Source organism: Hemitrygon akajei, chromosome 10 (genome assembly GCF_048418815.1).
Source record: "Hemitrygon akajei chromosome 10, sHemAka1.3, whole genome shotgun sequence".
In the NCBI taxonomy this organism is placed as follows: Eukaryota; Metazoa; Chordata; class Chondrichthyes; order Myliobatiformes; family Dasyatidae; genus Hemitrygon; species Hemitrygon akajei.
Genome location: NC_133133.1, coordinates 13,334,987 through 13,479,165, shown reverse-complemented (window position 1 = coordinate 13,479,165; position 144,179 = coordinate 13,334,987). Strand labels below are relative to the sequence as shown.

The following is a 144,179-nucleotide window of genomic DNA, read 5'->3' as shown; positions in this document are numbered from 1 at the left end:
TATTATTGTATTATGATATAAGCTTTGGATATGACATATGAATGCATATAAAGGCAAGTTGTACATTGTGGCTTATTTGTGACATTATCACTGCTTTTAACACTGTTGATCACAAAATGCACTGCTGTATATAAATTCAGGATTTTCACTGAATCATAGAAATGTATTTCCATCCAGCACATCTGATTAATAGAGACTATCGCTATTCAATGCGTTGACCCTCAGTTCAAACCAATATTATTAGTTTTTGCTGTTGCCAGCAGCAACTTATCTGGTGAACATAATTGCAGCAATTTGTAGAACACCATGGTGACCTGAATTACAGCTAGATAAATACTTACTCCTTTTACCGTATCATCAATTTTTAGAAGAAACAGAAGTCAAAGGCTGCTGGACCAATGAACAAACAATCTTTATTTGCTTTGTCTGAACAAAATGTAAAATTGATACTAACAATCAGAAAGACAACTTATTCTGTAATGTTTAAATTAATTTATTACAATTAGGAGAATCTGCAACAAATCCTCATATTTCATCTTGGAGATCAAACATCCGTACTTCAGGGCTTAGTCACCAGACGTTAACCCATTGTATATTGCGAGAGATTCACAGCAGCTGCAGGCTATACTTCGTCAACAGCAGGCCATTCAGCCCCGAACATAAAGCCTCTACAACGGGTTTCAGAACTACCCTATGCATCACCAGCACCAACCTACCCACCATCAAGGACATGAATACAGATGGGTGTGAGAAATGGGCCAGTTATATTATGAAGGATCCCAACCACCCTGCTCATGGACTGTTTGCCCCACTCCCATTAGGGAGGAGGCCATGGAACACCCATGCCAGAACCACCAGAGTCAAAAGCAGTTACTTTCCCCAAGCAGTAAAGCTGATCAACACCTCCAACCACTAACCCACTCCTCTGCACCCTCAACCACCACTACTTTATCATTTCTTGTCAGAGTCACCTTTTGTACAGACACTCCTCTGTCTAGAGTCACTTTCTGGACATAGAATCAATCTACAGTCCAGTGTGTATATAAGCTATCTTGTGTATTGATATTTATTGTGTTTTTTTAATAAATGTGCTCTTTATCTTATTGTGGGGTTTTTTTGTGCTACATCAGATCTGGCGTAACAGTTGTTTTGTTCTCCTTTACACTTGTGTACTGGAAATGACATTAAACAATCCTGAATCTTAGAGCACTATATTAATTTCTGGTCCCCTCATTATAGGAAGCATATGGAAGTTTTAGAGAGGGTGCAGAGGAGATTTACCAGGATGCTGCCTGTCTGCTGAGGATTGGTTGAGTGAGCTAGGCCTTTTCTCTTTGGAGCAGAAGTGACTTGGTAGAAGAGTATACACAATGAAAATAGGCATAGATTGAGTGGACAGCCAGAGACTTTTTCCCAGTGTGGAAATGGCTAATATAAAGGTGCATAAATTTAAGATGTTAGGAGAAAAGTATTGGCCGGGAGATGTCAGAAATAGTTTTTTTTTAACACAGAGTGGTGGTGCGTGGTACACCCTGCCAGGGATGATGGTAGAGACAGATTCATTAGGGACATTTAAGAGACTCCTAGATAGGCACATATATAGACTACATGGGAAGGAAGGTTTAGATTGATCTCAGAATAGGCGAAAAGTTGGCACAACATTGTGGACCTCAGCCTGTAGTGTGCTGTGTAGTTCTATGTTCTATATTCTATGTTCTTGTGCTTGCATGCTTCTTCGAAGAGTGATCCAGTTTGATCTACTTTTCTCTAAGCTTTTCCCACAGCTATGCTGTCTCCAGTGCCCACCTATTTCCTCTATGGAAAGCTACTGTTGATTTGATGACCTTCCTTCAGGCAGGCAGTACAAAATACAGCTTGGAGTCAGTTCAGAATTAAGATCAGGTCCAGAATTAGGTTTAATATCACCAGTATATGTTGTGAAATGTGTTGTTCTGCGGCAGCAGTATACTGCAACACATAATGAAAAAAATATAAATTACAATGAGATATGTGTGTGTGTGTGTGTGTGTATGTGTGTATGTGTGTTGTGCAAAAAGAGAGAAATAAATAAAATTGTGAGGCAGTGTACACGATGGCTCAGGGGAAGAAGCTGCTCCTCAAGTGTTCGGGTTCTTAGAGAACATAGAACATTACAGCACACACAGAGTTGTGCTGACCTTTTAACCTCCTCTAAGAACAATCTAACCCTTCCCTCCTACATAGCCCTCCAATTTTCCATTATCCATATGCCTCTCTAAGAGCCTCTTAAACGTCCCAAATGTATCTGCCTCTACCACCACCCCTGGCAGCGTGTCCTTGCACCCATCGTTCTCTGTGCATAAAAACTATCTCTGACATTCTGTGACATCTTCTTCTAAGCCTCTTAAAATTATATCCTCTCATATAAGCCATTTCCACCTTGGAAAAAAGCCTCTGTCTACACGATCTATGCCTTTTTATCATCTTGTACACCTCTATCAAGTCATCTCGCATCCTCCGTCACTCCAAAGAGAAAAGTCTTAGCTCATTCAACCTTCCCTCATAAGAAGCATCTGTTCATTATGATATTTTCATCTCTGGACCCACTGATTTTTTTCCAACTAGAAAGGGTGCATTTAGATTTGAATAAGATTGCCTATCTTTACTAAGTGAAATTGGACCAGCACAGTGACCCCAGTGACCCTGGTTCAATCCTAATCTATAGTGCTGACTGTGTGAAGTTTGCATGATCTATTGTGACTGTGTGGGTTTCCCTCAAGAGTTCCAGTTTCCTCCCACATCCGAAAGGCATGTGGTTATGGGAGGTAAATCGCTCCCAGTGTGTAAGGGCTAGAATCAGGGGGTAGACGAATGGTGATGTGATGAGAATAGTTTACAGGGGATGTTTATGTGAATATTTCATGGGAATCTTCATGGGTCTAGTTCACAGATAATATTCATGGGAACTTGATGTTTCCGTGAACCAGCATAGACTTTAATCAACTAAAATTATCTCCTTCTATGCCACATGCAAAATTACATTGTTTTATTTGTTTTAATTCATAATCATGTTTTAATTATTTTCACTGAATTTATTATCAATGACTAACACGATTGTACCTTTGACTCTGTATTCCTGCCTATCTTGGTTACACTTTCATCCCTTTAATTATCAATGATCTAATTACCTCTCCATTAAAAATACTCCAAGTGGGCCTGAGAGACAAGTTTTTCACAGAGTGTGGTGGGGGGTGGGATTCGTGACCAGAGGATGTGGTAGGGGAGAGTATAATTACAATGCTTAAAAGGCAAACAGCCTTAGAGCCTTCGTTAACTTACAGTTACGTTCATTATGTTTGTAATTGACTGTGCTGCTGCTGCTGCAAGAAAGCTCATTTTTATACACACAAGAGACTCAACAGATGTTGGAAGTTTTAAGAAACATGCACAAAGTGCTGGTGGAGCTCAACAAGTCAGGCAACATATACAGAGAGAAATAAACAGTCAACATTTCCAGCCAAGACCCTTCATCAGGACTGGAAAGGAAGGGAGGGCAGAAGTGAGAATAAGGAGGTGTGTAAACGGCCAGGTGATAGGTGAGACCAGGCGACAGGGAAGTTGGGTTGAGGAAGGTGGATGAAGTAAGAAGCTGGGAGATGATAGGTAGAAGAGGCAAATGGCTGAAGAAGAAGGATTCTGATAGGAGAGTACAGTGGATCATGGGAGAGAGGGAAGGAGGTGGAGTGCCAGAGGGAGGTGATTCGCAGGAAAGGAGAAGAGAAGGAGTAAGAGGGGAGCCAGAACAGGGAATGGAAAATGAGAGAAGGGGAAAGGGGAAGAAATTACTGGAAATTTGCAAAACTGATGCTCATACCGTGGACTCAATGGGAATGGGAAGTCAAATTAACAATGGTGGCCACCAGGAAATCCCGCCTTTTGTGACGGACAGAACAAAGGAGCTGGTCCCTCAATCTATGTCATGTCTCATCAGTGTAGAGGAGGCCGCACAGGAATGCTAATTGTCATGGCATTTCTACCCTGTGTATGTATGTCCATGACAATAAACTTTAGCAAAAGCTTGAGAGAAATGGGCCAAATGCAGGCAATTGGGACGAGCTTATGAATGCACTCTTGGCCGAGCTTGGACAAATTCATCTTAAGTTATCTCGCTATGCCTTGCTTCCTGAAGTACCTGCCCAGGTGTCTCTTATGTATTCTTACTATTCCTTGCTTCCAGATACAGTTTCCCTACTTATCAAATCTCCCTAGGGATTCTTCTTTTTCTTTATGGCCTTGTTACACTTTTACAAGTTTCAACCAATGAACTATTTGTAACTATCAGCTGTTAGTCAAAATCTAAAAAGGTTGCTGAATGTTGTTATATTCGGGGGAGGTAGTGGGGATAAGCTCTCACTACTTATTAAATGGCGTGCATCTCATGTAGTCTCCGACAACTTTATCCAGCTCCTGGCCTTCACGGGTGGCTTACTACTAAGCCCAATGGAACTGTTTTGACTGACAGGTGAAGGGGCAAAATTGGGTTTTTGGCGCCTTAAAACCAGTCGCTTCAGGCAGATGGGGCTCATCAGCTATGGTTGGTAATTCACTAGAAGGAAAACTCTGATCACAAACCACCAGGAAAATCCAGAGTTGGAGTCCCTGAGGAAGTCATATGTTCAACGATGACTAGTCTGTGCCGTTCCTTGGATTCATTGACTGTGTGGAGACGGGGAGCCCGCTGCATGGGGAACAGCTGCTGGCTATATCGTACTGCCCCGTCTTGCGTATCGATTTTGACAGCTAGGACGCAACATCCATGGTTGACCCCAACCAGTGGAGGACTTGATCAAAAAAAGTGGCACACTTTATCTTATATCTCTATACCTCTACTTGTTGTAAGGATTTAAAGAAATTAATATCTAACACCAAAAAATTTAATGTAGATCCCGTAATGGCCTCTACACCCACCTGATGACCTACCAATTAACAACCCCTTAGGAGAACATCATTCTATTAATGTTGGTTGTCATGCGTCTGTCTCAAAGGACAATGGGTGATGATCATCATCATCACAGGCCTGGGTGGAAGGTATGGAGATTCTGAGATGCCCCGTTGACAAGATCCCCCTCTCGGCCTCACCAGTGTAGTCTAAAGGAAAGCATATGAAGCAATACATTTGGCATCAGCTTGGCTGCAGGAGCTGCCAGAAGGATATTGAATGACAACCATTAGGGGCTTCACTCTGGATCTACTGTCTGGGTTTACTCCCATACTCCCACAGGGCAGTGGAGCTATTTACCCATAGCTGGGGCTCTGGTTCATGAGCACCAGGGCGTGTCCACACACCAGTGGGTCTGTGTAGTACGTGTGCAGGGGCCAGACCTCCTCCCTGTCCTCTGTAGTCCAGCCTGAATCACAAAGGAGTTCAATCTCTGTATTGCCAGCAAGGAGGCTTCCTGTAGGAGAGGTTATGTACTGGCAGGGAAAGACGTAAACATTCAGCTCTCCTTTTCTCAAGACTGCTAGCCAGCAGTGGAAGCTGGAAGGAAGAGCAACAAGCACTAGCCACTACACTACCACACTAGACACATCACAACAACCATTTTGACACCAGTGGTTTATGTATGTACTGGTTAATGGATATAGCATAATGGGCCCCTTATGTAATAAAGGATTTGCTGGCATTGGAGAGAGTCCAGAGGAGGTTCATGAAAATGCTCCCAAGAATGAAAGAGTTAACATATAAGATCTTAGTCTTACTTTTACTTTTTCAGGTTTGATAGTTCATATACTTGAACAAGTAATTCTGAAAGGGTAAGACCATAAGACATAAGAACAGAATTAGGCCATTTGGCCCATCGAGTCTACTCCACCATTCGATCAAGACTGATTTACTTTCCCTCTCAGCCCCATTATCCTGCCTTCTCTCTGTAGCTTTTGATGCTCTTACTCAAGACAATCTCTTTGACCCCAGTACCGTCTGTGACATCTCTGTTCTTAAGGGACATTCTTGTTTTCTGAGGATTTGCCCCCCAGTCCCAGACTCCTCCAATATTCCTCTCCATGTCATTCTGCAAATTCCTTCACTTGGATCCAGATCCATCCTAAATTTCCCAATCTACCTGCATATTGAAATTCCCCAAGACCATTGTAACTTTGCCCTCTTGCCATGCTTTTTCTGTCTTCTGTTGTAATTTGTACCCTTCATCCTGGTTACTCTTTGGAGGCCTGTGCATATATAACTTCCATCAGCGTCCTTTCACCCTTTACAGTTTCTTAACTCTGCCCACAAGGATTCTACACCTTCTAAGGATTTGATTTCACTTTTTGCCAACACAGCCACCCCGCTCCCTCTGCCCAGCTGCCTGTCCTTTTGATATGATGTGTATCCTTCATGTTAAGCTCCCAACTGTGATCTTCTTTCATCCCGGACTCTGCCAATTTCTAACTGCGCTACAGGATCATCTACCTTATTCTGTATACTGTGTATATTCAAAGATAACATTCAAAATATAACAATCAAATCAGATAATGTAATCTGCTAGACTTGACCACTCTAAACTGTTTATGGAGACACAGAGCGTAGAAACAGGCCCTTTGCCCCACTTGTCCCGTGCTGATGATCATCCACCCATTTACACTATTCCTATACTAATCTCATCTTCATCTTCCCATGTTAACATCAACTCTTCCAATTTCCTCATATATTTTCCCCACAACATTCTCTCTGATTTTTTTGCAGCTGCATGGACCAACTGTAGCTCTGAGCAGGAAATCTTTACATGTTCTGAAAACTGCATGGCACTTTAAAAGTTCGTTTTCTGTTAAGTGCGTACTATGAATATTTAGAATGAAAATCAAAAACTCACATACAGTTGATTTCAGTTATTAATTAAAGGATACAATGAATAAAAGTGCAACAAAGAAAGTCTGTCATGCTTTGTATACTTTCTCTTGTCTGTCCTTACTCTAGCTGTGTCAAATCAAATCAGCAAGGGCTGTGCTGACAAGTGTCTATGCTGACATTGCATGTCCACAACTACCAACTCTAACCCTTATGTCTTTGGAATATGCGAGGAAACTGGAGCACCCGGAGGAAGCCCATACAACACAGGGAGAACATGCAACCTCTTTACAGATAGCAGAGGGAATTAAACCCCACTGTAAAGCGATTGCTAACTGCTACACTGCACAGTTCTCAGGGCAACTATAGTGAATAGAAAGAGTTGATTATTGCTAACAACACCCATGTCCAATGACATTTTTAAAAAAATATTCATTTGATCAGCTGAGGATGTTAAAATAATTTTGCCTTCATAAGTGAACACTCAATGTATATTAATTGTCAGTACAATCTGGTTCCTTGCAAATGGTGAATTTGACTGTTTAGAGTGAAATGTCATTAACCTGCCATAAGAAACGTTCAACACTGTGTGTGAGATATTTGTGTGAGCAAAACAAATAGGGTTAATTAATCAAACCAGTGTTTTGACAAGTAGAAGGCATAATGCAATATTAAAGGCAATTGTAACAGGCCTGTCTTTCAGAAGCTGCAGCTAAGACTCAATAACAGTACACCTGAACTGTAAATGTAATTGTTGTTTATGAGAATGACAAATAATGAATGTAAACCTGACTGGGGAGTTGTGAATGTAAGATGCCGTGGATAATTCTGCACGTTACACTGCTCAGAAGTTACTGATTACGCAGCCACATCGGGTCGAGGGGGATAATCTCAGACTATACAGAGTTAAACATAGAACATCGAATGGTACAGCACAGTATGATTTCTTTGATCCACGTTGCTGTACTAATTTTGATTAGTAACCCATATAAAGCAAGTTAATCTTTGCTGCCTACACAGCCCATAGCTCTCCATTTTTCACTCATCCATGTACCTATCAAAGAGACACTTAAATGTCCCTAATGTATCTTCCTCTGCCATCACCCTTGGGTGGGTGTTCCACACTCACCACTCTCTGTGTAAAAATTCTCTCTCCAAAATCTCCCCTAAACTTCCCTCCGATGTCCTCTGATACTGGCGATTGCTGTCCAGGAGAAAAGGCACTAGCTGTCCACTCTCTCATTGCCTCTCATAATCTTATACACTTCTACATAGAACATAGAACAGTACTGCACAGGAAAAGGCCCTTCGGCCCTCAATGTTGTGCTGAACCAGCCACAAAGTAAATCAGCAAACACCCGACAACCAATCCCTCCTACTTACACACATCCATATCCCTCCACCTTCCTCATATTCATGTGTCTATCTAAACATCTCTTAAAAGTCTCTGATGTATTTGTCTTCACCACCATACCAGGCAGTGCATTCCAGGCATCCACAATTCTCCAAGTAAAAAACTTACCCCTCACATCCCTTTTGAACCTACTCCCTCTCACATTCAATGCATGCCATCTGGTATGAGACATTTCTACTCCGAGAAACTGATACTCTCTGTCTACTCTATCTATGCCTCTTTAACCTTATAAACCTCTACCAGATCTCCCCTCATCTTCTGCCGCTCCTAAAAAAAAACAACCCAAGTTTGTCCAGCCTCTCATGATACCACATGCCCTCTAAACCAGGCACCGTTCTGGTAAACGTCTTCTGCACCCTCTCCAAAACCTCAACATCCTTCCTATAGCGGGGCGACCAGACCTGTATGCAATACTCCAGATGTGCCCTAACCAGAGTTCTGCACCAAATACATGAAAATCTGCGGATGCTGAGCACCTATGCTCCATCCGCCAGAAAAAGGGGGATCACCCAGTAGCCACCCATTTCAATTCGACTTTCCATTCCTATTCCGGCATGTCAGTCCATGTCCTCCTCTACTGTTGCAATGAAGCCACACTCAGGCTGGAGGAGCAACACCTTATATTCCGTCTGGGTAGCTTCCTAACTAATGGCATGAACATCAAATTTCTCGTACCTGGTAACTGCCTCCCTCCCACCTTCCTACACCATTCTCCATTCCAGTTACCCCCTCACATTATCTGCCCCTCACCTCCCTCTGGTGCTCCTCCTCCTTCATTTCCTTCCATGGTCTTTTCTCCTCTCCTATCAGATTCCTCCTTCTCCAACCGGCCTTCATCTCTTTCACCAAACATCTTCCCAGTTCCTTACTTCACCCAGTTTCACCTATCACATACCACCTAGTATTTCTTCCTCTCCTCCTGCCACATTCTTACCCTGACTTCTCCTCTTCCTTTCCAGTCCCGATGAAGGGTCTTGGCCCAAAATATTGACTAGACGCTGCCTGGTCTGCTGCGTTCCTCCAGCATTTTATGTGTGTTGCTTCAGAGTTCTATAAAGTTGCAACATATCCTCTTGACTTTTGAACTTAATGCTAATAAAAGCAAGCATTGCATTAGCCTTCCTAACCACCTTATCGGCTTGTGTAGCCGTTTTCAATCGGCTATGAACTTGGACACCTGCTCAGCAACACTATTAAGGATCTTGCCCTTAACAGTGTACAGTCTCCTTGCATTTGCCCTCCCAAGTTGCAACACCTCACATTTATCTGGCTTAAACTCCAGGTGCCATTTCTCTGACCATTTCTGCTACTGTTGTATATTGTGCTGTATTCTTTGCCAGTCTTCTACACTATCCACAAATCCACCAATCTTGGTATCATCCAAAAACTTACTAATCCACCGATCTACATTTTCATCCTGGTCATTCATATACATTACAAACAGTAGAGGTTCTAGCACAGATCCCTGTGGAACACCACTTATTACAGACCTCCAGCTTGAATAAGTTCTTTCAACCACTTGTCTCTCTTCTATGCACAAGCCAGTTCCGAATCCAATTCACAAGCAGCCAATTCAGTGGGCTCCCCATGCATCCTAATCTTCTGGATTAGCCTCCCATGTCAGACTATATAAACACCTTACTAAAGTCCATGTCGACAACATCCACTGCTCTACCTTCATCAATCTCTCTCATCACCTTATCAAACGACTCAATTAATTTGGTAAGGCACGACCAGCCCTACACAAACCCATGCTGGCTCTCCCTAATTAAGCCATGGGTTTCCAAATGCTCATTTATCCTATCTCTAAGAATTTTCTCCAGCAATTTCACTACAACCGACATGAGACTCACCGGTCTATAGTTCCTTTCTTAAATAGAGGTACAACATTAGCCACTCGCCAGTCCTCCAGGACCTCACCTGTGCCAAGAGAGGACATGAAAATACTCGTCAAGGGCCTAGCAATCTCACCTCTTGCCTCCCTTAATAACCTGGGACAAATCTCATCAGGCCCTAGGGCCTTATTTACCTTAATACTCATTAGGAAACCCAACACTTCCTCCTCCTTGACCTCTAAATGCCCTAATATATTTATGCACTGGCACTTATCTCCTGTTCCTCCATGTCCTTTTCCTTGGCAATTGTACTGAAGTAAAATACTCATTAAGGACCCCATCCACATTCTCCACATTCAAGGAATGTTCCTCTCTTTATCCTTGAGTGGTCCTATCCTCTTGCTCCTGATGTATGTCTCAAATGCCTTGGGATTCACATTAATCTTATTTGCCAAGGGCTTTTCTTGGCCCCTTCTGGTTTTCCTAATTCCATTCTTGAGTTCTTTTCCGGCTTCTTTATAATCCTGACTTCCGAAGCTTTACATACTTTTTTTTCTTGACTAAATTCATCACATCTCTGGACATCCCTGTCCTCCCTTCTAACAGGAACATACCTTTCCTGTACTCTGTGCAATTAAATACCCTCCACATGCCTGACATGCACTTGCCAGATAAAAAGGCACTTCCAATTAATTCTCCCAACTGTCTTCTATTAAGTCATTTCCCATCCTGCTTTACTCAAAGAGAAAAGTCCTAGCTCGTTAACCTCTCTTCATTAAACATGCTTTCTTCGCTAGGCTGTAAAATCAAACACTTCGGGCAGATGGAGCTCATCAGCTGTGGTTGGCAGCTCATCTAGAAGGAAAACTCTGATCTCAAACATTCACTGCCTTGCGGCTGTACCCACTCATGGGGAAGGCTTCGGCAGTAAACCCTGAGGAAATATCCGAAGCTGGAGTCCTTATGACGGTTCTACATTGAGCAAAATGCTGACTGGCAACTTCCCGCGATGCTGCTGGTGACAAGCTGTGTCGGTCTCTACCGTTCCTTTCGATTCATCAGCTGTGTGGAGAGGAGGAGCCTGTTTCACAAGTAACAGCTTGCTCTCCATGTTGTACTGCCACCCTCCACTCACCAAGCAAGCAATAGCAAAACCCTGAAAGAAAAACCACGATCGGCAGTGTAACAAAAAAAATTATTCACTGGACAACTCCACATACCACAGGCTCGCTCTCTCTCTCCCCCCATGAGGAACAGGGAGGTGACACCCTTTCACAGTGAGAGGGGAGACCAACAAAGACAAACTACCTGCTGTGGGTGTACTGTGGTCCAGAGGAACATAGTTTGGTTTGGTTGAATATAGCAAGAGGACAATAAACTTGAACTTGAAGCACATGGCTGCAGAAGGACTGGGAAAACTAATACTGAACATTTATACAATTCTTTTCACAAACTGAAAGCTCTTTAATTATCAATAAAGTTTAATTTCCATTGAAATGTTAGAAATGCAGAAAGGCCATCCAAATAATGTTAAAACAAACCGTGCCTTTTAACCATAGTGCACACACAATGCTGGAGGAACTCAGTGGTTCAGGCAGCATCTTTAGAAATGAATAAACAGTCAACATCAGAATGAAGGGTCAACTTCAACTCTTTGTTCATTTCCATAGATGCTGACTGACCCGCTGAGTTCCTCCAGCATTTTGTGTGAGTTGTGCTGGATTGCCAGTATCTGCAGAATCTCATGTGTTCATGCACATTTTAAGCGGATGTTTTGACGATATTATTTAGGACTGCAAGTGGCTACAAAGTGGGTATGCTTTTGAATTCAAGCTCCAGCCATTTCTGACATTCTTATTTCTGTTTTCTCTGGAGGCCACATTTACCAATCTCAGTCTGTCAGGAACAGAGTGAAAATGCCCAAAATCAAACTATTTTTATTCAGCTCACACATGCCCCCTAGTGGTCAGAGCGAGGATCTGGATTAACACCAACAATAAAGGTATCCAGTCACAGGCTTCCTAAACAAACAGAGAGACATGGCAGATGAAGTGCAGAAAGAACTAATCCAGAGGCACTCGGTTAAAGCCAGCCCTGCTTACCTATAATTAGGGGATTTCTTCACACACATACAAGAAATTAATGTTTTATTACTGGCAATAAAAGGTAGCATAGTTTTCTTCTCGCACAAGTATATCAAGGAGTGTCACAAGAGATTGTCATCAGTTAAAATTTGATGACAAGATTGAGTACAAATAACAAAAAGCTTTATTTTTTTTATTTAGCGATACAGCACGGAGTAGGATCTTCCCGCTCTTCAAACCACACCACCCCAGCAACCCCCGCCCCCCCGACACCCCTAATTAACCCTAATCTAATCACAGGACCATTTCCAATAACCAATTAATCTCTGGACTGTGGGAGGAAACCGGAGCACCTGGAGAAAACACACACATTCCACAGGGAGAATGCAGAATCTCCTTACAGAACAGAGGTGGAGTTGAACTCTGAACTCTGAAATACCCTGAGCTGTAATAGTTAACCGCTACACCACCATGACACCAGCAACCCATGTCAGAGTTCAGTTTGAAGTTAGAGAGAGAAACTGTCATCTGCTTTTGGAAAGATATTAGTCAACTTTAAGGAGTACGGGAAAGATTTACAAGGATGTTGCTAGGATTTGAGGGACTGTTATTTTACTTAGAGATACAGAACAGAAACAGGCTTGTGTCCCAAAAAGCCAATGCCTGAAAATTGCACCCGTGACCAATTAACCTACTAACCCGCATTTCTTTGAAACGTGTGAGGAAGCCAGATCACCCAGAGGAAACACACAGAATCATGGGGAGAACATGCACACTCCTTACAGATAGTGGCGGGAATTGAACCCAGATCACTGGCGCTGTAATGACATTACGTTAACCGTTACTCTACCAATGCCACCCTGGTAGGGAGAGACTGAACAGGCTAGGACTTAAATCCTTGGAGAATAGGAAGCTGAGAAATGATCTGATAGAGGTGTATAAAACCATGACAGACTCGTGTAGGTCCACCCTGCTTTTGCAAAAATGTTTTTCAATTTTCAAAGAATACAGAAAAGGACTGAGTTATTTTATTTTGAGATAGAACATGATAACAGGCCTCTATCTCACTGAGCCTGCACTGCCCCATTGCACCCATGTGACCAAGTTATCTACCAACCCTAGTTCTAATAAACAAGAACTAGAAGAATAGGTTTAAGGTGAGAGAAACTGGAGGGGCATTCTTTTCACACGGATGGTGATCTGTATATGGAACGAGTTACCAGAGGGAGCATTTGAGGCAAGTACAATGACAACAGTTTGACATTAGGAAGGAAACGGTGATGAGTAGACTGATGGGACTGATGGCTGACAAATCCCCAGGTCCAGATGGTCTGCACCCTAGGGTACTAAAGGAGGTGGCCCTGGAAATTGCGGATGCATTGGTAATCATTTTCCAATGTTCCTTAGATACAGGATCAGTTCCTGAGGATTGGAGAATGGCTAATGTTATCCCACTTTTTAAGAGAGGGAGGGAGAAAACAGAGAACTATCGTCCTGTCAGCCTAACATCAGTAGTGGGGAAGATGCTAGAGTACATTATTAAAGATGAAATAGTGGCATATCTAGATACCAGAGATAGGATTGGGCCGAGCCAGCATGGATTTACCAAGGGCAAATCATGCTTGACTAATCTATTGGAGTTTTTTGAGGATGTAACCAGGAAGTTAGACAAGGGAGATCCAGTGGATGTAGTGTACCTCAATTTTCAGGAGGCATTTGATAAGGTCCTACATAGGAGATTGGTGGGTAAAATCAGAGCTCATGGCATTGGGGGGAAGACATTGACATGGATAGAAAACTGGTTGGCAGATAGAAAGCAAAGGGTAACAGTGAATGGGTATTTCTCAGAATGGCAGGTGGTGACTAGTGGGGTGCCACAGGGCTCGGTATTGGGACCACAGCTGTTTACAATTTACATCAACGATTTAGATGAAGGCATTGAGAATAACATCAGCAAATTTGCTGATGATACTAAGCTGGGTGGCAGTGTGACGTGATGAGGGTGTTAGGAGAATTCAGGGTGACTTGGATAGACTGGGTGAGTGGGCAGATACTTGGCAGATGGCGTTTAATGTGAATAAGTGTGAGGTTATCCACTTTAGGAGTAAGAACAGGAAGGCAGATTATTATCTGAACGGTGTAGAGTTAGGTAAGGGAGTAATACAAAGAGATCTAGGAGTACTTGTTCATCAGTCACTGAAGGTGAATGAGCAAGTGCAGCAGGCAGTGAAGAAGGCTAATGGAATGTTGGCCTTTATTACAAAGGGAATTGAGTACAAGAGCAAGGAAATCCTTTTGCATTTGTACAGGGCCCTGGTGAGACCACACCTGGAGTATTGTGTGCAGTTTTGGTCTCCAGGGTTAAGGAAGGACATCCTGGCTATAGAGGAAGTGCAGCGTAGATTCACAAGGTTAATTCCTGGGATGTCCGGACTGTCTTACGCAGAGAGGTTAGAGAGACTGGGCTTGTACACGCTGGAATTAAGGAGATTGAGAGGGGATCTGATTGCAACATATAAGATTATTAAGGGATTGGACAAGATAGAGGCAGGAAATATGTTCCAGATGCTGGGACAGTCCAGTACCAGAGGGCATGGTTTGAGAATAAGGGGTAGGTCATTTAGGACAGAGTTAAGGAAAAACTTCTTCTCCCAGAGAGTTGTGGGGGTCTGGAATGCACTGCCTCGGAAGGCAGTGGAGGCCAATTCTCTGGATGCTTTCAAGAAGGAGCTAGATAGGTATCTTATGGATAGGGGAATCAAGGGATATGGGCACAAGGCAGAAACCGGGTATTGATAGTAGATGATCAGCCATGATCTCAGAATGGCGGTGCAGGCTCGAAGGGCCGACTGGTCTACTTCTGCACCTATTGTCTATTGACAATCTTTAAAATACATCTGGACATAGATAAGAAAGAAATTAGAAGGAAATGGGTCAAACACAAGCAAATGGGACTAACTCGGATGAAGACAGCAACACACACAGAACACAGGAGCAAGTCAGCAGGTCAGGCAGCATCTGTGGAAAAAAAGTAAACAGTCAACGTTTCAGGCCGAGACCCTTCCTCAGGACTGGAAAAGAAGGAGGAAGATGCCAGAACGAAAAGGAGGGTGTAGGGAAAAGAAGTTAGCTGGAAGGTGATAGGTGAAGCCAGATGGGCGGGAAAGGCCAAGGGCTGGTGAAGAAAGTATCCAAAAGGAGAGGAGAGCGGACAATAGGAGAAAGGGAAGGAGGAGGGAACCAAGGGGGAAGTAAGTCAGTTGAGAGGAAGCAAAATGTCAGAGTGGGGAACAGAGGAAAGGGGAGCGGAGAAGGAATTTGTTTCCAGTATTGAGAAATCAATACACATGCTTTCAGGTTAGAGGGTATGTAGACCGAACATAAGGTGTTGCTCCTCCACCCTGAGGGTGGCCTCATCTTGGCAAAAGAGGAGGCCGTGTGTCAACACGCTGGAATGGGAATGGGAACTGGAATCAAAATCCTTGGTCACTGGGAAGTTCCGCCTGTGGCAGATGAACTTGGATGAACAGCCTGGTCCACATGGATGGGTTGAGCGGAAGGACCTGCTTCTGTGTTATATGACTGCATGATCCAAGCAGTACATGGAGGAGTGTAGGGACCAGGCAGTCAAAGGACGAATCTTCTCCCTCTGAAATATCGGTGCTCCTCCAGTTGGCAAGAAGATCATGAGAGGAAGGCTTGAGCTGTTTCTTTTCCCTGCAGCAAAGGAGGCTGTGGTCATTATAATGACTGTGTTTAGGTTCATTAAAATCAGAATGGGCATAGATTGGGTAAATGGTCACATTCTCTTCTCAAGGGGCATCTAAAACTAGTATGGGGGGATGGCTGAGGTAGTTTTTTTTATACAGAGAATGTTGGGTGTGTGGAACACATAGCAGGGGTGGAGGTAGAGGCAGATACATCAGGGGTATTTAAGAGACTCTAAGATAGACCCATAGATGAAATAGAAATGGCAGGCCATGCGGGAAGAAAGGATCAGATTTGATCTTGGTGTAGGTTAAAAGTTCGGCACAACATTGTGGACTGAAGGGCCTCCATTGTTCTGTACTGTTCGATGTTCTGGAGAAAAAAGATTTAAACAGGGCCTGAAAGGCAACATTTTCATTCAGAGGGCAGTGAGTATATTGAATGAGCTGCCAGCGGAAGTGGTAGAAGTGGGTACATTTACAATACTTACAGGGCAGTTGGACAGGTCAATGGATGGGTAAGGTTCAGAGGAATGTGGGCCAAGCCCAAGTAGATTAATTTGCTTAACATGGACAAGTTAGACTGATGAGCCTGTATCCATATGGTATAGTTTTATGTCTCTATGACATTAAAACTGTACAGATCATGATTTTCCCTTTTTTCCCCCTTTGAATTCCATATTACAAGTGGAGACCCGTTCCTATAAGATATTTTTCTCTTATGCTAAGCCATTTTATTAAAGATGGCAAAAGACCAACTGTTATGACTTACACATGAGGCCAACATCAGATTCAGTGATGGACATGGCTCATAGACTTGGAGCAGGTTTGGAAGCAGGGGTATCAGCATTTAGTGAGTGTGGACTGTCACACGTACTGAGGCGCAGTGAAAAACTTTAAACACAAGAGATGCTGCAGATTCTGGAAATCCAGAGCAACACACACAAAATGCTGGAGGAACTTGGCAGGTCAGGCAGAATCTATGGAAAGGAATAAACAGTCGATGTTTCAGGCTGAGAAGCTTCAACAAGACCGCATTGCCTGCATACATCAGTTAATTAAGGTACTATAATAGGAAAGCAATAGAACAAAGGAGAATCAGAAAGTACGGAATATAGTTACATAGGAAGTACAGGAAGGTGCAAGGACCATGACAAGATAGACTGGTAGATCAAGAGCACATCCTGTCTTATAAGAGGTCAAGAACTTAGCGGCATGTTGGCATTCAACCATGCATATTGTGATCTAGCTATCTATGTTATACACAAGCATGATACAAGCCAGGTTAATATGATATGGAGAACAACCTATTGCCCAAACATCAGGCTTCCCCTTGCGACGCAGCTGATGAATCCAAGGAAGCAGAAAAGAGTGATACAGTTTGGCACCAGCAGCATTGCAGGAGTTGTCAGTCAGTGTGGGACTCAACGTAGGACTGCCTTAGGGACTCCAGCTCCAGAATTTTCCCTCAGAGTTTACTCCCGAAGCCTTCCCCATGAGTGGGTATGGATGCAAGGCAATGAAGCTTTCAGGTCAGAGCTTTCCTTCTTCTAAGAGAGCTGATGAGCCACATTTGCCTAAAGCAACTGGTTTTAAGGCATCAGTAACTGTCCCTTCTATCAGTAGAAACGCTTCCATTGGGCTTAGTAGCTAAGCCATACATGAAGGGCAGGAGCTGGACTTGGTTGTCAGAGGCTATTTGAAACACATGCCTTTGGGAGCATTTAATAGGTAGTGAGAGCTTATTCCCCACTACCTAGCCCGGCAATGACAATCTTACGGAATTGGTGATTTGTGCTTTTAGGCATTTGTATCTTCTGCCGATTACGAGGGTTGAGAGCAGAGAACGTCTGAGGTGGCAGGGGCCTATATTTATGGTGGCTGCCAGAAATGTCATTGGATGGGAGGCTATTTTAAGGGATGGGAGTTGAGGATTTGGGTTCGTTGGAGAAAGGGGGTGAGGAAAAGTTCAGGAGCTAATATGTTAAAATGCAATGACTCAGTGAAAGAGGAGTACAGGCCAAGAGATTGATTATAGAGCTGGCCATGGCAACCATGGCTTCCCTTGATACAGCACATCAGAGAAATTGCCTCATAGAAGCCAAGACAGCACTATGAGGAGAGGTCTGGAGCCGGAGTCCCTAACACTGCCATACGTTGTGTTTGACACTGACTGGCAACTCCTGCAATGCCACTGGTGCCAAGCTGTATCAGTCTCTGCCGTTCCTTTGAATTCATCAGCTGCGTGGAGTGGGGGAGCTTGCTGCATGGGCAACAGTTTTCTCTCCTTATTGTACTGCCCTGGCTTGCATACAGCTAGGATGCAACATCCAAGGTCAACCTTAACCAACTGACAGCCTCTTTAACATACTGAAAACAGTGGCATCATACCAAAGTCTTATCATTTATAAAAGTACGTTTATAAGCATCACAGTAATAATAGGAATAATGCCAGGGAGATTTCTGGTCTTTTAAATAATACATGCCAATTTGATATCGACTATACTGTGTCAATTCAATTAAACAAATGTGGAAAAAAATGGCATTGGATAATGGTACTATTAGCAGGTGAGTCAGAGGTTCCAGTTTCATAAAAACTGGTCAAAAATTAATGTTACCAAGTTACATACAAAAGCCATGCTTCCATTACAAAACAATCAGATTATCAGGACTCGAAGGAATAATGGATTTATTCAAGCTAATGCCATTTCTATTCTGCAAATCTAAACATAAATCATCAAAGTACACAGGAAATTCATGTGCAACAAAGCAAAACTAAATTACGATCCATATCCGAGCACTTTCGCTGCACTGTGCAAATACACATATGTTCTTATGACAGATTACGGCAATTCGAAGGGCACGTTTCTGCATATTGAATCTATCAACAGATGTGGTGAAAATAACACATCAACCAATATATTTGCAAGGGTGATGAAAGCCCAATTTGGCGATCCTTGGAAATGATTCCCGCTTTATCAGCCAATATTTCAGATTAATATCACACACGAGTAGGCTTAATGTGTTGTTACAACAGAGATAAAACCAAGAGGTAATTAACAAATCAGATCGAATGCTGAGCTTCTTCAGCAATGAGTAAGAGTGTCAACAGAAGTGACATATTCCTACAAATAATCGTAATCGTCCAGACGCCTACAGCTTAAAAATATATATCAGTGTGATTGGAAAGTCTGAGGCTGTGATCAATTACTTCCGATTTAGATTCTGTTTAAACTCACTGGGTGTGAAACAGTTTTATTTGTTATTTCATAAAATGAACAAGAGTGGCTGTTGTAACTTTTGCAAATTTTCTGTATTTACAGGAAATTAGAAATCATTGGCTATCAGAGTTAACCATTTCTCCCATTCCCCACTCTGGTCCCCCTCTTACCTGACTACCACTTCCCCCGATGAAGGGTCTCTGCCCAAAATGTTGACTCTTTATTCCTCTCCAATGATGCTTCCCGACCTGCTGAGTTCCTCTAGCATTCTGTGTCTGTTGATCTAGATTTCCAGCACTTACAGAATCTCCCATGTTTAGAGTTAACCATTTGTATTCATCTTAAGCAAGGAGAACATTGGCGTCTCATTTCACAGATTCTGGGTGTCCAAGAATAAATCTGAGGGCAAAATTTTTACAAAATGATCCCAGAAATGAAAGGCTTAACCTTTGAGAGCATTTCATATCTATAAATTTGTACACAATGGAGTTCAGAAAGAAGGGAGGGGAAGCTTATTGAAATCTTTTGGAATACTGAAAGGCCTGAATAGATTGGAGATGGAGAGGCTCTTTCCATTAATAGAAGTTGAGGATCAGAAAGCACAGCTTCAGAATAAAAAGGACATCCCTTTAAAATGGAGATGAGCAGGAACATCTTCACCCAGAGAGTAGTGAATCTGTCAAATCTGTTGCTACAGAAGGGTGTGGAGGCCATGTCAAGGGATAGATTTAAGGCAAAGATTGATTGGTAAGGGGGCTAATTGTAAGGGGGAGAAGGTGGAAGAATGGGGTTGAAAATGAGCAATGTTTGAATGGTGGAACAGAGTCAGTAAGCCAAAATGCCTAATTCGGCTCCTATATCTCAAGGTCTGCTGGCCTTTTCTTAAAATCTTATTTTATATTCTTAAACTGACATAAAACAGATTAACATCCTAGAACATCACCACCATGGTGCTGCTATCTTTGTTATTATTTGGCTCGATGTTCTACAGTGATTAAATGTTATAATTCACAAAACATCGCGATAGTTATGATTTATTTGGAGAATAAAATCAGAGCTTGCTGGTAATACCTGTGAGGTCAGCCAGCTTCCATGGACTGAGAACGAGAGTTAATATTTCAGATCAATAGTGCTTCTTCAAAACAATACCAGCAGAAAACCAGTCAGCTCATCCCTCTAAACCTAATGGTGCAAAAGAGCTGGAGGAACTCAGCAGGTCAGATAATGTCAGTGGAGGGAAATGAAGAGTCAGTGTATCTGGTCATGACCCTTCATCAGAGCTGGAAACAAAGAAGGGAGAAAGCAGGTATAAAAAGATGGGAAGGGATGGGGAATGGGTGGAACAGCAGCTAGTTATCTTCCCTCTTTGTCTCCAGCCCTGATGATGGGTCTAAGTCTGAAACACTAACTGTTCATTTCCCTCCATAGATGCTGCCTGACCTGCTGGGTTCCTCCAGTTTTTTTTGTGTCTTTCTCCAGGTTTCCTGCGAGCTGCCTACAAAACAAAACTCCATTGCCAGTTTTGCCCTGCTTTCAGTTAACTGTCAGGAACAGTTATTACCAGCAACCATCAAGCTCCTGAACCAGCACAGGTAACTTCAATAACCACTGCTCTCAATTGATTCTACAACCAATAAACACACTTCCAAGGACTTTAAAACTCATGATCTCAGTACTTTTATTTGCAGTTGTCTTCTTTTGCACATTGGCTGTTTGTAGGTCTGTTTATTAAATTCTATTATATTTTTTCCTGTAAATGCCTGCAAAAATTGAATTTGAAGGTAATCTATTGGTTTTTGATAATAAATTTACTCTGAGCTTTGAGATTTCCAGCATCTGCAGTCTCTCATGTATCTAGACCTAAATGTTGACTGTAGTCTTTGACTTTATGACATTAATATATTCTTGGAAGGCACAAACCTGTGGCCTGTTCGAAGATTCAAAGTACACTTATTATCAAAATATGAATGCAATATACAACCCTGAGATTCATCTTTCCACAGGCAGCCATGAAACAAAGAAACACCTCTGATCCTGTGATGAGGATTGACTCATGGACCTCTAGTTTTCTCCTTCTAAAACCAATAATCAGTTACTTGGTCTTGCTGACATCAAGTAAGAAGTTGTTGTGGCACCACTCAGATTTTCAGTCTCCCTCCCATATGCTGATGTGTCACCACCTTTGGTTCAGCCAATGACAGTGGTGTCATCAGCAAACTTAAATATGGCATTGGAGCTGAGCTGAGCTTAGCCTCACAGTCAGACTGTAAGTATAAAGCCAGAGCAGGGGCTAAGCACACAGCCTTGTGCTGATGGATATTGTGAGGAGATGTTGCTAATCCAAACTAACTGAGGTCTGTTCAAGTGAGGAGATTGAGGATCCAATTTCACAAAGAGTTATTGAGACCTAGGTCTTGAAGCTTATTGATTAAATTTGAGGGGATAATAGAATATACAGAAGCTAGAAGTCCTGCACCACCAGGTTGAAGAACAGCTACTTCCTTTCAACCATTCAATTTGTGAACCAGACTGTCAGCCCAAATCCCTATAGTTTAGCAAATGTGTGACCATTTGATCAATTTGCATTAAAAAAAAATGGACCTTTTTCCAAAGGTTCATTTTATTGTCAAAATATGCATGTACAACTCTGATATTCGTCTTCCCCAGATGAAATACAGCAAAAACCATAGGTGATATTGAAAGAAGGCATCAAGGCCCCCCCCCACCAGCATGAAAAAGAAAAAGAAACAAAACTCACGAACCGCAAAATTTCCCACCGCCTCCCTCACAGAGAAAAACAGCAACTATAACATCAAATCCCTGACCGCCCCCACAAAAAAACAGCAAAAATAACATCAAATCCCAGACACCCTTACTCACGGAAAAGAACAGCATCGGAACCCTCAACACCCCCTCACACGCGGGAAAAAAAAGCTAACAGATCATCCACCCACAAATCTGCTAGAAGAAAACACCAAAAAACTGAAGAACAATATACAGTCCAATAATCACAAAAATCTCACAATAGCAAAAACATCTTCCCATCAGCATCCGAGGAGAGAGCAGCCGCACAAACTCAGTCCTTTCATGAAGAGTAACCGTCACACCAGGTCTGAACGCAAATGCTGCTGACCCGGCTGCAGACAGTCCTCGCCCCAGTGGCCTCCACTGATCCCTCCGCATTCACCTCAATTCTTCAGTCTACCTTGAAGCTTCGAATTAGAGTTGCTCATGACCCTACAACCCATCTCTGGTCATCTCCATGGGTCTGCTCATGTTCTCAGCCCTTTTCGGATCCCGCTCTCTGGTCTTTTCCACAAGGATGCTCTCTGGGCACTGCAGAGTGCTAAATCATTGGATTGAATGATCCGGTGTTTCTGCCCCTTGTACTAAAATAATACTTGTTCTTATTGTGTTTTCCTGTAAAAATTGGGTATAATTTATGTTTATCTTCTGAAACTGCTGAGTTTTTCATCTCACCTGTGCATAAATGTACTTGTGCATATTACAATAATCTCAACTTTGACTTTCTACACTATAGCTCAAACCTGACAAAATCCCCTTCATAAATCACTTTGTGATTCTTCGTCCTCAAAATCGGAATCTTTGGGCATCTGCCTTCCGAGTTCAGTGTTACAATTATGAAAGCTTCTCCAAGCATCTCAAAATATCTTACAGTGTGGAAGATGGAGAGTGGGTAAGTTATCACCATTGTTACTGTGGTGTGGGTGAATATTAGACTATTACACTCATACTTTGTTTACCAAGATGATTATCTTCAAGAAATTAGGATTTATAAGTTGTTCAGGGTTTATTAAAAATTCTAGCCTGACTTCAGAAGAAATTCTTTGATGGGATTGGAACGGCAGTGCACCAGTGCAATTCTGGATTTAAAATAATAGAATTATTCAGGTGTGGAGGGAGGCCAGAGCCTAGGACAGCCCTTTATAGAATGATCCATTCAGCCTCATCCACCCACTGCTTCTTTCAATGCACCTTCTCATAAGTAGAAACCTAATTACTTTTCATAAGCAGCAATGTTCCAAAATAAAATTAATGTGCAAAACATACAAAAATGGGCCAAGATAAGTTCAAGATGCAGGGGCCTGTCCATTCATGGACCCTTGGACGTACTCATTCAATTCAGATGCCCTCTGGTTGGTGTTGCTGTCTGTAATCTCACTCAGCACCTTATCAATTGCGGCCTGGTTATTTTCTTTGGTCAAATGGACCGAGTTCTTTATAATTCTGGCCTCTGAGTGCTCAAGTGGCTGGCTTTTCCTGATGACTGCTATTGGAATCTTGGCCTCCTATTTTGCTAAACATAGTCCTCCAACTCTGTTGCGGGCATACAGAAGCCCATCGGTAGTGTCTTGGGGCAGATGGAGTATTTCTTTGTTAGTTTTCCGATCATCCAGACTCAGAGAACATTTTGCTATCTCACCAGCTGGTCTAGAGGGCAATTGGAATGCTGGAATTTGGAGCCTGATGGCTGAAGCTTGGAGGCCTGTCCTGGGATTGTAGTTGGAGGTCTGTCCATGTGTGGGTGGGAGGGAAGGAAGGGGATTGTTTTGTTGCTTGTTGTGCTCTTGTTCTATAACATCCCTGTAAATTTTCTCTGCACCCTTTTGATCTTATTGATACATTTCTTGTAGGTAGGTGATCAGAACTGTTCTCCTTCAGGCAGAAGAGGTTTAACTGGGACTTGACTAAGATATGTAAATTATAAAGGGTATGAATGACAATAGGAAACTTTTCCCCCATATCAGAGGGAGATAAAAATAAAGGGCATTGACTTAGCAGGCAAGGGAGAAAATAGAGGGGAAGCTTCTTCACCCAGAGTGGCAAGTACCTGGAATCCACTGCGTGAGTGGTTGAAGCTGGGGTACCAACAGCATTCAAGTGTTTTGACAAAAACATCAACCAACGTAACATAGATTGGTAAGGATTAAGTGCCAGGAATGAACATAGATGTCTGACTTCCACTAATTTCTCCCCCCCCTCTCCATTTTACATTCCCTATTCCGATCCCCCTCTCACCTGCTCATCACCTCACTCCAGTGCCTCTCCTCCTCCCCTTTCTTCCATGGTCCATAGTCCTCTCCTATCAAATCCCTTCTTCAGCCCCTTACCACTTTTACCTATCACCTCCCAGTTTCTTTGTTCATCCCTCCTTCCCTACCCCCCACCATGTTTCACCTATCATCTGTCAGCTTGTACTCCTTCCTCTCCCCCACCCCCCACCTTCTTATTCTAGTCTTCTTAGTCCTGATAAAATCTCTCTGCCCAAAACATTACTTGTTTATTCTCCAAAGATGCTGCCTGACCTGCTGAGATCCCCCTGCATTTTGTGTTGCTCAACATTTGCAGCATCTGCAGAATCACTTGTGTTTATACATAACACACACTTAGCTCTTAGCCCAGCCTTCAAACTCAAGAATTATCCAGAAACCTGAGACAATGAACCCAAAGACAAAGTAACAGAAGTTTGAATTTTACATAATTCAACTACTCAATAAGTCACAGTACAAATTCACATCCAAAATCATACTACTCTTTTAATGTAAATTTTGCATCTGACTATCCAGTCATCTTGTTTAGATTCAACAAGTATCAGTAATTTGCAACAAAAGCTATGAGGCAATATTTTAACTGTGCAGTGGAGGGTAAACCAAAAGGCAGAAAAGACCACAAATCTTTGCTCATGGAAGCTCAGTTAAATTAAAATCCAACGTGGGTCACAAATGCTTCTGCGTTTTTTTTCTTCACACATGAAAGCAAGCAATTTTCAATTACTTTATGCACAAGTACATCCACTCAGTGTGGTCCTTGCATGTAGAGTACTGCAGAGAATATATACTGACCTGTGATATCATAAGTACTGTACACAAAAGGACATTAAGCTATTTCCCCTCTCCATTTTATACTGCTGCTCATACCCTAATGTAGTGAAGATAGGGGGAAAGCTGCATCCCACTGGAGGTGGAGAGGAATGAAGTAATCTTCGCAGAAAACCTATGCGATCCCTCGTATTTTGCTGCTAGGTTCACAAATAGAGTCTCCATTTTCAGCCGCTCTGGTGGCATCATCCCAAATGCAATCAGGAGACATTGAAGTTGAGACTTATGAGCACTGTTCCCTCTAAGCTGTGCAGGTGCACAGCCGCGCGGTAACTAAAACGCTCCCTGTGCATCGCCTTTGTTGCCGCACAGCTGGAATTGGATGCAGCTAGAAAAAGTTTACGAAATGTGAAAGATGTTCTTTGTTATTTCAATTAATAAGCAAAATGCTATTTTTCAATTTTCACTTTAAATATTCATAGTATGAATATTATAAAAGAAACTATTTAAAGAATCACACAGTTTTCAGGCCATGTAAATTTTCCTGCTTAGAGCAATGGTTAGTCTGTGCAGCTGTTAAAAAAATTAGAGAGAACATTGCTTATGAGTGTCACTCCAGTGTCTGAACAATAGCCCAGAGTGCTGGTGGTTTCCAAAATATTAAGCACAACAAACAGTTCTGCAATAAATACCAGCATTTTGTTTTTACAAGAAGCAACTCTGAATTCTATTCACTGCTTACAATAAAGATCAATAGTCATGACAGAACCAAAATCTTGCTTCTGGAGAAAGCAGCCTCATTTTTAAAACACAATTCTATTATCCAAGTCAGTTCTATTAATATAAAAAAGGTGTGTTTTATCCCTATAAATAATTAGTTTCCTAATTCTTGCAAACTGATCCAATTTAGATAAAATGTGTAACCAGAATGCAACGGATATTTCAATAAAATATGGCAAAATTTGACAGGGTTAATCATGCATTTTGGCAATTCAGGTAATAAAGCACTAGTGAGTCATTGACAAATGTCGTCAAATTTCCAAATTTCATTGGATTTGAACAATATTTGTAAGAAAACATGAAATATCCTGATATATAATATCTATATATACAGTCCACAGGCAATATTTCAAATACCACAGTAAAGCACAAAAAATGAAATATATTTCTACTAAAATAGTGCACACGTTAGTGTTATAGGAATATATAAGATTTCAAAAGCATACTGCTTGTTGCCAGGTCATTTGGATATCTTACAGACTGAACTACACTTAACATTTTCTATACAAATTAGTGTTTCAGCAGCTGTAATAATTACCAAGTTGTTTTGAAAACACAAAATAAAGTACACAATGTTAAATTGTAAACAGAAATCAGCCCCTTTTAGCTTCTGTCTCTACTTTCAGCTCCAGATTTTCCACCGGTTACATAATCTACTATATTTAAAATTCTATATTGCTATTTTACATTTGGTCACATTAATATGTCCACGTCTCCTTCGTGGTCTTCCTCAGCCACCTTCACGGAGAGCACTTCCTCGTTCAGGAAAAGGCCGCTCAATCTTTCTTTCCTTGCCTGGCGCTGCTCTTTCAGCTGGCGCTTACGCATTGCTTTCTGTTGCAGTTTACGCTGTTTGGATCGCTTCTGCCAAACCATTCAGGGTGGGGTGGGAGGGGGAAGAGAGAATGGGGATGACGGCGAGAGAGACAGAGCATGAGAGAGAGTGAGAGGGAAAACAGTAGAAGGAAAGTTACTAATTGTCACATCTATACACTTTAAAGACTTGCAAATTTCCCAAAATATCCAGAAAACTGAGCTTATTGGTAGTAACAGATCTAAAAACTGCACACAAATCTTCATTTAGTCTTATTCAGACTTTTTGTGCAACTCTGGCTGCCCCATGAATGGAAGTTTTGAGAGAGGGTGCAGAAGAGCATAATTCAGATGCTGCCTGGATTACAGGGCAAAAGCTACAAGCAGAGGTTCAGCAAACTTATGTTGTGTTCTCTGAGGCTGAGTGGACCTGATGGAAGATTATAAAATTCTGAGAAACACTGATGGGGTAAGCAGAATCTAATCCCCAGGGTACAAATGTCAAGTACTAGAGGACACTCACTTAAGGTGAGGGAGGGGATGGGAGATGTGGGGAGGATGTTTAAAGGAGATGTGAGCAATTTTTTTTTACACTGAGTGGTAGGTGTCTGAGACAGGTTGCCGGGGGAGTAGTGGAAGCTGCTATTAGACATGAATATAGAGAGAATGGATGAAGCAGGATCATGTATGACCATAAAACATTGGAGCAGGATAAGGCCATTCAGCCTATCAATTCTGCTCTACTATTTGATCATGGCTGATTTATTTTCCTTTAAAATCTAATTGTCCTGCCTTGTCTTAGTAACCAGAAGAAATTTACATTTACTTGGATTTGTGCTTGGCACAGACACCATTGGCCAAAGGGTCTGCTCCTGATCTGTACTGCTCTGAGTGATAATATAGCAGCTAATATTTAGGAACATCTGATGGCTCTGTGCCTGTACTCACTAGAGTTTAGAAGACTGAGGAGGATCTTATTAAAACCAATCAAATATTGATAGAGTATATATGGAGAGGATGTTTCCTGCAGTGGGAGAGATTAAGATCAGTGGTACAGCCTCAGAATACAAGGACAAACCTTTAGAACAGGGATGAGTAGGAGTGGAGGCCTAGTCATTGAGGAGATTTATAGTTGAAAACTTCTTGATTAGTAAGGGTGTCAAAGGTTACGAGGAGAAGGAAGGAGAATGAAGTTGCGAAGGATCAATTGGCACAGCAGATCAGATGGGCCAAATGGCCTAATTCTGCTCTTTTGTCTTATGGTTGAAAAGCTGGAGTACATTGCTAGGAAATTTAGCACAGCAAGAAAAACATACTGAAATATGACGTTTAACTCATAGTTCAGAGAATGCACCCCTAAATATTAGGGGAGTCTGGGTGTTGGGCACGAGAATAATATAACTAACTGAACCTTACAACGACAGTAAATACAACTGTTTTTAAAGAATGGTCTCTTACCTTCGAGTCTCTTATCCTGTCAGCAGCACTGGTGGACAGGTTACTGTCACTGTGAGCTCGGCTCATGTTGGCGCTTGATGCTGACGCGGAGTTGCTGCCGCTGGATCCGCTGCTGCTTGCTGAACTTACCAGGCTCCCACTGCTGCTGCTGGCTCCACTCAGACCGCCGACCCCACAGCCGGCGTAACTACCCCTTCTCCAGCTTTCACGCACGGATCGCTGGCGGGCACCATGCTCTTTAATGTAATTCCTTACCTAAATAGGACACAACGCATTAAATGGGCTGATCACTCACACTGCGCTCAACATATATGGTATCAACACGAACACAGCACAGTAGCAAGGCAGGTACTTTGAGGACATTTAAGAGACTCTGAGATAGGCACATGGATGACAGAGAAATGAGAGCTATGTGGGAAGCAAGGGTTAGATTGATCTTGAGAGTACTTTTTAAGGGTCAGCACAACATGGTGGGTCAAAGGGCCTTTACTGTGCTGTACAGTTCTATTTATAGAATTGTACGACACATAATGCACAAATTGTGATCTCTCTCCTAGAGTAAGGATTTTGAAGGAATTGCTTGAGCTATTATCACAACAGCTAATATGAGGGGAAATCATTTTAAGGTGACTGGAGGACAGTATAGGGTAGTGTCAGAGGGAAGATTTTTAAAAAGAGAGTGGACAATGTGTGGAATGTGCTTCCAGAGGTGGTGGTAGATATATTAGGGAGATTGAAGAAACTCAGATAGGCACGTCGATCAGGTGGTCAAAAAAAATGGAGGGCTATGTGGAGGGAAGGATTATATTGATCTTAGAGCAGATAAAATGGTCAGCACAACATCGTGGGCCAAAGGACTGGCACTGTGTGGTACTGTTCTATGTTTTATATTTTATGCTAGCAAAGCAGTTAGAATAATACTTTACAGTGCCAGCAAGCAGAAGATCAGGGTTCAATTCCCGCCACCGTCTGTAAGAGTTTGCACAGTATGTTCTCCCTGTGTTAGTGTTGGTTTCCTCTGGGTGCTCTGGTTTCTTCCCACATTCCAAAGACATACGAGTTAGGATTAGTGAGTTATGGGCACACTATTTTAGAACTGGACGTATGGCGACATCTGGGAACAGCCCTGAGCACACCCTCGGGCAATGGTGGCTGTTGACGCCAACTACGCATTATATTGTACATTTTGTGTACGTGATAAATAAAGCTAATCTCAATCTCTAAATGTGCATGGAATTTAAAAAAACAAACAGAAATAAATGCAGATTACGTTTCTGTCGTCATTATACAGTGAAAAGTAACCACGTCAGTCACATCTTCAGGGAAATACACAGCTTCCATTACATATTGAGATTTACCTGTTTTAACTTTTCATCCGTCAGACAGTTGAGTTCAATTATAAATTCACTATCTGTGGGTGAAATCTGAGCATTTGGGTCAATGATTTTAATAATGTCAAGTTGCTCCCGGAGTCCCATTTCTGTACTAACTTTACGACTCAAGTACTCAATGTATTCAACCTGAAACAAGAAGAAATAGCAAGCAAGTTGACACTAACAAGTAAATGAACATATTATACCCCTTAATATTATTAATGCAACCAAATAGAGTATAAGATTTTCGTTTTACAGTTTAATTTTCCTTACAATTGTGGATCAGGAAGAGGAAGTTAGGAGAACACACACTAGCAGCTCTACTTCACTATGAGTTTCAGGAGATTGATATATCATCAAAAATTCTTGCAAACTTCAACAAATGTACAGTGGCAAGCATTCTGACTGGGTGTATCACAGCCTAGAGTGGAGCTTCCAATGCACCAAATCGTAAGGGAGCTGCAGTGAGTTGGAAATTAAGTCAGCTTCATTATGGGAACAACCCTCCCCACTATGGGGGACAGCTTCAAGAGTCTGTGCCTCAAGAAGGCAACATCTATTATTAGGGACCCTCACTATCTGTTACACACCCGCTTCTCATTACCACTGTCAAGGAGGAGGTACAGGAGGCCGAAGGCTGGCACACAATGTTTAGGAACAGTTCCTTCTCTGCCATCTGATTTCCGAATGTCCGTAAACCCTTGTTATTCCTTTTTATTTGCACTGTCTATTTATTATATAGTAATTTTACAATGTTGCACTGTATTGCTGCCACAAAACAGCAAATTTCATGTCCATAAGAGCATCAGACAAAAGAGCATAATTAGACCATTCAGCCCATTCCAATCATGGCTGATTTATTATCCCTCTCAACCCCATTTTCCTGCCTTCTCCCTGTGACGTCCTTACTAAACATGAAACTATCAACCTCTACTTCAAATGTACTCAGTGACTTAGTCTCCACAGCTGCCTGTGGCAATGAATTCCACAGACCCTCTGACTAAAGAAATTCCTCCTCATCTCTGTTCCAAAGGGGCATACTTGTATTCTGAGGTTGTACCCTCTGGTCCTAGATTCCCCCACTATTGGGAAAATCTTTCCAGTCCACTCTGTCTAGGTCTTTCAATATTTTATAGGTTTTAATGAGAACAGAATCAGCATATGATGTGAAATTTTGCTGTTATGGAGCAACAGTACTTTGCAATACAGAAAATAAAAACTGTAAATTACAGTAAGTATATATATTTACTGTAATTTACAGTTTACATATAAAGTTAAATTAAATAATTAGTGCAAAAAGAGAAAAAAAATGTGAGGTAATGTTCATGGGTTCAATGTACTTTCAGAAATTGATGGCAGAGGATATCCCCTTCATTCTTCTAATCTTCAGTGAGTACAGGGCCATCAAATGTTCCTCATATGCTATCTGCTATATTACCTAATGTTAGTTCCACCAGCACTTTCTGTGTACTGACACTGCAAATAGTTGTGAAGACAATCATATTGTTGTTTTCATAAAACTGTGATATGGATTGAAGGATTAAATGTTCAGCTGTACAGTGGGCAGATTGCTCTGACCTCAGTCCCACAACTTACAGTATTAATTGTTATGCTTTTTCCAAGGAATATTATGGTTTTTAATATTGAAAAGTACAACTCTGAGATCATACAAACAGCATAAAAATCCATCAGGTTTCCTTTAAGGAAGGAAGAATTCTACAAGTATGCAAAGTGATTGCCATTTTTACCATAATTGTGTGGGATTGCGTGGGTATCAATTTAAAGCTCTATCAGAATCTTATAAAAACTTTAGTGTTATAAATTATTTAACTTTAATTCTTGTTTGCCTGGGGCAGTATTATTTGCATGAGTAAAAAATTGACCTTACAAACACAATTCAAATTGAAACTTGTGGGAAACATTATTCCTCAAATACAAATTTAAACAGATTAAACTGCAATCTTCAAGACACTGAGAGGTAATCGATTTTACTATAAAATTTGATAGACTTCTTTATATATTGCACAGTCAACACTGCCCTTGTACATATGAATATTGTTATTGGCATGGCTTTATTCAAATGATCAAATAATGGAATATTTTAGCACTATGCTCTTCCCCATCCCACTAAACAGGATATCTTTTATTTTGTTACTACCCAAGCACCACATCACAGCTGTTCACATGTCCCTACTGCTCCAGAGTCTGCAGAATTGGTCTCTACAGTCACCAACAATTGTGCTGTCGCTCCTGAGGACCCTTCTTCCCTCCTGATCTTCTCAAGTGAAGGAACAGCCATCATCATCATCTTTTAAATTTTAACTTATCGGATCCAAGTCATTTCAAAGGTGAACATATTACAGGACTAGTACAGACCTTGGCCACATGGACAAGTTAAGCTGCAAGACCACGACCACACCCACACAACCACATGCACGCGCACAGACATGACCTCACAAAAAAAAGCTGGAGGAACTCAGGAGGTCAGGAGGGAAATGAGCAGTCAAAATTTCAAGTAAGATATACAGGCATCCATTAGTCTCGAGAGACCATGGATTTGCCCCTTGGAAAGTTTCCAGGGTACAGGCCTGGGCAGTGTTGTATGGGAGACCGGCAGTTGCCCATGCTGCAAGTCTCCCCTCTCCACGCCACCGATGTTGTCCAAGGGAAGGGCAAGGGCCGATACAGCTTGGCACCAGTGTCGTCACAGAGCAATGTGTAGTTAAGTGCTTTGCTCAAGGACACAGCACGCTGCCTTAGCTGAGGCTCGAACTAGCAACCTTCAGATCACTAGATCAACTCCTTAATCAGTTGGCCACGCGTCAAGTAAAATATCTTCAACACTATCAGAATCAGGTTTAATATCACCAACATATATCGTGAAATTGGTTAACCTAGCGACAGCAGAACTAGGCAATAAATGGTAAATACAGAAAGCAAACAAATAGATGAGTTACAGCAAGTATATATATGTATATTAAATAGTTAAAATAAAAATAGTGCAAAAACAGATGTAATAAAAAAGTGAGGCAGTGTTCAGTTTCAATGTCCATTTAGAATTTGGATGGCAGAGGGGAAGAAGCTATTCCTGAATCACTGAATGTGTGTGTGTCTTCAGGCTTCTGTACCTCCTTCCTGATAGATAGATAGATAGAGATAGATAGATACTTTATTCATCCCCATGGGGAAATTCAACTTTTTTTCCAATGTCCCATACACTTGTTGTAGCAAAACTAATTACATACAATACTTAACTCAGTAAAAAAATATGATATGCATCTAAATCACTATCTCAAAAAGCATTAATAATAGCTTTTAAAAAGTTCTTAAGTCCTGGCGGTCGAATTGTAAAGCCTAATGGCATTGGGGAGTATTGATCTCTTCATCCTGTCTGAGGAGCATTGCATCGATAGTAACCTGTCGCTGAAACTGCTTCTCTGTCTCTGGATGGTGCTATGTAGAGGATGTTCAGAGTTTTCCATAATTGACCGTAGCCTACTCAGCGCCCTTCGCTCAGCTACCGATGTTAAACTCTCCAGTACTTTGCCCACGACAGAGCCCGCCTTCCTTACCAGCTTATTAAGACGTGAGGCGTCCCTCTTCTTAATGCTTCCTCCCCAACACGCCACCACAAAGAAGAGGGCGCTCTCCACAACTGACCTATAGAACAACTTCAGCATCTCACTACAGACATTGAATGACGCCAACCTTCTAAGGAAGTACAGTCGACTCTGTGCCTTCCTGCACAAGGCATCTGTGTTGGCAGTCCAGTCTAGCTTCTCGTCTAACTGTACTCCCAGATACTTGTAGGTCTTAACCTGCTCCACACATTCTCCATTAATGATCACTGGCTCCATATGAGGCCTAGATCTCCTAAAGTCCACCACCATCTCCTTGGTCTTGGTGATATTGAAACGCAGGTAGTTTGAGTTGCACCATATCACAAAGTCCTGTATCAGTTTCCTATACTCCTCCTCCTGTCCATTCCTGACACACCCCACTATGGCCGTGTCATCAGCGAACTTCTGCACGTGGCAGGACTCCGAGTTATATTGGAAGTCTGATGTGTACAGGGTGAACAGGACCGGAGAGAGTACGGTTCCCTGCGGCGCTCCTGTGCTGCTGACCACCCTGACCATCCTGTGCTGTGCTGATAACAGTGAGAAGAGAGCATGTCACAAACAAGAGAAAATCTGCAGATGCAGGAAATCCAATCAACACACACAAAATGCTGAAGGAACTCAGCAGGCCGGGCAGCATCTATGGAAAAAAAACAGTCGACGTTTCGGGCTGAAACCCTTCTTGCCGAAGAGGGCATGCCCTGGGTGATGAGGGTCCTTAATAATTGACATCACCATTCTGAGGCACCACTCCTTGAAGATGTCTTGGTTACTACTTTGGCTAGTATCCATGATGGAGCTGACTAATCTAACAACTTTCTGTAGCTTCTTTCGATTCTGTACAGTATCCACTCCTCCCCCCACCCATACCAGATCATGACACAGTCAGAATGGATTCCACAGTACACCTGTAACAGTTTTTGAGTGTTTTAGGTGACAAACCAAATCTCCTCAAACTCCTGATGAAGTATAGCTACTGCTTTGCCTTCTTTATAGCTGCATCAATGTGTTGGGACCAGGATCAGGGGTATTCACACTCAGGAACTTGAAATTGCTCACTCTCTCCAATTCTGATCCCTGCATTAGGATTGGAACATGTTCCCTCATCTTACCCTTTCTGAAGTCCACTACCAGCTCTTTGGTCTTACTGATGTTAAATGCAAGGTTGTTGCTGCAACACCACTCCACTAGCTGGTCTATCTCGCTCCTGTGCACCCCCGCATCTCCATCTGAAATTCTGGCAACAATAGTTGTAACATCAGCAAATTTATACATGGCATTAGAGCTGTGTCTAGCCACATAATCATGGGTGTTGAGAGATCAGAGCAGTGGGCTAAGCGAACATCCCCGAAGTAAACCAGTATTGATCATCAGTGAGGAGATGTTAGTAGCAATCACCACACATTAGGGCCTTCCAGTTAGGAAGTCGGGGATCCAATTGCAGAGGGAGATACAGGGGCTTAGGTTTTGTAGCTTTTTGATCAGGATTGTAGGAATGATGGTGTTAAATGCTGAGCTATCATCAACAACAGCATCCTGAATGTACGCTCTAGTATCAATTGTTTGCTGACAATACAGTATTTGTATTGTATTGGTTGCATTGTCCAGGTGACCTAAGGTCGCGTTAAAAGCAATTGAGATTATGTTTATCATGGACTTATTGTGGTCGCAGGTGAATTGCAATGGGTCCAGGTCCTTGCGGAGGCAGGAGATGATTCTAGCCATGACCAACATCTCAAAGCATTTCATCGCCGTAGATATGAGTGCTACTGGACGATAGTCATTAAGGCAGCTCACACAACTCTTCTTGGGCACTGGTATAATTGAAGCAGGTGGGAACTTCCGATCGTAGCAGTGTGAGATCGAAGGTCCCATTTCCATGCTCTAAACTCTATAACACTGTCATACAATATATATCTTTAGGGGGGGGAACCTATGAATGACAATAGGTTACTAACACTGCTTTTGTTACAGTTTACACTGTTAATACTAACTATCTACCAGATTGAAGCACAACTGGCTCAAACCAGTACATAAAAGCAGCCAATCTAGACTTCAGAAGTTTGGAGAAGAGGGGACTTCAATCAGAACCAATCAGGAGTGGTTTGCAGCAGTGCAACAGAGCTTTGACCAGTGGCCAATCAGTGTTTGGGATTGATTAGAAAGCACAAATTAAAGGAAGGCGGGACAGTGTATCGGCCTTCGACTGAGTGGACAAAGTGGTGGTCATACAGCTTTAGCACTTCGAGGCTTCATTGAAGAGAGGCTTGAAGCAAAAGAAAGAAAAGCTCCAAGTTTTGTCCTTTTCTTTTTTACATCTGCTCAGCTAAGACAGCAGAGACCACAGGCAGAATAGTGCAATGCTCCTCTTGCAGGATTTGGGAAAGCAAGGAGACCTCCAGTGGCTCTCACCACTACAACTGCGAGAACTACATCCAGCTGCAGCTTCTAACAAACCGGGTTAAGAAGCTGGAGCTGGAACTTGATGAACTCTGGATGAGTCAGAAGACTGAAGGGGTGATGGAGAGGACATGTAGAGAGGTAGTTACACCCAAGGTGCAGGACACAGAAAACTGGGTGACAGTCAGGAAGGGAAAAGGGGTTAAGGAGCCAGTGCAGAGTGCCCCTGTGTGGTCATCCTCAACAACAGGTATATCACTTTGGATATCACTTCCTCATAAGGGAAGGGGAAGAAGAGGCACGCTGTGGTGATAGGGGATTCATTAGTTAGGGGAATGGACAGGAGGTTCTGTGGGCGAGAACAAGATTCCCGGATGGTATGCTGCCTACTGGGTGCCAGGATCTGGGATATCTCAGATCAAGACTTCAACATTCTTAAGTGGGTGGGTGATGTTATGATCGCAGCCCCCTGCTTCTTGAGAATCGCAAGATCGCTATTAATTCGGGTCTTGGTCCCAGGAAATGAGTGAGAATCCTCAAGGTTTTGGAATGTGTCCTGGCCCCTCAGCAAGACAAAGCCATTGATAACGGCCATTGTCTCTTGGAGACACCTTTGTGGATTGGGGACTGGGCTACGTGCAAGCCCTCAGGGCAATGTGGGCTGGGTGACGGGGAGAGATTGCATCATCCCAACCTGATTGACATCTGAGACCCCGTGAGTCCAGATAAAAGAGGGGCTGTAGAGACGGCCCCTCAGACACTAGCGATCCCGTAATAGCGGGCAGCCATTTGAAGGAAGCCACGTGCGTTCGGTTCCCGTTGCCTGGAAGCCGGTGGCGGGTATCACAGAAACGATTTTCTTGAACTAACAACGGGGAACCAACTCCCCCAACTCAACGGATCGACCTCACCAAAAGACCCGGGCAAGTTTCTTTTCTCACAAATCTCTCTCTTTCCAACAAGTGAAAACCCAGCGGTCGCCACAACCCAGAAGCTTGCAGGAACTGAGTGACTTTCGTATTTCCAAAGGACAATATATTACCCCTAGACAAACAATAGAGCTACTTCTTATTGATGATTATTACTATACCCGCGCTTTAGATTGAGTATTGACGACGTATATTATCTGAATGTTTGTATTAACCTTATTTTTGTGCCCCTTTATAAATAAAAACTTTTAAAAATAGTACCATCAGACTTCAACGGACCTCTCTATCTTTGCTGGTAAGTGACCCAGTTACGGGGTACGTAACAGTGAACAGCCAAAAATCGTGGTCCACATAGGCACCAATGACATGGATAGGACAAGTGATAAGGTTCTGCACAGGGAGTTCAGGAAGTTAGGTGCTAAGTTCAAGGGCAGGTCCTTCAGGGTTGTGAAGTCAGGATTGCTACCAGTGTCACAGGATAGTGAGGCCAGAACTAGGAAGATTATACAGTTTAATGTGTGGCTAAGGAGTTAGTGTAGGAGGGAAGGCATAAGATCTTTGGATCATTGGGCTTTCTTCCAGGGAAGGTGGGACTTGTACAGGAGGGACGGTTTGCATGTGAACTGGACGGGGTCGAATATCTTAGCAGGAAGGTTTATTAATGTTGCACGGTGGGGTTTAAACTTGAGTTGCAGGGGGATGGGTACCAGAGAGCCAGACTGGTTAGTAGAGAGGTTAAGGAGACAGATGTTGGCAAAACCTCAGATAAAGTTAGGAATGAAAAGGTTGAGCATGGTGCAATAAAATTGAAAAGGGTGAATACAGGACTGAAGGTGTTGTACCTGAATGTGCGCAGTATACAGAATAAGGTAGATAAACTTGCAACACAGTTGCAGGTTGGCAGGCATGATGTTGTGAGCATCGCTGAATCATGGCTGAAATATTATAGCTGGGAACTTAATGTCCAAGGACACACATTGTAATGAAAGGATGGGCAGGAAGGCAGAGGGCTCAGCATTGCTCCGTTAGTTAAAAAAAGTGAAATCAAATCATTTGAGAGGTGACAGAGGGTCGGAAGGTATTGAATCATTGTGGATAGAACTAAGGAACTGCAAGGGTAAAAAACCCTGATAGGAATTGTATACATACCCCCAAACAGTAGTAAGAACATGGTCTACAAATTACAACAGGAGATAGAAAATGCACGCTAAAAGGGCAATGTGACAATGGTCATGGGGGCCTTCAATATGCAAGCAGATTGGGAAAATCAGATTGATACTGGATTACAGAAGGGGGAATTTCTAGTGCCTACAAGATGGCTTTTTAGAGCAGCTCATGGTTGAGCCCAATAAGGGATCAGCTATTCTGAACTGGGTGTTGTGCAATGAACCAGAATTTTTTAGAGACCTGAAGGTAAAAGAATCCTTAGGGGGCAGTGGTCATATGACTGAATTCACCCTGAAATTTGAGGAGGAGCTAAATTCATATGTACCAGTATTACTGTGGAGTAAAGGGAATTACAGAGACATGGTAAAGGAGTTGGCCAGAATTGATTGGAAAAGAACACTGGCAGAGATGACAGCAGAGCAGAGGCTGGAATTTCTGGAAGCAATTCGGAAGGCACAGGATATATACATCCCAAAAAGGAAGAAGCATTTTAAAGGAAAGATGACACAAAGGAAGTCAAAGCCAACGTAAAAGCTTTGGACAGGGCATAAAATAGAGCAAAGATTAATGGGAAGTTAGAAGATTGGAAAGTTTTTAAAAATCAACTAAAGGCAACTAAAAAAAGTTGTTAGAAAGTAAAGATGGAATACAAAAGTAAGTTAGCCAATAATATTAAAGAGAATACCAAAACTTTCTTCAGATACAAAAGGACTTAAGACAGATTAGGAGAATGGGCAAATAAATGGCGGATGAAATACAGTGTTGGGATGTGTATCATTATGCACTTTGGTAGAAGAAATGAAAGGGTTGACTATTTTCTAAATGGAGATAAAATACAAAAAACAGGTGCAAAGGAACTTGTAAGTCCCTGTGCAGGATTTCCTAAGGTTAATTTGTAGGTTGAGTGGTGAGGAAGGCAAATGCAATGTTAGCATCCATTTCAAGAGGATTAAAATATAAAAGCAAGCTTGTAATGTTGAAACTTTATAAAGCATTGATGAGGGCTCACTTGGAATACCGTGAGCAGTTTTAGGCCTCTTAGAAGAGGGTTCAGAGAAGGTTCATAAAAATGATTCCAGGATTGAATGTCTTGTCATGACATGCTGTGTCTGAATGCTCTGGGCCTATACTCACTAGAATTCAGAACAATGAGGGGTGACCTCATTGAAACCTATCAAATGGTGAAAGGCAGCAATACAGTGGATGTGGAGAGAATGTTTCCTATGGTGGGAGTGTCTAAGACCAACGTTCACAGCCTCAGAATTGAGTGGTGCCTTTTAAAAAAGAGATGAGGACTAACTTCTTTAGCCAGAGTGGTATATCTGTGGAATTTTTTTTACCACAAGCAGTGGTGGAGGCCAAGTCTTTATGTATATTTAAGGTTGATAGATTTTTGATTGGTCAGAACATGAAGGGATACAAGGAGAAGTCAGGAGATTGAAGGTGAGAAGAAAATCGGATCAGCCATGATGAAATAGCAGAGCAGACTAAATGGCCTAATTCTGCTCCTATATCTTATGGTCTTATAATTAGTAAATGGTGCATTATATAGTGAATCAATCATAAACAAAACATTTGTGGTATGTGACCAGCTTGTATGTGACCAACAAGACTGAATGTCTTGTTCAGGTATTTCAGAGAATACTTAACAAGTCAAACATAGGCCAGAGATGGCAAGCCTCTTCCCTTGGGTACATGGCTATGTTTATCCTTAAAAAGACAACAGTGGCAAGACTTGAACTTGTGTTGCTGATCATTACCTCCAAAACATCTGAATTGCAAACCAGGTAATGTTGGGCAGCATGATAGTGTAGCAGTTAACGCGACGCTATTACAGTGTTCAGTGACAGACTTCCATTCCCTCCAGGGTCAGTAAGGGGTTTACACATTTTCTTTGTGACAGTCTGGGTTCCTCCAGGTCTCCGATTTCCTGCCACATTCCAGAGTACAGGTTAGAGCTAGCAAGGTGTGGGCATGCAATGATGGCACCAGAAGCATGGTGACAGTTGCAGACTGTCCCCAGCACATCCTCCAGCTATGTTGGTCATTGACATAAATGACATATTTCATTGTAGGTTTCAGTGTTTCAATGTACATTTGACAAAGCTAATCTCTCTAATGTAACCACTATGCTAACTCGGTTATGTTAATGATTGCTCAATCATCCCACAGAAGATGTGAAACCAAAGGCCAAGTACCTGCTCGTCATTGGTCATTGCACTCCACGGAAGCTCATCCAAACTTCTGTGCTGCTTACTTCTTCTCTTTAGAACGGGGCACGGAGAACTAGTGACGCTGGGAACCACATCAGACAAGACATCACTTCCACTGGCAAAATCACTGCTAGCCAGCTGCAAAAGAATCAGTAAATGTTAAGAACGAACCAATAAAAGGTAGATTCAAAACACTGACCTGAACAACGTGACAACAACATGTTTAAGATCAGTAAATGTGTTAACTGTAATGCATTTTAAGCCCAACTACACAATTGTAATTAATACCTAACCCCAGATAGGTAAGACACAGTCAATATATGTCTTCTCTCCAGAAACATGTTAACTTTCACAGCAATAAATGTTATTGAACATAGGACATTACTGCACAGTAGGCCCACAATATTACCCCGGCCTTTTAACCTAATGCTTCAATCTAATGCCGAACTCCCAGAGTCTTCCATTTTACATTCATCCATGTGCCTATCTAAGAGTCTCCTAAATCTCCCTGACTTATCTGCCTAGACTACCACCCCTGATAGTGCATTGCAATCTCTGTGTAAACAAAAACAACCTTTGACATTTTCCTTCAAACATCTTAAAATGATGAGCTCACATATTAGACAAGTCTGCTGTGGAAAACAGTCACTGGCTGTCCTCTCTATCTCTACCTGAAAAACTTTGAGCACTTTACAGAAATTTACTCAATGGTTAGTGTTGAAAACTGACAATTTGCTACACACAGAACATTTATTTGCCAAGAAAGAACAAAGTCAATATTATTTTTCACCCATTATTTGAAGATGCAGATTTCTCACTGAGTTACGATAGTCATGTGGCCAAGAAATGGCTATATTTCCTACCTTCCTGCAATTTAGCATAATTAATCACAACATTAGAGGCAGGTTCAATTACAATTAAAAGACATTTGTACAGGTGCAAAGTTTAGAGCAGGTTGCAATGACCAAAGAAGAATTCCTTTTCCATGTAACTCTAAATGCCTGTTTTTGCCCTCTCCTTCAGTCACAGCAAGCACCAAACCCAGTTCTCACTGGATTCTGGAGGATCCGGGAATTGCTCGGACACCATCTCGGGAAGATTAAATGAAGGTCACTTGCTTTTTATGCTGTGGACGCCTACTATTAACCAAGGGGTCTGTGGACCCCAGGTTTAGAGGGACAAAAGCCAAATGTGAGCAAATGAGAATAGCTGAGGTGAACATCTTGTCCAGCATGGATAAATTAGGCCAAAGGGCCTGTTTCTGTGCTGTATAATTCTCTGACTAGAGTCATACTTAAATTTAATAGAATAAGCAAAAAGAAACTGCATCCTTTGATCAAAAGATTGGGCATTAATGAACAGAAGCAAAAGAACGAAAAGAGATATTTTATGTAATAAGCAAAGATTTGGAGTAAATTGTGTCACTTGCTCCATCACTGAAATGTTCTCACAACCAACAGACTCACTTTAAAGAACTCTTCATCTCACGTTCTCGATATTTATCGCAAATTTATTTATTATTATTATTTCTTCTTTTTGTGTTTGCCAGTTTGTTGTCTTCTGCACTCTGGCTAAACGCCCTAGTTGGGTTGTCTTTCAGTGATTGTTATGGTTATTATACTATAGATTTATAGAGTATGCCCACCAGAAAATGAATCCGAGGCTTGTATATGGTGACATATGTACTTTGACAATAAAATTTATTTTGAACTTTGGAAACAGAAATATAACTTTCAAAAAGGGATTAAATATGGAACTGAGAAGAATGATCTCTTTAAGTGGTGAGAGCAAAAACAATTAGTGTTCTTTGAAGGAAAACGACGCATGACAAAAAGCATGCTGTGTTGTGTCTGTACTCACTGATGTTTAAAAGATTGAAATGGGGGGGGATCTTATTGAAACCTATCAAATACTGAAAGGCTTAGATAACGTGGACATGGAGATGATGTTTCTGACAGTGGACCAGAAGGCATAGCCACAGAATAAAAGGGCATCCCTTCAGAACAGAGATGAGGAGGAATTTATTCAGTCAGAGTGTGGAGAATCTGTGGAATTTATTGTCACAGACAGATGTGCAGGCCAAGTTATCGATATTTAAAGCAGAAGTTGATAGATTCTTGGTTAGTCAGGGTGTCAAAGATTATGACGAGAAGGTAGGAGAATGGGGTTGAGAGAGTTAATAATCAAACATGATGGAACGGTGGAGCAGATTGGATGGGCTAAATTGCCTAATTCTGCTCCTGTGTCATATGGAAAACACGGTTAATGCTAAAACTGCAGACATAAAATTGTTTAGGCTCACCTGCCACTCAAATTCACTGTCCGACCAATCCCAATAGGTACTGATCGAGGAAGACACATCACTGCAGACACTACCCTCTGGAAAGAGGTCAAAGGATGCATTCTGAGTGAATTCCTGATCATCCAGCAGAGAGTAGCAGTCCTCCTGATCTCCACAGGAAACTGAGGAAAAGAGCTCCTCACTGCATTCGGAGCTGGCAACGCTCGTTCCACAGGAAGTCAAATTCCATCTGCAAACAAACAAAATACTTCTAAAATTTTCTGTGAAGTATTAGTACATATTAATACTTCCGATATAATTCAGAATCAAGTTTAATGACACTGGCATACGTCATGAAAGTTGCTGTTTCATAAATTTCAGCAGTAATATATAAAAACAGACTATAAATGAATATATATGTATTAAATAGTGCACATAGTGAGCAAAAATAGTGAGATAATGTTCATGGGTTGGTTAGCTGTGCGTTCAGAGATCTGATGGTGCTTATAAAAGTCCCTCAAATACATGAACCTGCATGAGAGCAAAGTGATTAGTGCACTGCTGTTACAGCTTGGGATGTTCTGGAGTTCAGTGTTCAATTCCAGTGACATCTGTAAGGAGTTTGTATGTTCTCCCTGTGACTGTGTGGGTTTTCTTCAGGTGCTCTAGTTTCCCTCCACAGTCCAAAGATGTACCAGTTAGTAGATCAATTGCTCATTGTAAATTGTCCTGTGATTAGGCCAGTGACCTACAGACAAGTTACTGAGTGGCATGATTCAATGGTTCGGAAGCGCCTGTTCCGCACTGTATCTCTAAATAAAATCAACTGTTTCGGCTCCAGACAAGGGGAAATACTAGGATAGAAATGTGCGAATGACAGAAGAGGAATTTGTTTTCCATGTTACTCCAAATGTAATCTGTTTTCTCCCTCCCCTTCATATTCACAGCAAGAACAAAACCCAGTTCTCACTGGATTCTGGAGGATCTGGAAATTGCTTGGACACCATATTGGGAAGGTAAAATGAAGGTCATGTGTTTGAGGCATGGGTGTGCAAACTCCACACAGACAGCAGCATTCTCACTGAGTGTGTGGTTGTCTTCAGGAGCTATTTATTTATTTATTTATATAGAAATACAGCATGGAACAGGACCTTCCGGCCCAACGACCCCCACCACCCAGCAAACCACCTATTTAACCCTAGCTTAATCTCAGGACCAGTTAACCTACTGACTGGTATGTCTTTGGACTGTGGAAGGAAACCAGAGCACCCAGAGGAAATGCACAGTCACAAGAAGAACACACAAACCTCTTTAAGAGGACACCAGAACTGAACTCCAAACACCAACACCTTGAGCTGTAATAGCGTTGTGCAAACTATCGCAGCATCCGAAGTAGCTTTGTTATTCCGTGGCACTTTCTTTTCCTTCACACATCCCAAAAGATGTGCTGGTTAGTAGTTTAGTGGGCAAATTGTCCCTAATGTGTAGGTAGAGCACAGAACATTACAGTACAGTTCAGGCCTAACGTGACCCTTTAACCTACCCCATAATCAATCTAACCCTTCCCTAGATAAAGGGCGTCGAATCAAAACATCGACTGTTTATTTCCCTACATAGATGCTGGGTTCCTTCAGCATTTTGTACATGTTACTCTCGATTTCCAGCATCTGCATAATCTCCTGTGTTTATAATTAATGCAGGATTCGTGGAAACACCTAATGATCAGGGTGGACTTGGTGAGATGAAGGGATTACTTCTGTGCTGTATGATTATGCTTTGCTATTCTCAGCTCAATCCACTGCAAGATCAGTGACAGTGTGGGGCTAGAAGTGTGAGCTGTGTAACTATGTGCTGCAGTGATCTATTCGGACTTACTAATTCAGGCAACAGCATCACTGTCAGAGGAAGCAAAAAAACTGGTACAAACTGCATCTTATATTCACCTGCCACTGGCTGATCATACTTCTGGTACCCTAGAGAACACCTCCAAGTTTAGGTGTCACAACATACAGGACAGATGGGAGAGGAACGTGGTCAAACCTGTGATGGTTAGGGTAAGGTGAGGTTATCCACCTGAGAAACTAAATGGCAAGAAGATGTGAACTCAGACACCACAAGCAGAAATTATTAAAAGTACAAAGATACAAAATTTAATGTGTTAATGGGTCTTACAGATACCACATAGAGAAATTATACTAAAAAAACAAAAAAAATCAAATCTATTGATGAGTCCCAGAAGTCTCAGGGACACCACAAACAGGAATTATTTTTAAAATGCCCAAATATACAAAATTGAATGTGTGAGTCTGAGAGACACCACAAATTATATTTAAAAAAGCAGAAAGAAACAACAACATTGAATGTATTAATGAGTCTTGCTTTTTTTCCCAAGGAGACTGGAAAACACATCAGGAAGGAAAGACTTGGTAAAGTAGGGGTGCAGCACCTCAGTGCAGGGCTAAGATTATACTACTAGGAATAACATCAAGACATCATGACACGTTCTTGTTAGACAGGTCATCAAAGGTTACAAGGAGAAGGTGGGAGAATGGGTTGAGGGGGATAATATGTCAGCCATGATTGAATGGCAGAGCAAATTTGATGGGCCAAATGGCCTAATTCCCCTGTTTCTTATGGTCACATTGGACCAAACAGGCTTCAAAGGTTATGCACAAGGAAATCTGCAGATGCTGGAAATTCAAACAACAACACACACAAAATGCTGGTGGAACACAGCAGGCCGGCAGCATCTACAGGGAGAAGCGCTGTCGACGTTTCGGGCTGAGACCCTTCGTCAGGACTAACCGGAAGGAAAGATAGTAAGAGATTTGAAAGTAGTGGGGGGAGAGGGAAATGTGAAATGATAGGAGAAGACCGGAGGGGGTGGGATGAAGCTAAAAGCTGGAAAGGTGATTGGCGAAAGTGATACAGGACTGGAGAAGGGAAAGGATCATGGGACGGGAGGCCTCAGGAGAAAGAAAGGGGGGGAGCACCAGAGGGAGATGGAGAACAGGCAAACAACTAAATATGTCAGGGATGGGGTAAGAAGGGGAGGAGGGGCATTAATGGAAGTTAGAGAAGTCAATGTTCATGCCATCAGGTTGGAGGCTACCCAGACGGTATATAAGGTGTTGTTCCTCCAACTTGAGTGTGGCTTCATCTTGACAGGAGAGGAGGCCATGGATAGACATATCAGAATGGGAATGGGACGTAGAATTAAAATGTGTGGCCACTGGGAGATCCTGCAAACTCCATACTCAGGTTGGAGGAACAACACCTTATATACCGGCTGGGTAGCCTCCAACCTGATGGCATGAACATTGACTTCTCTAACTTCCGTTAATGCCCCTCCTCCCCTTCTTACCCCATCCCTGACATATTTAGTTGTTTGCCTGTTCTCCATCTCCCTCTGGTGCTTCCCCCCTTTCTTTCTCCTGAGGCCTCCCGTCCCATGATCCTTTCCCTTCTCCAGTCCTGTATCACTTTCGCCAATCACCTTTCCAGCTCTTAGCTTCATCCCACCCCCTCCGGTCTTCTCCTATCATTTCGCATTTTCCCCTCCCCCCACTACTTTCAAATCTCTTACTATCTTTCCTTTCGGTTAGTCCTGACGAAGGGTCTTGGCCCGAAACGTCGACAGCGCTTCTCCCTATAGATGCTGCCTGGCCTGCTGTGTTCCACCAGCATTTTGTGTGTGTTGAGGCTTCAAAGGTTTAAAGGTACATTTATTATCGATGTAAGCAGTATACAACTCCGAGATTCGTATTGTCCAGGTAGCCACAAAACAAAGAAAACCTTAGAGCCGTTCAAATAAAACATCAACCCCACTCCCATGCACAAAAAAAAACTAATCCTGTGAAAGTGAACATCAAACCTTAACACCCCCCACATAAAAAAATTTTACATACATCAACAAGAACATCAAACCTCAACCCCCCACTTAAAAAACAAATTGCACATCAACAAGAACATCAAACCTCAACCCCTCCACATAAAACAAACTGCACAAACATCAACAAGATCAAATCTCAACACCCCCACATAAAAAACAAATTGCACCAATATCAACAAGAACATCAAAACTCAACCCCCCCCCACATAAAAACAAATTTTACATACGTCAACAATAACACCAAACCTCAACCTAACCGCATAAAAAACAAATCATGCAAAAGGCAACAAGAAAGAATGGGTGAAAACACAGAATATAAAAATATAAAACTGAAAGAGTCCAATTTTAACTACAGTCCACAGCGCAATCCATAAATCATAGAACTTTGGTAACATCCTCCAACAGCATTGAGAGAGAGAGAGAGAGAGAGAGAACTCAAAAGCAAAGGTCTTCCCTCGGGAGCAGCGAGTGAGAGGCAGGTAGTCAGCGCTGAACACTTTCAGCCTTCCGCATTCACCTCGATATTTCAATTTTCCTCAATGCTTTAATCACTGAGAAGTGGAGTCAATCATGGGCTTGTGCCCTGTCTCTAAGTTTCTTCGTCTTGAGGCTGCTCATGACCTGGAATTTTCTCGGAGGCAGCAAAGCTCTAGATTACTCAATCGATTTTCAAATTGTAAATTGCAGGCTCTATCGGTACCAGAAACACATTTAAAATGAAAAAAAGATGCAGAAGAAGTGAAATAGACAATTTTGGTGACCATCTGGAAAATGTCGCCTGAGGAAGTGCTGTTCACTGGTGCCATCTTGCCTGGAGCACAATAAGTATAGCTTATGAATTAATCAAGTGAGGTACTTAACATGAATTAAGACTTTACAGTGTGGTTAAAAAAATGTTTATTTCCTCTGGTGAGAAGCTTGCTGACAGGGAGAATTTCATCATATTGTAAGGATAATAATCAGAAACACTCCCACCAAAAAACACAACAAATGAAAATTGTATAAACAAAACAGCGATTTTGTTGTGTACACTCACACCTGCATGGCCAGGTTTTGCTCTAACTCCATCTACAAGTTTGCAGAAGATACCACTGTAGTGTGCCGGGTCTCAAATAATGATGAGTTGGAGTGCCGAAAGCAGACAGAGAACGTAGTAGCATATTATCATGACAACAAAGAGCTGGTCAAGAAAGGGAGGAGGTGTGGGGAGGGGGGGTGAATTTGCTCCTGTGAACATCAACACTGTTGAGGTCGAGAGTGCTAGAGCTTCAGGTTTCTAGTAACGAACATTTAACTATCCATCGTTGCCGTTGTCATGGCTATCCCTCAAGGTCAAGGATGATGGTCTTTGTTCCGTTGATCTATTTATGGGTTCTCAAGTGGCTTATGAGTCCAATCAAGATGTGGCCCACAGTGAAGACGCCTGTGTGTATTTGTTTAACGTGTACTTGATTTTGCACTCCAAGAAGCACAGGATACTTCACAAGTCAACCAACTGATTCCAATGGCATGGAAACCATGACGATTGGAGCTGATGGATTTGTTGCAGCCTTCACCTGCCTTCACAGGTGTTGAGTTCGAAGTAACTTCGTCCGCCTGTTCCACCGTTGAGGTCTCGGTTGGATTGTTCTTTTGTCAGGGAACTCACCCTCGACTTTACCGCCACGGGTGCCCCGACCAGGAGCATAGCTCCAGACGGCATCGCTCTCGGGATCTCAGGACCACACAAGCTTCTCCATGACGACAATCCACAAAGACATCAACAATAGACTGTCCTGGTCCAACAATGTAGATTCCATGGCCAAAAAAACTCAACGATGTCTCCGTTTTGGCAGCCCAGTTAAGCACCACCAAAGAAGTGTAGACTATGTTCCTCAGCCAGGTGTGATCACAGTAGTGCTCTAGAAAAGGCATCTAGTTCACACTGGGTTCCTTTGTCTTGTTTCTACTTGCAAGGTTTGCCAACCCCTGACAAAAGGCAATGCCAGAAGATGCAAAAATTGAACAACACACTCCATTCACAAATACTCCATTCAAGTGCCTGTACAACAATCAGAGGAATATACACTCAGAGGCCACCTTTGAACTAGAAACACAGAAAACCTACAGCACAATACAGGTCCTTCGGCCCACAAAGTTGTGCTGAACATGTCCCTACCTTAGAAGTTACCAGGGTTACCCATAGCCGTCTATTTTTCTAAGCTCCATGTACCTATCCAAAGGTCTCTTAAAAGACCTCTTAAAAGAATTGAAGAGAAAACAGAATGAATGGACGGATAAATGCAGAAATATTCACATTGGGACAAAAAGGAAAGACGGGATAGGCACTGATCTGTTGGGACACAAACTGGGAATGCTGCAAGTACTCAGCAGGCCCAGCAGCATCTGTGGAGAATTAAAAAGAGTTAACATTTCAGTCGTTCTGCATTTGAAACACACACTCAGTGGCCACTTCATTAGGCACACCTGTACATCTTGTTAATACAAATATCTAATCAGCCAATCATGTGGTAGCACTCAGTGCATAAAAGCCTGCAGACATGGTCAGATGTTGTTCAGATCAAATATCAGAATAGGGAAAAAAATATGATCTGAGTGACTTTAACCATGAGCGGTTTGAGTATCTCCCAAAACCTCTGATCTCCTGGGGTTTTCACACCAACGGTTTCTAGAGCTTGTAGAAAATGGTGTGAAAAACATCCAATGAGTAGCAGTTCTGTGGATGAAAGCACCCTGGTAATGAGAGAAGTCAGAGGAGAATGGCCAGATTGGTTCAAGCTGATAGGAAGGCAACAGTAACTCAAATGGTGTGCAGAGGAGCATCTCTGAACACAGATTTCAAATCTTGAAGTGGATGGGGTAAACAGCAGAAGACCATGAACATACACTCATCGGCCACTTTATTAGATAAAGGAGGCACCTAATAATGTGGCCACTGAGTATACATTCCACAGTCTTTCAAAGTTGCATCTTCTCTCATAAGCAAATTCAACCCACATCTTCTTCAATGAGAACAATCAGAACTAAAAACACAAGAGGCAGCATAATCAGCAAATCTCTGTCTTTATTCCAGAACCCAAGACCCTCCAAACCAACAACTTCATAAGATTTCTGAAGCCAGAACAACACATGCCCAGATTTAAGGTAGATTGACAACACAATCCGCTGGCAGAAGGTCAATATAAAATTTGTTAACTGGGCCATAGGGCACCATGGTAGTGTAGCGGTTAGTTCAACCCTTTCACAGCTCCAGGCAGAGCTCAGAGTTTAGTTCCAGATTCATCTGTAAGGAGACTGCACGTCTCCCTGCAGAATGCGAGGGTCTCCTTGGATGCTCTGCTTTCCTCTCAATCCAAAAACGTAGCAGTTAGCAAATTAATAGATCATTGTAATTGACCCATGATTAGACTAAAGCTAAATAAGGGATTGCTGAGCGGTGTAGATCAAAGAGTTGGAAGGGACTTTGTGGACTTACGTAAATTAAGTCCACAATTCATACAATATTTGAGCTGGACATACCTTAATGTAGCACCAATTCAGTAAATGGGACAGAAGCCAAATAATTGTTGATATTTTTACTCTGCAAACTTTTCTTTTAAATCGCTAATGTGCGTTTTCAGGGCCCAGCAGATGTGAATAAATACATTTGTGAAATGGCACCCAGAGAGATTTATTTATCACAATATTAAGTAACTTACAGAAATAGCTTTAGTGTGAATACAAAGTGTAGATGAGTCTATGTTCCCTGCTGAAATTCATTCCCTCTGCACACCCCACAAGTTTTAACACTTTAACAGGTATCAAGTCATGACTCCAATTCTCAGTGCCAACAAAACCAAAGGTTATAGAATATGGTCAGACTGCTGTTACCTACCTGTTGGTGTGGAGTCTGTGCAGTGGGTCAGTTCTATGGCACGATGAAAGTTGGCATCCAAAGTCACTGACATCAAGACTGGCAACATCACTGGTGTGCCCCCTCTGGGGTATCAAGGGAAATGGCTCATCCGGTGCCAGGAACTTGCCGTACAAATCATCCGACATTTTTTGTTAAATAATTGATGTGCGGGTATAAAACCTGTCAAAGAAAGAAGGTTTTAACAGACAGTGTAGTGGTACAGTGATGCAGAGGAGTGGCACAGTAGAGTAGCAGTTAGCGCAATTGTTTTACAGCACTAGCAAACACCAGCCAGGGTTCTACCTGTACTCACTAGAGTTTAGAAGAATGGAGGGGGAAATCTCATTGAAACCTACCTAATATTTAGGGGGAAATCTCATTGAAACCTACCTAATATTTAAAGGCCTAGATAGAGTGAACGTGGAGAAGATGTTTCCTACAGTGGGGGAGTCTACGACTAGAGGGCACAGCCTCAGAATAGAGGGATGTCCATTTAGAACAGAGGTGAGATGGAATTTCTTTAGCCAGGTGGTGAATTAATTGCCATGGACAGCTGTGGAGGTCAAGTCATTGGGTATTAAAGCTGACAGAGGTTGAGAAGTTGCTGATTAGTTAGTGTCAAAGGTTATGGAGAGAAGGCAGGAGAATGAAGTTGAGAAGGATAATTAATCAGCCAAGATAGAATAGCAACAGCAGACTCGTTGGGCTGAATGGCTGAATTCTGCTCTGATGTCTTATGTCTTTATGGATTCCCACTGCTCTTTGTAAGACATTTTACTACCTGTTTCAATGTACAGGTAACAAATAAAGTTAATTATTTTTAAACAAAACTGTGCCATGGATGTTCTCAAGCTTGGCTGCAAAAAGAGGATTGGTTCTGGAGCTAGCAGCCCCATCCTGTAAAAACCCAAACCTACAGAAATGCCAGCTGAAGCTCCAAGGAACTCATAAGGGGAGAACATACCAACAGACTATGGTGGGAATTGAACCCCAGTCTGTAAATCGCTACATTACTGCGCTGCCGGAAAGGTACTATGCCTTACTGAATCAAAAACAGTCTTCAGTGGTGTGGTGCAATCAATGCAAGGGCAGCCAAATAATCAAGAGGGCAGGGAAGAAATGATGTTGTAATATGATCGTATTGGAGTATAAAAGTTGCATTGCTTGCTGTGTAACCAAAACTATGTAGTCAGCTTTGAGTTTGCTATTTGCTATGCATGTATCCAATTTAGTAGCAGAATGAAATCTTAAGAATGTAGAAGATAATGGTGTGTTAATGAGAGGCTAGCTAAGAGATGTAGATTAGAACATGATTAAGTCAATGGGTAGAAACAATAGTGGCGGATGTACTTGTGATACGCAACTGTAGACCGATTGGATATGCTAATGCAACTAAACCAGGAGATTGCTATAAAAAATGCCATGTACAAGGATCGGTGGAACAATCAGCGACTAGCTCAATGACTGTCTCAGCTTTGATTTGCAAATTAAAGTTTAACCCTTCTTGAAGAATCTTCTGCGTCTCCTGGTCGTTTGTGGGGCACGAGAAACCACGACAAAATTGGCGACCTTGACAGGACCGGAAAGAGACCCGCGGAAAGAAAATGGCAGATTGGGGACGCTTCCCAGTCCTCTAGGGACCCCCACAAGGCTAACAGAATTAAGGGTGCACCCAAACAAAAGGTAAGCGCTTTTTGCGACAATTTGGACTAAGAATTCTGTTGGTTTTGGGAGTCTCAGAAGTGTGGAACCACTGCCGAAGGGTCTCTCTGGTCCAAAGAACCTGGCAGAATTGGGGGTTAACAGGAGGCTCAGAGGATTGATCAAGAACACTGCAGTGAGGGTAAGTACAAATAAGCTAATAAGTTAAGTGAAGAAAAATTCCACGTGGTGTTGGTAAGTCCCTGTGGATACCGCTTCGTATAAAACAGAGGTCTGAACGGGCAGGGAAAGGGAAAATAGAGAAAATCCCTGTGGATACCGCTTCGTATGAAATGAAGGTCTGAACGGGCAGGGAAAAGAAAATAGAGAAAATTTCTGTGGATACCGCTTCGTATGAAACGAAGGTCTGAACGGGCAGGGAAAGGAAAAATAGAGAAAATCCCTGTGGATACCGCTTCATATGAAACGAAGGTCTGAATGGGCAGGGAAAGGAAAATAGAGAAAATTCTTGTGGATACCACCTTAAGAGATAAGGGTCTGAATAGACGAGGTGCAAAGAGAAAGTTCTGTGGATACCGCTCTGAATAGAGGTCTGTACGGGCAGAACAGAATAGGAAACAAGGACAGTCCAATATATAGTTTAAAGCGCTGGTAGATAGACGACAGACTAGGCATAGAATTAGAGTAAATAATATTATCCAGTAAACGAACTGTGAATCTCTGAAATACCTTAAAAAGTGAGAACAACATGACAGGTAAAGGAACGGCAGTAGAGATTCTGAGCAAAAAATCCCAGTAAATAAATATGAGATCACAAAAACTTCAGAAAAATGGGAAAAGAGAACCAAAAACCTGGTCACAAAATGACCAAGAGAAGGAACGTTTGATGTAAGCTTGTGCGAAGAAATGGAGGCACTAATTAAAAATTACAAAGCAAAAGATAAATCTAAGAAAAGAGGGCAAAAAAGAGAACGAGAAATGGAAGTGCTAAAACTCTTCAGAACTGAGGGAGAAAGGCTGAGGAGGACAGGTAGAATATTGATTACAAGCGAGGAAGACACTAAGGTGCTGGAGAAACTGCCTGTTAGAGAGAGAGGAAGGTACAGTGAGGAGCTGGCTTCAGCTCCGTACCCGGACGTGAAAGAAGCAGAAAGACCCCCTCCCTATAATGAGGAAGGAACCCCTAAGCAGTGCCTCCTGCTGACGGGAACAGTAAACATGCAGGGAGAAGTACAAGTTTGGGATAATGAGGAGGAAAAAAGACAATATGAGAAGGAAAAAGCAGTGGAATGGAGAGGCGGAGATAGCTTTCAATACTATTAAGCAGGAATTGCAGCCAGCACCAGCATTAGCTTTGCCTGACAAAGAGAAGGTTTTTCATTTGTATGTATCCAACTGACAGGAGGGTTATGTCACAGCGGTTCTAACACAAGAGACAGGCACAGGAAAAGCAAAGCAGCCGATAGCATACTACAGTATGAGACTAGATGAGGTGGCTCAGGGGTATCCACCCTGTTATCAGGGATTGGCGGCGCTGTACTATGCATATGAAAAGGCATCATCTGTAACCCTGGGCTATCCTGTGACTCTGTACACACACCACAAAGTAGCAGAATTGCTGGAAAGAGGGAAATTTGTGCTGACGCCAGCCAGGATAGCAGCGTATCAGATGCTATTGACATTTCCTGACATAACTATACAGAGATGCACTACCAGTAATATAGCCGATTTTGTCCCTTTGGGTTATGAAGGAGAACCCCATGATTGTGTAGGGAAGATGAAGGCATTTGCCAAATTGAGAGCAAATTTACGGTCAGAACCACTAGAGGATGCAGATAAAAAGGTTCTGTTCGTAGATGGCTCGTTATAGGGATTATGATGGAAATCATGCAGGGTTCTCAGTAGTGCAGCAGGATCAGTCGAGCTATAAGATTATTAGGATAGAGTCCTGTCCCCAACCGTGTTCCGCCCAACTAGTGGAAATCAAAGCCCTGACAACTGCGTGTGAAATGATGGAAGGTGAGAAAGTAGACATCTATACTGATTTGGCATATGCTCATGGAGTATGCCATTTGTTCAGGGCAGTGTGGAAACAGAGAGGTTTTTAAAAAAGTAGTGGAGATCCCATACAACATTGTCAGCGAATTCTAGACTTAATAAAAGCCATGATGAAACCTAAAGCATTGGCTATAGTAAAATGCCAGGCACATAAAAAGGGAAATGATGTAATAACAAAGGGAAATCAAGCTGCGGACAAGGCAGCCAGAAAAGCGTCTGGATGTACATCAGCTGTCATTGCCCCCCAGGTAAGCCTAGCTCCAGAACCTGTGGTAGAAGACCTAATTGAAATACAAGGTAAGGCAACTTTGGCAGAACAGACAATGTGGAGACGAAGGGGGGCCAAGCAGAACCCGGAAGTCTTGTGGAGCATGGAAAACAGTTTGTTGGTAGCACCCACCCCTCTACTGATGATTCTGATTTCAGAAGCGCATGGGATTGACCATTGTGCAAGGGGGGAAGTGATAAAGAAAATAAAGAAGGATGGTTTTTGGTCACCTTATTTACAGGCTTCAGTGGACTTTGTCTTGTCACAGTGCAAGGTATGGGCACAGAATAATGTTCGGAAGGGAATTACAACCCCAATAGGACACATTCCTGTACCTGAAGGACCATTTAAACATCTAGTGATCGATAACGTAGACATGATAAAGACAGTGAGAGGGAAAAGATACATGCTGGTAGTAATCGATCGATTTAGCAGATGGGTGGAGGCGGTACCTTCAAGAGATCAAGGGGCAAAGACAGTGGTAAAATTTCTGACAAGTGAAGTGATCTCAAGGTTTGCAATACCTACAGAAGTTAGCTCAGACAATGGTTCAGCTTTTATCCAGAAAGTGGTCAAATTGGTACTACAAGCGCTGAGGATAAAGCAAAGACTTGGATGTGTATACCACCCTCAGTTGCAGGGCATGGTAGAGAGAATTAATGGAACCCTGAAAGCCAAACTGAACAAAATTTGTGCAGACACTAAACTTAATTGGGTCGATGCTTTACTGTTAGCATTGATGAGTTACCGACCTAACGAATTTAAGGCGAGAAATGAGATTGCTGCAGGCTTCAAAACATTTCTACCCTTGATAGGAACTATTAAGAATGTTGAATGGATAAATTATATATATTACAATCAGCAAAGATTCATCAACTACACCAATGATGCATTGGAGGCCTTGGGAGAACAGTTAGATGCAACTAGCAAAATGGCGTGGCAGAATAGACAAGCATTGGACTGGCTGTTGGCAGAAAAAGGAGGAGTTTGTGTGATGTTTGGAGAGAAGTGCTGTACTTTTATACCAAATAACACTAGTCCAGAAGGATCGTTTACTAAGGCAATGTATAAGTTGGAAAGTCTAAGAAAGGAAGTTAAACAGAATGCAGGGTCTGGACAGCAGTTATTTGACTGGTTAGAAAGTAGACTCGGAGGATGGGGAGCATGGCTGACTAAAATGGCAATAACTGTCAGTATTGTATTGTTGAGCTGTGCACTTGTGCTGTGCTGTTTTCTTCCTTGTCTCAAGTCTCTTGTAGTGCGTGCTGCAACCAATTTCCGATGCTCGAGGCAATTACTGAAGCAAGCTTAGTGGAGAAAGAAACACCAAAAATGTATCGTTACAGCCTACAACACCTGCAGGATGAACAAGAGCAAAACAACAGTGTGGGAGTAGATTGTAAGGGCTTGTGAGTTTTTTTTCCCTGTCTCAGGTACAAAGGGACAGGTTTTTGGCTCAGCGGCCCAGGGTAACAGGGAGAGAATACCAGGGTAACAGGGAGAGAATACTTTTGAGGTCTTGGCGCAGAAAATTATAGTTTAACCCAAGATTTGGGAATAAGTGTTTGAATTTATTAGGGCTTTTGTGCGCAGACTCTTAGTCTTCTTTCTCTGTGTGAGACCCTATGGGTCTCAAAGGGGGGATATATTGGAGTATAAAAGTTGCATTGTTTGCTGTGTAACCAAAACTATGTAGTCAGTTTTGAGCTTGCTATTTGCTATGCATGTATCCAATTTAGTAGGAGAATGGAATCTTAAGAATGTAGAAGACAATGGTGTGTTAATGAGAGGTAGCTAAGAGATGTAGATTAGAACATGATTAAGTCAATGGGTAGAAACAATAGTGGCGGATGTACTTGTGATACGCAACTGTAGACAGATTGGATATGCTAATGCAACTAAACCAGGAGATTGCTATAAAAAATGCTATGTACAAGGATCGGTGGGCAATCAGCGACTAGCTCAATGACTGTCTCAGCTTTGATTTGCAAATTAAAGTTTAACCCTTCTTGAAGAATATTCTGCATCTCCTGGTTGCTTGTGGGGCACCAGAAACCACGACAATCGCCACTAATGACATGAGGGTAGATTCAGCACAGAAACAGGTCCTTTAGAACAACAAGAAAGCAAGACAGCAACTATATTTCATTAGGAGTTTGAAGAGATTGGGTATGTCAACAAATACACTCAAAAACTTCTATAGATGTACCGTGGAGAGCATTCTGACAGATATTGGGGCGGGGGAGGGGGGGGGCTACTGCACAGGACCGAAAGAAGCTGCAGAGGGTTGTAAATCTAGTCAGCTCCATATATAACCATATAACAATCATAGCACGGAAACAGGCCATTCCGGCCCTTCTAGTCCGTGCCGAATTCTTAATCTCACCTAGTCCCACCTACCCGCACTCAGCCCATAACCCTCCACTCCTTTCCTGTCCATATACCTATCCAATTTTACCTTAAATGACACAACTGAACTAGCCTCTACTACTTCTACAGGAAGCTCATTCCACACAGCTATCACTCTCTGAGTAAAGAAATACCCCCTCGTGTTTCCCTTAAACTTTTGCCCCCTAACTCTCAAATCATGTCCTCTCGCTTGAATCTCCCCTACTCTCAATGGAAACAGCCTATTCACGTCAACTCTATCTATCCCTCTCAAAATTTTAAATACCTCGATCAAATCCCCCCTCAACCTTCTACGCTCCAATGAATAGAGACCTAACTTGTTCAACCTTTCTCTGTAACTTAAGTGCTGAAACCCAGGTAACATCCTAGTAAATCGTCTCTGCACTCTCTCTAATTTATTGATATCTTTCCTATAATTCGGTGACCAGAACTGTACACAATATTCCAAATTTGGCCTTACCAATGCCTTGTACAATTTTAACATTACATCCATACTAGCCTAAAGTACCCAAGACATCTTCAAGCAAGTGTCTCAGAAACGCAGCATCCATTATTAAGAACCTCCAGCACCCAGAGCATGTCCTTTTCTCACTGTTACCATCAGGTAGGACGTACAATAGCCTGAAGGCACACACTCAGCGATTCAGGAACAGCTTCTTCCCCCGCCATCCAATTCCTAAATGGACATTGAACCCTTGAACACTACCTCATTTTTTTATATTATTTGTTTTTTAGCACAATTTTAATCTATTCAATATATGCATACAGCAATTGCTTTACTTATTTAATATTATTTATTATTACTTTTTTCTTTTATATTGTGTGTTACATTGAACTGCTGCTGCTAAGTTAACAAATTTCATGACACATGCCAGTGATAATAAACCCGATTCTGATTCTGAACATGACCATAGGTAGGACAGTATACAACTGGATCATTGTACAGAGACCAAGTTCAGCTCCCATCATAGCTAGGAAATTTAGACTGAATCAGTGAGTGTCTAAACATCTCCCCTGGACACGACCATTGCCATGATTAACGTCTTGAGAGTCCTAATGGGGCAGAAATTCAACCAGGCCAGCCATGTACAAATAAAAGCTTCAGCTTGGATCAGAAGTTAGATCACCTGCTTTCAGTGACTTGCTTATTTTATGTTATTTCAAGTTTGTTACCTACCACCCCACCAGCCTCCGGATCCAACTTATAATTCTCCGTAACTTCCGCCACCTCCAACGAGATCCCACTACAAAGCACATTTTTCCCTCCCCGCCTCTTTCTGCTTTCCGCAGGGATCGCTCCCTACGCAACTCCATTGTCCATTCATCCCCCATCCCTTGCTACACCTGCCCTTACACTTCCTCCCTCACCACCATTCAGGGCCCCAGACAGTCCTTCCAGGTGAGGCGACACTTCACCTGTGAGTCGGCTGGTGTGGTATACTGCGTCCGGTGCTCCCGGTGTGGCCTTTTATATATTGGTGAGACCTGCGCAGACTGGAAGACCGTTTCGCTGAACACCTATGCTCTGTTCGCCAGAGAAAGCAGGATCTCCCAGTGGCCACACATTTTAATTCCACGTTCCATTCCCATTCTGATATGTCTATCCATGGCCTCCTCTACTGTCAAGATGAAGCCACACTCAGGTTGGAGTAACAACACCTTATATACCGGCTGGGTAGCCTCCAGCCTGATGGCATGAACATTGACTTCTCTAACTTCCGTTAATGCCCCTCTTCCCCTTCTTACCCCATCCCTGATATATTTAGTTTTTTTCCCCCCTCCTTTTTTTTCCTCTCTGCCCATCACTCTGCCTGTTCTCCATCTCCCTCTGGTTCTCCCTAGGCCTCCTGTCCCATGATCCTTTCCCTTCTCCAGCTGTGTATCCCTTTTGCTAATCACCTTTCCAGCTCTCAGCTTCACCCCACCCCCTCCGGTCTTCTATCATTTTGCATTTTACCCTCCCCCTCCTACTTTCAAATCTCTATCTTTCCTTTCAGTTAGTCCTGACGAAGGGTCTCAGCCCGAAATGTCGACAGCGCTTCTCCCTATAGATGCTGCCTGGCTTGCTGCATTCCACCAGCATTTTGTGTGTGTTGCTTAAGTTTGTTAACTTGTGTTTGTAATGTACTGTTACTGTAAGCTAATTATCATGGCATTACACTGTAACAGCTTGGGGCATCAGAGTCCAATTCCGCTGTTCTCTGTAAGGAAGTTTGTATGTTGTTAGTAGGTTAATTGGTCATTGTAAACTGTCCCATGATAAAGCTTGGGTTAAATTGGTGGGCTGCTGGATGGCACAACCCAAAGGGCCGGTTCTGCACTCTATCTCTGAATTAAATAAAAAATTATAAGGATTAGTTTTATCTTTCACTTGCATGTCAAAACATGGAGTGAAATGTGTAGTTCGGTCAAATTAAATCAGTCAGGATTGTGCGAGGCAGCCTGCAAATGTTGCCATGCTGATGTAACTTGCCCACAACTGACTAACTCTTGCCGTATGCCTTTGAAACGTGGGAGGAAACGGGAGCAACCTCAAACAGTCTCAGGGAAAACACACAAACTCCTTACAGGCAACGGGGAGGGGGTAGGGGGGAACTGAACTCCAACTTTACAGCTAACCGTTACACTACCATGCTGCCCCATCTAGGTGAAAACTGGATGGAAACCTACCTCCCACCTACCATAGTAACTTGCACATCACATCTTCCACTGTATATATTGGCACACATTTATCCCACGTTTAATTCAGCCTTTTCTGCAACACTTTGGAAAGCAGAAGATATTCTTGGCAGTGTGACAATTCCCCCACAGATACAAACCAAAAGCTAACAGCACTGAATGCCCTGACAGTCCCCTAAGAACTTGCCCAAATATAGGACAGTAGGAACAATCAAGGACCAAGGAAACACAAACCTCAGACTATTAATTGAACTGAGCTTCAACTTGTCACCAGCAGATAAACAAGCCCTTTGCCCCTCCGTGTACTTATCTACACCGATCCCTTTTATCTGAACTTTGCTGTAACTTTAACCAGAGAATCAAAAAAAATGCAATCAGGAAAACATTAGTTTTACGGTGACTTTTTCTCACAGCATAAATTCAAAGAAACAGCAAACTGTTTCAATGTGAATTAGTCACACAGGGACTCAAATGATCCCAAAAAGTGACATTCTTAGTGCAATTAAGTGCAAGAACAAAAATTTGATCACAGCTTCCAAAATTAAGGGTGCCACGGTAGCACAGTGGTTAGTGCGACATTATTACAGCTCAGGGCATTGGAGATTGGAGTTCTATTCCAGCGTCCTCTGAAAGGAGTTTGTATGTCTTCCCCACAAAGATGTGGGTTTCCTCTGGGTGCTCCAGTTTCCTCACACAGTCCAAGGATTCACTAGTTAGTAGGTTAATCAGTCATTGCAAATTGTCCCTCCTCCAAGTGGACCACAATCTTGTCATAGGGTTTGGAGGCTTGTGTGCCTCAGTGACCCGGAGAGCTATGTTGGCTAGAGTCAGGGCTTTACGCTTTGGCTCTTGACAAGGTCCCCCATGCCAAACAGGTCACAGTTTAGAGGCCACCCACAGCTCAGAGCTAACAACGCTGACTGGTAAAACAATACTGTTATGGAAACAGCAATGAAGAATCCTTCTACTTATGAGTGTGACAGTATTCCTGAGCCTCAAAACTTGCTTGACTGACAGTAGTGAAAACTGAACCACTGACATGATGAAGGAAGCCCTGAACACCACCAGAGATGGACGACATTCTTTGCTGCCCGAAATGCCAGTGGCTTAATAGGCAGTAAGTAAATTGCCCCATAATTAGGCAAGGATTAAATTGGTAGTTTGCTGGACAGCACAGCTCAATGGGCTGAAGGGCCTGTTTTGCAAGGATCTCTAAATAAAACAAATAAATGAAAATAAATAAAATTAATTCCAGGAAACTTGTTTATAAAAATACATCTCTGTAACTGGCATAGCAGAAGTGCCTTTTACATACTGGAAGCTCACAGTGGTAAATTTAGAAGTTTTGAATTCTTGAGATTTGAGTATAAGCCAGGTTACCTTAGGAAAAAATCACCAGCTAGAGTTCTCTCATGCACATGGAAACACAAGGCAAGATGCATCATTCATGTCAACAACCAACAGTCTAAAGATGTGCTGGGGGCAGCTCACAAATATCGCCACACTTCCAGCACCAACATAGCATGGTCCATAACTTACTAACTGGTACACCTTTGTGGAAGGAAACCAGAGCAATAGGAGGAAACCCACGTCATCATGGGGAGAACGTACAAATCCCTTACAGACAGAAGCATGAATTGAACCCCAGGCTATTGATCGCTAGTGCTGCCAGGTGCCAATGTCATGTAATAGCTAGCATTATGCAATGATAGTTTAAGGGGTCAGAGTTCGGAGTCCCAATTCCTGTGTTTTCTGTAAGAAAGCTTGTATGGTTTTCCTGTATGTGTGAGAGTTTCCTCTGGGTGTTCCAGTTTCCTCCCACAGTCCAAAGCTTAATTGGTCCACTGTAAATTAGGCTGAAGGTTAAATATTTATGTTACTGGGGTGTGCAGCTCGTCAGGCCAGAAGGACTATCTCTAAGTAAATAAACAATAAAGCATTACACTCACCGCTATGCTACTGTGCTTTGCATTAATAAAACATCAGGAGACCATTTCAGGGGACCTGGTAAAAACATCTCATCATATCAGCAGCTCCCAGCAACGCAGCATTCCCCATGTATTACCACGGACTGAAGCCTGGATCATGAAAATTCACATGCCTTGTTTGTGGAATCAGAGTAGAGGCTGCCTGAGTCAGCCCCTTGAGCGTGTGTTCCCTGGATTAACACGAGCAGCTGACTCAGGGACGAGGAGTAGGCAGGCAAAGCTGCTCTGAGTCAAGGCTGCCAGCAGGTGCCACCCACACCACCTTGCATTCAGCTCACCTCCTTCGGATGATGTTTAGAGGTGACCAAGCAGCTGAGCACGACCTAAGAACTGGCTGTAAGCCCTGGGGAAAGTGAGTCACCATCCTGGGGCAGGGACTGGGGGAAGAAACTCAGGGCAAGGTGTTTTCAGAGTGGTGGGTGTCTTAAATGGACTGTCAGGGGTGGTACCAAAAACAAACACAACAATGGTGCTTTAAGAGCAACACACACAAAATGCTGAAGGAACTCAGCAGGTCAGGCAGACTCTATAGAAGGGAATAAACAGTCGACGTTTTAGGCTGAGATCATTTATCAGGACTGAAAGGAAGGGGGCAGTACCTGCCAGCTTGTACAACTCCCTTTCCCTCTGCCTTGTTATTCTGCTTCTCCCCCTTTCCTGATGAAGGGTCTCAACCCAAAACGTTGACTGTTTATCTCTCTCCAGAGTCTGCCTGACCTGCTGAGTTCCGCCAGCATATTGTGTGCGTTGCTCAAGATTTGCAGCATCTGCAGAATCTCGTGTTTACAAGTAGTGTTTAAGAGGCTGTTAAATGCACGAACAATCCAGGAATGGAAGGATATCGATCAGTTATAAGCATCAGAGATTTAGATTAGTTTGGCATTGTGTTTGCTGCCAACACAAAACACAAGGGTCTGTCCCTGAGTTGCACTGTTACAATAATTGAAAGTAAAGAGGCAACCAATTGCATGGCTCTTTCAAAGAACTTATACAGATAAAACAGAGAGTTTTTTTGTAAGATCTCAGTTGTACAACAGCAAATTTTTATAAAAAATAAGAACAGTGAACACCAAGTGGCACAGAGCAAAGCATTTAGATAGCAACTGAAGCAAAGTCACACTGTATCTCTAAATAAAAATTAAAGCTCTCACATGGACCTGCTGTGGGAGGGGATGAGAGAGACCAAGGTCCCACCACTTGCAGGGAAACGAGGAGTGAGGGGAGTGGGGTAAGAAAGGAACTAAGATTTCATCACCTAGGAAGTCCTGGGGCTTGGGGGAGGGGGGGGTGGAGTGAAGTCAGACTGAGGTAGAGAGTTGCCACCATGAACAGGAACTTGACCCAAGGGGACAGAGACAGCAAACCCACCACCCACAGGGACTGAGGTAGAGGAATGTCACCACACAGAGGAGCATGACCCAAGGGGACAGAGACTGCAGTCCCACGACCAACAGAATCTGGGATGTGAGGAGACAGTGACTGAGGACCACCCACACAGACTGAGGTACAAAGGTGTCGCCACCGACAGAAACTAGACCCAGAAGGGATAGAGAGTGAGGACCACCCACAGAGATTGAGGTACAGAGGTGTCACTTCCCACAGGATCCGGGGCTAAGGGCCAGTGCTAAGACTGAGACCGTGTCCCCGTCATCCCCTGCGACATAACGTGAACCTAGGACCGGGGGGGAGCAAGTACGAAGGTACCATCATGCACACGGATTCCGGGCAGGAGCTGCAGCCCGTGGGGGGGGGGGGGGAGGGAGAACGGAACAGGGTCTCTACTTCTACCACCCAAGACAGAAATACAGAGATCCCACCACCCTTAGGACTTGGAGCTTGGATGGGCCCATCACCGCAGGGAATAGAGGAACGGATCTCCCCACCCGCTGCGTGCCGGGTCTAGGGCTAGGGCCCGGAACCAGAGACCAAGGTTCCCACCGCCCACAGGACCCGGCGCCGGGATAGGGGGCAGAACCACGACGGCTTGACATTCACATGCTCCCGGGAACGGGGACTGATGCGGCCCGGGATCCCCCTCCGGGTATCACTCCCTCCCCGGACTCACCCGCTGCCGCCGCCACCGCGGCTCCGCGACGCGTCCCTCTGCCTCCGTCCCGCCGCTGACCTCACTTCCGCTGCCGCTCTCCGACCAGCCACAGGGGGCAGCAGCGGCCTCCCTGTGCCAACAACAGGGAAGTTCCCCAGTGATTCCCAAAGGTTTCCCTGTGACTTCCTAGTGATGCCCAGTAGCTCCTCGGGATCCCTAAAGATTCACTAGTGACTCTCAAAGATCCCCAGTAACTCCTCAGGATCCCTAAAGATTCACTGGTGACTCTCAAAGATCCCCAGTAACTCCTCAGGATCCCTAAAGATTCACTGGTGACTCTCAAAGATCCCCAGTAACTCCTCAGGATCCCTAAAGATTCACTGGTGACTCTCAAAGATCCCCAGTAACTCCTCAGGATCCCTAAAGATTCACTGGTGACTCTCAAAGATCCCCAGTAACTCCTCAAGATCCCTAAAGATTCACTGGTGACTCAAAGATTCCCAATAACTTCTCGTGATCCCCAGTGACTTCTTAGTCATAGAAAAGTACAGCCCAGAAACTGGCCCTTTGGCCCATTTAGTCCGTGCCAAAACACTTGAACTGCCTAGTTGCATCTTTTTTTTCAGAGATACAATGTTTATTGGACAAATGTTAATGTCAGAATCAGGTTTAGTATCACTGGGCAGTAAAGTGCAATACATAAAAATGCTATAAGTTGCACTGGGACCATAGTCCTCCATACCACTACCGTCCATTGCACATCCAACCGTTGAAACTGAGCTCACATGCACCACTTGTGCCGGCAGCTTGTTCCACATTCTCACTACCCTCTGAGTAAAGGGGTTCCCCCTCATGTTCCCCTTAAACCTTTCACCCTTAACCCATGACCTCTGGTTGAAGTCCCAAAGATTCCCCAGTGCCTTCCAGTGATTCCTAAAGAGTTCCCAGTGACTCCCAGAGATTCTAAAAGAATCCAGAGTGATGCTCAAAGGTTCCCCAGTGCCTCCATAGTGATTCCCAAAGATTCCCCAGTAACTCCTAATGATTTCATAAAGATTCCCAGTGATTTCCCCATGGAACATGGTAATTCCTCTGTGACACCCTGTGATACTTGGTGACACCTGGTGAATCTCCAGTGACTGCCAGTAATTCCCCGTGACTCCCAGTGTTTCCCAGCAATCCCCAAGGGCACCTATTGATCCCAACACCCCAGTAACACCTGGTGACTCTCATTAATTCCACAGTGACTGCAGTAACTCCCAGTGACATCCGCATTACGTGCAGTGCCCAACACATACAACCTCCCAAAGCTGTTTTTACTACATGACATTGCACTTCAAGGATACTTCAGATACTTTGCTGGGGGACTAACAGAAATGCCAGGCTTTCTGTTTTAAGAGATTAAATTGGTTTGTGTTGGTAAAGTGGTAAACTCAGTTTTGCATGCCATCCATACAGATCATTTCATCAGATCAGTGCATTGAGGTAGTGCACGGGAAAACAATAATATGCAGAATAAAGTGTTCCAGTTTCTGTGCAGGCAGACAACAAGCTGAAAGGAAGACTGTGAGTCTGAGAGCCAATCGTTTTGTACTCGGTTCAGTAGTCTTATAACAGTGGGGTATAAACTGTTCTTGAGTCTGGTGGTATATGCTTTCAGGCTTTTCTATTCTGTGCACGATGGGAAGAGCGAGAAGAGGCAATGTCAGGGTGGGTGGGATCTATGATTGTGCTGACTACTTTTGGGGCAGCAAGAAGTTTAGATGGGGTCCTTGGAAGGGAAAACACAAGGAAATCTGCAGATGCTGCAAATTCAAACAACAACACACACAAAATGCTGGTAGAACACAGCAGGCCAGGCAGCATCTGTAGGGAGAAGCGCTACCGATGTTTCGGGCCGAGACCCTTCGTCAGGACTAACCGAAAGGATTCCTCTTACTATCTTTCCTTTCAGTTAGTCCTGACGAAGGGTCTCGGCCCGAAACATCGGTAGCGCTTCTCCCTACAGATGCTGCCTGGCCTGCTGTGTTCTACCAGCATTTTGTGTGTGTTGTTCCTTGGAAGGGAGTCTGGATTCTGTGAATAAAGAAAACAAGCAACTGAGAAGTACTTTGTTTCTGAACCCCAGGCACACGAAGAGGAGCAATTAGATAGATAGATAGATAGATAGATAGATAGATACTTTATTCATCCCCATGGGGAAATTCAACTTTTTTTCCAATGTCCCATACACTTGTTGTAGCAAAACTAATTACATACAATACTTAACACAGTAAAAAATATGATATGCATCTAAATCACTATCTCAAAAAGCATTAATAATAGCTTTTAAAAAGTTCTTAAGTCCTGGCGGTAGAATTGTAAAGCCTAATGGCATTGGGGAGTATTGACCTCTTCATCCTGTCTGAGGAGCATTGCATCGATAGTAACCTGTCGCTGAAACTGCTTCTCTGTCTCTGGATGGTGCTATGTAGAGGATGTTCAGAGTTATCCATAATTGACCGTAGCCTACTCAGCGCCCTTCGCTCAGCTACCGATGTTAAACTCTCCAGTACTTTGCCCACGACAGAGCCCGCCTTCCTTACCAGCTTATTAAGACGTGAGGCGTCCCTCTTCTTAATGCTTCCTCCCCAACACGCCACTACAAAGAAGAGGGCGCTCTCCACAACTGACCTATAGAACATGTTCAGCATCTCACTACAGACATTGAATGACGCCAACCTTCTTAGGAAGTACAGTCGACTCTGTGCCTTCCTGCACAAGGCATCTGTGTTGGCAGTCCAGTCTAGCTTCTCGTCTAACTGTACTCCCAGATACTTGTAGGTCTTAACCTGCTCCACACATTCTCCATTAATGATCACTGGCTCCATATGAGGCCTAGCGTGTGTGACGAAGCAAGATACACGTTGGGCAGGATGGTAGGGTAGGGGTTAGCTTCATGGTGTTATAGTGCCAGCAGCCCAATTTCAATTCTGCCACCACCTATAAGGAGTTTGTTAGTCCTTCCCGGCTTTGTTTGGAGGGACCAAATTCATGTCCCGGAGTCCATAGTGCAGACCTTTTGATAATAGTCTAATGACAACTATTGCCCTTGGAGAAGTTCAAAGTTCAAAAGTTCAAAGAAAGTTTTATTATCAGAGTCCACACATGTCACCACTTACAACCCTGAGATTCTTTTTCATGCGGGTATACATAGCAAATCTATAGAACAGTAACTGTAAACAGGACCAGTGAACAACAAACTGTGTAAATTCAAATATAAATAAATAGCAATAAATAACGGGAGCATGAAATAACAGGATAAAAAGTCTTTAATGTGAGACCATTGGTTGTGGGAACACCAGAAATAGAATGAGTGTAGTTATCCACATTTGTTCAAGAGTCTGATAGGTGTGGGATAGTTACTGTTCTTGAACCTGGTGATGTGAGTCCTGAGCCACTTGTACCTTCTGCCTGGTGACAGCAGTGAGGAAGGGAGAAAGGGTTGCAACACACACAATGCTGGAGGAACTCAGCAGGCCAGGCAGCACACACGGAAAAGTGTAAACAGCCGATATTTTGGGCCGAGACCTTTCATTAGGACTGGGGGAAAAGATGTGGAGTCAGAGTAAGAAGTTTGGGGGGGCGGGGGAGAGGAGGAAGAAACACAGGGTAATAGGTGAAACCAGGAGAGGAGGAGTGGTGAAGTAACGAGCTGGAAAGTTGATTAGCAAAAGAGATACAGAGCTGGAGAAAGGGGAGTCTGATAGGAGAGGACAAGCCATGGCAGAAAGTAAAAGGGGAGGAGCACCAGAGAGAGGTGAAGGGCAGGTAAGGAGGTAATGTGAGAGAGGGGATAGTGAAAGAGATGTGGGGGGGGGGGCATTACCAGAAGTTCAAGAAATTGCTGTTCGTGCTGTCAGGTTGGAGGGTACCCAGATGGAATACAAGGTGTTGCTCCTCCAACCTGTGTGTGGCTTCATCATGGCTGTGGAGGAAGCCATGGAATGACATGTTGGAATTTTATGGGAAGTAGAATTGAAATGGGTGGCCACCAGGAGACCCTGCTTCTAGCGGACGGAGCGTAGCTGCTCAGCAAAGCGGTCTCCCAATCTACGTTGGGTCTCACCAATATACAGGAGGCCACGCTGGGAGCACTGGATGCATTAAATGATCCCAGCAGATTCACAGGGGAAGTGACACCTCACCTGGCAGGACTGTTTGGGGCCCTGAATGGTAGTGAGCAAAGAGTTGTAGGGACAGGGATCCTTGCAAGGAGAAGTGTCAGGAGGGAGATCAGTGGGAAGGGACGAATGGACAAGGAAGTCACATAGGCAGTGATCCCTGTGGAAAGCAGAAAGTGAGAGAGAGGGAAAGATGTGTTTGATGGTGGGATCCGGTTGGATATGGCAGAGGTTGTGGAGAATTACGTGCTGGATGCAGAATGGGAGGGGTGGTAGGTGAGGACAAGAGGAATCCTATCTCTGGTAGTGTGGCAGAAGGATGGGTTGAGGGCAGACATGCGCGAAATGGAAGAGATGTGGTTGAGGGCAGCACTAATGGTGGAGGAAGGGAAGCCCTTTTCTTTGAAGTGTTATGACCTCGGCCCCCTCCTTTGTGAGAATCGCAAGAGCCCTAGTCAAGGGGAGGGGGTCAACTGACCCAAGAGGGGGAGAGACGTGCTGAATAGACACAGGAAATGGGAGAGAGAGAGAGAGACGTGCGGAAGACCACGTTCTCCCGAGAAGCAGAATAAAGGCGACATTGACTAGTGTCTCATGGAGACCACGTGAAAAGCCCTCGGGCAAAGTGGGCTGGTTGAGAAAGAGATCGCATCACCTGCAACCTGATTGACACCTGCGATCCCGTGAAGAAGTATAAAGGAGGGTCTGAGGGGGGGACAACCCTCAGACGCACCAAGGAGACACCAAGGAAGCACGATACCGATTCCCGTGGGAGCGGGAAGCCATTTTGAAGGAAGCCACGTGCGTTAGATTCCAAATTTTGAATCTGTGGCTAGAACCAACAGAAGACCGCTTTTAACTAACAATGGGGAAGCCTGCTCCCCTGATTCCAAGGATTTGCTCTGTAAAGACAACGGGCAAGTGTTTATCCTTTCTCAACCATCTCTCTCTCTCCACAACGTGAAACCCCAGCGGTTCCCAACAGGGAAAAGCCTGCAGCCTTCTGAGTGACTCTTTATATTTCAATTGGACTCAGTATTACCCCCTAGACAACTATAGAGCTTATTTCTGATTGATTATTATTACACCGGTGTTTTAGATTGAGTTTTGACGATGTATATGATCTGAATGTTTTGTATTAACCATACGTTTGTGCCCCTTTTTGAATAAAACGTTTGAAAATAGTAGCATCCGACTCAGCTGATCCCGCTATCTTTGCTGGTAAGTTACCTGGTTACGAGGTTACGTAACAGAAGAAGGAGGACATCTCCTCAGTTCTAGAATGAAAAGCCTCATCCAAAGAGCAGATGTGGCAGAACCGGAGGAATTGAGAGAAGGTGATGGCATATTTACAAGTAACAAGGTGGGAAGGTAGCTCTGAGAGTCAGTGGGTTTATAATAGACATCAGTAGATAAGCTGTCTCCAGAGATAGAGACAGAGAGATTGAGAAAGGAGGGGGAATTGTTCAAAATGGAGCAGGTAAATTTGAGGGCAGGGTGAAAGAGTGAGGCAAATTTGATGAAGTTGACAAGCTTTGCATAGGTGCTGGAAGCAGCACCAATATAGTCGTCAATGTAGTGCATGAAAAGTTGGGGAGCGATATCAGTGTAGGCTTGGAACATAGACTGTTCCAATACACTGGCACAAAGGCAGGCATAGTTGGGACCCATGCAAGTGCCCATAGCTACTCCTTTCGTTTGAAGGAAGTGGGAAGAGCTGAATGAGAAATTATTACGAGTGAAGACAAGTTCTGCCAGATGAAGGCCATTTCTGGCACCTCCAAGCCACAATGAACAAAACAATTCTGAATTGTCCTACTGCTTATTTCTCACCAACCATCAATGACAAAAATCGCTGCTTTTTGAACAGAAACTATTCAAAAACAGTTTGCTCTAAGGTCTAGTGCCTAATGGTCACACAAGTGCATGTAACTGACGCCATTCAGAACCTGTTCGGATACAGACTCCTGCCACAATTAAGTGCCATAGTGTTCCAAATAAACAACAAAAATCCTGGCTATCTCCTCAATCTGTTTTTGTCTTTTAGGAGTTGTCCCAAATAAGCAGCTGTCCTGATTAACAGATGGCCTAATTAACCAGAATCCACTATATTTCAATCAGAGCTGCCAAAATGAAATATTTTATGCAGAAAATATTTGACAGAAACAATACACATTTAACCAGCAACCCCTTCAACTCCCAATTTTACAAATGAAATATACAGAATTGCATTAAACATTGCCAGCAGGAATGCTTCCAACCAGTTGGAAAAAGGGTGGAAATTACGCAAGAGAGGGGCGGAAGTGAGTTTGACAACAGGGCGGAAATGGGATAGATTGCGTGGCGGAAATGCATCTTGGGCAGGACGGAAGTTGGGACAGGTTGAGGGGCGGAAGTGGTGCTGTTTGTGCGGGATTGTGGAGAAGGACCAGGTAGGCGAGGGAGTACCGTGATTTCCCGTTGAGTTGCGAGGTTTTGGGGGGTGGGGTAAGATGCAGTCCAGCTCCCCGAGGGTGGGGGCATGGTTGGAGCACAGCCTCAGGCCGAGGGGCCGCTCTGACAGCTTCTCGTTCTCCGGGAATTTGCTGTGTGCAAAGTGACAGCTGTTTTTCATTGTTGTTGGAAGGCCCGGTCTCCAGAAAGAGGAGGATAGTGAATGTGCTGTAAATTACGACTACCGTCAAACTGCCTCCTTTGTAGATGAGGTGAACTTTCATCATTACTGTGACTTGGACGGATCTCAAAGGGCTTCATACCCGTCAGTTACTGCAACCTATTCTGCACTTCAATGCGATCATCGCGGCCCACCTTCTTAATATTAGTTGTTTCGCCCACAAAATACCGGAAGAACTCAGCGGATCAGGCAGCATAATTTATAAGACCATAAGATATAGGAGCAGAATTAGGCAATTTGGTCCTTCGAGTCTGCTCTGCCGTTTCATCATGGCTGATCCAATTTTGCTCTCAGCCCCAATGTCCTCAATAATTCTCCCCAATATCCCTTCATGCCCTGACCAATCAAGAATCTAGCAACCTCTGTCTAAATATACATAAAGACTTGGTCTCTACAGCTGCTTTGTGGCAAAGAATTCCACAGTTACACCACTCTCTGGCTAAAGAAATTCCTCCTAATCTGCATTCTAAAAGAACGCCCCTCTATTCTGAGGTTGTGTCCTCTGGTCCTAGACTCTTCCATTATAGGAAATATCATCTCCACTTCCACTCTATCAAGGCCATGCACCATTGATTAGGTTTCAATGAAGTCACCCCTCATTCTTTTAAATTCTAGTGAATACAGGCCCAGAGTAATCAAACGATCTTCAATGACAACCCAATCAATCCTGGAATCATTTTCTTGAACCTCTTTTGAACCGTCTTCAGTTTCAGCACGTCCTTTCTAAGACGGGCACCCAAAACTGCTCACAATACTCCAAGTGAGGCCTCACCAGTGCTTTATAAAGTCCCAACATTATATCCTTGCTTTTATATTCTAGTCCTCTTGAAATCAGTGCTAGTGTCACATTTGCCTTCCTTACCACAGACTCAACCTTCAAATTAACCTTTAGGGAATCCTGCACAAGTACTTCCAAGTTCCTTTGTGTTTCAGTTTTTTGCATTTTCTCTTCACTTATAAAATAGTCAACCTTTTCATTCCACCAAAGTGCATGACTGTACACTTACCAACACTATCTGCTATTTCTTTGCCCATTCTCCTAGTTTAAGTCCTGTTGCCTCTCTACTTTTTCAAAACTATCTGCCCCTTCACCTATCTTCATATCGTCTGCAAACATTGCAACAAAGCCATCAATTATATCATCCAAATCATTGACATATAATGTAAATTGGTCCTAACACAAACCCCTGTGGAACACTGGCAGCCAAACAGAAAAGGCTCTATTTATTCCCACTCTGTTTCCTGCCAATCTGCTACTGCTTTATCCATGCTAGAATATTTCCTGTAATACCATGGACTGATAGCTTATTAAGCAGCCTCACGTGTAACACCTTGTCAAAAGCCTTCTGAAAACCCAAGTACACAACACTGATTCTCCTTTCTTCTGCCTCTCTTTTTGAAGAGTGGTGTGACATTTGCAATTTTGCTGCCTTCCAGGACGATTCCAGTGATTCTTGAAAGATCATTATAAATGCCTCCACAATCTCTTCAGCCATTTCTTTCAGAACCCTGGGGTGTACACTATCTGGTACAGGAGACTTTGACCTTTCAGTTTTCCAATATCTTTCTCTCTAATAATGATAACTTCCCACGTTTCATGACTCCTGACACTTGGAACTTCCACCATACTGCTAATGTCTTCCACAGTGAAGACTGGTGTAAAGTACTTACTCAGTTCATCCACCATTTCATTGTCTCCCATTACTTCCACTTCAGCATTATTTTCCAGCGGTCCAATATCCACTCTTGCCACTCTTCTACACCTTATGTATCTGGAGAAACTTCTGGTATCCTCTTTAATATTATTGGCTAACTTACTTTCGTATCCCACCTTTACCTTCTTTATGACTTGTTGGTTGCCTTCTGTTGGTTTTGAAAAGCTTCCCAATCTTCTAACTTCCCACTAATCTTTGCTCTATCTTTTTGGCTTTTATGCTGGCTTTGACTTCTCTTGTTAGCTATGATTGTGTCATCTTTTCTTCAGAATACTTTTTCCTTTTTGAGATGTATATATCCTGTGCCTTCCAAATTGCTTCCAGAAATTCTAGCCATAGGTGCTCTGCATTCATCCCTGCCAGTGTTCTTTTCCAAACAGTTCTGGCCAACCCCTTTTTCATGTTGTTGTAATTCCCTTTACTCCACTGTAATACTTTTACATCTGACTTTATATTCTCCTTCTCAAACTTCAAGGTGAATTCGATCCTATTATGATCACTGGCCCCCAAGGATTCTTTTTCCTTCAAGTCCCTAATAAATTCTGGTTCATTGCACAACACCCAATCCTGAATCGCTGATTCCCTTGAGGGCCCAGCCACGAACTGCTCTAAAAATCCATCTCATTGACACTCTGGAAATACCCCCTCCTGGAATCCTGCACTGACCTGATTTTTCCAGTTTACCTGCATATTGTGCATGTTGTTCCAGAATTCCAGCATTTGAAGTCTTGTAATTTTCAAAGTTCAAAGTACATTTATTATCAAAGTATTTACACTATGTACAACCTTGTGATTAGTCTTATAGGCAGTCACAAGACAAAGAAACCCAAGAAACCCATTGCAAAAGAGACCGTCAAACACCCATTGTGTGAGAAAAAGACTAAATCATGCAACAATAAAAAGTAAACAAATAACACTCAGAACTATAGTTCACAACCTGATCTTTTCAATCTGGTTCAGCACTTAATTTGTTCAAACATCCTTCTTGCATTTTGACCTTGTTACTGCAGCTTCGACTTGGCCCCATTTTTGCTCCAGCAAAAGCCAAACATCAACTCGTTCCTTGCTCTCGGGCTGGCCCCGCTGCCCTGATTCAGCCCACAACGGACGTTTTCAATCTGGCCCAGTGCCCAGATATCAGCTCATTCCTTGCTCTCAGGCCGGACCCTGCCACTTTGATTCAGCTCCATTTCCGCTCCAGCAATGGCCAATCATTAGTTCGTTCCTCATTCTCGGGTCCGGGCCCAGCCGCCTCGATTTGGCCTGTACCCGCAATGCCGCAACCTTACCGCACCTTCAAGACTCCAGTTCACACTGCAAAAATGCCAGGTCATACAGGCTGTTCAAAAATGCAACCCAGAAAGGGAAGTTACAGGCCATTGATTCCAGTGATCCTTGTTCGGAAAAAGTGTGATTAATAGAATATTTAGTAGGGTTGTTTGCTGCCAGTAAGGTGTCGCTGTGTCTCACCAGCACCATTTTAAACCGGAAGTTGAAGATGGATTGAACATGGCCCATGGAACATTACAGCACAGGAACCGGTCCTTCGTCCCATATTTGTGCCACCCCAATTAAATTAGTAATCAGATGCCCAAGTAAACTAATCCCTTCCCTCTACACAATGTCCACATCCCTCCATTTCCAGCACCTTCATGTGCCTATCTAAGAATGTCCCTGTTGAATCTGCTTCCACTGCCACCCTTACCGATGCATTCCAGGCACCCACCAGCCTCTGCGTTTTTAAATAAAACTATTCTGATTTGCACATCTTCCAACTGTCCACTCTCACTTTAAATGCATGCCCTCTGGTTTTAGACGTCAGAATGGGCCTGGGCCCAGAAATGTGGGCAAGTATCTGGTACTACGAGACTGGATTTCTGGCTTCACTTCTGCTAAACAGCTAGCAATATTAATCAGTACTAATATTTTGAGAAGCATAATTGGGATTAATTATCATTTCCCTCTGGTTAAACACAGACAGGATTTGACAGCTGAAAATTTTATGCATAAATACAGTCCATAGTTTGATTGGCAGGTTTTACTGACAGACTGAAGGCGAAATTGGATGTTTTTAAAGCTACAACAATAAACTAGAGGAAATCTGCAGATGCTGGAAATCCAAACAGCCCACTCAAAATGCTGGAGGAACTCAGCAGGCCAGGCAGCATCTATGAAAAAGAGTAAACAGTCGACGTTTCAGGCCGAGACCCTTCACCAATAAATTGTTTCCTGAATCACTGCGTGATGTGTAGCAGCACAACCAGTGTGTACACAACACATTCCTGCAAAACTGGTGTTGGCTTGACGTGAACGAAGGCCTTTTCCACGTGCGCTGCATTGGTGCAGAGAGAAGGTAAACCCATTGCCGTCTGGAGGGTCGCCGGCAAGAGAGAGGCCAGCCATAGGGTTTGGTTGTGGATCTGAAAAGGAGGGCATATGTGCAGGTCTGTTTTGAGTGTAAGAAGGTCTGTGATCAGTGGTGAGAGGGTGGTGCATAGAGCAGGACGGGGCTCTGAGATTGGTATGGAGGGTATTTGGTTTAGGTCATGTGACCAAGGTTTGAGGTGGTTGGAGTGGGCAAGATGGAGAGTACAGGAGGGTGATGGAATGTGAGGTAGTAACTAAATGTGTGCTTCAGCTGGCTTCCCAACACCAGGTTTTGGCTTGCCTGGAATGAGCCTCTTTAATTTGCAGCATCACTGTGCAGTCCCTGTTAATAATTTATTGGGCTAGCTGTCACCACCTGTTGTTCTGCAGGAAGATGCAGCAACTGGGGATCTAGCTCAGTTGGTCCTGTTGGTCTGCAGAATCTGACCCAGTATATCCGGCCAACTCAGTGCAGGTATAAGCTAGCAAAGACCCCAAGTGTACATCTGTCATTAATTGCAGTGCAGTACATAGAGATAATTTCATGGCTCGATGGGGTAAACAGCAGTTGTCCAACTTAAACTTTGATAATGGAAATATAATGCCTTTTTTATCATTTGCTTTTGAGGCAGCATTGAAGGCAAAGTTTAAAACCTCTGACAATTCCCAAAATATTGCTGCTAAATGCAAGGAGAACTTTGACATAAAAATTCTGCAAAATTTAGCCTCCTGTGTTAATACACTTTATTAACAGTAGAATTAAATTGGATTGTATAGAATGATATCTTAATGTTGTAACAATGGGCTTAAACACTTGGATAAAATTATTATACAGATGAAGTGCATAAATTGTCTTTTTGCTAATACATTTTGTTTAAGTACTTGGAAAATTTAATGATAATTGCATGCTAACACTTTTCCAGTTGGCTATTAGCTGCTGCATGGATCTAAGCGGGAATGTTGTCTGTTTTGTGTTGATAGTATTAAATATGTTATGTAATGGATGTTTCAGAATTGAGTTTACCATTTAAATTAGTTGTATTTGCATGAATTAGTTTGCATGTTGCTGCATGACAGCTGATTGAAGTGCTGAAGGTACGGGCTGTATTTGATTAATTGGAGGGAGAGTGCCCAGACTGATGGTTAGTACAATCCTGCTCCTGTTCTTCACTTGGCTGCGACATGTGCGTGGCCATTCCAGTACAACTGACACAGCTGTACATCAACTTAACCCGAGGTAATTTCTAAATAAGCACATGTTCGGCACAGCATTGTGGGCCGAAGGGCCTGTATTGTGCTGTAGGTTTTCTGCATGCTTAGGAGCAATATGATCTTCATTCTCCCAATTTTTCAAGTGAGCATTCATAAGAAAACATAATGTGAACATGATGTATATAAAAAAGCATGATTAGAACACAAAATAATCCAGGGTGGGGTAGCGCCTCTGGTGAAGGGGTTTGTCTTGTCTAAGTGGTCGTGGTATTGCTATGAGACAGAGTCCATAAAGTCAGGAGTGGAAAGTGACAGCTCTACGAGGGAAGAGTCTGTTCAAAGTACATTTATTATCAAAGTACATGTACTATATACAACCCTGAGATTCATCTTCTTGTAGGCAGCCAAAAATCCAATAGAACCCATTAAAAAGGATCATTAAACACCCAATGTGCAGAAAAAAAGAACAAATCATGTTAACAATAAAAAGTAAACAAATAACACCCAGGACTAAAGTTCACGAAGCTTGCTTGTCACTGTAGCCAGTCTTGGATCCCGATAGTTGCACGCCACGCGTCAGGACAGAGGTGAGTAAACCTGTTGCAGCAGCGAGTTATACATTGGCCCGCCTGTCGCTTCCGGCCCTGACATCCTGACCTTTGCAATCTGGCCCAGTCGGCTCGTTTTTTGTTCTTGGACCCCTGGCCCTGTCACTTCGATTCAGTCTCAAGTCCACTCCAGCATGGCCAAACGGCTGCCTGGATTCGGCCTGTACCCACCACACCACAACCAGAGACTCCAGTCTCTGCAAAAATGCAAAGAAAAAGCATTTCAGGATGTATATTGTACACATTTCTTTGACATTAGATTGGACCTTTGAAAAATGCCAGGTTGTAGGTAGGTAGGTAGGTAGGCCTCCGTTAGTCTCGATAGACCATGGATTTGCAGCTTGGAAAGTTTCCAGGGCACAGGCCTGGGCAGTGTTGTATGGGAGACCGGCAGTTCCCCAAGCTGCAAGTTTCCCCTCTCCACGCCACCGATGGTGTCCAAGGGAAGGGCATTAGGACCCATACAGCTTGGCACCGGTGTCGCTGCAGAGCAATGTGTGGTTAATTCATCCAAGGCTCGAACTAGACGAACGCCTTAACCATTTGGCCACGCGGCAACACACCAGCTTATACAGGTAGTTCAAAGTCACAACTCCAAAAGAGAAGTTACAGGCTATTGATTGCAGTGATCATTGTCCAGAAAAAGTGTCATTAATAGAGTAGTTAGTAGGCTTGTTTGCTGCCAGTCAGGCATTGCTGGGTCTCACCAGCGCTTCGAGAATCTTTCAGACTCACTGGTGAAATTTTTAATGATCAATTGACAGCGATCAAAATAATTTTGGGGTGGTGTCACTGATGTAAGAGGCTCCTTGGTGGAGGGTGACCTGCTTTCTCCCACCTCCTGTACCAAGCAGTGGTAATACCTTCATGTTTGTGCTGTTGCTAAAGTATAAGTGTGAACTATGAGAGGGGAGGAGCATTTAGATTTGGAATAAGCACTGAAATTTTACAAAAAAATCACTCAACAGCACTATTTTGTCTAATTTATGGTTTTCTTGTGAATGCTCGGTGCCTGAGATGCTGCTTCAGGTAAGTTCCTCATTACACCTGAGCATAAAAGCACTCGCGCAGCTGACAGTAAACCCGACTTTGACTTCGATATTTGATAAAGCAAGCGCGCCGGGGGAACGGAGCTTGAAGAGAGATTAACTCTATTTGTCACGTACATCGAAACATATAGTGTGATTTTTGCATCATATCAAATCAGCAAGGATGTACTGGGGCAACCAGCAAATGTCGCCGCGCTTCCAGCACCAATGTAGCAGGTTCACAACTTACTAACCTGAATTCATATGCTTTTGGAATGTGGGAGGAAAGGGGCAAATGGAGGGAACCCACGTGGTCACAGGGAGAATGTATAAACTCCCTACAGACCGCAGCAGCCATCAAACCCAGATATTATGTCTGTCGCTGTAAAGCAGCCTTTCTCAATCGTTTTGACCCGGAAGAACCCTTGAAATAATTTTCAGGTTTTATGGAACCCCTGCTTAAAAGTTATTATATCTACAGCTCATGGTACATTAGCGTGATCAGTACATTGTAGATATAATAATCCAAAATAATTGTCAATGCTTTTTTAAGTAGAAAATGAATTTGTAGCCAACCTTTCATGAAAAAACAGGTAGTTAAGCTTAGCTTACATTTCTTGAAATTAATTTCTTTCTTTCCCTTTCATATATTTTAAAAACTAATACGGCAAACATAACAAATTTCTGTTAAGCAACTGGCTTAAGCCAAATTTAATTTTTATGTTTTATTTTTTCTAAAGGTAGGCTGAGTAGATTTAATTAGGTTGTAAATTTATTTAAATTAATACTGTTTACAACATGAAAATTAATTTGCACTGTTGATGCAGTGTGTTGTGGCAATGTCAGGATTTTTTTTACAAGAGAAACAAATCCTCTCACGGAGCCAAACATTGATGGGGCACCGTCAGCACAGACGCCAACACAGTTCCTCTAAGACAGGTCTTTTATTTCTAGGTATGAAGACCAAACATTAAGTATATCTTGGGCTTTTCTTGATTTGGGCAGCTCTTTGCAACAGAAAAAGTTTTCTTGAATTTCACTATCATTTACAAATCTTACAAATGCTACAACATGACATTTATTGGTGAAATCTGTATACTCATCAACCTGGACAGAGAAACTGTTGTTTTTCAGTTTATCACACAAAACCTCTTCAGCATCATGAGACATGTCATCAATATATCAACTTACACTGTTTGAGAGTGAAACCTTTTCAATTTTTCCCATTGCATCTTATCCTAGCTTTTTTCTCCCACTATAATTTTACACGTTGGCCTTATCAGGTTCTCACCAACTGTGTGGTTTTTTTCTTTTCTGGGTAATAAATTCTACTAAGTAGCTTGCTCCTGAATATTTTTACTGACTGTGACTTTATTAACAAAATCTTTCCTCTGTGGTAATTCCAATAGCTGTTGAAAATAATCAGCACTTTTGCGTGTCATATGGCCATGATGTGTAGTGAAGTGTCTCTTCAATTTTGCTGCATTTGTACATTGTTTGTCACAGACGAGGCTCAATGGATTCGGACAACTTGCATCACCAGTCCATGTAAAACCCATTGATAAGTAGCTCTCAATGTAAAGGTGGGCTTTTTTTATGTGTGTCCGTTGTTGCATAATAAGAGTGGATAATAAATAACTAAACAAAATCACAAAAACTTCACAAATACCTCTAACCTACACAATGCACCTTTTGCAATGTTTACAACAACAGCAAAGCGGCAGGCTAGCAATTGAATCACGGCATGTCAAAATTCCTTCTTCAGAATGAAAATTTCCCTCCAATTTTCTACTACATTGGTAGAGTTTGTTCACACCCAGAAGTCAATCGGCGGCGCTTAAAGGGAATTTGGAGGTAATTCAGGAGGGCGAGGCCCAAGTTGGGCGAGTCCATTCAATGTTTGGAAAACGCACTCGATGCTCCTCATCAGCCTGCCGTCCTCCCCTCCGTGCAACACAGCGCTCACCAACTATCAACAGCTCCCTATCTCACGTCAAAAACTGAGAATGCACCGAAGCAAATAAACACTGCCATACTGGGCTGAGAGAGCTCTAACGAGATTGCTCATGCGCCTGCTCGGTCACTGCCCATCACTGCGGCAGTAGTGTAATTACAATGCACACATATATTAAATAGTTAAATTAGATAAGGAGTACAAACACAGAAATTAAAAAGTATTGAGGTAGTGTTCATGGATGCAGTATCCTTTTAGGAATCGGATGGCAGAGGGGAAGAAGCTGTTCCTGAATCGCTGAGTGTGTGCCTTCAGGCTTCTGTACCTCCTACCTGATGGTAACAGTGAGAAGAGGGCTTGTCCTGGGTCCATCTCCTTTCCATCATTGTTCCCGAGTCAGTCCGGTGGAACTTTCCTGTCAACAACTTTCTGGAACCTAGTTAAGAAGAAGGCTTAGTACCAACCTGGGGGGTAACTGCCGAGAGATAGTAAACACCAGTTTGCCAGAGACACCCACTAACTCAGAGCAAGTAACAAAAACAGTGGGAGAGCAAGAAAATCTTTGGCTGTAATTCCATATTCTGAGATTCACGCAAGTCATTTTTCTTTCTGAGGTCACGGTAACTCAGCATGGATTTTTCTGTAATGCTATAATTGGGTGGTGGGCTGGAGATGCATCTTGACCAAAGGAGGTGGAAGACACATTCCTTCCACTAGCCTGCAGGTCACCCTTGGGTAAAATGTAGCACCTGCTTAGCCCCCCTTCCCGATCAGGGTCACATGAAGCCATGAGAGCAGGTGGTATGAGCAGCTGATGTGTATCACAAGTCCTGGCTACGTGACCACTGACACCATGCAGGATATCATTGAAGAGTACTGATAATGGCTGGGGTCACCCATCTTGTAAAGGCATTGCCCAGAAGAAAGCAATGGCAAATCACTTTTGTAGAAAGCTTTGCCAAGAACAATCCTGGTCTTAGACCATGATTGCCTACGTCATATGACACGGCACATATTGATGAAAATTGTTAAAGTATTCTTACAACACCTTAGCCCTTAGACCTATCATATGGTCAACCACGTGAATATTTTCAAGGCTGTGTTATACCAATCTGCAGAATCTCTGTGTTACTGAAGACCTGGTGTCGTTGGACAGTGAAGGACAATTGAACAGCTGTGTTGATTGATTATGTAAAGCCTCACTCATACAAACTTTCTTTCCATTTTTATATCTTATTTAGAGGTACAACACGGTAACAGGTCCTTCTGGTGCAGTGAGCATCCAATTAACTCACTTGTCAGGATGTAGAATTGCTGTAAAAACCAATCACTTAAAGTAAAATAGCAATTTGTTGAAAAAGGCTTGTAACACAAATTTGAATCAAGTTGAATGAATCTGCTTGGAAGCAGGTAAAGTTAGAAGTATTAAATAATGATAGGTTTTGTTGATTCTCATGAAGATGAATGGCACAGTGGTAATCTTTTTGAGAACTTTAGGATGATCACAGGTTGATAGATTTTGGTGTGGTAAACACACTAGGCACTGTGTCAAATGGTGTTGATGCAGATTAGGACAGCACAGTAGTATGGCGGCTACTGTAATGCTTTCCAGTACCAGCAATCAGAGTTCAGTTCCTGCCGCTGTCCGGGAGGAGTACATTCTCCACGTAACTGCGTAAGTGTCCAGTTGCTCCAGTTTCCTCCCACATTCCAAAGACATACAGGTTAGGGTTAGGAAGTTGTGGACATGCTATGTCAGTGCTGGAAGTGTGCTGACATTTGTGGGCTGCCCCCGGCACATCCTTGAACTGCATTGCTCCGCGTTTCACTGTATTTCTCGATGTTTCCGTGTTCAATAATTCCCACCGCTGCCATTAGGAGTCTGTATCTTCTCCCTATTACTGCATGGGATACCTCCAGGTGCCCCAGTTTCCTCCCACGTCGAAAGGCATACCAGTAGGCAGGTTAATGATCCTTGTAAATTGTCTTGTGATTAGGCTAAGATTCAATTGGGGGATTGCTGGGCAGGCACGGTTTGAAGGGCTGGAGAGGGCTGTTTGTCAATAAATAAATAAAATGAATCTCAGGGTTGTACATGGTGAACTTTGATACTAAACTTACTTTGACTTTGAGAAGCCGCATGGCCAATATAACTCCCCTTCCCATCACTATGTTTTTCGACTGAAGGGCACCATGGTAACGTACCGGTTAGCCTGACACTTTTACAGCTCAGGACAGAGTTCAGAGCCAAGTTCCTCCAGCATTTTATGTGTGTCGGTAGGAAGTTTGTATGTCCTTCCCATGAGGAGATGTGTTTCCTTCAGATGCTCTGGTTTCCTCCCACAGACGAAAGACGTACCGGGTAGTTGGTTAATTGGTCACAGTAAATCAGACTAGTGTTAAATAGGTGGGTTACTAGACGGTACGACTCGAAGGGTGGAAGGGCCTGTCCTCACTATATCTGTAAATAAATTTTTAAAATGAATAAATAAAATAGATTACTATACAGTGATCTTACTTCATGTGTTTTTGTTTCGCTTTCTCCAGCATGTCGCACAGGAGTCGTTTCCTTGGAGCCCGGACGCCACTGGAAGTGGAGCTGATGGTGAAACAGCTGAAGGATTTAGACAGAGAAATCTTCAGAAAAATACTTAAAAGTAAGTGTCAATGTTACATTAGAACACAGAACATTACTGCACAGTACAGGCCCTTCGGCCCACTATGTTGTGCCAACCTATTAATCTGCTCTAAGATCGATCTAACTCTTACCTCCCATATAATCTACCATTTTTCTTTCATCCATATGCCTATCTAAGAGTTTCTTAAGTGCCCTAATTGTATCTGCCTCTACCACCAGCCCCAGCAGTGCATTCCACATACCCACCACTCTCTGTAAATAAAAACCCACCTCTCATCTGTTTAACTTGCGATATCCCACATATTCATTCTGTCAGCATTGAAGTGATCCATTATTTTTACACTGCTTTGATATTGGTATTTATATTAAGCCTAAAATGTATCTAATGAAACTTTCTGGAATGGCTACTCCCAAAACAGACACTTATTGAGATAGCTAAACAACTTTCCCAGTGAAATACAGGCACTTAGAGTCATTGTGTCAAAGAATCATAGAAAAGTACAGTACAGAAACAGACCCTTTGGCCCATCTAATACATGCTTATTGCCAATTGTAATCACATTCCATTACTTTGATTGGATAATAAAAATAAGATGGGCTCTTGACCTTAAAAACTATGTCATTAAGTTCTTGCACTTTGTCTACTTGAACTTTCTCTGAATTGTAACACTGCATTCTGCATTGTTATTGTTTTATCTCATTCTACCTCAATCAAATAGTTCAGCTGTTTCAATTTAATATCAGAGAATGTATACAGAATACAACCTGAAAATTCTTACTCTTTGCAGACAGCCTTGAAACAAATTGAGTGTGCCAGCACAAGTGGTTCTAGCAAGCTCGATTTCAGCTTTTTAAGAGAAGTTTGGATAGGTACACGGATAGTAGGGGAATGGAGAGTTAAGTTCCCAGGGCAGGGCGGTGCGACTAGGCTGTTTAAATGGTTTTGGAATGGAGTAGATGGGTTGAAGGGCCTGTTTCTCTATGACTCTGTATCAAAATAAAAGACTCCAAAGAATGAACAACAGAAACGTCAGACCCCAAAGACCCCCTCCCCTTCCCACACAGAAGCAATAACAGAAGCATTGACCCTCCCCGCACGTACACCAGTAAAAATCTGTGTAATGATTCGATTTTGTATGAATGCTATACAAGACAAGCTTTTCACTGTTTCTTGGTACATGTGACAGTGATAAACCAATTCCAATTCCAATATCAGGTAAGCTGACGGTGGTTCTGTTTAATGGTGGGCTAGAATCAGAATATAGTGCTACAGTTACAGAGAGCAGGTAGAAAAGCCAAGGGCAGAGCCAAGGTGAGATGGAATGGGAGATCAGGAGTGCATCTTTTACAGTTCTTTCACCACCACCAACTCCTCCACTGTCTGTCAGAAGTTTGTGTATTCTCCGCGTGACTGTATTTCCTCTGGGTGCTCCAGTTTCACAGTCCACAGATGTACTGGTTAATAAAGGTTAGTAATCATGCTAAATTGGCACAGGGAGTATGGTGACCTGGGTGGCCAAACATCTTCATTCCGATTCTGTTACGATGTGTCGATCTGTGCCTTCTTGTGCCATGATGAGGCCACCCTCAGGGAGGAGGAGCAACACATTATATTCTGTCTGGGTAGCCTCCAAACAGATGGCATGAATATTGATTTCTCCTTCCAGTAATAAAAAAATTCCTTCCCCCCCCCTTTTTTTCTATTCCCACTCTGGCCTCTTTCCTCTTCTCACCTGTCAACCACCTCCCCTGAGTCCCCGCCTCCTTCCCTTTCTCTCATGTCCAGTCTCATCTCCTATCAGATTCTGTCCTCTCCAGCCCATATCTTACCCACCCACCTGGCTTCACCTATCACCATCTAGCTATCCTCCTCCCCTCTCCCCACCTTTAATTCTGGCGCCTTCCCCCTTCTTCTCCAGTTCTGGTCAAGGGTCTCAGCCCAAAATGTCGACTGTTCATTCATTTCCATAGATGCTTCCTGATGTGCTGAGTTCCTCCAGCATTTTGTGTATGTTGCTTGTTGGTTGTGTTTATTGATGCAACTGATGCATTTCACTGTATGTTTTGATGTACATGAGGCAAAGTTAGTTTTTGATCATATCATACATGTTTTTCAGCTTTCTTTATTTCTTTTCAATATCGACATTCCCTAACCATGTAATGTGGCCAGCTCCGGATTCCCTATTGTGCCAGATGGCAGGCGGTAGTAGCCGATTTTATAAAGGAAAGCATCTCAAAAGTCAAAGTAAAATTTATTATCAGAGTACGTATGTGTCACCACATACAATCCCGAGATTCTTTTACCTGCGGCATACTTAGCAAATCTATAGCACAGTAACCGTAAACAGGATCAATGAACAACAAACTGTGCCAGTGTAAATAGAAATAAATAACAACATGAAATAACAAGATAAAGAGTCCTTAAAGTGAGACATTTGGTTGTGGGAACTCCAGAAGCAGAATGAGTCCCCATTTGTTCAAGAGCCTGATGGTTGAGGGGTAGTAACTGTTCTTGTACCTGGTGCTACAAGTCCTAAGGCTCCAGTACCTCCTATCTGATGGCAGCAGCAAGAAAAGAGCATGGCCTGGATGGTTAAGAACTTTGACAATGGATGCTGCTTTTTAATGACAACATTTCATGTAGCTGTGCTCAATGGTAGGGTTTTACCCACAATGTGCATTGGTTTCCCATGCCAGGCTATAATGCAGCCAGGTACGCACACTTTCCGCTGCACATCTATAGAAGTTAGCCAAAGTTTTTGGAGACGTTGAATCTACACAGGCTCCTGAGGAAGCAGAGGTGCTGTCATGCTTTCTTATATGATGTGTCCAAGACAAGTCCTCTGAGATAGCATCACCGAGGAATTTAAAGTTACTGACCCTGTCCACCTCTGATCCGCCGATGAGTACTGGCTCATGGAGCTCTTCATGGAATATGGCAAAGTCCATCCACCAGTCGCTCCGTGTGTTATAAAATAACGATCTTTATTTATCATAACTGCTGTAAAAACTATGATCCTTTCTCTCAGCGGTCGTGAACTCACTAGAAGGAAAGGATTGCAAAGAGTCTGTGAGGAGCATTGCCGAGACGGAGACTCTTTCAGAAGAGCAGCTGAGTCACATCCTGGCAGGCATGTACACACTGATACAAGAAGCTGTGCGGTTGCCACCGTCTTCCCTCAAGCAAGAGGTAAGTGTAGTTAAATATCAGCGTAACTGTGTGGGTTTCCTCTGGGTGCTCCAGTTTCCTCCTGTAGTCCAAAGGTTAATTGGTTATTGTAAATTGTCCTGTAATTAGGCAAGGGTTAAACAGGTGGGTTGCTGGATGGCGTGGTTGGAAGGGCCTGTTCTACCCTGTATCTCTATAGTACAGGGTATATAGAGATACCTGTACTATATAGGTACAGGTATATAGTACCTATATACTATATAGGTACTATAAGCCGTCGATCCCAGGGGATCATGGGTCTGTGTCTCTGGTGGACTGTGTCCTCCCCAGGGCGCAAGCCTGGGCGGGAAGATTTGAAGAACTGGCTATTGCTCATGCAGTGGGTTCCCCCTCTCCACGTCACTGACGTAGTTCAAGGGAAGGGCAAGCGCCGATACAGCTTGGCACCAGTGTCGTCACAGAGGTTGTAAACAACATCAAACTGCCTTAGGGACCCTGGCTCCGGATTTCTTCCTCGGGGTTTACTCCCGAAGCCTTTCCCTATGGCTGCAAGAAAGCAAAGATTTAAAATCAGAGATTTCCTTCTCCTGGGCAGGCTGCTGTCCAAGGCTGATGAGCTCCATCTGCCCAAAGCAACTGGTTTTGAGGCACCAATGGTCCGCCTTTGCCCCTTCTGTTGTCAGTAGAAGCAGTTCCACCAGACTTGGTAGCTAAGCTACACGTGAAGGCCAAGAGTTGGACTTGATTGTCAGAGGCTGTTAGAGACACACGCCATTTGGAACACTTTATAGATAGTAAGAGCTTATACCAACAATCATTCCCCCCACCCCCCCCCCCCCCCCCCGGCTATGACAACCTTAGGAACCTCTATCTCTAAATAACTAAATACTAAATAATAGTTGGTGTATTGGTGTATAGTTCCGCAACAATCCAGTATAAATCTCCTTCTACACTCCTTGGGCCCATTAATGACTTGCCTCCCCTTTGGTTGTGCTGTGAACACATCCTGTATTGGCAGGCAATGTGGGAGGTTCTCTACATCTTCCATTATTTTTGATTTGATTCCATGTGCCTCCTTTGAAGAGGCCCAGAGTTCTTCCCTCTCCATTGTGAGTGGGCCAGAGATTCCCATGGTTTAATAAGGATATTTGCTGTTTTTCAGTGATTGCCAATATTTGTCTCAATGTTTATATGATACATAAAATCAGAAAATCCAGGAAACACTCAGCAGGTGAGAAAGCAGATGTGGAGAGTCCTAAAATGACATCACATGGATACAGACCCTTTGGCCCATTGAGTCCATGCCAACCATGGTGCCTACCCACCTAGTCCCAATTTCCTGTGTTTCACCCACATCCTTCTAAGCGCTGCCCCTCGAAGTGCTTCTTAATCGATACTGTGGCATGTGCCTCAACCACTTCCTCTGGCAGTTCGTTCCATATACTCAGCACCCTCTGAAAACTTTGCAACTTGGGTCCCTCGTAAATTTTTTCCCTATCGCCTGAAACATATGCCACCAAGTCTTGGACTTCCCTACCCTGCCACCATCCATTTTATCAATGCACTCATGATATTATGAACCTCTATTCAGTGTGGGTTAGCTCCAAGGAATATAGACAAATTCTGACCAAGCTTTCCCTGTAAGTTCAAGTTTAATTGTCATTCAACCATACATGAATACAGCCAAGTGAAATGGTGTTACTCCGGGTTCCAAGTGGAATACAGAATACCAGCAGTCACACACAGCACCAGTCACATGAAACACATGTAATATAGCAAGCACTTACAAAATATCAGTAAAATACAGTAAAATCACTAAAAAATATAGTCCAAGACCCTGAATCCATGAATGTCGTAGAAATCTGCGATCAACTGCAATATAGCTTCTCTTCTGCCAAGCAAACACTGGGGGGCAGCACTAACCCCAGTTCTGACGCTGTGTCACACGCGGTGCAGCGTATCGACTCCAATGCCTCTCTCCTGGGCAACTGTAAACAGGGAACGTATGGCTTGAGGCCTACTCCTCTTTACGATCAAGGCCTTGCACCTTCCCTACCATCTGCCAATAAATCGGACTTGCAGCATTTTACATTTGACAGTATTCAACAGGGTCTAGCAATCACAAGAAATGTGACCAGGATGATCACTCACTGTTAGACTGCACATCTGCTTCGTGCATTGACTCTTCCAATGCCTTTCTGGCACAGGCAGGAGCACTATTAGCGCCAAGTTCAGATCTTGTACTTTCTCCACCAATGAGTAATTCACTGACCTGCACTACTTTTAAGTTCTTAATGTCCAGCAGGGTCTTGCAATCATAAAAATTACGTTTAAAAACAACTGCAATACCTTTGGTTGACTCTGCAGAAGCTGCTGCATCTAAATGTTCTGCCATCTTATAACTCAGTGTAACTCGTGTCTCTATGTTCTTCTGGAAATTTCTCAACAATGAAGAATGCTGATTTGAAGAACATGATTTCTGATCAAATGTTATTTCATTTCATTTAGGTTTTTAAGGATGATTTAAGAGAAATAAGGTAATTCTTAATATTTTACCTTTTTATTGAAAACATTTGCTGGTGAAACAAAAAGAAACTTGCTGACCTCATTTTGCATTTTTCTCTGAGTTTAGTCCTGTGTAGTTTGAACTGTGTATCTAGGAAAGCAAGAGATATGGTTTGCCTGTTTGATAGTTTTTATAAATTTTCAACATTTTCTTGCAGCCCAATAGATAGATAGATAGATACTTTATTCATCCCCATGGGGAAATTCAACTTTTTTCCAATGTCCCATACACTTGTTGTAGCAAAACTAATTACATACAATACTTAACTCAGTAAAAAAAAAATGATATGCATCTAAATCACCATCTCAAAAAGCATTAATAATAGCTTTTAAAAAGTTCTTAAGTCCTGGCGGTAGAATTGTAAAGCCTAATGGCATTGGGGAGTATTGACCTCTTCATCCTGTCTGAGGAGCATTGCATCGATAGTAACCTGTCGCTGAAACTGCTTCTCTGTCTCTGGATGGTGCTATGTAGAGGATGTTCAGAGTTATCCATAATTGACCGTAGCCTACTCAGCGCCCTTCGCTCAGCTACCGATGTTAAACTCTCCAGTACTTTGCCCACGACAGAGCCCGCCTTCCTTACCAGCTTATTAAGACGTGAGGCGTCCCTCTTCTTAATGCTTCCTCCCCAACACACCACCACAAAGAAGAGGGCGCTCTCCACAACTGACCTATAGAACATCTTCAGCATCTCACTACAGACATTGAATGACGCCAACCTTCTAAGGAAGTACAGTGGACTCTGTGCCTTCCTGCATTTATGTGCATATATGTGCATTTAACACTGAGTTACATGTTTAGCTTACTTCAGTACATTACCAGACAAGAAATCGTAAAATATCTTTCCAAACTCTCTATGATTTAAAAGGTTTCCCTGAATTGGCAGCAACCTTGTTATTTCTTTAGCATTTTTCATCTGTCTTTTACAAGCCAAGTTGCTAGCTCAATGCTCAACCCAACACGGATGGAAAGCGTGCAGGAGTTGGCCAGATTCAAACCCAGGATCGCTTGCCTTGAAGTCTGGTGAGGGTACCACTACACCACAGGCCGGCCTAAAGTAAAATATATAACCAAAAAAAAAAAAATTCTGCATGCTCCAAATCTAAAATAAAAGCAGAAGATAGACAGCAAGGTTGCCCGGTCACACAGTATTTAGCATAACTCTTTACAGCAGCCACGATCGAAGTTTAATTCCTGCTGCTGTCTGGAAGGAATTCGTACATACTGTCTGTGGGTTTCCCCTGGGTGTTTCCACTTCTTCACCCATCCCATATCAGTTAGTAGATTAATTAGTCACTTTAGTGTAACAGTGCGGCACGGACTCTTTTGGCCGGAAGGGCCTGTTACCATTCTGTATCTCAAAATTTAAAAAAAAATTTAAAATTGTACTTCAGGAGCTGAATTGGGATTTAATGGTAATAAACTTGTGATGAGAGTCCTCTATGAGGATGGCTTGGACCCAAATGCTGGAATATCTGAGGTGAGGATCGAGATGTGGTTTCAAACTGGATCAAGAATCTGAGCACAAGTTCAGGTGCTCTTTAAATGCTCAATTCTTGGTGCCCAAAACAAGATTGCCATATGATGGGACTGTCCTGAATCTTTACAGGGGCCGCACGAGCTATCCATACTCTGAAGAGTTAGGGTGTCTAAACCTCGGAAGCTGGTGCAGGTGGATGCGGCCCTCCTCTATGGCCAACTCCTGTCGGCTCTGGCTGCTCCGAGAGACAGTGATTGTAGTTGTGGATGAGAGCCAGATCCAAGCTGTCTCTTTCAGGTACCCAGCATCTCTTCTCTGTCTGAATCATTCCCAGTCCACAAGGTACTGCTGAACCACCTCGAACAGTACGTGACTCCAGAGTTCTTCTCACTGCGAAAACCTGCTCCCCATCAACAAACCTGGGTGGCGGCAGGGCTGATGGTGATGAGCTAACGGGCCTGTGTTTACAGGCTTTAACTTGGAAACGTGGAAAGTAAGATTGATCTTGAGGGTCTTGGGGAGCTGCAAGGTGTAAGCCACTGGGTTTACTTTCCTGAGATTCTTAAAGGGTCCAATGAACTTGGGTGCCAGTTTTCTGGGCTCCACTCAGGGAGTCAAATCCTGAGTCGACAGCCTAGTTGCCCAGGCTGCAAAACTAGTTCCTGTCTTCTCTCGAGGTTAGTCTTTACTTCAGTCTACCGAGTAGAGCCTAACAAAATCTCCCTTGCCCTAGCCCATCTCTCTTGCAGCGCTGGACAAAATCTTGAGCCGCAGGAACTTCAACCTCTGCCTCCTGCTTTGGGAAGGGTGGTGGAGAATACCCAAATTGGCATTTGAAAGGAAACATTCCATGTGCTGAATGCCATGAAGTGCTGTTGATGACCTCTGCCCACAGCAACTGGTGTCGCTCCACTCGTTTGGTCTTTCAGAGGCCAGGCATCTGGGTATACATCCCAGTTCTTGTTTCACCCACTCTGTCTGAGCATCGGACTGCGGCTGAAACCCAGGGGAAATACTCACTGTTGCCCCAATCAGCTTGCAAAGCACCCTCCAGAAATGTGGAGCAAATTGCAGACTGCAGTTCGACACAATATCCACCGGAATACCATGGATCCTGAAGATCTGCTGCAGGACAATCTTGGCCATCTCTATCACAGATGGAAGTCTGTCCAAGGCAATGAATTTGCAGGCCTTTGAAAAATGATCCACAATTACCAAGATAAAGGTCTTCCCCTTGGAAGGAGAAAGTCCCATGGCAAAGTCTATGGAGATGTGAGCCCATGGTCTTTCTGGAACAAGTAGAGGGAGAAGGAGCTCTTGAGGTTGGGTGCGAGGCTCCTTGTTCTGGGCACACATCTGGCATGCCAGTACGTACTGATTGACCTCCTTGCCACTCCAGGCTACCAATAAATTCTTTTAATTAACTCGTGGGCCCTGAAAATCCCTGGGTGAGGTCAATCTCATTGTATTTTCCAACTGAAGAACCTGAGACTGGACGGGACTAGAAACGAACAGCCGAGCCAGAGGGCCATTCTGAGGAATCTAGCCTTACGTCAGAGAGAGACACACACAGACAGAGAGACACACACGCTACACAGACAGACAGACACACACGCTACACAGACAGACAGACACACATACTACACAGACAGACAGACACACACACACACACACACACACACACACACAGACAGACACACAGTCACACACACACACACAACACAGACAGACCACACAGACACACACATATCAGACAGACAGACACACAACTTATTCGCAACTTATTTGTTGCGAATAAGTATGTTAATCCCCAACAAATTGGGGCTATCACCTTGGCTTGGGGCAAAATGGTGGTAGGCTGCTGTTTTCATTCGGGTCTTCAAACTGATGGGACAAGGCATCTGGCTTCCGTTTCTTGGATCCCAATCAACAGGTCAGGATGAAATTAAAACGGCTAAAGAAAAGAGACCACCTGGCCTGCCTGGAATTCAGTCTCTTGGCCTCCTGAATGTAAGCCAGGTTCTTGTTGTCCGTCCATAAGATAAAAGTCTTCTTGATCCCCTCGAGCCAGTGATACCATTCCTTCAGAACCAACTTGACTGCGAGCAGCTTTCTATTCCCAATGTTTTAAGTCGTCTCTGCTGGGGAGAGTCACCTGCAAAAGAATGCACATGGATGCAGATTATTGTCTGAAGGTGTCTGTTGAGACAACACTGCACCCACTCTGACGTCCAATACGTTCACTTCCAAGATGAAGGGAAGGTCCAGGTTAGGTGTGGCCAAAATGGGAGCTGTCGTGAAACACCATTTGAGCACTGTGAATGCAGCCTCCTCCTCACTAGTCCAGTCCAAACAAAAGGAGCCATGGATCTCGTAAATAGTGCCATCAGCGGAGCTGCTACTGAGCTGAAATTCCTGATAAAAGTCGGCAAATCCCGAGACTTATTGGACCTGCTTCACACTGGATGGTGGTGGCCAATCTCTAACTGCCTGTATCTTAACTAGGGTCCATCTTGAGATTGCCATTAGAGATGAAAAGATGGTGAAGCCCAAAAAAAGAAATAGTGTCTATGTGAAATTCAGACTTCTCCAGCTTTATGTTAAGTGCATGATACAGAAGCCTCTTAAGGATATCTCTGATGTGGGGCATGGACTTTGAGAAAATTAGGACATCATCCAAGTAGACGGAAGTGTACTAATGGAGAGCATCCTGGAGCACATCATTTACAAAGGCCTGGGAATCTGCTGGCGTGTTCACAAGGCTGAAGGGCATGACGAGGTACTCATGGGGCCCCGTTGGTGTGTTGAATGCATCTTCCACCCATCACCTCCTTTATGCAAATGAGGATGTCTGCACTTTGCAAACCCAGCTTTGAGAAGATTCTTGCCCCTTGAAGAATCTCGAAAGCAGTGTTCATGAGTGGGAGTGGGTAACCATTCTTGACTGTTACGCAATTCAACCCTCTATAATCAATGCCAGGTCGCAGACTCCCGTCCTCCTACTATACGGAGAAAAAGCCAGTGCCAGCTGGAGAGTGGAGGCCCAAATTAATCCCAGGGCAAGAGTCTTTTTAATATACTCTTCCACAGCACTTCCCTCTTGTATAGTTGACCCTGCGGAGGACACGTACCTGTCGATAGATTTATTGCACAGATGTGGGATTGGTGCAGTGGAAGAGTTGAGGCCTTTCCTTTGCTGAAAACATCTTCAAAATCCTTGTAGATGGAAGGGATTTCTACTGGCTTGTGTGCTGCGTGGACCCCCAAACCTTCCTCCGGGGATGATTTCTGAAACTCTGTCAGTAGTGGGGGTGATTCAGTAGACCCCAGAGTCACCCCCATAGGTCCACAAGAGTCTTTAGTGAAAACAGAAGCCAAATCACAGTTGAAATCCTTGTCTGTATCCTCAGACATCAGCAGTGAGCTGCAACAAAAAGCCCTTGTGCTCCTGGGACTAGGTTCCAAGGAACTCCAACTTGGAGCCTTCCCCTTAGACGGGACCTGGCAATTGGAACCTTTTGGCTTAGGTACCTCCTTGGTTTGCTCCTGAACTAGAGATTTCATTCCACAGCACCCCTGACTGGACTACGTCAGGACTCACACAGACCTATTGGCTGGAACCAGCTCATCTTCTCTTGAAGGGAGGACTAGATTTCCTGAAGGTTCCAGATGATTCTGAGCAGAAGTCTTTCCCCTCGTTGACTTCTGGTCAGGAGAGTCTGGAGTTTGGACATCAGGCTGAAAACAAACCCTCTGACAATGTGTGGACCAAGCAGTGATTCTCCCCTCCCTCCAGTCTATGGACAGATCAGGGGTATGAGTGGCGAGTCAATAATGTAGAAACTAATGTCTTTCACATGATCCCCTATCCTCATCTACAACATCGCAGTATGTTGCTGGATCTACCCAGAACCTAGCGGGCAGCCACCCAAGACAGTTCCAGGGAAGGACTGACTCAACTCTCCCAGAGGTATGCTGAGCCCAAGTCCAGCAGATTTTCCCCTGCTCCAGAGTCCAAAAAAGTATTCACCTCTCATCAGTTCATACCCAGGAGATCTCCGCCCTCAGTGTGACACCAAAATCCGTGAGGTTGGGGTGGTGGCTGCTACTGTCACAGTCCTCCCAACACCTCCAGCTTCGAACATTCACCCCGTAGGTGAACTGCTTTCCCGCAGTAGAGGCAACAACCTCAACTCTGACACCGGACCCTCTCATCAACAGAGATTCTTATGCGGCCAGTTTGCATGGGCTTGACAGGATCCTGAGCAGGAGGAGGGCTGATCATAGTCTGAGATCGGGGGGTGGAACTACAATGTATTGAGTTTGGGCTCAGGCTAACCCTCTTCGATCTCTTGATGTAGTTCCTCTTATCCTCTGCCAGATGATTATCTAGATGAATGGACTGGTCGATCAGAGGTTCTAAAACCTCGACTGGTTCTCCCAAAGTGAGGGCATCCTTCAGTTCCTCTTGGAATCCGTGGCAGTATAGCATCGTCAAGGTCTCCCTGTTCCAACCACTCTCTTAGGCCAATGTCTGAAATTCAATCATGTAGTCAGCTGCTGACCTCCACCCTGCTGAGACATGGCTGACTCTGGCAGAGTGATGGAACACCTTCCTCATGGTGGCCATAAATTCCTCCAAATCCAAGCAATTCTCTGACCTACATTCCCGATTCATGGTGGCCCAAGCCAGGGCTCTTCCAGCCAGAGGAGAGATAATGAAGATCACCTAACGGGAATAGGAATGGCTGGAGTTCAAACACTAATGAGCACTGGATGAGAAAGCCGTGGCAAGAACCCGGGTCACCGTCAAATTTCTCCAGGGTCAGAAGATGGACTGGCTCTGCAGAATGACTGACAGCCTCACCTGAGCGACTTTGCCTTCCCTCCTGCAATAATTGACACATGGGACCTGAAGTTCGTGTATCTCCCTGCTCTGTCTTGAAGTTTTCTCGCTGTGGCTAGCCACAGGTGACAAAAGGCTCTGATACTCTGCTGGTCTGTGTTGGCTCAATTGTACTGTGACGGGAGTCCTTGACGAGGATGGCTTGGACCCTAATGCTGGCGTATCCGAGCCAAGGATCAAGACACAGTTTCAAACTGGATCGATAATCTGAGCACAAAACAAACACTAGATGAAATCACGAGTAGATTTACGATTGAGCACTGTACCTCATTTCAGGTGCTCCTTAAATACTCAATCCTTGGTGCCCGAAACACGATTGCCAATTAGCGGGACTGTCCTGAATCTTTAAAGGGGCTGCACCAGCTATCCATACTCTGGGGAGTTAGAGTGTCTAAACCTCGGAAGCTGATGTGTATCACAACAAAACTGTTTTTCTTGAGCCAGTCCAGTTAACTTTTTGAGCCTTTTCAGATGACATCTAAAGTCAGGTCCTAATACAGGCCACCGATCTTTCCCCCTTAGTCTTCAGAGAGTTTACACAAACAATTTTTGAAACTGTTGGTGAATCTGATTCCACCCTCCTTTACAGATCATAACAACTTGATGTGTTTACAAAGAAGTAGTCTCCTCATTATTCCTTTGAGTCTTTAACCTGGGAGGCCTAGTTACCGACCTTCCTCTCATAGAAACATAAGTACAAGCAATTCTGCAGATGCTGGAAAGACAGAGTGACACACACAAAATGTTGAGGCCAGATGAAAGGTCTTGGCCTGAAACATTGACTCTTTATTCCTCTCTGTAAATGCTGCTTGACCTGCTGAGTTCCTCCAGCATTTTGTGTGTGTTTCTCAGTGGAAACAGTTGCTTCATGCCATGGAGTGATCCTGTAAATTTGGAAGTGCTATGTCCTAGGTCAGTTCAAAAACTTGTTTTTTTTGTGTGTGGAGAAAAATAAGCCTTTAAAAATAAATTAGCAACTGGAGTATTTCTGCAGAAAGGGCAGTATAACAGCTTTTCACATTTCCCCGCTCTCTCTCGGGAGAGTACTTGATATGTTGTTGAAAATTCATCTGGTTTATTTGCAATCAGGAGCTCATTGCGTGGGATTGTGAGGCCAAGTTCACGAGCTGATATCAACTGCAGTTGGTCAGTGTAGTGGATTCAGAGTGTTGGGCTTTATTTTGAAAAAGCTCATTAAATATTAATACAAATAAGGTGTCATTGTACAAGAGGACTCCATGTAGATCTATGGCTTTAGTTACTCATGGAGTCATAGGAAAGTACAGCACAGAAACAGGCCCTTCGAATCATCTCACCCGTGCCGAACTATTCTGTGCATTGACCACAGGCCTTCCCTTTCTGACTTCCTTAAAACCAGTTCTGCATCTAAACTTGGAAAACAAATGCAACTGCAGATACTGGAATCTGAAAGAAATCAGAAGGTGGGGAGGGGAATGGAAGGTGACAGATGAAGCCAGGTGAGGGGGAATATGGGTGGGTAGGGGAGGGAGGATGATATGAGAAGCTGAGATATGATAGGTGGAAGAGGCAAAGAGCTGAAGAAGGAAGAATCTGATAGGGCAGGAGAGTGGACCATAGAAAAAAGGGAATGACGAGGGGAACCACTGGGAGTTGAAGGGCAAGTGAGGAGGAGAGAAAGGGTGAGAGGGGAACCTGAATGGGGAATGGAAAAAGAGAAGGGGAAGAGGGAGGAATTATGAGAAGTTAGAGAAATCAATCTTCATCCATCAGGTTGCTGTTTATTTAGCATTTTGTGTGTTGTTTATGAGGCTGAGTTACTAGCTTGATGCTCAACCCAGCACAGATGGATCTGGCAAGAGCTGAACCTGGGACAACTCACCTCGAAGTCCTGCACTGATGCCACTACACCACCGGCTGGCTAGCTCATTTTGATCTTGCATCTTATTGCCTACCTGCATTGCACTTCCTCTCAAACGGTTACACTTTATTCTGCATTCTGTTATTGTTTGTTTTACTTTGTATTATCTCAATGGAGTGTGTAATGAATTGATCTGTGTGAAGAGAATGCTTTCACTCTGGCTTGGTACATGTAACAATAATATACCAATTCCAGTTAGAGGGTGAGAATATGAGTAAAAATTGAAAAATGCAGGACAAACATGCTGAGACATTGCAAAGGGCGAGGAAAGGAAAAACGGAACCACAATTACAGATGGGTGGCCTGGTCCATTCCGATGTATTTCAAGGAATTTTAGAATTCAAGAATTTATAGTCAAAAATCAGTTTTATTCGCCATATACAATAATTTCATGCATTAGGAATTTGCTGTGGTGTGTTAGTCAGGGCAAGACATACAACGAAAAACATTTAACAATTATAAAGAATGATATAAAAAAATAAAGTTAGAGGTTAAAGTACAAATGTGGAATAAAAGGTGCATAAATACCTGCTAGCAGTTAATGAGGTTTATTGGAAGATGTTGCTTCTTGCTCGGCATTGCTGCCTGTCTCACGTCCAACAGTGCCCTCAGGTCAGCTGCAGGTCATCAGCCAGAGACCACTGCTCAGTGACGTTTCACTCCCTTGGCCCTGGTACATCTCCTGGTGGCTGAGCAGTCCCAGGGACGTTTCCCTGACACCCCTGAAGCTTTCAGTGGGATTAGTCAGCCCCCCAATTTCTGTCCTTCCTCCTCAGCCACAGCCAAAAGCTGCCCTTTTCTGCCTCTTCAGTCTGCTGCCTGTTGACCCTCCTGAGCCTCGCTTCATCACTGCTGTATCACAGAGTTATAATGTAAACAGTATTATAAAAAATGGGATATCCTGTTCCTCGGAATCCCCTCCAGTAACATACCTATAACAGCGGGATAGCCTCCCTGGTCTGTAGTTTCCTGACTTGTTTTTACTGCCCTTTTAAAATAATGGGATAACATTTTCTAACTTCCAGACTACGAGAGTTTCATGCTTGGCTAAAGAACTCACTGTGCATAAACTGGCTGCTGCGTCAAGAATCAACGATCAGCTTTCTTTGCCATATCCATTTACCTGGACGGGGAATTTGCTGTGTTGTGTTGGTCAGGGCACGACATGCAACTAAAGACAACATTCATCAATTAAAAAGTACAGAGAATTATTAAAAAAATAAACTTGGAGGTACAGATATGGAATAAATTTGTGCATAAATAGCAGCATGCATTTACAACGTTAATAACATTTTAAAAAGTGGCTGAAAGTGCAGTGCAGTAATGGGGGTAATAGATAGAGCGTAATAGAAAGTGACAGGGATAGAGGGACAGAATCAATACTGAGTCTAGACGACTGCACATGCCCAGAGTGCTATTCCTCATTATACTGGTCTTCATGACAACAATACGGGAGGGGGGAATGCACACACAGGACAGGGCTGGAAAATAAAGTGGTGGTCAGCAGGTAGTCTGCCTTTGGTGAGTAAACACAAGAGCCCACAAAGCAGTCATCAATTATTTTGTTCTTTTATTTTACACTCGTGCACTGAAAGCAACCTTAAGCAATCCCGAATTTGCACTGAGTTCTTCCAATGTAGAGGTGACCACATTGCGAAAACTGAATGCAGTGTACTAGATTGATCTGCAGGGCTTCGAGAATTTTCTGTTTTCATCTTGAATTTTCAGCGTGCTCCTCATGAGTCTTAAGTTGTATTGCAGACTTGTTTTAGCACCTACCTGCATATGGAGGTACAACTCCCTTGCCCTTCACACTGGACCTATAATACCCATGCTTTGCACCACATTGTTCTGATCAACTTTTAATGATCTTCTAATATTGATCTGTTTCAGGATTCCAGAGGAGCTTATTTCTGATTTTGCAAGTGTTGTGTTTGGGAACAGGTGAGTTTATCACTTCCTCATGTTCAAAGTCTGTGAGTAACGTAATCAGAATCAGGTTTATTATTGTTGTGAAATTCGGTGTTTTGCAGCTACAGTACAGTGCAAGGCGTAAAATACTCCATAATTTATAATGAAAAATTATATATGCATATAATTACACACACACAAAACACATCAAAGTCTTAGGCACATGCATATAGCTAAGGTGCTTAAGACTTTTGCACAGCACTGCAGTGATTTTATGTATTGCACTGTACTGCTGCCCCCAAAAAATTCATGACATGTGAGTGATGATAAACCTGATTCTGATGTGGGTTTCTATTGTGGACTGAGAGTGGGAAGGGGGACAGGGAGAGGGAATTCAGGGTTGGGAAAAGGAAAAGGGAGAGGGGAGGGAGTGGGAAGCACCAGAGAGACATTCTGTAATGATCAATAAACCAATTGTTTAAAATCAAATGACCTTGCCTGGTGTCTCAGGGCTGGGTGAAAATGCACTCGCACCACCTCCCTCCCCCTGGCTCTCCTTCTCTGCCACCACTCCCATACCCTACCACACCCATCCAGCTTCCCTCCCCCAACCCACCATCCTGGCATTCCTCTCTGCCACCTGTCCCACACCCCTCTCGCAGAGCTCCACATTGACAAATGTAGCACTGTGCAAACGTCTTAGGTACCTTCGCTTTCTAAATGTGACTAACACTTTTGTACAGTACTGTATATACAGTATAAGGGTATATGTGTATATCTGGTCATTTCTTCTTAATTCTATGTCTATTAGTGCACTGAGAACGGCATGTTGTAGTATTTTGTGTGAGATGTGGGAATTCTGGGAGACCTCCAGCCTCCTGGTACACCGAGCTGCAGCTCCTCAGGGAATGTGTTAAGGAACTGGAGTTCGATGACCTGCAGCTCTTGCGGGAAGTGAGGAGGTGATAGGAGCTACAGGAAGATAGTCACCCCTAAGTTTCAGGAGGCAAGTACCCGGGTGACTGTCAGGAGAGAGAAAGGAAATGGGCAGCCAGTGCAGAGTACCTCTGTGGCCGTTTGCCTCAATAATAATAAATATACCGCTTTGGATACTGTGGATGGTGATGACCTATCAGAGGGGCAGCCGCAGTAACCGAGTGTCTGGCGCTGTGGCTCAGAAGAGAAGGTGGAAGAAGAGGATTGCAGTAAGGATAGGGGATTCCATAGCTAGAGTAGTAGACATGAGATTCTGTAGATGTGAAAGAGAGATCAATTCATAGAGTGGATTTAAAGCGGAGGTTGATAGGTTCTCGATATGTAAGGGCAGCAAAGATTACAGCATAGGTGTCAAACACAAGGCCCCGGCCCGGCGAACAATTATATCCGGCCCGCGAGATCATTTTAGATAGATCTATTATTTTAATTATTAATGGCCTGGCGATATGAAGCGCTGATAATACACAAACTACAGATCCCATAATGCAGCACAACAGCTGCCGATAGGCTACCCGGGAACATTTCCGCGTCAAGCGTCTGTTGCTGTATACAACGCTATTCTTCGCACTGAGTTCGCACGGCACTTTGGTGACTTTGAAGCACAAAAAATTAATTTCGAGCTGCTTCGCAACCCATTTGCCGTCGACGTGGAAACTGCACCTGTACAGATTCAGATGGAGCTGATAGAGCTGCAGTGTAATGGGACACTAAAGGCAAAGTACGACACTGCAGAGCCCATACAGTTTATTCGCTCCATTCCTGAAGCAATGCCTCAGCTCTGTCTACATGCGGCTCGAACCTTGTGCATGTTTGGTAGCACATATCTGTGAGAAGCTTTTCTCAGTGATGAAGATTAACAAAACATCACACAGGAGTCGTCTCACTGATGAACACCTGCAGTCCATCCTGAGAATCTTCACAACACAGAACCTTATACCAAACCTAAACGAACTTATTGCCAAGAAAAGATGCCAAGCATCCAGCTCTGACAAAACGGCATAAGAGCAAAGAAAACTGAGTGTTTTGATTTGTTGTTGTTTTAACTTTTGCTGAAAAGCACAAATTTTATTTATATTTTCAGGGTTTCTTTGCAGCATGCTCATATTTCTAACTTGTATAATACTGACAGGAGATATTTTTCTGGAGAGCAAGATATTTAAGTTATTTAAAGTTTTAGTTTATTTTTTCTGGAATAATATTCCTGTCTGTTTTTATTCATATTTATGTTCAAAAAATGTTTAGTTTTAGTGTGTTCAATAAATGTTTATCCTGTTCGGCCCGTGACCTAAAGTGTGCTTTGAGTTTTGGCCCCATGTGCAATTGAGTTCGACACCTCTGGATTACAGGGAGATGGGAAGTGAATTGGGTTAAGAAAGAAAATAAATCATACTGTCAAGACATAGTCTTGACCAATTTGTTTCTTCAAATTTAATATTCAAATGAGTTTCCCATTTTTGTCTTGACTTATGAATTCCTTGTTTAATTGCCTGCTTTTGAATCAAACTATACATACAAGAAATAATTTTTTTAATTTTTCCTTTTTGAATTAATATTTCTATTTCATTAGGTTTCGGCAATAACATTGTTTGACCCAATTTATCTCTTAAATAAGCCCTTAATTAGAAATAACAAAAAAGAGTGTTGTTTGTTATTTTATATTTATTCTTTAATTGATCAAATGACTTTAATATACCTCCTTCAAAACAATCTCCTATATATCTAATCCCTTTTTGAAACCAGTTGTATAAAAGTTGGTTATCCATTGTAAAAGGAATAAGTTTATTTTGAATTAAAGGTCTCTTTAAAGATTTCTTTATCTCATCATCAACATTTATCTTATTCCATAAATCAGTCAAATGTTTTAATATAGGAGATTCTGTCTTTTCCCGTATCCATTTAGATTCCCACTTATATATAAAATCTTCTGGTATATTTTCTCCTATTTTATCTAGTTCTATTCTAATCCATGCCGGTTTATCTTCATCAAAAAAAGATGCAATAAATCGAAGTTGATTTGCTTTATAATAATTTTTAAAGTTTGGAAGTTGTAACCCTCCTAGGTCAAATTTCCATGTCAATTTTTCCAACGATGTTCTTGACATCTTACCTTTCCAAAGGAATTTCCTCACACATTTATTTAACTCTTGAAAAAACTTCTGCGGTAATTGTATTGGTAGTGTTTGGAATAAATATTGTAATCTAGGGAATACAACAAATGTCCGGCTAAGACTAGTGCAATATAATTTTTTACATCAATTATATATTACACCACAAAAAATAAATAAATTAAACCCAAATTTATCTTATCAATGCTTCCGATGTAATCAAGAAATTGGTACTTTTTTACACTCTACTTGGTCTTATTTTAAAATTCAACCTTTTTGGACAAATTTAAGAGTTTTACTGGAACAAATTATTGGAATACAACTTCCACATAATCCAACATTATTTTTACTAGGCAATATTGAAGGGATAAAATCGAAATCCAAATTGAATAAATATCAGAAAGAATTCATAAAAATTGCATTGGCAGTAGCCAAAAAGGCTATTGCAGTTACTTGGAAATCGGATTCATACTTAAGCATAGATCATTGGAAGAATGAAATTTTTAGCTGCATTCCACTTGAAAAAATTACTTATAATTTAAGAGATAAATATGAAATATTTCTGAAAATTTGGCACCCTTATTTACAAAAGATAGGATTAAATATATAGGTGCTCCAAAGATAAAATTATTGGTTATCTGGGGAAAGAAATAAATATACATATTAAAGCTATTATGAACTCCATGGAGCATGTGGGGATCTTCCGATATCCAGGCATTCTTCCTTTCTTTCTTTCTTTCTTTTTTCTTCTCTTTTTTTTCTGTAGGGATATGTCAGGGGGGAGGGGGCAAGGGTTGATAATTTTTTTTTCTTTCTGTAACCTATTTGAAAATTCAATTTAAAAAATTATTAAAAAAAGAAAGAAAGAAAATAAATCAGCCGTGATTGAGTGTCAGACCAGTCTCAATGGGCAATTGGCCTAATTCTGCTTATATGTTTCAGGGTCTGTGGTCATTCAGTTCTTTAACCAACTAGCATTTTGAAAATTCTATACAAAAGTTTCAGTACAATGAGCTGAACGGCATCGTTAGTAATGGAAATATTGTTTTTATCTCTGGGTCAGACCTGTGCAAGTGTCACAGATCAAGTAATTCCTGTACACTTAGGATGCTGGATAATGGGTAATCTCTCCACTCACAGCACATACTGCCACCTCGTGCTTGTTTTAGATTGCAAAAGGGCTTGATGCACGTTGTATTTATGTCTAGTTTCCTTTTTGTACATTTCACTGTGCCCTTTACTTGGATATGCTTAAGGAAGGGAGGATTACTTCAGTAAATAATATTTTAATAATTTTAAGGATGGGGTTTCTGGCTTAGGTAACCACTTACTGATAATGTGGAATGACATCTTGGAAGGGGATAGTAAGCCAGCTACCTGTTAGCTAGTCACATGGTGAAGTTCTACACATATCAAGATTTCACGATGAGTGGACGTAAAGGTGAAAATGCAGATGGGTCTGATATGTGGAATTAGGACTAATGTTGATGAGGAAGGGAGATGAACACAGGTAATCTGTTTTCGTGTTTTTCCTAATACCCATGGTCCAGCTTTTATACTTAAATCTCTGGGGCAAGGGTTCCCAACCTGGGGCTGTCAGACCCCTTGCTTAATAATATTGGCCCATGACATAAAACAGGTTGGGGCCCATGTTCCAGAGTGAATTTAAGACCTGTTGTGATTTTCTGCTGTCTGACCCCAGGTGGAGTCATGAAAATGTATTTTGAGGGTGTATTTTCTCTCTTTAATCAGTTATGTGTCTGTATGATTGTATTTTACCAGCATTTTTAACATGTCCAATTAACAATGTGTTAATGTTTCCACTACAATTATATATTCTGCTTTAAGACGAGCAGTGTTGGAGGCTGCAGCCCTGCAACAAGGGAATCGTTTGCCAAGTGTTCAGGATTTCAGATGGCGAGTTGATGTGGCCATTTCTTCCAGGTAAGGTTGATACTTGGGTCTCCATTCAATATGCATCATACTCAATGTTATCGTTTGGTGAGATCATAAGACATGGGACTAGAATTAGAGCATTTGGTCCATCAAGTTATCTCTGTCATTCCATCGTGTCTGATTTATCACCTCACCTGCCTTCTCACTGCAACCTTTGATGCCCTTGGTAATCAAGAACCTATCAACCTCCTCTTTAAATATACCAATACCTTGGTCTCCACAGCTGTCTGTGGCAATGAATTCCACAGACTCACCACCCCCTCATTAAAGGAATTTCTCCTTATCCCTTTTCTAAAGGAGCAATCTTGTATTCTGATGCTGTGCCCTCTGGTCCTAGACTCCCTTACTATTGGAAACCTCATCTCCATGTCCACTCTATCTAGGCCTTTCAATATTTGATAGGTTTCAGTGAGAAACCTATCACTTCGATAGATGTGTGACGGAGCGTATATCGACTGGCTACATCACAGTCTGGTATGGAAACACCAATTCCCTTGAACAGAAAGTCTGACAAGAATTAGTGGATATGGTCCAGTCCATCACAGGTGAAGCCCTTCTCACCATTGAGCACATCTACATGGAGCACTGTCGCAAATAATAATCCATCATCAGCATCCATCAGCAGGAATCCCCACCACCCAGGTCATGCTCTCTTAATGCTGCTGTCATCAGGAAGAAGGTACAGAAGCCTCAGGATTCACATCACCAGGTTCAGGAACAGTTATTACCCCTCATCCGTCAGGCTCTTGAAGCAAAGGGGATAATTTCACTCAACTTCACTGAAATGTTCCCACAACCTATGGACTCAGTTTTAAGGACTCTTCATCTCATGTTCTCGATATTTATTGCTTCTTTCTTTCTTTCTTTTTGTATTTGCACAGTTTGCTGTCTTTTGCACAATGGTTTAGCACCCAGTTGGTGCAGTCTTTCATTAATTCTATTATTGTTATTATTCTATTATGTATTTATTGAGTATTACTGCAAGAAAATGAATCACAGGGTTTCATATGTACTTTAGTAATAAATTTACTTTGAACTTTGAGATCTCCCCTATTCTTCTAAACTCCAGTGAGTAAAGACCCAGAGCTATCAAATGCTTCTCATGCTTTATTCCTTTAATGCTTTAATTACCAGATCATTCTCATGAACTTCCTGTGGGCCCTCTCCAACGCTAGCACATCATTTGTTAGATATGGGGTGCACGACTACTCATAATACTCCAAATGTGCTCTGACCAAAAAGACCAAGGCATGTGTCAACATTCTGCAGTGTCCTGGCTGACATATCAATTTGGACATAGAATATAGAACAATACAGCACAGTACAGACCCTTCAGCCCACAATGTTGTGCCGACCTTATAAAGTACTCCATAATCAATCTTAATGCTTCCCTCCCACATACTGTAACCCTCCACTTTACTTTCAACCATCTGTCTTCTAAGTGCCTCATAAATGCCCCTAATACCTCTACCATCAGACCCAGCTGTGCATTACATGCACAACCACCCTCTGAATGAAAATAAAACCCTACCTCTGCCATCCCCCCTACACTTCACTCCAATCTCCTTGAAAGTCTGTCCTCTTGTATTAGTAATTATTGCCCTAGGAAAAGGTGCTGACTCTTATCTCTCTCTATTAGTGCCTCTTATCAAAGTCAAAGTAAAATATATTATCAAAGTATGGAGATTCAGTTTCTTGAAGACATTTACTGGAAAATAAAGAAATACAATAGAACTTATGAAAAACTTCTCTATTTGACGCCATTACACTGCTGGTGTTTAGGGCAGCAATGAAGGTCCTCCATCTTTGTCAATAGCTTCCTCTTGGTTTTCTCTACTGTCAGTCATGCTGGCTGTTTCCAGAACAGTATTTTCTAACCAGTCAGCGTTGTTATCCCTGAGCTGAACCCCGAAACCTAGAGACCGGTGGACCACTCTTAGTCTGGCCTCTACCCTTTGACCTGTTTGGCATGGGTGACCTTGCCAAGAGCCAAAGCATAAAGCCCTGACTCCAGCTCTCTGGGTCATTAGGCATGCAAGCCTCCAAACCACAACAAGGTTGTGGTCCTCTTGGAGGATGAAAAAGCTATACATAAAGAAATACTGACAAGCAACCAGTTAAGGTGTACAGTGTAATCATCTTGTACTTCTCTGTGAAGTTGTCTCTCAGCCTCCTTCACTCCAATGTCAAATGGCATATTCAACATTAAAGTTGCACATAATGAGCAAGCAATAGTGTAATTATTGTTGCATCTTTAAAATTAGCTAATAAAAATACAGTAATACTCAGATAATTGGCACCCTTGGGAATTTGGTGGTTTCAGATTGACTGTCAACACCAGCCTATCGATATTACTGATACCCTAACACACTTTCAAATGTTCCACAGTAGTATTGTAAATTTTCCACTTCAAAAATGTCGTTTTTTGCTTTTGTTGCGGTTGAAGTTGTGCATTAAATTTGATCTGCATAACTTACCTCTGCCGTGATCTATTAATAAGTCCCAATGAACTTGCTTGGAATAAAAACCAAAATAATATCAATGAACTGTGATGATGTGAAATTTGTTGTCTTACAGCAGCAGAACACTTGCGAAGGCATAAAATTACCGTAACTTACAAACTAGTGCAAAAAAATAACGAGATAGTGTTCATGAGTTCATGGGCTGTTCAGAAATCTGATGGCGAAAGGGGAAAAGCTTTTTCTGAATCTTTGAGTATGTGTCTTCAGGCTCCTGTACCTCCTCCCTGATGATATTAGCAAGAAGAAGGCATGTCCAAGATGGGGAGTGTCCTGAGTGACACCTTCTCGAGGCAAACCTGTGCATTGGTGCCTCTATACCAGACTGGATGCAACCAATCAGAATGCTGTCCACTGCATTTATAGAAGTGACTGTTTTTAAATGAAAATTGACTGAAATAATTGTATGTTAATTTCAGTTTCTGGAAATATCTGAAACAGATTATTTTCTGTATTTATAAAGTGCAGAAGAACTTAAGGATCAAATAATAAAACTTCATAAAAAATCATGTTTAGCACTGGTAATTATCCAGTGCTTTATTTGTAACTTAAGCCTACCCATGTTTCATTACTGAATTTATAATATAACATTAGAATTTGCAGTAACACAATTTACTGTAGAGGCCAGTGGGTTAGGTAACAAAGTTATCATTCAGTTTGATGATAGTTTGTACTGATAAGCGCAATGTTGGAAGAAGCCATTCAATTCCATCAGCCTGTTCTGCCATTCAGTACCAAATCTACATCCATGCTGCATCATAATCACAGGAGCAGAATTAGGCCGTACAGACCATCGAGTCTGCTCTACCATTCAATTATGGCTGACTGTCTCTTAATCTTACTCTCCTGCTTTCTTCCTATAACCTTACTAATCAACCTTGACTTCAAATAAACTCAGTGACTTGGGCTCCACAGCCTCCTGTGGGAATGAATTCCACAGATTCACCACCTTCTGCCTAAAGGAATTCCTCATCTCTGTTTTAAAGGATCATCTTTTATAATTCTGAAGCTGTGCTCTCTGGCCCTAGACCCTCCCAGTATTGGAAGCATCATAGAGTATGATCCCAATTGACTCTTTGGCCCATCTAGTCCATGCTGAACTATTTAAACTGCCTAGTCCCATCGACCTGCACCCAGACCATAGCCCTCCATTACCCCTCCCGTCAATGTACCTTTCCAAACTTCTATTACATGTTGAAATCAAGTGTGCATGCACCACTTGTCTGGCATCTCATTCCACACTTCCATGACCTCTAAGTTTCCTTTCATGTTCCCTGTAAAATTCTCACCTTTCACCCTTAACCCATGACCTCTAGTAGTCCTACCTAACCTCAGTGGAAAAAGCCTGCTTGCATTTACCCTACCCAGACCCCTCATAATTTTGTATACCTCTATCAAATCTCCCCTCAATCTTCTATGTTCCAAGGAATAAAGTCTTCAAATCTTTCCTTATAAATCAGGTTGTGCAGTCCTGGCAAAATTTTGCCTGTACACTTTCATCCTTGTTTACATCTTTCTTGTCGGTAGGTGACCAAAACTGCACATAATACTCCAAAGTAGGCCTCACAATGTCTTATACAACTTCAACATAACATCCCTTCTCCTGTATTAAGTACTTCAATTGATGAAGGCTAATGTGCCAAGAACTTTCTTTACAACCCTGTCTACTTGTAACATTACTTTCAATGAATTATGTATCTGTATTCCCAGGTCCCTTTATTCTACCACACTCCTCAATTCCCTACCATTCACTATGTAAAACCTCACACTTGTCTGCATTAAATTCAATCTGCCATTCTTCAGCTCATTTTTCCAACTGCTCCAAATCCACTGCAAGCTCTGATAGTCTTCCTCACTGATCACCTTACCCCCAACATTGATGTCGTCGGCAAATTTGCTGATCCAGTTAACCACATTATTATCCAGATCATTGATATGGATGACAAACAACAATGGACCCAGCACCGATCCCTGTGGCTCACCACTAGTCACAGGCCTCCAGTCAGAGAGGCAACCACCTACTACCACACTTTGGCTTCTTCCACAAAGCCAATGTCTAGTCCAGTTCACTGCCTCATCTTGAATGCAGAGTAACTGAACTCTCTTGACTAACCTCCTGTGTGGGACCTTGTCAACATAGACAGCATCCACTGCCTTACCTTCATCAACTTTCCTGGGAACATCCTTGGAAAAACTCTGTAAGGTTGCTTAGACACAACCTACCATGTGGAAAGCCATGCTGGCAATCCTTAATCAGTCCATGTCTATCCAAATACTCTTACATCTGGTCCCTTAGAGTATCTCTCCACATACACTCTATCTCAGCCTTCCAATATGCTTGATAGCTTTCAGTGAATTTTCCTAAATTCCATCTAGTACAGGCCCAGAGCCATCAAATGCTCCTCATACATTAACCCTTCCATTCCCAAGATCATTCTCATAAACCTGCCTTTATATTGGTAAAACCAAAACTCAACCAAAATCAGCAATGCAGCTGATAGAATCTGTAGACTTTTGGGGGACAGATATCATTTTGTTTTGATGGCACAGGAAGAACATATAGAACTGAGAACAATTCAGCATGGACAGGCGATTTGGCCCACAATGTTGTGCGGAATGAATTAAACCAGTAACTGAATGCTAACGAAACTAATCCCTGCTGCCTACACAATGTGCATTTCCCTCTGTTGTCTGCTTATTTCATTTTTCGTTTTCACTTCACCGCTGACCCTGCCTTTCTGTTTACAGTTCTTTGACCCGTGCTCTGCAGCCGGCTATACTGATGCAGTTAAAGCTGTCAGACGGGAGCGCTCATCGCTTTGAAGTGAGTACTTGCAACAGCAGTCACTTATTTGAATGATTCTAGACGCTATGTTCCCTCTGATTTGAGATGATGGCTTGGTCCTCCCCACACAGCCAGTTCCTTAGTAGGTCCGCTGACCCTTTTATACAGCCTTTTAGAGAAACTGCTGAAATACACTCGGAGGCCACTTTACGAAGTACATCTGCACACCTGCACGTTAATGCAAATATCTGATAAACCAATAATAAGACAGCAACTCGATGCATAAAAGCATGCAGAAATGGTCAAGAGCTGGCTATAGAACCTCTGGTGATAGCATTTCGAAACTGTCCTGAATTGACCGGGATTTGGAGAGGGGGTGTTGAGCATAAAGTTTCTCTCTATGCTGATGACTTATTACTCTTTCTCTCAAATCCGTCTACATCCTTACCTCTAATGTTTTCACTTCTTGACCAGTTTAGCCAGATCTCTGGCTATAAACTTAATTTACATAAGAGCGAACTTTTCCCAATTAATAAAGAAGCACAAGAACTAACATTTCGTGATCTCCCTTTTAAAGTAGTCCATAACCAATTTACTTATCTTGGAATTACAGTCACAAGGAAGTTTAAAGACCTCTTTCGTGAAAACTTTGCCAATCTTTCATATGCTATAAAACAGAGTCTGGTACAATGGTCACCTCTATCTATGTCTTTGCTAGGTCGTATTAACGTTGTTAAAATGTATGTTCTCCCCAAATTTTTATACCTATTTCAATCTATCCCAATTTTTATTCCTAAATCTTTCTTTGATTCCTTAGACTCTATTATTTTGTCATATCTGTGGCAGAATAAGCAGGCTAGAATTAATAAAATCCATCTCCAAAAATCTAAAAAAGAGGGTGGCATGGCTTTACCTAACTTTCGTTTATATTATTGGGCAGCTAATATACGCTGTGCTACCTTTTGGTCTTTCTTCCACGGCCAACCCGAGTGCCCTAACTGGGTGGCAATGGAGTTGAGCTCCACTAAAGAATTATCTATCTCTGCACTTCTTGGCTCTGCACTCCCTAGTAGTCTGCCCAGATCAATAGCCAACCCTCTTGTTAGACACACTTTGCGTATATGGGTTCAGTTCAGGAAATGCTACGGTTTCCAGGGGTTCTCCGTTTCCAGCCCTGTCGCACATAATCACCTTTGTTTACCTACTATGTACGATTCAGCATTCCATGTTTGGTATAGGAAGGGCATTAGACATTTTGAAGATCTTTTCATTGATAATCGTTTCGCTTCTTTTCAGCAGCTCTCTGTTAAGTTCAATCTGCCTAACACTCATTTTTTCAGATATCTCCAAGTCCGACACTTTATTGCTCCCTTAATTCCTAACTTTCCTGAAATGCCTGCAAAAAATGTTATGGACCTATTTCTTTCCATTAATCCACTAGGTAAAGGTTTAATATCCATTATCAGAGATAAACTGGCAGCCTTACGACAGGTCCCTGTGGATAAAATTAAAATGGCCTGGGAGCAGGATTTAAATATCTCCTTACCCGATGAGAGCTGGGACTCAGTTCTCAAATCGGTTAACTCAACCTCTCTTTGTGCTCGCCATTGCCTTTTACCGTTTAAGATTGTTCACAGAGCCCATATGTCTAAATCTAAACTATCTCGATTCTACCCTGGCATTAGTCCGCTCTGTGATAAATGCAAGAGGGGCGTGGCCTCTCTCATCCATATGTACTGGTTCTGTCCTAGCTTGGAGAAATTCTGGAAAGATGTCTTCACTACGTTATCGTGTATTCTGAATCAGCACTGAGAACCAAACCCCTTAATTGCTCTGTTTGGTTTTTGGGGTGAGACAGATCTATGTCTGGATCCGACCAAATGCCGAATATTATCCTTTGCCTCTCTCCTGGCTAGAAGCTTGATCCTCCTTAGATGGAGAGATGTTGCCCCGCCCACTCATGCGCAATGGCTTAACGACATTATGGCCTGCTTGGACCTCGAAAAAATTCATTATTCAGTTCTTAATTCGGATCTAAAGTTCCATAAGGTCTGGGGACCTTTTATCGAGTACTTTCATAACCTTCCTCTTGACTAGCGTTTTTTTTTTCTTTTTTTTTCTTCTTTTCGGTCCCTTGCTTTCAGCTCCCTTTTTTTTCTGGTAGTAGGCATTATTATCCTCTGTTGTTAAGTGTATTCACAGTCTGGGAGTTTGACTGTCCTGACTTATACTCTCTATATTGTGGTGTGGTTGGTCTGGAGTTGTTGTTTTTTCTTGTGTTGTGGGGCTTGGGGAGGATACTAAGCTTACCTGTCTTTAATTCTGGTGCTTTTTTTGTTAAATTCTCTTCCTTTGTAGCATATTGTTATTGTATGCTTAATTTTGCACTGTATTAATGTTCCTCATTGGGATTTGGGGTTTTTAATTTGTAAGATGTTTTGAAAAACTAATTAAAAAAAAATTTAAAAAAAAGAAATGGTCAAGAGCTTCACTTGTTGTTCAGACCAAACATCAGAATGGGGAAGAAATGTGATCTAAGTGACTTTGACCATGGGATGATTGTTGGTGCAAGACCAAGTGGTTTGAGTATCTCAGGAACTGGTGATCTCTGGGATTTTCAGGCCCAACTGTCTGGGCAAGAACGCCTTGTTACTGAGAGAGGTCAGAGGAAAATGTCTAGGCTGGTTCAGACTAACAGGAAGGTGACAGGAACTCAAATAACCACATGTTACATCAGTGAGTACCTCTGAACACACAACACGTTGAGTCATGAAGAAGATGGACTACAACAGCAGAAGACCATGACCATATGCTCATAGGCTACTTTGTCATGTACAGGAGAAGGGGATGGATAGACAGATAAATACTTTATTGATCCCAGAGGAAATTACAGCCTCACAGTAGCATTACAAGTGCACAGATATAAATATTAGAAGTAGAAAGAATAAAAGAAATAAGTTACCACAAACAGTCTAATAGGAGGGGTTTTCACTTCCCCTGCTATAGGTTGACTCATTATAGAGCCTAATGACCGAGGGTAAGAATAACCTCATATAGTGCTCTTTCGAGCAGTGTAGTAAAAGTGCTCCTCTGTTCAACCAAGGTGCATGCAGAATGTGAGAAACATTGTGCAGAATTGTCAGGATTTTCCATAGGATCCTTTGTTCCAGCACAGCCTCCAGTGTGTCCAGTTTGACTCCTTTAACAGAGCCAGCCTTTCTAATCAGTTTATTAAGCCTTTTGATTGTTTTGTAACTTCAGAAATTAAATTGAAAGGAAACATGGGAACCAGGGGATGCTTGTCTATTTCATTTTACTGGAGTGGGGCATGAAAATATGAAGTGATGGCATAATGACATATGCCATTCACGTACTTTTACTTATAACCCATAATGAATTGTGTAAGCAGGACAGTTCTTTAAAAGGTCTCAACCTGAAACATCGGCTGTACTCTTTTTCATTGATGCTGCCTGGCCTGCTGAGTTCCTCTAACATTTTGTGTGTGTTGCTAAAGATGTTATCACTGTGAAGAAGGATTTCTGATTTTTGTGGGATAACATCATTTGTGACAAGGTTTGTCACTCTGCTTGGCAGGTGAGAATGGTGGCTATGAAACGATCTCAGGTTCTGGGGCCTCCTCCATGGTGGTTGTAGCAGTTGACTCTGGGACTGCAGGAAGTGGTTCTGACAGCTCTGGGCACCTTTCTTCGTCAACAATTGATTCTGTTCTCTTCAAATGTTTGATGCATTGTCTCCGTCGTCATGGCTATCCCTCGAGGTCGAGGATGATGGTCTTCGTTCCATTGATCTATCACAGAGCGAAGACGCCTTTGCGTGTATTTGTTTTACGTGTACTTGATGTTGCACTCCAAGAAGCACACAATACTTCACGAATCAACCAACTGATTCCAATGGCATGGAAACCATGATGATTGGAGCTGATGGATTTGTTGTAGCCTTCATCCGCCTTCACAGCCACTGAGTTCAAAGTAACTTCATCCGCCTGTTCCATCGTTGAGGTCTTGGTTGGATTGTTCTTTGTCAGGGACCTCACCCTTGACCTTACCGCCATGGGTGACCCTACCAGGAGCATAGCTCCAGATGGCATCACTCTCAGGACCACACAAGCTTCTCCACCACGACAAGGTGACAATCCACAGAGAAGATAACATCAGACACAATCTCCATTGAGCAGGAGAGTGGTCCAATTCTGTCCATAATCATTCCAAGTACCCACTTATGATCACAGACATCCCACCCTGCAAAAACTCATTTCGGGGAGGTAGCACCATCAATTTGCGGGAGACTCCCGGAACTTCCGGGAGAGGTGGGATGTCTGCAATAGAGTAGCTCTTTAGCCCCTAGCCAGCTAGTTTAAATAACATTAGCTATGCTAATGAATGAATGACACCTGTTAAACTCACTTCAACATGTCTGTTACAGTCATGTAACCCACCATGGGCAATAGAAAAGTCACTGTTGCAAACAGTGCAGTGAGTAACACTGTCATTACTCTTGACCGCTATCAAGCAGGGGTACACTTTAGTTTCTCTCTCTCTCTCTCTCTCTCTCTCTCTCTCTCTCTCTCTCTCTCTCTCTCTCTCTCTCTCTCTCTCTCTCTCTCTCTCTCTCCCTCTCCCTCTCCCTCTCCCTCTCCCTCTCCCTCTCCCTCTCCCTCTCCCTCTCCCTCCCTCTGTCCCTCCCTCCCTCTCTCTCTCCCTCTCCCCCTCCCTCTCTCTCTCTCTCTCTCTCCCTCTCCCCCCTCTCCCACTCTCTCTCTCTCTCTCTCACTCTCTCTTTTTTTCCCAGGATATTGTATATAATTTGTGGGCAACAGGGAGACACTATCAATATGCGGGAGACTCCCGGAACTTCCGGGAGAGTTGGGATGTCTGTGATCACATCTGTAGTCCCTCTTCAGGACTGCTTCTCCAGGAGTGAAATATTGAACCTCCTTGTTGAAGGAGCCCTAAATTTGCCTCAGATCTTTGTCCTGCATACTCTTTCTCAGAGTGGGTTTGAGGAGATCAAGTGTGAGTGCAAGGGATGACCCAGGAACAGCATCAATGGTGAGTTGTTGGTTGTGGAGTGTGCTCCGTTCCGATGTGCAGGGATGAAATTGGTGAGCTTCTGATTCAGTGTCAGTGTTGTGTGTTCTGCTGACATTGTTCTTTAGATTCTGGATAAACCTTTCCAGCAAGCCACTTGTCGCTGGGTGGAACAGTGCAATCGTAATACGTCTCATTCCATCCATTTTCAGGAATGACTGAAACTCTTCTGCAACAAACTGTGGTCCGTTGTCACTGATTAAGTGTTCTGGAACACCAGTCCTTGAGAAGAGTCCTCTCAACACATCAACAGTGTGCGAGTCTATTTGGGAACACTTCTGGCCACTTTGTAGCTGCATCCACTACTACCAGGAAATTTTTGTCCGGCAAACTCCACACGAGTCCTCTGCCAGGGCAATGCAGGCCATTCCCAGGGATGGGGAGGCGCTGCTCTTGGCATCTTCTGGACATGTTAGAATCCCAAACAGTGCATGGCAAGATGCTCGATCTGCTGATCTATCCCAGGCCACCAGACAAAGCGTCGAGCCAACCCTTTCATTTTGTCCGCACCTGGGTGACTGGCATGTAGATCCTCCAACACTTCAGCTCTCAGCTTGGATGGTACAACAACTCTCAGTTCCCACAAAGACAGCCCACTGCCAAGGGCAAAACTGGAATTTCTGCTGCACATTTCGGCCATTTTGAGTTGCCATGTTGATCTGAGGCAGTGTGGGATATTTTTTTGTTTCCCTTTGGATCATCTGTGCCGTAATAGAGTGACTTCTGATTCATGTTAGGGAGAATACGTCAATAGGAGTGACCCTTTTGTAAATTATTCAGGTATTTCCTTTTTCAAGGGTAAACAGGACACCCCATCAGCATTTCCACGATTAGTCATCCACTTGAATTTGATCTTTTAATTGTTTCCTCCAACAAACAGAGCCAATCTCTGCATTTGTGCTGCTGCTGCTGTTAGTGGAATGAAAGTGGACACTAGTGGCTGATGATCAGTAATGAGGGTAAACCCTCTCCCATACAAGTACTGGTTGAAATGCTTTACACTCCAAACCAGACTCAAGGCTTTTCTGTCAATTTTTAAGGGAATGTGATGCAAAGGCTTTGGGGCGTTCACTTCCATCTCTCATAATATGTAACATGACTGCACCTAGACCAAAAGGCGAGGTGTCACAGGCAAGCTTCACTGGACGATGTGGATCACAATGTGTGAGGACAGTGTCTGACGTCACCATTTCCTTTGTCTTTTCATTGTCATTTCTTCCCGAGCTGTAGAAATGAGTTCAAAGGGTGGAGCACAGTAGCCAGGTTTGGCAGGAACCTGTTATAGTAATTGATAAATCTTAGAAAAGAACACAACTGTGACACATCCTTTGGCCTTGGGACATCCACTACTGCTTGAATTTTCTCAGCACACTTGTGTAATCCTGGTGTGCCAATAGTGTGGCCACAGCATGCAGATCAGTGTTCAGTTGAAACTTCAATTTGACTTTTTATCTTTTGCTCTTCCCTGTGCAGTCCATTTATTTTTGTCTGCCTAACATTGTCTTTGTATGTGTCTTTCTCAGCTTCACCTTTAAACCTGCATTGGGCTGGTGTATGTGAGCCCAGCCACAGTGGTAACACGATTTGTTCGGCCAGGCAAGTTTCTGTTTAGATGTTGCAATTTTATTCACACTCACTTTCACTTCTGATGGCAACCCAATTGCATCTCTGTATGTTTCCATTGTTACAGTGGTTTCAACTGCTCTTTTAAAGGTGAATTGTGCTTCAGTTAGGAGCTGCTTTGAATGCTTTCTTGTCAGATACCACAAACTAAACAATCTCTCAGTGCATCATTAATTCCAACACTGAACTGACAAAGTTTGGACAATCTCTTCAATTCAGCCACGTGAGATGAAATGGTCTCCCCTTCCTTTTGATTTTGTGTATGAAATCGAAAGTGTTCTGCAATCAACAATGGTTTTGGTTCTAAATGTTACTGCATTACGTTTATGAAATCTGCCAAGCTCATTTTGGCCGGTTTGGTTGGAGCAGTTAAACTCCTAAGCAAGCTGAATGTTTTTCAACGTCTTGTATTCAGACACACTGGCACTCGCTTCAAATCAGCTATTTCATTTGCTTCAAATACTGCTCAATTCATTCAGTATACATCATTCATCTATATATTAGGCAATCAAATGCATCAATCTTTTCGATAAAGCCAGGCATTTCTGCTTTTTCTTTATTATTATTAACATTATCGCCAAGTGCTCACTCTTTATGAACCTATGAATTTTGTCTTGTTTTCTGTCTTTTTTTAACTCAACCATTTATCTTCCTCCCTTTTCCAAAGAAATATGTACAGTGCTTTTTTTTAAACTCGAATGTCTCGCTGCACATCAACGGGTAGTTAGTCGTCTGAGGTTCATTTCAAAACAACCTCTTTACTACCGCTTTGTTTTGTAACTCCAGAAACCGATCAAAAGAAGAACACAGGATCCCGGGAATACTTGTGTATTCTTACATCTTCCTCTGTAAGAAGTCTTGTATGTCCTTCCCGTGACCGTGTGGGTTTCCTTTGTCCTATGATTAGGCTGGGGTTAAATAGGTGGTTTGCTGGTTGGGCCGGAAGGACCTGTTCTGAATAAAAAATAGATTAATAAATATGTAAATACACTCAGAGGCTACTTTATTAAGTACAGGGGGTACCTAATAAAGTGGCAACAGAGTGTACTTCAGAGAATGTGTCACTGTACGACTTATAGTGCTGGTTACAGGAACACTTTCTATAACAACATGTCCTTGGCATCATGCCTAAATGAAGTGTAGGAGCTGGTTAATATACACCATTGATGCTGTAGATCATTTAGTCCTTCGTGAAATCGATTCAATAGAGCTGTAGAATTTCATTGCACTTGGCTGATTCACTGTTGTCTTTATCCACTGTGGAACCACTGAAAGGCATTTCTACAATTCAGAAGGCAGCAACAAAAGGATATGATCAGAGATGGGAAGAAAGCCAAAGCTGTGAGCTTTTTCTTACAAACAAAACTGTTTAACTTTCCTGAAATAAAATAGAATAGAAGGCACTCAGAAACAATGAAGTTGGATTGATAAATGGATGACAGAGGGCTGTGGTCAAGGGACTATGCAGAAAACTAGTCTAGCATGGACTAGCTGTGGCAAAGGACCTACTTCTATGTTGCATTATGCTTCTGTGATTTTACATTCTCAGCTGATAAAGCTACAGCTTTAGAGAGCGAGTCTCACAGAACAGAGATGTTTCAGGTGGGTCAGAACTAATCTGAAACGTAAACTGTTTCTCTGTGGATGCAGTCTGACCTGTTGAGTGTTTCAACTAGTTTCATTTTTTAGAGGGATTTGGCCAAATGCGGACAGACGGGAATCTTTGACGGCATGGACTGATTGGGCTGAAGGGCCTGGGCATAATCCTATGCTGTGTGACTCTACAGCATGCAGGTCCCATGATGAATTAAACTTTATAACTCAGCCATTTCAGAAGGCAGCTGAGGGTCAACCCATATTGTGGTTCCAAACATAGAACAGTACAGCATAGGAACAGTCCCTTCAGCCAACTAAATGAATCCCTTCTGCCTACACAATGTCCATATCCTTCCATTTCCCTCACATTCATGTGCCCATCTGAAGTCTCTTAAAAGCCCTAATTTTTCGGCCTTTACCACCACCCCGGGTAGTGCATTTCAGGTACCCTTCACTCTCTTTGTAAATACTTTACACTCAAATCTTTTTTGAACTTACCCCCTCTAACCTTAAATGCATGCCCTCTGGTATTAGACTTTTCAAACCGGGGGAAAAAACTTACCTATGCTTCTCATAATTTTATAAACCTCCTATCAGATCGGCAGCTCCAGAGAAAGCAACCAAATTTTGTCCAGCCTCTTGTTATAGCACATGCCCACTAATCCAGGGAGCATCCTGTAAACCTCTTCCGCACCGCATCCTCTCCAGAGACTTGACATCCTACCTATAATGGGTTGGCCAGAACTGTATGCAATACTCCAAATGTGGTCCAACTAGAGTTTTATAAAGCTGCGACAAATCTTCCTCACTTTTGAAATCAGTGCCTTGACTAATAAAGGCAAGCATGCCATCTGCCTTCTTAATCACCCTATCAACCTGTGTACTCGCTTTCAGAGAGCTATGAATTTGGTCCCCAAGATCCCTCTGCTCAACAACATTGTTTACGGTCTGGTGTTACATATAAATCAGACCAGATAAGAAGAGCAGACTTCATTCCCCTGAAGGACACTGGAAGATTTTTTAACCGTGTAGCTTCATAGTCACCATAACTGGTACTAGCAGTTCTTTAAAAATCTGCAGTTTTTTTAAAATCCTGATTTACCTAATTAACTGACAATTAAATTCCAAATTATTGTGGTGGGATTGGAACTTAGTCAATGGATTACTTGAAAAGGACTCAAAATTATTACTCCAGTAGCTAAATTATTACTCTGTCACTCTCGACAGTGGTGCTTTCTGGATTTCCAGCATCTGCGGAATCTCTTGGGTATATTTAAAGTGGAGGTTGATAAATTCTTGTTTACTAAGGGTGTCAAAGGCTCTGGAGAGAAGGCAGGAGAATGGGGTTGAGAGGGAAAATAAATCAGCCATGGTAAAATGGTGGATAAGACTCGATGGGCTGAATGGAGCAATTACACTCCTACGTTTTGCATTGTTGGAAATGCTTCTTAGAGTCATCGAGTCAGAGGAGAATGGCCCACCTAGGCCACGCTAAATTGCTATTCTGCCTAGTCCCATTGACCATAGCTCTTCACACGTCTCCCATCCATGGACTTATTCAAACTTCTTTTAAATGTTGAAATCAAGCCCACATCCACCACTTCCGCTGGCAGTTCATTCTACACTCTCACCACCCTCTGAGTGAAGAAGTTTCCCTCATGTTCCTCGCAGACATTTTACCTTTCACCATACGTCTAGCTCTAGTCTTAGCTAATTTCAGTGGAAAAGCGTGCTTGCATTTACCCTATCTATAACCCTCATAATTTTGAACACCTCGATCAAATCATTCCTCATTCTCTTACACTCCAGGGAATAAATTCCTAACCTTTTCAGCCTTTCCTCAACAGGTCCTTAAGTTCCAGCAGCATCCTAGTAAATTTTCTCTGTACTCTTTTGATTTTATTGATATCTTTCCTGTAGGTAGGTGGCCAGAACTGCTTCTTGTCAGCATTCTGTAATGACTGGTGATTACAACCCTACTCACAGAGTGCCAGGAGCAATCCTTTAAAGACCGCCATTTCTGCCACATAGGCTCAGTGGCCACTTTATTAGGCACACCTGTACCAGGCAGGGTGGTTTGAGTAACTGGGAAAGATCATAAGACCATATAGGAGCAGAAGCAGGCCATTCAGCCCATCAAGTCGGCTCCACCATTCAGCCATGGGCTGATCCAGTTCTTCCAGTCATCCCCATTTCCCTTCCTTCTCCCCATATCCTTTGATGCCCTGGCTAATCAAGAACCTATCTATCTCGGCCTTAAATGCACCCAATGACTTGGCCTCCACAGCCTCTCATGGCAACAAATTCCACAGATTTACCATCCTCTGACTAAAATAATTTCTCCGCATCTCTGTTCTAAATGGACGTCCTTCAATCCTGAAGTTGTGCCCTCTTGTCCTAGACTTCCCTACCATGGGAAATAACTTTGCCATATCTAATCTGTTCAGGCCTTTTAACATTTGGAATGTTTCTGTGAGATCCCCCCTCATTCTCCTGAACTCCAGGGAATACAGCCCAAAGGCTGCCAGATGTTCCTCATGCAGTAACCCTTTCATTCCTGGAATCATTCTCGTGAATCTTCTCTGAACCCTCTCCAATGTCAGTATATCCTTTCTAAAATAAGGAGCCCAAAACTGCACACAATATTCCAAGTGTGGTCTCATGAGCGCCTTATAGAGCCTCAACATCACACCCCTGTCTTTATATTCTATACCTCTAGAAATGAATGCCAACATTGCTTTCGCCTTCTGCACCACCGACTCAACCCGGAGGTTAACCTTTAAGGTATCCAGCACAAGGACTCCAAAGTCCCTTTGCACCTCTGCATTTTGAATTCTCTCTCCTTCTAAATAATAGTCTGCCCGTTTATTTCTTCCACCAAAGTGCATGACCATACACTTTCTAACATTGTATTTCATTTGTCACTTCTTTGCCCATTCCCCTAAACTATCTAATTCTCTCTGCAGGCTCTCTGTTTCCTCAACACTACCCGCTCCTCCACCTATCTTTGTATCATCGATAGGTGCTGATCTACTGGGATTTTCACGCACAACAGTTCGAGAGTTTACAGAGAATGGTGCAAGAAACAAAAAAACATCCAGTGAGTGGCTGTTCTGTGAGCGAAAATGCCTTGTTAATGAGAGAGGTCAGAGGAGAACGGTCAGACTGAATTACAACAGTGGCATGCAGAAGAGCATCTTTGAATACACAAAACATCAAACCTTGAAGTGGATGGGCTTCAGCAGCATATGATCACACTGGGTTCACTTCTGTACCTAATAAAGAGGCCACTAAGATATGTAAGACTTATCCAGCCTAAAAATACAACAAGGAATAGAAATATAGCATACCTACATGTAGAGAAAGATGTACAGTACTGTGCAAAAGCCTTAGGCACATATATATTGCTAGGATGTCAAAGACTTCTGCACAGTACTGTATTTGTCAATGTGAAGAGGAGATCAAGTTTGTAAATGTGGTGGGAGCAAAGGATGTTGGGAATAGTGAGGATGGAGTGCCATGGGAGGGGTGTGGGACAGGTGGCAGAGACATAGGAGTGCCATGGGAGGGGTGTGGGACAGGTGGCAGAGACATAGTGTCTGGTGGACGTTGGCTTGGGTATAGACATACTCAACCCTGAGACACCAGGCAAAGTTATTTGATTCCAAACAGTTGGTTTATTTATCATTACAGAATGTCTCTCTGGTGCTTTCCGCTCCCTCCTCTCTCCTTTCTCCAATCATGATTCCCCCTCCCTGCCCTTTTCCCACTCTCAGTCCACAATAGTGACCCATATCAGAATCAAGTTTATATGTCATGATTTTTTTTTGCGGTACCAGTACAGTGCAAAAGTCTAGCTATATAAATATATATGTGTGTGTGTGTGCGCCTAAGACTTTTGCACAGTACTATAGGGACCTTCTGACTGGTTGACTTCAGCTTTTGAGATTTTTAGTTTGTTTTATCAAGGGTTAAAAGAACTGAAGGTCTGTGCCAATACGTACATTGCTAGGTTACAACCTGGGCTTTTGGTGTACTGTTGGTGTTAGGTGTTTGCACAGCGACTGAGTGATCTGCCTGTAGCTTGAGTTACCCAATGAACACTGAGGGTGGTCAGTGTTGAAAATGAATAGTAATTAGAACTTGAGACGCATAAAACTTATATAAGGATGAATTGCTGCCAGTTGTAGACTTTATATAACCATTTGGTCTGCTGCCATTGCTGTACTGACTGCTATTAAAGGCAACAAAGTGAAAGGAGAATAATTTTAAATTTGTGGCATAAACATTGCATTGGGATGCGAGTTTTTGCCCATTAAGAGATCTGTAAAGACTCCAAATTGGACCTTTACAGTACTTTCTTGGTACCTCAACTATTCTCAATCCTCCGTGATTCTAATCTCATCAAAAACTCTGGTGTCAATATCCTATCTCAAACCAAGTTCATTCCTCTTCAGATTTATTTGGGCTCTTAATGACCTTCCATCTCAAGTTCAACATTCTTCACATGTTTAAATCTATTCACGGCATCATTTCTCCTGCCATTTGTAAAATTTTCCAGACTATAATGGCCGCAAGTTCTCCCGAGTCTTTTATTTTGTTATTTTTGTTCCTTATCTAATGTTGCATCCCAGTCTCATTAGCTTTTAATGACTTGTTCTGATACTGTGCTGGTTCGACATTTTTCATATAAAAGCTAAACAAAATTCTTTAATCTTACACATCAGCATTCTTTGTAATACACATTGAGTACAAATGTCAGTTAATAACCTTAAGTTAGTGGTTGGTCCCGCGCCTTCAGTGTTCTAGGCCCAGTATCAATAACTGTTTAATTATATTTTCAAAGGAAAATGAATCTTTAAAGTGAAATAAAGTATTTTCATTAAACTCAGAAATGAGAAAGAGGGACTTCACAACAGATTGAGTTCATCTTTGGAGTTTTGGTCTGTTTGGTCAAGCATTAGGAACTGAAGATCTGTGCTAATAAATACATTGATAGGATATATACGAGGCTCTTCGTATACTGTTGGAGTTAGACTTTGGCACAGTCACTGTTTCATCTGCCTGTAGTTTGAGTTACCCAATAAATGCTGGGTGTGGTCAGTGTTGAAAATGAATGGTAATTACAACTTGAGAAATATAAAGGTTATATAATGATGAATTGTTGCCAGTTTTAGACCTTATGTAACATTTGGTCGACTGCATTTCAGAGCATTCTGATATCTCTGCCATTATGACCTGTGAACAAGTCTCTTCTGCAGCACAAAAGCAGTGTTAAATGTTTAAAGATTAGCATTTTTTGTTACATTTACATTGAAATATACGGTGAAATGTGCCATTTCTGTCAATGACCAACACATTCCGAAGGTGTGCTGGGGGTAGATGGCAAGTGTCACCTGTTTCTCACAATTTATTAACCCTAACCCCTATGTCTTTGGAATGTGAGAGGGAGCCAGAGCACCTGGAGGAAACCCATGCCATAATGGGGAGAATGTACAAACTTACAGACAGCAGCAGGAATTGAAGCTGATCACAATCGCTGGCACTGTAAAGCATCATACAAACCTTCATGCTGGTGTCATGGTTGTGTATTTGCAGAAGAAGATGGTGGTGACCTGTCCTGGGGTCACCATGTTAGTGCAATTAGGAAGAAAGCATGGCAGTGCCTCCACTTCCTTATGAGTCTGCAAAGATTCAGCGTGACATCTACAACTTTGACAAACTGCTATACATGTGGAGTGGAGAGTATATTGACTGGCTGCATCACAGCCTGGTAGGCAAGCACCAATACCCTTCTACAGAAAATCCTATAAAAAGTAGTGGATGTGGCCCAGTCCCTCACAGGTAAAGTCCTCCCCAACACTGCGCACATCTTCATGAGACACCATCTCAGGAAAGCAGTATCCATCATTAGGGACCCAGTACCACCCAGATCATGCTGTCTTCTCACTGCTGCCATCAGGAAGAAGGTACCTGAGCCTCAGGACTCACGTCACCAGGTTCAGGAACAGTTATTACCCCTCAAACATCAGGCTCTTGAACCAAAGGAGATAACTTCATTTAACTTCACTCACCCAATCACTGAAATGCTCCCACAACCTATGGACTCACTTTCAATGACTCTTCATCTCATGTTCTTTCTCTCTCTCTCTCTCTTATTATTTCTCTCAAATTCTTAGGGTTGTATGAGGTGATATATCTGTACTTTGATAATAAATTTACTTTGAATCTTTTGGACTTGGTTGTGTTATCTACAAACTGTTCCATTCCTTGACCTATTATACCGTGCCAATCCAATTAGATTTAAAGCCCGTTAGATTTACTGAACTCCTCCAACTTGTAGAAGATTTCTGCCTTGATATAATTTTCTTTATAATTTATTGTAAAAATTTGCATAAATATGTAACATATTAAAAACTATCTGACTTGGCAAACAGTGCAAATTTGGCAGATACAATCTTGCTTCCATTATGTGTCCAGAATATTTGTCACTCTAAATCGAGAAATTATTGTTTGATGTGTGTTCAAAACACTACTTGATCAACTTGAAGCCTAGATCACTTCAATGAAGTTGCTATGATAATCCCATACCAGTACAAAGATCAGAACAAACTTTTGCCCACAGTGTAGCTATAATGTAACATCAAAGTAGATTCCTTTCTCAGCAAACTTCAATGTGCAGAAAAATATCACACATCAAGATGTATGGTTTAATCTTAAATGTCATAGAATATTATTGCACAGTACAAGCCCTTTATCCCATGATGCTTGCTGACCCTTTGACCTACTCCAAGATCAATCTTACCCGTTCCGCCCACATAGCCCTCCATTTTCTCTCTCATCCATGTGCCTCAGTGTCTCTAAGTGGCATAAGGGTCATAGAGTCTCAAAGTAGCATAGCAATTGGCATAATGCTATTACAACGTCAATGAAATGGGTTCAATTCCTGTCACTATCTGTGAGGAGTTGGTATGTTCTCCCCATGACTGTGTGTGTTTGCTCTGGGTGCTCCGGTTTCCTCCCACATTCCAAAGACGTGCAGGTTAGTAGGTTAATTGGTTACGTGGAAAAATGGAGATACCTCTTCCTGCCATATTAGGGAGAGAGAGAACCTGTGGTATGTCAAATACTGGGTGAAACATGAAGTCGTTGGGGTAACCACAAGTCTGTGTCTTTGCTATTGCTTTGCTGACACTTGTGCTCGTTGGCGGTGCCAGTGTTTTTTTTTTGCAGGTGGGGGAGGGGGGATTGGGCTTGCTGCCGCTTATGCACGGGAGTGGGGAGCTGAGGTGGACTTTGGGGTTCTAACATTTAACAGTCGTTCATTCTTTGGGGCATTTTTTGTGGATAGTTGCGAAGAAAAAGCATTTCAGACTGTATATTGTATATATTTCTCTGACTTTAAATTGTACCTTTGAACCTTTGATCTTTCTCTTCTTAATATCATTGGCATCTGATTTTCCCTGTGCCTCAATGTTGCTCCAAACTCCTGATATGCAGCATATTGTACATTAATCTCTTCCTTGAAGCTATAATTTCAAAGACTGATGAAGGACTGGCTATTACTTTTAAAACAAAAGTTCTTGGTATTTTCCCCAGAGCCACCTTCCATTTTTTATAAGTCTCTGGGAGCATCGAGTGTTAATAGTTGGCCAAATTAATCTGGTATTGAACGAGTCGTAACAAAAGTGTTTATTTCATGTATTTTAGTATTGGCATCTCCAAATTTGTTTTAACTTTAAATATTTAGCACCAAGCTCATTGAGACTTGTCATGTCCAATCTGGAGCAGCTCACTCTCCAGACACTCAGCTCTCATCAATGGCTCCGAGTAGTTGTCTGCATGTGATGGTGGCTACACCCTGGTACAGTGCTTCCACGGATGGGCTAAACCACGTGAGGACAGCCGGCAGACCACACCCTGATAGGATGGGGGCATGTCAGTTCTGGCAAGCTGAGCAGATGGGACCTACAGTGAGATCCGAACGGCAGGAAGGTGGTTCTGCAACACTCCGTGTGGAGCGAAGATCCAGACGAAGCACAGCAAAGTCATGGTCATCCACTGCAACCAAGGAAGACCCCAGTTGTGATGACTTTTCATACCACTGGACCCACACTTCTGAGGTCAAGAGAGTGGAACTGTCTCAGTGGCTTTTCCACTTTGTAAATTCTCTTGCCCTGATTTCCCGGCATCGTCGGATATGAAGAACAACCACCAACAAGCTCAAGGAGCAGCTTCCAGCCTGCTGTAATAAAGTTCAAAGTAAATTTAACATCGAGGTACATATATGTCACCATATACAATCCTGAGATTCATTTTCTTGCAGGCATATTCAGTAAATCTATAATAGCATCAATGAAAGTCTGGACCAACTTAGAAGTTTAACCACTTGTACAAAAGACAACAAACTGTGCAAATACAAAAAGAAAGAAATAATAATAGTAAATACATAAGTAATAAATATTGTGAACATGAGCCAAAGAGTCCTTGAAAGTGAGTCTATAGGTTGTGGGAGCATCTCAGTGATGGAGTGAGTGAAGTTATCACCTTTGGTTCAAGAGCCTGATGCTTGAGGGGTAGCAACTGTTCCTGAACCTGATGATGTGAACCCTGAGGCTCCTGTCCCTTCTTCCTGATGGCAGCAGTGAGAAGAGAGCATGACCTAGGTGGTGGGAGTTCCTGATGATGGATGCTGCTTTCCTGCGACAGCGCTCTGTGTAGATGTGCACAACGATGGCAACGGCTTTACCCGTGATGGACTGGGCCTTATCCATTACCTTTTGTTGGCATTTCCATTGATAGGCATTGGTGTTTCCATACCAGGATGTGGTGAAACCAGTCAGTATACTCTCCACCAAACATCTATAGAAGTTGTTAAATAAAACTGTTAAATAGTCCACTAGTATGATAAGATGTATACTTGACCTCACAATCTACCTCGTTATAATCTTGCACCTTTTTGTCCGTCTTCCCTGCACTTATAACACGTTATTCTTATTTCAAAGCACTGATGTGATGAAGTAATCTGTAGCTCAATACATGTGACAATAATAAACCAATTTACACCCTCAGCACATGTGAAGGCCAGATAAATGGTCTTCTGATCAAACCAATTTACTTTATTTGTCATATGTAGACATACAGTGAAATGCACCATTTGCGTCAATGACCACCACAGTCCGAGGATGTGCTGGGGACAGTCTGCAACTTTACACACTGATGTTGGTTTATTTCTGGATCTGTACGAAATACAGTGAAAAGCGTTTGTTTGCATGCGATACGTAAGTACATCAAGACCATAAGTGAAAGGAGCAGAATTAGGCCATTCGACCTATTGAGGCAGCTCTGCCGTTCCAACATGGCTGATTCATTGTCCTTTTTGACCCCATTCTCCGCATAACCTTTGATGCCCTGACAAATCAAGTACCTATCACCTTCCCCTTTAAATATACACAATAACTTGATCTCCACAGCCATTTGTGGCAGTGAATTTCACAGATTCACCACCCTTTGGCTAAAGAAATTCCTCCTCATCTCTGTTCTAAAGGGAGGTCCTTGTATTCTGAGGCTGTGCCCTCTGATCTGCGGTAGTAAGATAAACAGACTGTAGAATAAAGTTGTTACAGAGAGTGCAGTGCAATCAGACTGATAATGTGCAAGAACCATTGCAAGGAAGAATGGAAGATCAAGAATCCATATGTTAGCTCATCTCAGAGTCTAATATTAGCAGAATAGAAGCTATTCTGAGCCTGGTGGTACGTGCTGTCCGGTTTTTGTATCTTCTGTTCAACGGGAAAGGAGGGAAACAAGAGTGACTAGTCCAAGATGGGAGGTTGGTCTGCGTCCACAATTCTCCAGGATTTCTCGTGGTCTTGGACAACAGTGGTGAATGGCATTCTATTTATTGCTTCTTTATCATTAATATTATCCATCCTTATACATGGTGAGCATGCTTCGTTGGCACTGGAATGTGTGCCGAAACTTACCGGCTGCCCCCAGCGCATCCTTAGTCATCGTTCCTTCTAATTTTCTTTTACACCCGTATGGACCAACCATTGCTCTGAGCAGGAGATTTTCGCACAGCCTGAAAACTATCTGGCACGTTAAATGCTTTGTTTTTGTAATATGCATACTATGAATATTCAGAATGAAAATTTAAGTCACACACTTTTTATTTTACAGTATTTATTAATTGAAGGTTGTAATGAAATACAGTACAACAAAAAAAACTTTCAAGTTTTGTAAACTTTTTCTAGCTGCACCCAATTCCAGCTGTGCAGCAACAAAGGCTTTGCGCGCAGAAGCATTTCAGTTGCTGCGTAGCTTAGAGGGAACAACGTCCTTAGGTTGTGTTGTTTGTTAACGCAAGCGACGCATTTCATTGGATGTGTTGATGTGCATGCAATAAATAAATCTGAATATATTTCTTGGCTCAGTGTAGATCTTATATTCCAGCTAAGATTATAGCTAACATTTAGTCACCACATTGAACAATTGATCATATCTGTCATCTGACAGGAAAATAAACTATAAATAAGATATTATCACAGATTTAAAGGATCGCAACTTTGCAAGCTTAACAGGTTTAGTTTCTTCCTCGTGAGCTGGAGTAACGCTACATTGGGCTCCTGCAGTTATCAGGAGCTCAGGGAGTCGTCTGACTCAATTGTAAGTGTAACACACACTCCTCAACGTCCAAACCACCGGTCTTGGAGATGAATATATCTCCTGTTCCTGGCTCCTCATCGCTCATTAGAGCTGCCTGCCTGCTGATTCTTTTCCACAGAATTTCTCTGCATAAAGATTGGCTCTTAATCTCCATTTTACACATTTTTCTGCAAGCAGTCCTTGAGTCCTCACACGTACTAAAGGCTTATTGAGCATTGCATAGTTGTTCTTCAATAACCATTGCAGTGATTGTATTCCATATACTCTGTTGCTAATCTGAATATAAATAATTGTGTGATTACAATTGAGTGCTACTCTCGTAAATATGAAGCAATCATTCACTGATTGGTACTCTTCCTACACCTAGATTTGATCGTAACAGTATAAAGGTCAAAATGTATTCCTTGTTTGTACCAAACATGCATTGTAAAATCTACGCCTATGGAACTCTGCCTCTGAGATTCAGTCCTGTTGTTTTCAAATTTCAGAAGAGGTCAACCTGTTTATTTAGAGTGCACTTCATTGGCCAAATTCTTCTCCTTTGCCGTTTCTTCCCCCTCCGCCATCAGATTACTGAATAGACAATGAGTCCATGAACACTCATCATCATCATTATTACGTGCCATGTCGTAAGACTTGGGTGGTTGTGGTTTTTATGACCATCATTGTTCTTGACAAATTTTTCTAGAAAAGTGGTTTGCCATTGTCTTCTTCTGGGCAGTGTGTTTACACGACAGGTGACCTCAGCCACTATCAATACTCTTCAGTATCTGCCTTGTGTTAAAGGTCACATAGCCAAGTATTGTGATGTGCACCAGCTGCTCATACGACCATCCACCACCTGCTCCCATGGTTTCATGTGACTCTGATCGGAGAGGCTAAGCAGGTGCTGCACCTTGCTCAAGGGTGACCTACAGGCTAGTGGAGGAGAGGAGTGCCCTACACCTCCTTTGGTAGAGACGTATCTCCACCCTGTTACTCAAATGAATACTAGCTGAATATTTATTTTTTTCTTCTCTTTTTGCACTAGTTATTTAATTTAACTTTCTTTTCTTTATATACTTCTTGTAATTCATAGATATTATTATTGCAATGTACAGCTTCCACAAAACAACGAACTTCATGATATATATGCCAATGCCAATTTCCACTTGGCATGATTAACTTATTATTAAATTATTTATGGTTTTATATTGACAATAGACAGTAGGTGCAGGAGTAGGCCATTCGGCCCTTCTAGCCAGCACCGCCATTCGCTGTGATCATGGCTGATCATACACAATCAGTACCCCGTTCCTGCCCTCTCCCCATATCCCTTGACCCCGCTATCTGTAAGAGCTCTATCTAACTCTCTCTTGAATGCATCCAGAGACTTGGTCTCCACTGCTTTCTGGGGCAGAGCATTCCACATATCGTCCACTCTCTGGGTGAAAAAGTTTTTCCGCATCTCTTTTCTAAATGGCCTACCCCTTATTCTTAAACTGTGGCTTCTCGTTCTGGACTCACCCATCAGCGGGAACATGCTTCCTGCCTCCAGCGTGTCAAATCCCTTAATAATCTTATATGTTTCAATCAGGTCCCCTCTCATCCTTCTAAATTCCAGTGTATTGCTATATTGCTTCACTATTCTTGGTTGGTGCGGCTGTAACGAAACCCAATTTCCCTCGGGATCAATAAAGTATGTCTGTCTGTCTGATATTAAATCTAATTCTGATTCTTTAAAGCAGTTGGTACAAGCTATCACTAAGAACTTTAATAGTTAGGGAACAAGAGACACTATTTCTCCTCATCTAAGACTTCCAGTGCTCCCTCAGACTATATTTGGCTTCTTGTAAATCAAAACATGTGCATTTGAAGAGAATCCATGGACCTAAATCATCTCTACTGTTAAATGGTTTCATTAACAATGCAAGTAGTTCCCAGAATTGGATTTGCAATTTTTTCTAAATTTAAATTTTTATTTAGGGATTCAGCACAGTAACAGATCCTTATGGCTCAACATGACTGTATTGCTTAATTACACCCATGTGAATAATTAACTGATCTTGGAATGTGGGAGAAAACTAGAGAACCCAGAGGAAATGCATGCGGTCACGGGGAGAATGTACAGTATAAACTCCTTACAGACAGCAGTGGAATTGAACCCTGATCATTGGTGCTGTAATAGTGTTACACTGACATCTACATTACCGGGCTGCCCCAAACATTGGAAAACAATTGCATTTCTGTTCTTTTTTTACTGCCAACAAAACCAGAAAGCAAGTGGCATTAGTTTATGTTGCATGTACAAACACATGCTGATACTTCACAAGGCATTGGTCAGACAACGCTTAGAGAACTGTGAGCAGTTCTGGCTTCCACATAATACATCTCAGCAGGAGTATAATCTCAGTGCCTCCACTGAGTTTTTCTCCAAAGACGTTATCTCTGAGATCTGTGAAGTTCAGAATCAGAACTTACACAATGAGAGCGGTAGATGGAAATGTGAAAATTCCTTTATCGACAGAGCAAATTCAACAGGCAACAAACACAAATGCAGGAGGAACTCAGCGGTTCAGGAGGTACCTATGAAAACGAATAAAGGGTCTACGTTTCTGGCTGAGACCCTTCATCAAGACCATCACCTGTCATTTTTATGTCTCTCACAGTAAACGTGGAATCTACGTGGTATCAGCAGGTCAAGCTCTCAGCCCGAAACGTCAGCACTTTATTCCTTTCCATGGATACTGCCTGACTACTGAGTTCTTCCAGCATTCTGTGTGTGTTGCTCTGGATTTCCAGCATCTGCAGAATATCTTGTGTTTACAACTGCTTACTCTCCGCTTCAGGTGCACAGACGGTCTAGGGCCATTTACTCCTGTCATCCCCAACATAAAGATTAATCAAAATATCTTGGTAGCATTTTCCAAGTGTGCTCCCTTATGCTATTGTTGAGACATGGAAGCTAGGAGTTAACAGAATAGAAATTAGTTTCTTTAGGGTCAAAGAATCCCCATACCTCCTATTTCTTCAAAAACTTTTATTGAAAATGTGCATGCCAAAGATATACTCGATTTATGAGGTACACCTGTTCACCATGTTAATGCAAATATCCAATCAGCCAATGATCTGGTAGCAACTCAATGCATAAAAACATGAAGATATGGTTCAGAATGGGGATTAAATATGATCTAAGTGACTTTTACCATGGAATGACTGCTAGTGCCAGGTGGAGTGGTTTGAGTATCTTAGAAACTGCTGATCTGCCGGGATTTTCATGCACAATGGTCTCTACAGTTCACAAAGAATGGTGTAAAAAACAAAAATAAAATCCAGTGGGCAGCAGTACTGTGTCAAACGCACCTTGTTAGTGAGAGAAGTCAGAGGAGAATGGTCAGACTTGTCAAGGTGGCAGGAGGGTGACAGTAACTGAAATAACCACGTGTTACAACTGTGGTGTGCAGAAGAGCACCTCTGAACACACAACACATCAGAACTTTGAAGTGAGTGCTGCTACAGCAGCAGAAGACTGTGTACCTTATAAAGTGGCCACTGGACTTCCAAGCAGTAGAATATTGAAGTAGACCTTCAAGGAGCAGCATCCTCAAAAAGGCGGCATCCATCATTAAGGACTCCCATCAACCAGGACATGCCCTCTTCTCATTGTTACCATCAGGAAGGAGGTACAGGAGCCTGAAGGCACACACTCAGTGATTCAGGAATAGTTTCTTCCCCTCTGCTATCAGATTTCTGATTGGACATCGAACCCATGAACACTATCTCACTACTAGTTTTGGACAACTTATTTAATTTAACATATATATATTGACTGTAATTGACAGTTGTTATTATTATGTATTGCATTGTACTGCTGCCGCAAAACAACAAATTTCACAACATATGCTGGTGAAATTAGAAGTGATTCTGATTCTGAACACAGTTGAAATCAGCCATCCACATGAATGGTTGCTCCATTTTACTCAGCCTAACTCTATTAACAAAAGCTTTGTTCTCCCACATGTTTATCTCACTTATATTTAAAAGCAAACATGGTATATGCTTTAGCAAGTACAACACACTGATGATTGTCTGGGTCAAGGGGTTTCTCCTAACTCCCCTGCAGGATTTATTTATGATGATATCAATTTAATGATCTGGCTCTAATCTCCTGTTCAAAAAAAATTCATTTCATTGAGTCACTTCTGTTGGTCCTGTTTTATTTCCAGAGCAATGGCCCACCGCCTGTTCAAGTCTCCTGATGTCTATTATCAAGCTACATAAATGTCGCCTTATACAACCCTGAGATTTATTTTTTTTGTGGGCATACCTAATCACAACAGAATCAATGAAAGGCTGCCCAACTTGGACGTTCAACCAGAGTGCGGAAGAGAACAAACCGTGGAATTACAAAAGGAAAGGAATAAATAAATAAATAGATCACGTTGCAGATTGCAGTGATAGTAATTCAAAAGTGGAATATTTAAAAGTATATTTAGAAGTATTGTCCGCAGACCACAGAACGTCACTGTGGTTCACAGGCACCATTTTTAACAGTTTATTTAGTTCTTCTGTTTAGAGATACAGCTTGATAACAGGCCCTTCCGGCCCAATGAAACCATGACACCTAATTACATCCATGTGACTAATTAACCTACTAACCCATATGCCTTTGCAATATGGGAGGAAACTGGAGCAACTGGAGGAAACCCACGCAATCACGGGCAGAACATACAAACGCCTTACAGACAGCAGCAGGAATACAGCCCAGGTTACTGGCATTGTAATGGTGTTAAGATAACTGCTATGCTACTGTGCTCCTTGTAGTGGCAAAAGGAACTGCTAACGTTCCAGGTTGAAACCCTGATGTCAGGTACTGTATGATCATGCACTTTGATAGTAAAAATGAAAGGTTGACTATTTTCAAAATAGAATATACAAAAAACTGAGGTGCAAATGGACTTAGAAGTCCTTGTGCAGGATTCCCTAAAGGTTTATTTGCAGGGTGAGTCTGTGGTGACGAAGGAAAATGCAATATTAGCATTAATTTCAAGAGGACTAGAATATAAAAGCAAGAATGTAATGTTGAAACTTTATAAAGCATAGAGTGGATGTGGAGAGGATGTTTTCGATGGTGGAAGAGTCTAAGACCAGAGGACACAGAACAGAGGGATGCCCTTTTAGAATGGAAATGAGGTGGAATTTCTTTAGCTAGAGTGGTGAATCTGTGGAATACTTTGCCACAGGCAGCTGTGGAGGCCAAGTCTTTATGTATGCTTAAGGCAGAGGTTGCTAGATGTTGGTCTGGACATGAAGGGCTACGGGGAGAAGGCAAATGTTGGGGCTGAGAGAAAAATTGGATCAGCCATGATGAAATGACCTGATGGGCCAAATGGCCTAATTCTGCTCCTATACCTTATGGTCTTAAGTCTGATGCAGGGTTTCAATCTAAAACATCAACAATTCCTTTCCTTCACAGAAACTGTTCAACGAAACTGGTTTGGGGTTGGGTCTCGTCAAGGTATGCCTACCCTGAAGAAGTTTAAATCCATATATGAAACATCAACTGTTAACTCCTTTCCATAGATACTACCTAACCTACTGAGTTCCTTATGTATTTTGTGTTTCATGCTCTGGATTTCCAGCATCTGCAGAATCTCTCGTGTTTATGATTTGCTGCTCCATTGCAAAGTCTCCTCAAGAGATGCCTACCCTAAAGAAGTTTAAATCTTCAGTTCTGATGAAGGGTCTTGGCCTGAAACATCGACTATTCATTCTTTTCCATAGGTGCTGGCTGACCTGCTAGGTTGTATGTCTCTGTTCTTTAGTTTTGGAGATAACTCAGGACAAGAGGTTTCAGGGAAGATCTGTAATTATAAAAGTACTAGAAATCCAAAAATAAAATCAGAAAATAGTGGAAATCTCATTCTACGAATCAATGAAAAACTGCACACTAAGGCTGATAAACAACCAATATGCAAAAACAAAATAAATAAAAAAATACTAAGAACGTGAGTTATAGAGTCCTTGAAGGTGAGTCCATAAGTTGTGAAATCAGTTCAGTGTTGAAGTGAGTGAAGATATTCACATTGTTTCAGGGCCCTGATGGTTGTAGGATAATAACTGTTCCTGAACCTAGTGGTCTGGGACCTAAATCAGCTGTACCTCCTTCAGCTAGAAGTGAACATGGCTTGGATGATGGGAGTTCTTGATGGTGGATGCTGCTTTCTGTGGCAAATCAGTGTTAAATTGAACTAAACTGAACCACCACACTCAATTGAACTAAACAGAACATACCTATACTGTTTCAAGGAATCTGTGGTTTGATGTTTTATATACTGTGGGTTGGTTTCTTGCTGTTTGCACGATTTGTTCTTACATTGTGCGTTGGGTGTTTGATGTTCACTTTGAATGGGTTCCATGGTGTTCCTTTGTTTTATGGCTGTCTGCGGAAAGACAAAATTCAGGTTGCGTATTGCATACATACTTTGATAATAAATGTACTTTGAATCTCTGTATCCTGGTAAATGTGCTCAATGGTGGGGAGTGCTTTTCTTGTGATGGACTGGACAATGTGCACCACTTGTTGTCGGCTTTTCCCTAAAATTTCAAAAGTTCTAAAAATCCAAAAACAAGCCAGAAAATGCCAGAAATTTCATTATATGACAGGTTGCCTTTATTTACTTATGATACAGAACTATTGAGCAAGTACGTCCACTTCCTTATTTCTCACACTTTTTTTTATTTCCAGGTCCCTGTTGCCAAGTTCCAGGAGTTACGGTACAACGTCGCCCTAATCTTGAAAGAAATAAATGATTTGGAAAAAAGAAGCATCCTCAAAATTCAAGATTAATATATTTCAAATACTTGTTATATTTAAAGAAAACAAACTGGCATAACAGAAATTTGCCAATTGTCATCTACAGGAGATAATTTAGCTTTGATGAGCCTTCCTAGCCAGGGAACTTGCACGTTATTTTTAGTATGTGTGCAGAGCATCCAAGTCATGACTTGTGATTTGAGATCGCTGATGTATTACAGACTTGAATTGGTTCCTGGTATTCAACAGTGTTGAAATGCCAGGTCTTACAAAACAAACCAGCATGTCAATCAATAGTGTTGCATCTGATTTGGATAAGTCAACTCAAGCCGCAGTGTCAGTGTGTATAAAATGGTAAAATGCACCAGCAGAAGCCAAGGTATGGTGAGAGAGAGAAAAAGGGAAATCAAAACTTGAAAGAAAAATTGGATGCTATAACTATGCAATCAAGTACTGGTCAAAGCAGGAAAATGATGGATTGTAAATCATGTCACTATGTGAACAGCATAACACTTGTATTCATATCACTAATCTGATGTAACTTTTTTCTGTTCAATCACATTTCACTTGATGTATTATGGAAGATTGTGTCATACTTTGTATGCAATATGTAATAAAAGCCCATAGAAAACTTGCATAACTTATCAAAGAAACTTTATTGTACCTTTCCATTTTTATTGGTAGTGTTTAGAATGCTTTACAGTACCAGTGATTTGGGTTCAATTTCCACTGTCAGGAAGGAGTTTGTACATTCTCCCTGTTTCCTCCAGGTGCTCTGGCTTTCACCCACTGTCCAAAGATGTTACTTGGTCATTGTAATTTGTCCTGTGATTAGACTAGTGTTAAATCAAGGGTTGATGGGTGGCGCAGCTCGAAGGGTCGAAAGGGCCTGTTCCGCACTGTAATTCAATAAATAAATAAATAACTTTACAATCTATGTAAACACTTTAAGCCCGCATCTTAATATCTGAAGTGTGCTATATAAATAAAAATAAATCAATATATTCATAAAAATATTTTGCAAAATTAAAAATCGTAACACAAACATTATATTGAATAAAATGTAATTGAATATACCAAATTATATAAATGTAATCAACATCAACAGGCATTAAGTAATCCTATTGTCTTTGACCAATTAAAGAAGTGATCATTGTGCACAGAGACATAGAGTAATACAAACTGGATACAGGCTCTTTGGCCCAATGAGTCCATGCCGATTGCATTGTCAACCTAGCTAGTCCCAATTTCCTGTGTTCGGTCCATATCATATGATCATAAGGCCTAGGATTAGAATTGGGCCATCTAAAATGAAGGATCCTCAGCAGCCATTTTATTAGGTGCTCATGAATGCAAATAAGTGATTAGCCAATCACGTGGCAGCAACTCAATACATAAAAGCTTGCAGACATGGTCAAAATATGCAGTTGCTGTTCAGACTAAACATTTGAATGGGGAATAAATGTGATCTAAGTGACTTTGACTGTGGAATGATTGTTGGTGCCAGACAGGGTGGTTTGAGTATCTCAGAAACTGCTGATCTGCTGGGATTTTCAGACACAACAGTCTCTAGAGTTTAGAGAAAATGGTGTGAAAAACAAACAATGTCCAGTGAGAGACAGTTCTGTGGGCAAAAACGTCTTGTTATGAGTGAGGTCAGAGAAGAATGACCCTACTGGAAGGCCACAGTAACACAAATAGCCATGGTTTACAACAGTGGTATACAGAAGAGCATTTCTGAATGCAAACATGTTAAATCTTGAAGTGATTGGGCTATAGCAGCAGAAGACCATGAACATACAGTCAGTGGCCATTTTATATGCTACAGTAGATACCTAATAAAGTGGCCACTGACCTTCACAATAAGCTTTCCTATTAAATCCAAGTTAAAGATTTCAGATTGCTAGGATACAGTGCTTTGGAGTTAATGACATTTTATCTTTATTAAGATTGGATTTTTGTATGCCGAACTGCTGCTGAGAAGCAGGAGAATGGAAAGTAATAAAGTATTTAAAAATAATTTAGTCTGCAACTTTTCCCCCACTTGCTATCTCCCATCTCCTTGCATCGTCAGTAGTTTCATTTTATCTCTAGGTGACCTTCATCATGAGAGATTTTTCATGTCAACAAGGACTTACAAATTTCCTATAGAGTGCTTCATGGCTGAGATTGATTATCTTCTCAATTAGTTGGCACTGCTAGCAGTCACATCAGTGCCAAAATCAGCTGTAATCTGGAATTATTTTAGACAATTCACGGGTTAAAGGTTCAGATGTGATTTTATAATGGTTCACTATTGCCCTTTTATGTCACATGATTCCCCTGATCATTCTCCAAACTTTTGTATAATCACAACATTACATAATCACTGAAATATCAGGTTGACTCATTTGGTAACATTCACACATCTGACTCAGAAGCTTTAACATCTCACGCCGTCCAGTTCTGGAGCGTATAATTTAGCCTGTCTCTTCAGAGCACTGCTGAGGAAGTTCTGCATTGTAGGCATCGGAATCATTTCAGTGCTCTGACTAATGTCTCTCCTTTGATCAGTATCATTAAAAACAGATTAAGTTGTCATTCATGTAAATTGATGTTTGTGCACAAGTTAGCTGTCATGTTTACCCACTTCATTAGAATTGGAAGTTGGTAGAATGAGATGCTTTTGATCATCCTGAGGAGTAAGGGGTACTTTGTTTGCATAGCCATCCCACGCTTACTGAGAATCTCCATTTAATGTCATTTCCCAGGCAGATTCATTTATTTATCACACATACATTGAAACATATGAAGAGGAGTTTCTTTAGCTGCAGGATGGTGATTCTAGAATTCATTGCTACAGACGGCTGTGGAGGCCAAATCATTGTGTATGTTTAAAATGGAGGTTGAATAGTTCTTGATTAGACAGGGTGTCAAAAGTTATGGGTAGAAGGCAAGAGGATGGGGTTGAGAGGGATAATAAATCAGCCATGAAGGAATGGCAGAGAAGATGGGCTGAATGGCCCAATTCTGCTCCTATCTTTTATAGTCTTCAGTGTAATGCGCCATTTGCATTAACAACACACACACACACACACACACACACACACACACACACACACACACACACACACACACACACACACACACACACACACACACACACACACACACACACACACACACACACACACACACTCCTCCAACCGCAGGGCAGGCCAGACCTCCAGCCTCTATTGGAGACATGGAATAGCAGACAAATGCCTCCGACTCCCCCAGTGGAGTCAAAGGCTTCAGCCATCGTGCCTCAAATTCTGGACTTCCAATTGACTTTCAGGCTTTGATCTTTGGTATCAATCCAAGGGATTGCCGAAATTGCCCTCCCAAACTCTGGGCTTGCCAAGTCATGTATCTGGGGGTCACTTCACTTGTATCTCCTGCTCATATGGACCTCCAATCCCACTGATCCCTTGGGTGGTGGGGGGAAGACTCGCTGATCTTGAGGGGGAGGTCTTCCTTGGCTTTAGAACTTTAATATCCGAGAGAGTTAAATTAAGCAATGGTTTGGATGTAGACATTACCACTTTAATTATTTATGATCATAAACTGAAAAGATACAGAAGCAGAATATGGCCTTTTAGTCAATCGATTCTGGTGCACCATTCATTCATGGCGAAACAAAAGAAACTCTGCAGATGCTGGAAATCAAAGTAATATACACAAAATGCTGGAGAAACTCAGCAAGCCAGGCAGTATCTATGGAGAAGAGTAAACAGTCTTGGCTAAATTTTGTTTTCTCATCCCCATCTTGGGCCTCCTCCTCATAACCTTTCCCATCCTTACCAATCATGAACCTATCAGTTTCTCCCTTAAATACACCCATTGACATGGCCTCTTCAGCCCTCGTTGGCAATGAATTCCTCAGATTCACTACCCTTGAGCTGAAGAAATTGCCCCTTATCTCAGTTCATTAGGGATATCTCTTTATTGTGAGGCTGTGGCCCAAGGCATGTTGACTAATCATGCAGGTCATCCTGTTGAAAACCCTACTGGACAAACCTGGTTTGTTTTCTCTGGTGTAGTGGAGGTGAGGGGAGATCTGATAGAAGTTAGTTTATAAGATTACATGAAGCAAATGTACAATTTACTGTGCATGTTAATCAAAATGACTTCTTTGTTTTGTTAAGAGTAGGAATGCTTCTTTGTATGATAAGTGCTTTCTCTCACAGTTGTTTAGCTTTGGACTTGCTGATATCGGGATTGTATTCATTTGTTGACCAATGGGGAATGTTATTTTGTCTTGTGGGTCTGGGAGCGGGGGTTTTGCAGTCTTTTCAGGGGAGTCGGGAAGAAGACGCTGAGGAAGGTGGACGTGCGCTGCACTGCTCGGTCAACCACCCGGGTGGTCCCAGGTGCGAGGACATGGAGGTCAGAGGAAAGTGACGAGGGATCGAATAGTTTGATGGTTGAGCTCCAACGATGTGCACTAAACTGACTGAACTTTGATAAGTTGGCGCCATTTACTTTATTTTCTTTTCCTTCATATATATTGTATTGCATAGTACTCTTAGTTTTAGTAAAATCTTTAAAGTGTATTCCATAACGGTATCTGGTGTGAGTTTGATATGGTGTGTGTGCGCAGCATAAACTTGATTCCCACAGCACCTGCGTGTACGGGAGGTGGGTTGGTGAGTGGCTGGATCTCCTTTTCCCCTAGACATATACCAGCCTGTTGGGTAAGTGTTACACATAGATAGAGTAGACAGTATCTTTTTTCCCCCAGGGTTGAAAGGTCTAATACCAGAGGACATGCCTGGGAGGGGGCAATTTCAAAGGAGATGTGAGAGGCAAGCATTTTACACAGAGAGTGATGGGTACGTGGAATGTGCTTTCTGTGGTGGTGGTAGAGGCAGAAATATTAGGGACTTTTAAGAGACGTTTAGATAGTCATATGAAAATGAAGGAATATGGACATTGTGTAGGTAGGAGAGATTAGTTCAATGGACCAATTGATTGCTAATTTAATTGATATAGCACAACATTGTGGGCTGAAGGGCCTGTTCCTATACTGTACTCTCCTATGTTCTATGTTCTATAACAATGAACAAAGCAATGGAATGAGTTCCTTATTCATTATGTTGGGGAGAAACTTATAAATTAACATACAGTTCATTCCTTGGAAATGATAGAACTGTAAAAGTTTCCCTCATTTTCCTTTATACTCCATCTGTAAAGCTAATCACAATTATTTTTTCTTGTAATGTCCATTTTGATATTGAATTCATGAACTCCGACGTCCCTTGTCTGTCCTTACAGCGTTCAGTTCCCAATACCGCACATTTGCACAGTTCACTTCTCAAGCCTTCAACCTGATTTGGTGAGCCAGATGGTTAGTTGGTTGGCCTATTTCTGTGCTAATTGAATGCTAATTATTAGCCTGTTTATTTCACACAAAGAGCAGCATCTCAGCATCCAGCTGACAACATTGTAATCTTCAGAATTTAATACTGAACTCAACTATTTCAGATAGCCAGCCTTTCCAGTTTGTATCAGGCAATTCTGATGAAAATTCATCAACCTAAAGTTAAGCTCAATGTAAATTTATTATCTAGGTACATACATATATACACACACTATATATATCACTATATACAACAGTGAGATTCATTATCTTGCAGGCATACTAAATAAATTCAATAATTACAATAGAATCAATGAAAGACCGCACCAGTGGGTAGACAACCAGACTGCAAAAAACAAACTATACGAATACAAAAAGAAAGGAAAAAAATAAATAATAATAATAACAATAATAAATAAATAAGTCATAAATATCAAAAGCATGAGTGGAAGAGTCCTTGAAAGTGAATCCAAAGGTTGTGGGACATTTCCATGATGGGGCAAGTGAAGTTAAGTGGTTATCCCCTGTGGTTCAAGAGCCTGAAGGTTGAGCGGTAATAACTATTCTTGAACTTGGTGGTGTGAGTCCTGAGATTCCTGTACCTTTTTCCGAGTGGCAACAATGAGAAGAGAGCAGGATCTTGGTGGAGAGGGTCCTTTATGATGGATGCTGCTTTCTTGCAGCAATGCTCCATGAAGATATGTTCAATTGTGGGGAGGGCTTTACTTTTAATGGACCAGGCTGTATCCACTATTTTTTTTAGGATTTTCCATTCAAGGGCATTGGTGTTAGCATACCAAGTTGTGATGCAGCCAGTCACTATGCTTTCCACCACACATCTATAGAAGTTTGTCAAAGTTTTAGATGTCATACCAAATCTTCCAAAACTTCTAAGGAAGTTGGGGTGCTGCCGTTCTTTTTTTGTAATTGCACTTCTGTGCTGGGCAAAGGACGGGTTCTCTGAAATGATAAATGAACTTGAAGTTGCTAACCCTCTGCATCTCTGATTCCCCGATGAGGACTGGATCATAGACTTCCGTTTTCCTCCTCCTGAAGTCAATAATCAGATCCATGGTCTTGCTGACATTGAGTAAAAGGTTGTTGTTGTGGCACGACTCTGCCAGGTGTTCAGTCTCCCTCCTATTGCTGATTCATCATCACCTTTGATTTGGCCTACAACAGTTGTATCATCAGCATACTTAAATATGGCATTGGAGCTGTGCTTAGCCACACATTCATAAGTGTAAAGCAAGTAGAGAAGGGGACTAAGCACATAGCTTGGAGTGTGCCTGTGCTGATGGAGATCATAGAAGAGATGTTCTTGCCAATCTGAACTGACTAAGGTCTCCAAGTGAGGAAATCAAGGATCCAATTGCACAAGGAGAATGTCAGGCCTGGGTCTTGAAGCTTATTGAGTAGTTTTGAGGGAATGATAATATTGAACGTCGAACTATTGTCAATAAAGAGCATCCTGATGTATGCGTCTTTGCTGTCTAGATGTCCTACAGCTGAGTGAAGAGCCAATGTGGACCTGTGGTGCTGGTAGGCAAAATGGAGTGGATCCAAGTTGCTCTCAGGCAGGAGTTGTTAAGTTTCATCATCAGCCTCTCAGAACAACTCATCACTGGTTGGAAGTGCTATTGGATGATAGTCAATGAGGCAGGCTCATCTTAGGCAACAGTATAATTGAAGATTGCTTAAAGCAGGTGGGTACCTCAGATTGACTAAGTGACAGGTTAAAGATCTCAGTGACCAATCCAGCACAGGTCTTTAATGCTTGGCCAGTTACTCCATTTGCACTGGATGCTTTCCGTGGGATCACCCTCCTGAAGGCTGTTCATACATCAGCCACATAGACTGAAATTACAGGATCATTGGGGGGCTTTGGGAGATCATAATTGTTCCTCCTTTTTTTGAGGGTCAAAATGAGGATAGAAGACATTGAGCTCATTTGGAAACAAAGACCTGTTGTCACCTATGTTGTTTGATTTCACTTTGCAAGAGTTGATAGCATTGAAGCCCTGCTGCAACTATCGAGCATCCTTCAGTGATTCAAGTTTAGTCCGGAATTGACATTTCACCCATGAGAAGGCTTTCTGGAGATCATACTTGGACCTCTTGTAATTTCCTTGATCGTCCGACATGAATGCCTCTTATCTGGCCCTCAGCAGATTTTGTATCTCATGGGTTTTTGGTCGGGAAAGGCCCTGACTGAAAGACCATAAGACCATAGAAGATAGAAGCACCTTTAAGCCATTTGGCCATCAGGTCTGCTCCACAATTCCATGATTTCTGATTTATTACCCCTCTCAACCCCATTCCCCTGCCTTCTCCCCACTACCTCTGACATGCTTACTAATCAAGAGCCTATCAACCGCTGATTTAAGTATTAGACCATAAGTCACAGGAGCAGAATTACAGCTTTGGCCCACTGAGTCTGCTCTGCCATTCCATTATGGATGATTTATTATCCCTCTCAACCCCATTCTCCTGCCTTCTCCCCATAACCTTTAACAGCCTTATTAAATAAGAAACTATCAACCTCCACTTTAAATATACCCAGTGGCCTGGTCTCCACAGCTGCCTGTGACAATAAACTCCACAACACAAAATATTAACTTTTTCTGTCTGCAGATGCTACCTGACATACTAAGAACTTCCAGGATTCTCTGATTTTTATTTCAGATTTTGCGGCATCTGCAGCATTTTACTTTACGTCCCTAAATTCAACTTTCCTAATGCTTGTTGCAAAGATAAGCAAGCTTGGAGAAAGAGCCCTATTCTAGGTCAATGCCAGAGCGAGACACAGGAGAATACAGATACTGGAATCTGGAGCAGCACACATGAGATACTGGAGGAGCTCAGCAGCTCAGAAGATCCCCATACATTGGAAGAAACTTCTAATTGCCAGGAGAATCTGGGTCTTCAACTTGGGGACTTTCATCCCTAAATCTAGAATATAAAAATGCATTGTTGAACACAAACAAGAGAAAATCTGCAGATGCTGGAAAAACAAGCAACACACACAAAATGCTAGAGGAACTCAGTAGGCCAGGCAGTCGAAAAAAGTACAGTGAACATTTTGGGCCAAGACCCTTCGACAGGACCGGAGAAAAAAAGATGAGGAGTAGATTTGAAAGGTTCATTGTTGAACCCTCTGGGGAGGTTCAGGAAAAGTTATAACCCTTCAACCATCAGGCTCCTGAACTGGAGTGGATAATTTCAGTTACCTCAACACCAAACTGATTCCACAACTTGTGGAATCACTTTTCAAGGACTCTACAACTCCTGTTCTCAGTATTATTTATTTTTTTATTTGCCCAATTTGTCTTCTTTTGTACATTGGTTTGTCAGTCTTCGTTTATGTACCATTCTTCATAAATTCAATTGTATTGCTATATTTTTCTGTAAATGCCTGCAAGAAAATGCATCTTATATATGCTGACATATATGTACTTTGAATATAAATTTACTTTGACTTTGAAATTCTTTTATGAGGTGTGTGACCATGAAGGGAAATGGACAGCCAATGCTTTGGATTGAGAGCCCTCATCTGGACTGAAAGACTAGAGGGGAAATAGCCATTATAAAGAGGAAAGGGTGGGGTTTAATGGTAATTGCTTTCTGTTACTTTAATAAGATATGAATTTTATCATCATCTTTTGATTGATGATATTTGTTTATGACCTGTAGTAGCCTAATTGAGGTTTGACACTCATAGTCATATGGAATAAGTCTGGAAATACAAATCAAAAGTGTTGAGAATGCTGAGAGGCAGCAACTCTGTTTATTAACTCTGTTGCCCTTTCCACAGGTGCTGCCTAACCTGTTGTGTATTTCCAGTATCTTTATTTAAGATTTCCTGTGGTATTTTATTTATCTATTTCTGTATTTAATTCAAATTTCCAGCACCTGGGATATTTTTTCTCTATTTACTGTTTCATTTCAGATTTCCAGCATTTGTCCTATTTCAATTTTCCAGCAGCTTGAAGTTATTCAGATTGTTTTTAGCCAACCCCTTTCAAACCCTGTGTAGAGACAGTAAAGATTTTCAGATCCAGTGACAGTGAAATCCCTTTGTATCCTAACCATCCTTTCTACTTTCCGAATCAGAATCAGAATCTGGTTGAATATACTTGGTGAAATTTGTTGGTTTATGGCTGCAGCACCGTCCAATACATTAAAAAGACTGTAAATTACAAAAAAAGACATATATAAAAATTAAATTAAATAACTAATGCAAAAAGAGAGCAAAAATAGTTAGATAATGTTGAAGGATTGGTTCACTGTCTGCTCAGAAATCTGATGGCAGAGAGGAGAGCTGTTCCTAAAATGTTTATTGTGTACCCGGGGTGATTGTTAAGTTCATGGCCTAAGGTAGAAGGAGTCAATTTAAAAAAAAAACTAGCACATTTATTTTTCAAAATAGTCCCCTCCCACATTTACACAATTAGTCCAGTGATTGTGGAGCATATGGATCTTGGACCTCCAGAAAGTGTCCACAGATGGGTGATTGATAAGTTCGTGTCCTAAGGTAGAAGGAGATGAGTTATACAGCTCTTGTTACATGCACACGCAGGTCAACTCTTTGAGTGAATATGCAGAAAGTTTGAAGTTAATAAGATCTCTTTCTACCTTAGGCCACGAACTTATCAATCACCTCTGGTATCTTTAGGTTCCTGTCCGACGGAAGTAATAAGAAGGCACGATCAGAGTGATGGGAGTCCTTGATGACGGATACTGCCTTTTTGAGGCATTACATTTTGAAGCTGGTGGGGAGGTAGGGTTCCCACTGAAGGCGCAGAAAGTAGCTGTTTCTGTACAACTTTAGAGCCTTTCAAAAGTAACTTACACTACATAACTCCAGAGCCTTACATAAATGACATTTATTCGTTCCCGTTTTCAGACAGGTTTTATGACATTCACGCAGTGGCAGCAATGACGCCACAAGCAACAACCTCACCACTTTGATACTACTCTTAAGTAATTGACCCTATCTCTGCCCTCAGTAACAAACGAGCGCGCGGTGCAGGAATGCCTCATGTCTGCGACTGCAGATGGTAAATTCTGAAACCAAGATAACGACATGAATTAATTTCTCAAGAAAACCTTTGTGACTAGATTATGTAGCGGCTCCCACATCAGTTAAAATACATATCCAAAAAATACCAAATTGAAGAAAACAATGTTTTCCTCACATGCAATTTTTTTTTTTAGTTTTTGCCCAGATTTGCTGTGTTTACTTTTGGACGTCAACAAATTCTTCCGACGCATGTTAGGATTGCAAATTTCGACTGGTTAGAAATGCTTATAGTTTTATTGATTTTGTCTATGACAACGTTCCGGCTCCTTAATTCTACATTGCAGGGGAGGGGGGCGATTATTTCTGTATTGTCTCTAGGCACACAAAAGTTGCTATTTTATATAAAAGGACAGAGAGCTAGCTGTATCTTATGTAAGGGGGTGATGTAATCTACACAACCTACGTTCACTGGAGT

At 42.4% G+C, this 144,179-nt stretch overlaps 2 protein-coding genes across 4 annotated transcripts; one reads left to right on the top strand and one right to left on the bottom strand.

Annotated features, from left to right (window-relative positions):
* Positions 1 to 24,622: 24,622 nt before the first annotated feature.
* fam199x (family with sequence similarity 199, X-linked) lies at positions 24,623 to 62,990 on the bottom strand. 2 transcript variants are annotated; one of them, XM_073057802.1, is made up of 7 exons: positions 62,875 to 62,990; positions 49,725 to 49,925; positions 41,980 to 42,208; positions 39,663 to 39,815; positions 29,334 to 29,495; positions 27,976 to 28,230; positions 24,623 to 26,568 (listed from the first exon to the last, which is right to left on the bottom strand). In XM_073057802.1, the coding sequence occupies exons 2-7, from the start codon at positions 49,889 to 49,891 to the stop codon at positions 26,398 to 26,400; spliced, it is 1,137 nt and encodes a 378-aa protein (XP_072913903.1). In that variant the 5' UTR covers positions 49,892 to 49,925; positions 62,875 to 62,990; the 3' UTR covers positions 24,623 to 26,397. The 2 variants fall into 2 exon arrangements, with proteins under 2 accessions (XP_072913903.1, XP_072913904.1); XM_073057803.1 differs by having other exon boundaries at positions 24,623 to 26,565.
* Positions 62,991 to 69,354: 6,364 nt separating this feature from the next.
* Positions 69,355 to 133,941, top strand: commd5 (COMM domain containing 5). 2 transcript variants are annotated; one of them, XM_073057799.1, is made up of 8 exons: positions 69,355 to 69,451; positions 81,125 to 81,234; positions 84,245 to 84,405; positions 86,893 to 86,921; positions 97,132 to 97,182; positions 102,099 to 102,194; positions 107,474 to 107,549; positions 133,233 to 133,941. In XM_073057799.1, exons 1-8 carry the CDS (start codon positions 69,369 to 69,371, stop codon positions 133,332 to 133,334), a joined length of 708 nt encoding a protein of 235 aa, XP_072913900.1. In that variant the 5' UTR covers positions 69,355 to 69,368; the 3' UTR covers positions 133,335 to 133,941. The 2 variants fall into 2 exon arrangements, with proteins under 2 accessions (XP_072913900.1, XP_072913902.1); XM_073057801.1 differs by lacking the exon at positions 69,355 to 69,451 and adding an exon at positions 73,739 to 73,761.
* Positions 133,942 to 144,179: the final 10,238 nt, after the last annotated feature.

Coding starts and splice junctions, on each gene's coding strand:
- fam199x (XM_073057802.1), bottom strand. CDS start 49,891: ATGTCGGATGATTTGTACGGCAAGTTCCTGGCACCGGATGAGCCATTT. Junction 42,209..49,724: donor CACAGACTCCACACCAACAG/GTAGGTAACAGC, acceptor GTTTGTTTGCAG/ATGGAATTTGACTTCCTGTG. Junction 39,816..41,979: donor ACAGTGAATTTGAGTGGCAG/GTGAGCCTAAAC, acceptor ATTCTTTTGCAG/CTGGCTAGCAGTGATTTTGC.
- commd5 (XM_073057799.1), top strand. CDS start 69,369: ATGCATCTTGGGCAGGACGGAAGTTGGGACAGGTTGAGGGGCGGAAGT. Junction 69,452..81,124: donor GGATTGTGGAGAAGGACCAG/GTAGGCGAGGGA, acceptor CGCTTTCTCCAG/CATGTCGCACAGGAGTCGTT. Junction 86,922..97,131: donor GATGATTTAAGAGAAATAAG/GTAATTCTTAAT, acceptor GATCTGTTTCAG/GATTCCAGAGGAGCTTATTT.